This window comes from Euprymna scolopes, chromosome 23 (assembly GCF_053919585.1).
Source record: "Euprymna scolopes isolate OS-2025 chromosome 23, ASM5391958v1, whole genome shotgun sequence".
Lineage (NCBI taxonomy): Eukaryota > Metazoa > Mollusca > Cephalopoda > Sepiida > Sepiolidae > Euprymna > Euprymna scolopes.
In genome coordinates, this window is record NC_136504.1 from 61179250 (window position 1) to 61323428 (window position 144179).

Genomic DNA, 144179 nt, shown 5'->3' on the forward strand with positions numbered 1-144179 from the left:
TAAATTGCATTTGTTTCGTAGCTAAGAGAAAAATATCTCAACTCTACTACACTATATTATAAAATTATGTTCAAATTTATTCTCGACATCATTATATCGAATTTACATCGAGGGAAATACAATAAAATTAACGTACACACAATTCTCATATAAGATGGAAACTGTGCGGAGATAAAAAAATAAGATGTTGAATCATCAACATCTATTTCCCATCTGATGTAAAAGTTGTTAAATTGTCACCTGGTCACATTTTCAAACTGTTACGTCACACACGTTAACCAATCAAATTACGACACGAAGTCAGCCATTTAAAACTCGTAAAAAAGATATGGACAGAAGATTTCAAACGTGATTCAATAAAAAAAAATTGAATCCGTTAAATAATGATTCGTACAAATTTTTATTTTTTTATATACAAAATCAAATATGGCCATTAATAATAAAAAACATTCTCAATTTTATCTTTTTAAATTGATCAACTTCTTTTAAATGTCACCGTGAATGGGCATATGTGGCGTGGTACACACACATATGTAACATGAATTCTGTATGAAAGTTATGTTTTAGCGAAGGAAGCAAATGAAGGATATATATATATATATATATATATATATATATATATATATATATATATATATATATATATACATATATATATATATATATATATATATATATATATATATATATATCTTCGGCAAATATTATATGTTAGTAGAAATAAATATGGTGTCATGAGCATAGTGAAAAAGTACATAGTAGTGATCTTCATGCTATTACGAACTACGTTCTCCTAATATATATATATATATATATATATATATATATATATATATATATATATATATATATATATATATGTATATATATATATGTGTGTGTGTGTGTGTATGTGTGTGTGTGTTTATTGGAAATATGCTTATTCAATTATATTTCACCTTTTATTTATACCAATTCTTTAATTTATGAAGTTCGACGTAACTACAATGCATATACAAATAAATGGCAAAAGGTCTATATTCCCAATTTCAAGACATTGTCCATCTTATAGTTTATTTCTCCAAGCATGTTAAGATGTTCAATTCTTGACAGCACTTGCTTCGTAGTGCAGAACCATTCATGTAATTATTATGCCAATTTTTTTAATCTATTCCTGCATTAACTTATTAGAAGAAATAGAACTCAACAACTTTTAAAGAAAATAAAGGAATATAGCCATGATTAAAAAATCCAAAAAATCGGAAGAGAAGTTGAAATTGTGTTTTCTTTTAGTTACGCCATATTTACGTATTCATAAATTTTAGTCATACAATTATAATTTACACAACAATATCTTATTTAATATTTCATTAATGTATTATTCATAATTAGTCTATATTTATTTTCTTGGATAATATTGATAACGGTCAAATCCAGAATGTATGTACTTTATTTTATACGAAATTAATTATCAAATCTGTTGATTTGTGTATGATATTTAACGTTGATTATCGTACACAAATTGTACACAAATCGTACACAAATTTGATAATTAGTTTTGAATAAAACAAACAAGGTTAAAGCTTTACTTAGTTTTGTGGAGGAACCATACACTGAATGGACTCAACCACTGTCCATATATACCGGAACTCTTAAAGATCCCAGGAAGGGCTCTAGTTTCGGAGTTAACCTCGGTGGAACACAAACATTCTTTTCGTTCTGTAAGCCTTTGTTTGTCTTTTATTAACACGTCTTGACTTATACAGTTGTTCTGTTTTATTGTGACTAATTCAGAGCCATAACACTTAACTATAACCTTCTTTTATTGCATAAATAAATGTTTTTATTATGTATATCTCTACGTTTAAACCGATGCATATTATTTCCAGTTAGTTAGATTTAATTAACTATTTGTTTACATTATTATAAAAGATTTCTTAATTTTTCCCATACATTCCATCATCCAAGGGAGAAAATTTACTTTAAGAAGTATATTGAGTTGTCTCCCATTACATTACCTAATTTTATTCTTGAGATTTTATGAGTTGCCCGGGTGTTTGGTTGGTTGGTTGGTTGTTTTTGTTTTACGGCATATCAACCTTTTTCAGGTTATTTAATGCCGGATCTAGTTACTTTGAGGAACGATTTTTAATGGAATATATATTTTTTTTAAGTCGGATTCTATTTAACCCATAGTTGTGACCCTAACAGGTACTACCACTCCAGGTCAGAGTGGACCTGGGAGCAATGGCAATTAAAGGGTGGCTCCACACTCCCCAAGACCCGCAAGGTGGGGCCTCACCATCGGATATAGTTTTAGGTCATATCCAGGACCCCGGGTGTTTGGGGATGTGTATGTAGGAGAGGGTGATCCTGTTTTAATATTATAAAAAAACACGATGTTAAGAAAAATTGGAAAAACCAATACAAAGCAAAACAGCGAACAAACGTAAAAAAAGGTGTAAAAGAGCAAAAAAAGTTTAGGTAGAAAGACAGGCTCGAACCCGAAACATCGAGGCTAAGGTGGAAAAAAAATACCCGACAGGTTACCCCTACGCCAAAGAGACATACACTTAATAACTGATAAAATTAAACCTTTAAAAACACTTGCAGGTGGTTGAAACTAACGCGAACGTTTTCTAGGTCAAACATGACGTCATTGTCGTAGTAGCAGGAGCAGAGAAAATGAAGGAACGATTTTTTCAGCACACCTCCTTGTACAAAACTGATAATTTTAGCATGAAGGAATTAATGTTTTTGACCAATTTTTCGATATTTGTCGGGCGAAGGTTGGAACTTTAAAATGATACTTATCTGTCGAAAATCCGTGACGCGTGTTGAAAGTTTTTGCCTGACATACAAACACACATACATACATACATACAAACATACATACATACATACATACATACATACATACACACACACATTTTCGTTTTTATATACATAGACTAGCGTTTCCCGGGTGTTTGGAGGTGTGTGTTTTGTTAAATAAAAAAGAAACCGGGAGGGGGGTAAAAGTTGGTAGGATCGTACCCGGCGAAGTTTGAAAATAAAATGTGAAAAAATATGAACCGTTCGGTCAGCCAGAATGAGTTACTGAAAGATGTTTGAATTTATTTGAGTAAGAACCAAATTGACAAGTGCCCGCACGGAAGTCGTAGAGCGTTACGACAACCATGACGACGACGACGACGACGACGACGACGTAAGCAATAGCTATTCAGCAAATGAGGTCAATGACCAGATTTGTTTGTTATAAGCGAAGTAAAAAAAAGAAAACATAAAAATGAACGTTAAAACTTAAGCGGGGGAGGGTAATCAAAACATCGAAAAAAAAAACTGACGTAAGGCAAAGGAACGATGTTAAATGTAAAAATCGAAAAACAAAAAAGAAAGCAGAAAAACGAACGTTAAAACAAACAAAAAAAACACGCGAAAATGGCTTAAATAAGCCTGTTTCGATATTAAAATTTTAAAAACTGGTGGATACGAAGTAAAAAAAAACAAACAAACAGAAAAACGAACGTTACGTGAAAAATGGCTTAAATAACACTGGTTCAATATTTAAATTTAAAAACTCGAAAAAAAAGACATCTTACACCACGATTCGAACCCAAAACGTTTAGATAATGAGCCAACGCACTAACCAACTGAGCTAACCTAACGTACGTGAAATTTAGCCAGTTCTTCAACTATTCAAACTAAATCAGGTCATGACGTCATCTGACGCATGCATAGAACCGGTTGTTGTCACGAGAGGACCGTTTTTGTTGAACTCCCTGTCGAAAATTGTCGATTTCGGGGTTAAAAAATGAACGTTTTTGGCCAATTTTTCGATATTTTTCGGGCGAAGGGCGGAGCTTCAATATGATACTAAGTTTGTGAATTTTCATCGTGTCTGTCGAAAGTTTTTAGCGGACGCACAAACACACATACAAACATACATACATACATACACACATTTTCGCTTTTATATATATATAGATAACTGTACTAATTAAATGTTATTATTTTCTAATTTACTAGTTTTTATCTATTTTATTTATTTAAATTCTTATCATTTATTGAATTATATTATTTATTAACTGTACTCTGCCACGCGTTGCTGTGGTTCAATTTGGCGCAATGAGAAAAATTCCAAAATGAGAAAATGCATGCTTTTTATATGCTTAATTTCCCAATACGTGTGGGTACACAATTTTTTGTTGTTTCATTTTCTAAGCTGATATAGAGATTTTCTGGTTTGCTGACCCCTGAACATGCAACATAAATTGTCCATATGAGAAGCAGTCGGTGTGTAGCTGTAAGCCATAAAATTGTAAAGATTGTCCCTGAGCTTTGTTGATGCTGATTGCAAACGACAATTGAATTGGAAAGTGCAATTTCCTAAAGTGAAATGGCATATCCGGTGGAATCATAAGAATGCGTGGAGTGAACATATCTTCACCTACGAAATATCATGTAAAGATTTTTGCTTCTATAATGTTGTTCATTAATTTTTACTGCAAACGATGTGCCATTGCAAAGCTTCGGTTTGTTTATATTTTGCAACATAATAATTAGTATGCCAATTTTCAATTGCAGTACATACGGTGGCATCCCTGGCAAATTTAGTGAATTCAAAAATTCTGTTGTAACCACTTCATCTGCTTCCACAACTGTCGATGGATTTTTATGTGACTACCTCAATTGGAATTTTGCGTTGAATAATAGCGTTAAGTTCATGGATGCCTTTGTAATGAGCTGCAAGAATAGCTAACTCAATCAAGTGAAATTCTTATAATTAATTTGAACATCTGGAAAACCCTTTTTATCAATTCTTTTTTTGATGTAACTAAATTACAGAAGTTAAGAGTCAATGAAATTCGCCCTTAACTCGAATCAGCCGACACCTTTCCATATTCAATTTCCCACAAGTGATGTAAAAATTTCTCTGCGGATCGAGCGTTCTGCAACTGGATATGCATATCTTCACATGGCACCAAAAAGTAGAGTAGTTGAGGCAAGTATTTATTTCATCTGCTTGTGTTTATTGAGAAATTACAGGTAATGCTTGTCTAAAATATCCTGCAAACAATATTGCTGCATTCCCAAATGGTTTGGCATTGCCACACAAATACTGCAAGGATCGATTAAGTGATTTTTTGTGTGCCATTGTGCATTCATCCCAAACAATAAATTTGCATTTCTGTAATATTTTTCCCATGCTGTATATTTTAGGAGATACTGAACATGGAAGTTTTGTAAAAATTGAATGTTTAATAGTAATTTCAAAGCAGAATCAGTAGTTCTTCTACCTGGCAGTAAGGTCGCAGCTATTCCGCATGCAGCAAGAGCTAAGACTATATCATTTTGTCATCAAATGGCTGCCAAAATCAATTTAATTAGAAAGATTTTACCAGTTCCTCTTAGGGCTGTTCAAAGTAGCAGTAATTTCGAAATAACTTCTATTCTCACAGTAAGTAAATTAGATGACTAAAACAGGATTTAGCCATGTTTTAACAATGCCTTATTCACTGTAATTAATTTAGGTGACTAAAATAGGATTGTCTCATGTTTTCACAATAACTTATTCATTGTAATTAATTTATGAGAAAAAATAGGATGAAGAATTAAAGTTGGATAGATAGAGAGGAAAATATATAGAGAGATAATAGAGAAAGAGAGGGAGATAGAGAGAGATAGAAGGATTGAGAGATAAAGTGAGGGGGAGGGAGAGTTAGAGAGAGAGAGAGAGACAGAGGAAGAGAGAAAAAGAGAGAGGGAGAGAGAGTGAGAGAGAGAGAAAGGAGCTCAAAGAGAGATGGAGAGGGTGATAGAGAGAGAGAGAGGGGAGAGATGGATGGGGAAAGAGATATAGAGAGAGAAAGAGAGAGAGAGAAGGAGAGAAACAGAGGATGAACCACTCTTTACCGTTTTTCTTCGATCAATAGAGAAAAAATCCTTCTTTTGTTACTATCCAGAGTATCCTTTTTTTCGGAGCTGGATTTTCCACACATTAAAAACCAACCGGTACTTGTGCAGAATTTGAACCAGACGTAACTAACTGGCCGCCCAGCTTTGCTCAAAACATAACATCAACCGCTGGCTTTCGCTGAGTGTCGCCGATTATCAAGGCGTAACAACGCTACCCAAGGAAAATACTGACGAAAACATGTAAAAAATAAATATAACAAGATTAAAAAGAAACAACGATTTACCGTAACAATTTCTGTTTTATTCTTGTAACGATTCGTAATTTTTTATGCACGTGTAAAGTCACAATCGTTATTTTTCAGCATTTCAAAATGGTCGACTATTGCCATAAAGAAACGATGTTGAAAAAAAATACTTTTTTTAATATTGCAATATTTTTTAATTTTAAATATACAAAAACACGCTTAGATTAGATAAAAATGCTGTCGCTAAATGTCGAGGAAATCGCTTCAGTGGTTCTTTTTTTTTAGATTACCGATTACGAACATACTTTTTATATTTTTATATATATAGATTTAAAACTTAATATTTTAAACAATTTTCAATATAAATTAATATATGAGTTTTATATATTTCTATTATAACTTAAGTATTATATTTACTTCAATGATCACCTGCAATGTCTATTAGATTTACTTCAAGTAAATATACTTTTTCTAATATAATATGTATATTGAACTCAAATATGCCTCGTATATGTATATGTATTCTTGATAACTTAAAATTATGTCCAATAAATTTATTTATTTAAATTTGTTTCATGAACGTATACAGTTATAACTAAATATTCAATATTGTTCAAGCTACAGTTTTAATATCAGGATTATTTAGTTTTGGTTCTATTGACATATATTTCTACTCCCTCTATCATGTATACATTTATTTATATATTTAATTTAATTTAATTTTTTTTATTTTTTTATTTCCTTTGTTATTCTAAAAAGGTGGTCCTGGATATAACCTTAAACTATATCCGATGGTGATGCCCCAGCTTGCGGGCTTTGGGGAGTGTGGAGCCACCCTTTAATTGTCATTACTCCCAGGTCCACTCTGACCCGGAGTAGTAGTACCTGTTATGGTCCCAACTATGGGTTAAATAGAAACCGACTTGAAAAAAATATTCAGTTAAAAAATAATTTCTTCAAAATAACTGGATTTGGCATTAAATAACCCGAAAAGGGTTGATATGCCGTAAAACTAAAACAACCAACCGACCAACCAATCTAAAAAGGTATCTTAAGTTTAATTCAGTTCATATTTATAACCGTATTTATTTAATACTTTATATACTTAATTAATTATTTATTAAAGTTTTTAACTTAATTATTTAAAATCAAACCCTAAATTTATTATTTTCAACTGCAATAATTATGTATAAATACTTCAATCAAAATTAATAATTAGCTCCAACTAAATGCAAATCGATTAGTGCAGTTTACTCCACTTGAATAAATCACATTCCTACGTGTATTTATTTTTAAAATACATTTATTATTTATTAATTTCTTATTTTAATTAATTTTATGTATATATAATTTAACATTTCAGGATTGAATGCTAATCATATTATTATTATATTAGGATTATTTATAATTTAATATTTCATCTTCCCCATTTTCCCTTTTTAATTTTTGTGTTAATATTATGATTTATAATTTTAAAATTTTATTATTTTCAACTAATAATTAACAGGTCAAAATATTGCAATCAACCCAATAGTTAGCATAAAAAATGTAGAAGTTGACTAATTTGCTGAATCTAAATATACCATAATTCTCCGTATATTTATTTTTAAATAAATTGCTCATTTACCATACATTACTTATTACAATTTATAAAATTGGTTCATTTTATTACAATTAAAGATTTAATGCCAATCTTTCTATTATTATAGTTAGGTTATTTTCAAATTATACTAACTTATTGTTTCAACCTCCCAAACCACCATTCGATATGTTTATTTAAATATAATTTTAAAATAATACAGTTAACACATAATTATCACATTTAATTTAAATTCTAAATAATGTTAAATATATACTGCTTGATTTCATGTTCTAATATATTTAGCATATATATCCTATTAAAACTTTGTCATATATATATATATATATATATATATATATATAAACGGCTATATGCCTGTCGGTCTGTCCGTCTGTCTCCATATTTTCAAACTCTGTTTCCTCTGAAACTAAACGTGGCAGAGCCGCGCAAGGGGCCTTAAATGATGGTATTTTTTATGGGTCTTTAGTCAGTTAAAATTGTTTTTAAGGGGTCAAAAATATATCAAAATTGAAAAAATCGTTAAACATTTTGTAAATTCATCTAAGGTTATTTTTAATTGGTTTATATGCGTGTAACGTTGGTACAGTGGTAACGTCACCAGCTTTGAATGCTACAGTTTCGGTTTCGATTTTAACTGATAGCACGTAAATACTTATTTATTACTTTTGAAATCACGACTCTATAATAATATATACGAAATCTGGACAAATTAAAATATCATATTTAAGCGTATTTTACGCCCAGGCAAAGCCCCTCCACCCAGCTAGTATGTGTATATATATATATATATATATATATATATATATATATATATATATATATATATATTAACTGTTTGCTCTTATATATATATATATATATATATATATATATAGAGAGAGAGAGAGAGAGAGAGAGAGAGAAAGAGAGAGAGAAAGAGAGAGAGAGAGAGATAAATATGTAGTCATTTTATAGTTTGATTACTTTTCAATCAACAGAGGGAGAGAAAAGAAAAAGTTGAAAATGGTTTTGAATCACTCTTGCAATCCTTAATTTTTAGGTGTTTACTAGCTATTTTATTTCTTAAATTAACCCATTTCTTTTAAATATGGTGATTCGGCGTATAAAGTAAATCTTAACATTCAAAACAAAATAAACGCAAAAATATTGCAAACAACTTTGCAACAGTTGGAGTAGGACAAAGACTTTTTTTATCAGCATGCTGTCTACAACTTTACACATAATTATTAGCTCACAAGGAGCTTTCACACAGATCATTATTATTATTATTATTATTATTATTATTATTATTATTATTATTATTATCATTATTATTATTATTATTATGTACTCACTAGGAGTAGTCACAAAAACCATCAACAAAGATTGCTCTTAGAAAACAACTTGTGGCGTTCGTGGGAGTCTGAGTGACAACAAGTCTCCCCAGACTTCCAGTACTCTCCACCTCTTTTGATAACCTTTGCAAAAGAATTTCTGTTATCACAACAGTTGCTTACTATTGATTTCTCATTAGTAGCGACCATTTGATGAAAATAAGCCTTCCGAAAATCCCAGTCCTCTTTGCACTTAGCTAGCGTAGGTCTGGCTAGTGCTTTCTCTCCTCGGTCTTTCAATCCTACTTGACCCTCCTCATTATTTGGCCTGTGCCCGTTTATGGTGACACAAAAACGGGGAAAGATTATCTTACAATTATACAGTTTCAGTTTTATGATTCCATGTGAAGTTCCTTTGTGATTTACATCTGTAGGCGTTTCTGTGTCCAGTTTGTGCGTTTAGTTAATGTGTCACTACACATTAACTTTAGTCTCCACATTCAAGGGTTTTCCTTAATATTTCTACAGTTTTGACTATTGAAATCCGTTGTATCTTTTGATTCATCCCTCTGATTCCAATCTTGCGTATTCTTTTTTCAAAATTTCTGGTATTGTTGCCAGCGCTCTTACTATTAGCGGTGTTATCTTGAATTTCTTCATTTTCCAGGTCCCTTTGAACTCTCTGGCCAGCTCCGTGTATTTGTTTCACTTCTCAGTCGCCTTGATCCTCACTCTGTGGTCTGCTGGAACAGCAAAATCTGCAATCTGGCAGGAATTTTCCGTCTTGTTAACTATTATAACATCAGGTCTTCTTGCTTGGATGGGTTTATCCGTTTGTATATCCATGTACCATAGGATCTTGTGACTTTCATTTTCTAGTACTGCTGCCTGTTTGTGCATGTACCATTTGTCTGTGTGTTCAAGATGCAATTTTTTTGCATAATTGCCAATGTACTGCCCCCCCACTTGGTCGTGTTTATTTTTATATCATTTTTGGGCTAATTTTGTGCATTCACTTATTATGTGGTTTATTGCTTCATCTCTTTGTCCGCATTTCTTGTTTTCTTGTTGATTCTTGCTTTGATGTGGTTGGTTCTAATTGTGTTATCTTGTGCAGCTGTTATTAGTGATTCAGTTTCCCTGTTTAGATTTCCTTTTTGTAACCATTTCCAAGTGTTTTCGTTAATCTTAGCTTTTGTCACCCTTACGGATCGTTTATGTGGCTGTTTGTTTTCTCATGTTTCTTTCCTCGTCTTATTCCTTGTCTCTTTTTCCATTTTGTTTGTTTCTTCTGTGTGTTTTGCTGCAGTAATTATTCTTTTTAGTGTTATGCATTATGTATTTTTTTTCATTCTTTTTTCTGTGTTATTTACACAGTTTTCTATACAGACTAGCCCTCTTCCCCTGTCTTTCCTTTTCGGTCAGTATCAGACTTTGGGTGTAGAGCATTAGGCATCGTCATGAGTTTTCTGATTTCTGATCGATATTCCTTAGTTCTTCGCTGGTCCAGCTCATAAACGGTCCAGAGTATCTTATTAGTGACACTGCCCACGTGTTTATTCCTTTAATTAGGTTTCTATTATATAGTTTAGTTTTGAGAAGTCTTTTTGTTCTAAGGTATTCATTTCCAATTTTCTCTTTCATTTCTGTTGCTTTGAGAGTGTCTACTTCTAGCACCCTCAAGTATTTGTAGCTATCATGTTCACCTAGTACCCTCATGTCTGTTTGATTTAGCAGTACTATGCCTTATGTCACTTCCAGTTTTCCCCTCCCCATGGTCAGCAGTGCACACTTTCCCATACTGAATTGCATTCGAATGTTCTGGCTAAAGATTCTGGTCATGTTTATTAACGTTTCTAGTTCTGTATTTGTTTTTGCGAACAGTTTCAGGTCATCCATGTACATTAGGTAGTTCATTCTTTCTTCTGTTTACCTCTCACATAGGTGAGAGGCATTGTGCATACATAAAGAACATGTATCAGTATTTTCCTTGATTTCAATTTTTCCTAGTCTGGGTGGTAAAAGTACCATTTGGATATTTCTTACTTCTTGTTAATCATTATGACGCCCAGTGTCTTTGTTTGGATGAATTTATCTGTGTGTACCTCCATGTCCCAAATGATTTTGTGGTTTCCCTTTTCCAGTACTGTCTCAAGTTTGTGTTTATACAGTTAATCTACATGTTCAAAATGTACTAATTTGCAGAGTTCTGCTTTCCCCATACAGTCGTGTCTGTTATTGTATTCTTTTTGGACTAATCTGCTGTATACACTTATGTGGTTTACCGTTTTTTCTCTTTGTTCACAGAATCTAAATTTAATGTTTCTTGGGTTTTATCTATTTTAGCTTTAATGTAGCTAGTTCTAATTGCATTGTTCTGTGCAGCTGTCAGTAGCAATTCCGTTTCTCTTTTCAAGTGTCCTTTTCTTAGGTATTTCGAGATGTTTTTGTGATTTTCTTCTCTTGTCATTCTTATGAATCGCCCATATAGTTGTTTCTCTTTCTACTTTTATTTTGTATTCTTTTATTCCTGGTTTCTCCGTTTCTTGTATCATTCATTTTTTTATGGCGTTTCTTGCTGTGGTTATCAGTATTTCTATGTTCTGTGTTCTGAGTTATATATATTTTTCCAAGTTTCTTTTGTATATTCTATGCAGTCTTCTATATGTACCAGTCCTTTTCTCCCTTCGTTCCTTTTCACGTAAAGTAAGTTAGTATCATTTTTCAAGTATAGTGCATTGTGAACGGTCATTAGTTTTCTCGTTTTCTGGTCAATATGCAGAAGTTTTTCTTTGGTGCAGCCTATGATTGATCCAGAGCACCTTATTAGTGATTCTGCCCAGATGTTTATTCCTTCAATTAAATTTCTACTATATAGTTTTTTTTTCTCTTGTTCTTTTCAGGTATTCGTTTTCATTTTTGTAGATTTGATGGTGTCTGTTTCCAGAATTCCCAAATATTTGTAGGTGTCATATTCATCTTGGTTGGACAGTTCCATGCCCTCTGATGTCTTCAGTTTTCCCCTTTCCACCTCTAGTAGTGCACACTTTTTCATTATGATTTCCATTTGAATGTCCCCGATAAATATTCTGGTTTGTGTTTATCAGATTTTTCAATTCCTTTTTGCAAACAGCTCAGATCGTTCATGTACATAAGGTGGTTTATTCCTAATTATGTGTCTGTAGACTTGTATCCGGTATCACATTTTGTAAGCACGTAGTTGAGTGGCATGATAAACAGTAGTGGCGATAGAGAATCTCCTTGAAATGTGCCTGTCTGTACATGGCTCAATTTTTCTAAAAATAGAGTCACGAAAAAAAGATTAGGATGAAGCTCTGCATGCGGGTATGAAGGACATTTTATTAAAAAGTGTAACTTTGCATTTGCAAGGCATATTAATATGTATACTAGCAAAGATACCTGCACGTTGCACAGGACTTTGCTCTATGCTTGGATATCTGCTTTGCAGGAACTCGAGCGTTCAGCAAAGTCCTGACCTTAACCTTTAATCTTGACTTTGAAAAATGGTGTACACCATCTCTAGGTCGAAGACCGTCATCATATCAGGTTTGGTCATGATCGCTTCAATAGCGTGGGCTGTAGGAGAGTATATATACATAGGCTACGACCTTGACCTTTGACCTTTACCTTGGAAAATTGGTGTGCACCGTTCCTAGATGGGAAACTATCATCATGCCAGGTTTGGTCATGATCGGTCTAGTAATGTGGGCTGTAGGAGAGTTGTGCACACACACACACACACACACACACACACACACACACACACATGAATACTATTACTTTATATATTGATAGATTTTATGCGTATTCTTAAGCCTACAGATTTGTTGTCTATGGAGTAAAATAAAAAAATTTAAAAAGCTATCTTACATTGTCTTTATCTTCAAAAAAGACAATTTCGAGAGAAAAGTTATCCACACTGAAATTACTACCAAGGTATATTAAATTACTACCAAGGTGTATTAAATTACTACCAAGGTATATTAAATTTAAAGCATCCTCAGGTAATACTCACACATCAAATTAGAGAATATTTGTATTTCAGTGAATGTTTAGGTTAGTTTTATACTAGAGTCTTTCAAAGAAATATATTCTATCTATCTAGATTTCTAAAACAAATATTTCATTTATTTATCCATATGCATATATTTTTGTCTTAATCATCATCACCATATCATATGAATCAGAAAATTCTATTGTTGGCATTAGTTTCTCCGATGTTTTTCTAGTCAAAATTTTTTTCTAGATAGACATCGGGTACTTATGGGAGGAATCACATCTTTAGTGAAAGTGAAAAGTGATTTTTGTGGATTCGAACTTGGAACACGTAGGTCGTTAGTGTTGTTAACCACTTAATCACCGTCATCTCTGTTCGTTTAAATAAGCCTCATTCATATTGCTAAAGAAGATTATATCACAGGTTGATTGGTTTGAACGTGAAATGAAAGTCATCTTTGACTTTCATTTAATGTCTTTGGAATTTTTTATCATTGAGGTAGTTTTATAAAATAGATGGAAATATATCTATTTATGATTCTATACCGTGTTCATATTTATAGGTAATAGGGGGTGAACGATACAATATTGCTTTAAGTCAGAAGTCTTTGATAATTCCAAATCAACCAAAGTTGATACAGATAAACTTCGCTATATGACTGATTTGTCCACCAAGTCTAAGTCATTAATATTCAACATACTTTTTTATCCTCATTTTATAATATATATTTGGGGTTCATCTCATCAATAGCAGATGTATCTCTCAATGAGCCTCACATTCATCGGGCCATAACCTCTCAGATTTTTATCTGAAGGTCTATCTCACAGATCATCTCTCTTAAAACAATCCCTAAACTATTCATTAACTGTAGAGGACCACTACAGCCCAAAGCAGAACCGTTCTAAGAGAGAACTGTGTCAGAATCTTTGACAATTTTATGCAAATGTGTTTATAATTGAATTGCTAAAGGTTAAAGAGTGTTGGACATTCGTGACTGAAACTTGATGGACAAGTCATGCATCAACTGAGGTGTATTTATAACAAGTATGGTTGGATTGCATAAAAGGATTCTGAATTTTATTAACCGCACCAGATTACCTTGTTAAAGGTTTTGCGATTTTGCTATTATGTCTGAAGGTAGAGGGGAAAATGGCTTTACTTTATTATAGAGCTATGTTATTTTATTACAGAGCTATGTTATTTTATTACAGAGCTATGTTGCTTTATTACAGAGCTATGTTGCTTTATTACAGAGCTATGTTACTTTATTATAGAGCTATGTTACTTTATTACAGAGCTATGTTACTTTATTATAGAGCTATGTTACTTTATTACAGAGCTATGTTACTTTAGTACAGAGCTATGTAAAAAGAACAATGGGATGATCATCTGTGCATATCATTAAACGGGTATAAAATAAAAATTTCTGGACATTCATGAGTGAAACTTGATGAACTTAACTGACTGAAGTGTATTTTTATCAAATATGGTTGAATTGCGGAAAGGATTACGAATTTTATTAAGGATCTCATGAGTGGCATTGTCTGATGGAAGAAAATCATTAAGATTTACTTTCTCTCACTATATCACTGGAAAAAATTACTCTGATACTGACTTACTGAACTTCAAATCCAGCATGTTTGATGCATGGATCTGTATAATGGTTATCCAATAGTCTGTTTGTATACGGCATAATCACGTTGAAACATCGATTCCTGTCAGATCACCAAAGTTAAGCAACGTTGAGCCTGGTTATTACTAAAATGGGTGACCAATTTGGGAATTCCAGGCGTGGTATGTATGAGGACGTTGACACCTCCTTGCAAGTGTTGCAAAAACCTAACGTCGTCATCTCCCCTGACAGAGATATACATGCTAGGGACCGCTTGTGAATTTCATACTCCCATGAAACTTACTCCTTTGGAGGAAGCCAGTTAAACCCGAATAGGGTTAGTGCCGACCAACACAGAGGCACAATAGTTTGAAGTGTTTATGTTCTGAAAACAGGATTTTTCGAGAATCCAATGTTTCCTATAAAACAATAGTCCAAAATAACAGTGAGTCTGTTCACCCTTATCCAAAATACTTGGAATAAAAGACATAATGCAGACGACTGAAAATTCGGATGTTGATTTATACTTACTTAATTTCATGCAATTCCAGGCTTTTTACCAAGAAAATGGCTTGTTTGCCTTCAGTTATGTACGATTTATTTTTATACTAATAGTATTTTGAGAGCAGTTTCCTCTTACTATCACGAGAAAGCCCAAGAAAGTATCCTTATTATTGTCGAATTATATGACAAGTAAGCTTGTTTTACATACTTTGCACTTGTTTTACAAATACTTCCAATGAATGCGCTCTGATAAACTTTCTGCATTTGTACTCTCCAACTCCAATATTACTGACCAACACGACTAACAGCAAAATCGCACCCCTTCTCTGTCAATGTACTTAAATCAGAATATTAAGATGTTCTACATTCATTGCCCCTTTCCTTAAGCCGCTTGCATTTGGAATTATCTCTCTACTCTCTGTTTCTCCGCCATAATAAATATTCAGAAATTTAAATGTAATGTGAATAAAAATGTTGCTGCCTATTTCCCCAACCAGATTTCTTCCCTTTATCAAGTCTGGCCCCTATCATAGTAGCCCCTTACGCTTAAGTGTAAATATGCCTTGTTTTGGTTGAACAAAATTTACAAAAAATTAAAATAGAGGTTTATACACTGAGATAACATTTAGAGATATACGTTAACTATCTCATAAATAAAAGTTTCCTTTTAGGATTTTTTTCACAAAATGGAATCGTTTAAAGGAGTTGATTTCGTGTGACATGGCATTTCTAATACTAGAAAACTCACATTGACAAAGGTCATAAAAAGATATTGCTAAACGGGTTTATTATGTTCAATTACATTAGTAATATTGCAAGAAGAAAAGAAACGGTAGCAGCTGGAGAAGGTTATCATCTGCATTAAACGTTTTACTTGTCAGCAGCAAAATATCAGCCAGAATCTCAAAGACTAACACGAGTTATAGAAATGATATTTGCATAGGTTGCTGATCCTGATTAATTGAAACGTTCCTTGTTCGATTTGAAGCCAGACAGTTTAATTGAACTCACATTTCTACAAAATATTTTAAGCTTATTATCGCGGCATATCAACCCTGTTAAAATCTTTTTATGCAATATATATTGTTTTTCAGAATTTTTGAGATGACAATAATTTAGATTATTTTGGATTATCCTTACTACGTTTCGGCTGATAACGCCCCCCCCACTCGATCTTATTCAGGTGCGTCTTGTCAAATTAAATAAAGAGTCCCGTTGAAAAATCCGCACAGAGTCCCGAATTCGACGTAAAGTATTCCAGATTCGAAAAGATGCATCTGAAGCAAGTCGGAGGCTACACTGGCCAAAACATTGTGAGCATAACATCACTGATGAGAACAGTAGTTCAAGTGATCCAAATAATACAATATATTGGAAATGTATTATTAAGCACAAGATGATGTGCTACTCATATTTTGGGGATGGAAGAGTTCATACCTGTCCTAATACTCGTCTGACGGTAACCACTGTCAATAATTTCCCCTTTTCCCCTCTGCGTACCTTAGACTAAGCGAGCTTCAATGAGTCGAGTTTATTTTCTAAAACTACCGGCATGTGGAACATAATACCGCTGGGCTGTTTTCCAACTGACAACATAGTCGTTTTCAAGTCCAATTTGAACAAATTCATGTTGAGCCGCCTTCTTAATCAAATTTTCACCATCCACCTGATAATCTCATTAACCCTGTGACTCAAGAGGGTTTGGGGCCTTGATAAGTGATGACGCTCTAGTAAAAGAAAAATCAGTTGTACTATTGGATCCTTGAGTTGCTGAATAACTTCCACAAAGACTCATTTTGTTTACCTCACTAGGAAGTTAGACACAAGATAGTTTAGTTGAAACGCAAGTGCATTAGAATTAGTGCTGTTTGGTCAAAAAAAAAAAAAAAACTTCATGGGTAGAGTCGCCGGTATTCTCTGGTAGGAGTGCTTAAGGGGATTAGCGATAATCTAACCCCTTCTCTTTGAGAAGGTAAAACCTGGGTCGTTGAACCTCCTAAAACTGAAAAGGACTGTAGGTACATCAACTCGACACAAAGTTGTAAAAGTCAAAGTTGAAGATTTTTGTAGCATTTCTTATAAAACTAAGAAATCAATTAGAATTGCTGTCAATAACTATGCCAACGAGCTTCTACAAATTTGAAAGGTGTTTGACAAATCCAAAAACTGACAAAATATTGTGCTCGACTATTTATAAATTATCTATAAAAGAAAGGTATTACACTCAAGAAAATACACGAATATAATGTAAAGATACTGGCACAATCCTTTCGTTCTCATTATTGGGATTATCAATAGTGTTAAAACGATTAATCAGAATCGGAAATTAAAAATATCGGAAATTCTTGTGGTATTGGAATCAATATCGGAATTTGAAAAACCTGTGTCTATTTTTCGATGCGAAACTCGATTTAAAAGTACCGGTCTTGGCATTGGAAATATATTGGCGTTTTTGTTATTTTATTGTTTAAAACACACTTCTTCATTGCTGGTACTAATGATAAAATGACAAATAGTTAGTTACTAACTAATGAATAGTTAGTTACTATCAGTAAAACTAAAATCTATAGTTCATCTTCACCCACGAGCGTGTTTTTATGTTTGCAAAAATAGATGTCCATATAACATAGGTTTTTAAGATAATCTACTATAAGAAGAAGCAAATCGATAACTAAATATTTAGAGATTTAAATAGACTCTGAATCAGAATCGGTAACTTATCGGAATATAGAATTTAGAACGGAATCGATAATTGTATGGCACTTGCCATCAAGTGCATTATCTTAGTGTTCCTTGTGTTTCTACAGTATTTCGTTTTGTGGCTCGTGAATACGTTTTGTTTTAGTAGAAAAAGTCTTTCGCCTAATGTTGTCTCCCGCAACAGCCACATGAGTTAAGGAGTAGTTTCTGGTTTTGAAAGGTCGGCTATTTTTCACTTGTGAACGGACATACTATTTTCTTTCTCTACCTTCCCCAAGGGAGTAATGTTTGGTTTGTACTTGCTGCATTGTTCTTTCAGATTATTCGATAATTTTGGAATCGCTTTTAACAATGATTACTCGCTGTCAATCTTCGGTCAGTTTTTGCAGCGTGAAACATAGTTCACTGTCTAGTCTTGATAGAACGCTCCGTATTACGTCCGATTTTTTTAGATTTTTTTCCGAATATTAAGCATTTGAGATCATCAGCTGACAATTCTGACAATCAAAAATTGTCACAATGGACACGAATGTAAGATAATTGTCGTCATTCCGTTTTGACAAGTTGAAACACTTCCATCTTTTGTGAAATGATGTATTTGGACTAAATAACTGAAACAAATTCACTTGTTTTAGTCCGTAAGATATAGTTGATAAACTTATTATATTCTGCTGTTCCCAACTTTCTTAAAAGTAGGTCAACCTTTTTAGCATCCGTCTAATCCTCACAGTCTGTCGTAAAAAGATCTTCATGCAGTGTTATTTTAACTAAGTTCCTTTTTACTTAATGCTTTAAGAAGTAATTCTCGTTGATTTTGAAATTGAAAGAAAAGCTGTTGCCACTCCTTCTGTTGACGTTGTTGTTGTTGTTGTTGTTGTTGTTGTTTTTGTTGAAGAAGCAATTTTTCTTCCAACATTTGTTGATGCTGTGGCATTTGTTTCTCAGTCTCCTGTTGATGATCAAGTTGTATCATCATCATTTGGACAATAACTGCTCAAATCCCTATAATATCTTTAAATAGAGATAAAGCGGAATTTAGGCAGTTTTAAAATGTGGTGGGTAGAGAAAAAATCCTTCTCCTTAATAATTAAAATAGAAAAAGTCTTTTTTTTACAATTTAGAAAATTCTTTTATGTGTGTGATCGAAGAACAAAAATATGTTTTGGTTACAACGACAAAAAAGAACGTTTTACTTAACAGTTTTTTCCTTCTTTTTTTTTTTAATGAATCCGACGTCTGGATCTATGTTTTTCTTTCAATTTCTTTTTACAATGCTCTGTTGAATACTGGGGTGATTTAAATTCGGATTTCAACTCCTTTTTCGCCAGTTGCAGATGACCGACGATTAAGGAAAAATAACACGGATATTCTTGCTCCGAGTTGGTAGCAATATTCATAAGGTGTGAGTAAGTTCATTCGTAGTTAGGTCTCCACAACAATATATATAGGGTTGGACAAAATAATGTCAAAACCTTGAAATTTAAAATAAATGTATTTTCATACGGTGTATGACCCCTTTTGTACTAATAAATGATCGAATACTACACATCAGTGGATTCTAGCCATCTCTCAAAATTTTTACATTAAAATGTGTGTTTCGCATCGGGCAACCAAAAGCACAAAATAATTCAGCAATTATAGTTGTGGCCTGTAATTTATGGTGTAAATCTACTTTCTCAGGTTCGCCTAAACACAGGCCAGTTATAATACTAAAATAAATATAATTAAATTATTTATAAAGCCAGAACGTGTCCTAATTATTATAAATATATAAATAGGAATTTCTTAAATTTCGTATTATTGCCCATGCCTTCCCATTGTAATATGTATTGGTTATAGTTATTTCTGCGTATTTCACATTTTCCATATTGCAACTTCAATTATATTTTATATAATTTTAAAACATAATTTAGTTCCATTATTTTATTCCCAAAGAATACACGTAAGTACATATTATTTTCTCGATTTCTCTTTACTCGTTTACATTTTCATTAACATTGATCACTTTTCTATTTTTTATTTTTGTTAGACATTCAGCCTAAAATAACAGCAAAAAAAATTATATATCTCTTGAACTCAAAATGAAAGAGTTATCTGCCCTTGAAGTGAGGTCTGCGATGATTGTTATGAAAATAAATAAAAGCGCACCGAAAAGCGTGAACATTATCATATCGCATCCGATGGATCTTACATTATCATTTAACCTGTAATAATTTTGATCTGTTATTAAACCGATAACAAGATATCAGCAGACGTAATAACTGGCAAAGAAAATTCGACAATTCATATCTGAAGAAGATGTTATATACGAGGTGCCTTTCAATAAGTTTCCAGACTTTTTTGTACAGGCATTTAAAATTGTCGTAGACTCTTAAAAATTCAGTATGTTATTGTTGTACATATTATGAGATGACTGACCAATTTTCTAATTTCAGATGTAAATAAACAGCTACAGTAAGGATTAGAATACATCCTACAAAAGCCTGATTGTCACAGCTGGTAAATTTTAAAAATGCAATCTGGACGCGAGGAAACTTTAGAAGAACAATATGCAATACATTTCTATTTTAAACTTGAAAAAAAAAATGTTACTGAAACATATGGAATGCTTCAGACTGCTTTTGGATCATCTTAAATGAATCGAGTATGTGTTTTTGAGTGGCATAAGAGATTCAAGGAAGGCAGGGAGTTTGTGAGAGATGATAAGAGATGTGGGAGAAGTAAGGAAGTCAGAAACCAGAGATGATTCGCGAAATAAAGAATTTCATGTATAAGGACCGTTGTGTATCTACAGAGACAATAAGTGCATAGTTTGATGTCAGTGTGGGAACTGTACACACAATTATTCTCGAAAAAAACTGAAGATGCAGAAGATTTGCACGAAGTTTGTCCCAAGGATGGTCAAAGAAAACCAGAAAGAAAAACTTTGTAATGGCCAAGATGTGCGTCAAGACAATTTCTCACTCTCCTTATAATCTATACCTTGTTCCCTATGACTTTTGGTTATACCATAAGCCCAAGGAAAACCTTAGAGACTGTTATTATGAGACAATTGAGGAGATGAAAGAGGCTGTGACGAGAATAAGTGACATGCTCACACAAGAGCACTTCCATGGAGTCTTCCAAAAGTTATTGGAACAGTGCAACAAGCGCATTGCAATCGGAGGAGATTAGTTCGAAGTTTCACGTGTGTACTATCAATAAAAGTGCCCATGCGAAAAGGTCTGGAAACTTATGTAAGGCATCTCGTATCTTAATGTGTACGTTGTAAAAATAGTGTCTAGTAGTTCGAATAATTTGAATAACATGTAGCAATTCTTAGTATTACCTAGTAATTCATAATATACTAAAACTCTCTTAAAATACGCCCAAGAAAATATTTATGTTCACTGACGTCCACTGTATATTTTCAACTTTTTATCAGGTGACTTTACTGTTTTCAAATACGTAACGGGATAAATCTTTCAGAATAGTTGGCTTACCATACTGCAACGGCGGAATATAGAAACTTAAAAAGGTTTCATTTGTTATTTCTCAAAGGTCAGATGGACTTTAATGGACATTATAAGATTGAGTTCTTTTGATCAGCATTCATGTTTGTGGTTACTTTGATGTTCACAATATTAAATAACGAGTCCACTCAAACAGTGATGATGAATATGGGGTTTGAAGTCCGTGGACGTAAATTGAGTCCTGTTATCACTTACTAAGCAGTCGATAACTCCAAACCCGGAAAATAATTCATAGAGGAAATTAATAATTACCCCTGCAGTAGGTCTCTTATATTTGGGTACTTCTGGCCATTTTGTGTAGCTGTCCACCACAATTAGGCAATATCAATCCTCTAGTGGTCCCGCGAAATGTACATGAATTCTAGATCAAGGTTGGTTTGTTTTGAGCCACATCTTAAAAGTAATTGGAGATGCCATTGGCGTCAAAGCACAACCCTTGCATGAGTCGACCATGTTTTTGATGTCTTTATCCATCGTAACTACGCACGAGGCTCTTTATTTTGTTTATTCCTGTATGACCCACATGAAAATCGTTCATTATCCTTTTTTAAAATGATTTTGGTATGGCGGCTCTCTCGCTGTATAGTAGGACGTCATCACATATAGAAAAATGCCTGGTTGATCTTTATTTGTGATTTTCTGCTTTGTAGCACTCAAAAATTCGTCATTTTGTGCTTCGCGTTTAATTTTATGTGGTGTGACCTGAATGTTTCTGATAGCATTGCACATCATGGTTGTAATTTCACAATTAGTACGCAAGGAAGTAATTACCAAGTTCTCAAGAGGTTTACTCTGTCTCGGAATCAACCTTAAAATCCGTCCGCGTGTCCGATCTGCTTGGTGGAGAAGTACTCCAACTTGTAATTTTAATTCATCAGAATAGTGTCACACTCTAGCAGACTCTGGCTATGTAAATGAGTAACTCTTTCTTCGACCCAAAGATATTGTGGTTGGTCTGCAGTATAAAGCACTACCCGTGTAAATATCGGTGGAATTTTGTAACTGTAAAAATAAAGGCAAGCGTTTTTTTTCTCGATTTGTGAATAGTGCTTTTCTGCGGTAGCAGATATCTTGACGCGTGTGTAACCGGTTTTCTACTTCTGCCCGGGATTTTATGCAAGATACAGACCCCTATATTGTATGGCATCAAATCGTTAGTGACTATTATAGCTTGTTTCTCGTCATAGTGCGTGAGGAATAGATCAAACGTCAGATTTTTTTATTTTATTGAATGCCGCCTGTCATTCAGGTGTTCATTTCCACACACTGTATTTTTTTATTAGCTCGTTCAGTTGGCTCCGTACGTCGTGAGAACGAGTGTTTGGTAATTTTTTGCGAACCCCTCAAATTTTGTAATTCTGTGATATTTTAGGAGCCGGAATAACTTTTATAACTGTGGCCCTTTCCGGTCCCGGTCTTCTACTGTTTTTGTTGATGATGTATCCCAAGCATTTTGATTTTTTCATGTAAGAATCATACTTTCCTTCTTTTATTTTATATCCAAAATCATGTATTTGAGAGAATACTTTGTACGCATGTTCTCGTTGTTCTCTGGTCTTAATTATTATGGCAATATCATCCGGATATGCTATCACGAAATCAAGGCTGTTCAATATAGTATCCATAATTTCTTGAAAAATGGCGGGAGCTAATTAACACTATATGTTAAGATTTAGAATTTGAATAAAAAATACAAAGCGAATTCGAGCTATTTTCCTTGACTATGATTTGAAGGTATGCGTAACTCAGATCGCCTTTAGAAAATATCTTTCTTTCGTTTAGTTTAGTGAAAACTTCTTCAAGACTAGGAAGTAGTTAATGATAGTCTTTTAGTACTGAGTTCAAACCCGTGCTGAAGTCAGCACAGACGCGGATTTCTTTTGACTTCTTTTTGACATAGACTGTAGGGTATGTCCATAAACAAAATTCAACATTTGGTAAAATTTGTCTTTCAAGCTCCTCATTAACGTTCCCCAATGACGTGAACGGTACATTTCTTTTTTCTTGAATACTGGTTGAGTAGTATCTTTGAGTTTGAATCTGATTAGCAGTTTTGTGCATTTCTCAGACCAGCTGAGAAAACTACAGGAAAACTTTTTTTTAATTATAACTTGCTATTTTCCTTCTCAATCGTTGAAGTTTCAATATTTTGACAAAACACACTCATAGACAAATTTCACAAATTGATTTATTGCAACCAATCTGTCCCAAAAGGATTTCCTGTATTTCTTAATTCGAACTCTTTTACTTTCGTTGTCATGCCGTTAGCTGTAAACTTAGTGATTAATTCACTTTCCAAATTTATTTTCGACTCAGTTATCGTTCCGACTGTTTTGCAAAACTTTAGCATAGTAGATTTATTTAATCTTCTTCACGTGTGAAAATTAATGAAACTTCACGTTTTTTATTTAATATTTTCACCAGCACATACTTTCGTGTTTTTATCGTCTTTTTCGTTTGTTATAGTGTGCCGTACCTGAATTTTAATTTTGTTCTTTGATCTAAAAAAGGAGTTTTAATATCCAGTTTTGTCACAAGTTAGGCAAGTGTTTGGGCTGTATGGACAGTTATTACCCCCAACGCAGGAATCCCCAGCGATAACATACACTTGGTGGTGACTTACTTTGATTTTCAATAAATTGTCGTTTTTGTGTGCTGGTGAATAATGTTATTTCTTTTTTATTTTCTTCGGCGAATAGTTTTTATATATCTTTCTTACGAACACAGCACCGGATTCTTCAATGCGATTCGAATCCTTTTCAAAGCTAATCACTCGTTAGCAGTATTCTCCCAACTTTTGTAGTGTAAGGTTTCGTTCGCTTTCTAATTTAGTTAAAACTCTACGTCGAATTTCGGGGTATTTTGCCGATAGCAATCCTTGTACGAATTTGAATTCGTCAGGACTCAGTTCAGCTGGTTAATGTTGCAATGTTTATTGGCTATTAATGCAAATGTTAAATAGTCCTCGTCATCTTTCTAAGTTAAATTCAGGCATTTCCATCTTTTATGAAATAATGATCAGTTCTGTGAAGAGTTTTACGGTTTCAGAAAAAATTGTCACACCATTTTCGCGGTAATATATAATCCACGAATTTATTTGCTTTGTGGGTCTCTGTTTCGAAGCAATGAGCGAACCTATCTGGAGTCCGTCCAATCGGCACAACTAATGTTATATTGGTTCTCATACCTTCTAAAATACGAGGCGAAAGTCTTGTTTTCGTCCGGTGCGTAAATGAAATTGTCAATAGCGTTTCAAAAAGCGTTTTGTGAGAACGCTATGTTATTTTTCTGTTACTTGCTTTTTATTTGTTAAAATTTGTAGTAATAAGTCTGTTTTCTCTTGTTGTTCTAGTAACAGTTTTTGAAATCTTTGTAATAGATCGCATATGGGCCCGTGTAAGAAAATATTAGCAGCAGCAGCAGCCGTTAAAGTAGGTATGCAAATTAGCAAGTGGGTGTGAGCTTGCGTCACAAGAAAAGAAGAGAAAAATACACCACGTAGTCGAGGAGAGAATCAACGTGCGAACCGGGGAAGATTGGCGTGTAAATACAAGGACAAGAAAAGAAAGAAAGCGCTGACTAGTGCCAGCGTGAAGTGGCGAACAAAGAGATTTTTAAAAGGTACATGTATGTGCGAAAAGACTTTTGCGTGATGATGAAATGCGTTGTTTGGAAAGATTTGCACTTAAGAAAATGTTGAGTCAGATTTTTGTTTTTTGTTCCCCTGTTTTTTGTTTATTTTTCCTTATGTGTCAGAACGTGTAAGGTCCAGAAGTTTGAACTTTAACGACAAAGTAAAAAAAAAAATAACGGACATGTTACATTTTTGTTTTATTTTCTGTTGGTGTTCCAGAAATATTTCTTCGCTTTTTTGTTGCTTTTGATATTTGACCCATTCGGCCTTTGTTTGTTTTTTCTTTTGCTATTGTTACATTAGCATTTCTTTCTTCTTTTTTTGCTGCAGATTCATTTGATATTTTCAGATTTTTGCCAAAATTCATTGTAAGTCTTTCATTGTTTCTCGTTTTTCTCTTTTAAGAAAGGGAAAGAAATAAAATGAATATGGATTTGAACGTGTGAAAAAATACTTTACGATTTTGCCTCCTTTTCTTTTCTTAACGACTAACACACTACAGATCTTGAGGTAAAAAAAAAATTATTAAACCTCTCCCTCTCTCAATTAATGCTAACTATTTTTCTTTTGGCAAAAAAAGTTCAAATCAAGTTATTTTGGTCGCAACATTTAATCTTCTCTTTGAGAGAAAACACAGAGGAAAAAAACGAAAACCGAGAAAACACTTCTTACTTAATAAAATACGGATTTTCCATTCATAACTTTTTACTCGTTTAGCTATCCCATTATTGTTTTTAATTGATGCAGCAAAACGAGAATTGGTGATTGCATGATTATCGAGTTTTGGTGTTTAAGGTGTTGCGAGTATCCCAGACTTCAGGGTGGGCAACATCTCATGCCTACTTTGATGAGGTCTGATCCATTGGGTTGATATCAGTCATGTTGCAAGCAGTCATATCACTTCCTATGCACTTAAGCCAAGTTTGCCCTCGTCTCCTGTGCACCTTTATGCCTGAAGTATCAAGTGTGTTATTGAGTTGATGCAGTATATATCTCTCTGATCATGGCACTGTCAGTACGCTGAAACTTGCAAGTCAGGAGTGTCTCATCGCAATGCAAGATGGCAGAGTGCTTCAGACTGCTTTTAGACCATCTTAATTGAATGGAACATCAGTTTTCAGTTGCATAAGAGATTCAAGGAAGGCAGGGAGTTTGTGAGGGATGATAAGAGGCGTGGGAGGAGTAAAGAAGTCAGAACGTTAGAGTTGATTGGCGAAATAAAGAATTTCATGGATAAGGACCGTCGTCTTTATCCATGAAACAATAAGAGACAATAAGTGCACCTGAAAGAAACGAGTCTAGATGTAAGCACTAACAACAGCTTCCTGGACCTTCCCACACATACACACCCACGTAGTGCCTTAAATAAATTTCTAGACTTTTTTCGTATCGCCACTTTTATTGATAATACACAAAAGAAACTCTCGTCTCCTTTGAAGTAATCTCCTCTGGCTGCAATGCACTTGTACCTTTCCAACAACTTCTGGAAAGCTCCATGGAAGTCCTCTTAAGTGAGCGTGTCAATGATTCTCGTCACAGCCTCTTTCATCTCTTCAATTGTCTCATAATGAGAGCCTCCAAGGTTTTCCTTGAATAACCAAAGTCATAGAGAGGAAAGTATAGATTATAGGGAGAGTGAAGAACTGTTTTGATGCCTATCTTGGTCAAATTTTCTGTGCTTCTCTGAGCACCCTTGGGACAAACTTCGTGCAAATCTTTCGTATCTTCAGTTCTTCATGAATAATTTTGTATAAAGTTTCCACATCGGCATCAAATTGTGCACTTATTGTCTCTATTATCTCTCTGTCTACACACGACGGTCTTTATCCATTAAATTCTTTATTTCGCCAATCAACTCTAACGTTCTGACTTCTTTACTCCTCCCACACCTCTTATCATCCCTCACAAACTCCCTACCTTCCTTGAATCTCTTATGCCACTGAAAACTAATGTTCGATTCAAGCAAGATGGTCGAAAAGCAGTCTAAAGCATTCCATATGTTTCTGTTGTATTTTTTCCAAATTTAAAAAAGAATTTTATTGCATATCTTCTTCTAAAGTATCCTTACATCCAAATTGCATTGCTGCAATTCACCAGATGTGACAATCGGGCTTTAGTGGGGTGTATTCCAATTCCTGTTGTAGCTGTATATTTGAACCAAAATCATAAAAATTGGTAAGTCATCGCATAAGATGTATAGCAATAACATATTGAATTTCAAGAGTCTAAGCCAATTTTACATCACTGTACAAAAATGTCTAGAAAGTTATTTAACACAACTCATATGTAGTGGAAATGTATTTGAAAATAAACGCTGGCAAAATTGTTACATAACAGTTTAATTAAATGTCTAGACTCGTCTAAAGAGTTCCGTTTTGTCTAATGAAGCAATGGATATCCCATGTAAGGGTGCTTACATAGAAAGTCCATTGAGAAGCAGGCGTTGTGAAATCATCAACCGCACCTCTTATGAATTGGTATTGTTTTATTCCAATAGAAACAAGTCCAACACGACTGAAAATAATTCTGGTATAAGCTGACTGCCCTATTACATACATAGTATTACAAAATAGTGACTTAATTAGTACTGACCAGGTTCAACGTAGCTTAACCACAAGTTGTTCCATAATCATTTAATCATTAGCTTTTTACATATATACACATTAAGTAAGATTTTTAGACATTCAATTTCTTCTTAACACCCCGTAAGCTTAATTTCAGACATTTTTAAGAATAAAAATCGTGTTAAGGATTTGGATCAAAATCAAAATAAGAATTATATACATGAGGTGTTGTATCATGATATCTTGATTTTAATCTGCATAAAGGGATGTAAAAATGGTGCAAATCTGTTCTGCTCGAGGATTTAATTTTACTCGTCTTAAGAGGATTATTTCAACCATTCAGAGACAACATCTAACGGCATGCCAAAGAATAGATGGACTGAAATAATGACAAGCATTGAAAGCGAGCGGAAAAAAGGAATATCTGCCTTACTACAAAAATGCTAGTTCTATTTTGGTGTCTTTGCCCCCCACCTCCATATTTTTGATGATGAGGAGACTTTGTTTAAAGAAAATTTTTCATTAAATTATTGTTCAAGACATTTCAATAAAAAACACCGGTGCCGAAACGATCGTACAATCTATTGATTTTGTTTGTTTTTCTTTTGAAACTGATTTTTAATTCAAAATTATGAATCGTTTTACTCAATATATATATTGATAAAGAAAGAAAAGTACGATTTAAAACTATATATATATATATATATATATATATATATATATATATATATATATATATATATATATATATATTAGCACGGGTGCCCAGCGTTGCCCGGGTATTTGGAGATGTATGTTCAGCAAAAAAAAAAAAAAAGTGGTCAATTTTTTTAAAAATTTGACCCCTATTATGACCCCTTAAAATTTATTGTTTTGGACTCAAATTAAGTTATTAAGTTAGATCCATGTCCAAGGAACCTATATCTAAAATTTCAATTGTTTAAACCGAAAATTGTCGGAGAAGTTTGGTAGAGTTCTCTAAGGTCAGATCGTTAAACTTTGACCCCTTAATCGCCAAATTTCTGGCCGAAAACCGATCACATCGATTTTCCCAAATTTCAGTACCCTATATATCAAATTTTGAGTCTGTAAACTTAAAATTGACAGAGTTATTGCGTAGGGAAATGTACACACACAGACACACAGATACACAGACACACACACAGACTTTCACTTTTATATATATATATATATATATATATATATATATATATATATATATATATATATTCAATAATGGTATACATCAATTAGGGGTCTAGAGTAAGTGAGAACTTTATACCATGATATTTTGAAGCCTAATGCTTCTCATTAGAAGAGGAGAGTAATATAATAGGGATGCGACGTCTAGCGATAGTTACATTAGGAGCGAAATAAAATATTGAGACTGTTTATGGGACCTAAATTGGTCTTTTTGATATAGGAGGAGGATAGCTTTTTTTATATAATGCAAGTAGGTGTATAGCATATCTGTCATGGTGGGTTTAATATATGCGGACAATATGTGTGATTAAACTTTCAGGAAGAATATAAGGTAAAAAGATGCTTAATTAATCATTAATGTATTATTGGGTTATAGTCATATATGTATTTATTTGGGTTTTTTTCCTATCAAGAGAACGCAAAAAAGTATAAACACCCAAATTTGAATAACTTTTCATCATTTTAAGACACCGTAATTTTGTTGGGTTAATTTTTATTTCATAACGTCAGTCATAAAGCTAGTTTAATTATGATAATACTTTTTTTTTTATGGCTGTAAAGTATTTTCAGGCTCGACCTCCTTACAATTATAAAAAGGATCAAAGGCTGTCTCTATATTAGTCCCGGGATGTGTAATATAGTCATTAATAAGTTCTATAGATAAAATTTAATGATGAAAATCGTTGTAGACAAGGCGTAAATCCACTTTTTTTTTTTTACACGGTGGTCACCACTTATCAAGGCCCGGAAGCCACTCAGGGATAAGGGTTATTGTAAGTACAGTACGTTAGTGTGGAGATTTAATGAAGTGTTTACTTAAGAGGGCGGTTCATTAGGAATTTGTTAACGTTGGACTTGAAGACATCCAAGTTGTAGTCAGGTGGGAAGCAGGCAGACGGAACAGAGTTCCACAGGCGTGCAGTTCTAAGAAAGAAGCTTTGTTCATGGAATCTACGTTTTGATTTAGGCACAGATATAGAGTGGGGGAAATGTTTCACAGTGGGTTCAGCTAGATGGGCGTTTTTCGTGAAGGATTGGCGAAGGGGGACCAGAGATCTGAGTTCAGACGAGCACCTGCCATGGAAATAACGATAAAACAAGGATAGGCTCGCAACGTCTCTTCTGTGGGAGAGAGATTGCAGGGTAGAGAAAAGGGCATCCCCCACTAAGCCACAACGTCTATTGTGTACTCTGTCAAGGCAGAATAGGCTGTTTTTAGCAGCTCCTGCCATGATATGGCAGCGGTATTCCATCCTTGGACGTACTTGGCTTTTATAGATAGAGAATTGCATCAGTAGTGAGATATCTTCTGGAGCGGTAGAAGGATCCCACCATCTTTCCAGCGACCTTGGCAACAGACTTGATGTACATGTTTCATTTCAGATCAGGAGTAAAGGACAAACCCAGAAGCTTGTCAAAACATGGGGCTTCTCCTAGACGAGAGCCATCCATTTCAATTGATGCCAGATGGGGATCAGAGCGTTGATGATGTAAAGGTAGGAGTTTGGTTTTAGATGCATTAAAGGTAACCAGCCACGTCTTCCCCCACTGAACCACGCCCTCGAGATCAGAGGAGAGAGAATCAGAGAGAACTTTGTCATTTACAGCATTTGATGTGTTGCCGTAGATGGTCGTGTCATTAGCATAGATGTCAACGAATGATTTAAGTATGTGTTTAGGGAGATCATTAATGTAGATCAAGAAGAGAGTTGGACCCAGGATTGACCCTTGAGGGACTCCAGCATTAATACTGCAGGCCTCTGATTTTTGTCCATCGACCACTACTCTTATGAGCCTATCGGAGAGAAATGATTTAATGATTGAGAAAACATTTCTAGTTTTACAGTAGCTGGAAATCTTGTGAAGTAGGGCTTATGCTATACCTTGTCGAAGGCCTTTGATATGTCAAGAGCAATTGCCCTAGAAAGGAAGCCTTTGTCAAGAGATTCACTAATCCTGTGAGATATAACCGTTAGCACATCCGCGGTAGATCTTGCAGAACGGAAACCATATTGTGTGTCACTAAGAAGGTTATTTCTGCTGAGGTGGTTGACTATTTCTCTATTTAATATGGATTCCAGCAACTTACTCATAACACACAGGAGACTTATTGGTCTGTACTGAGAGGGAGATGACTTATCACCTGAGTTCTTAAATACAGGGCATACTGATGAGGTCTTCCAGGGAGTCGGAAAGCACTTCTCCTTAAGGCAATGCTTAAACAGTTTCGTAAGTATGGAAGCAAGTTCTGGTTGAAGCTTTTTTAACACTATAATTGGGATGCCATCAGGGCCAGTTGCTTTACTGGATGTAAATCACTACCAAGAACGAAAGATGATTATCAAAAAGACAAGATATGCCTAATGATCACAGTATTGAAAAGAAGGAAAATAGTCAGCATGTAGAAAGTTCCACAAGCATCCAGTTCTTAGAAAGAAGCTACTGGAATAAGAATCTGTATTACAATGAGGTATCAAAACAGCGAATTAATGGTGATTACTAAACCCACAAGTCAAACAGGCTTGAACAAAAGAATTAAGGAATAGATTAGAAAATTCTGAAGAACACATGTGATAATAGTAATTATAGAAAATACAAAGATTAACAACATCACATCTGTGCGAGAGAGATAACGGTCGCAGGGTAAAAGAAAGGGTGAAACCAATCAAATTACAGGTACGTTTTTACGCATTATCAAAACTCCTCAAATTGGACAGAGATTCATCAACCAAAATATGACAGCAATACCTCATATATGGCTTGATAGGAGATTTGTAGAGATAGAGAATAACCCCAGGTGTGAGAAACGACTTTACGAGAAGCAGGAAGAGCAACAGATCTAGTATCTGCACTCCAAGAAATATTTAATTAGAAAGAAAGATCAAGAAGTTTCAGTGTTGATTTGTCTTCAAGGGCAGAGCCATCCATGAGAATCTCAGGAAGAAAATGGACACGCATACAAATGAAAGATACGAACTAAGTCTTAAAAGGATTAAATGAAACATTCCAATCCACAACTGAACGTCTTCGAAATAAAATTAAAACAAATTAATTTGAATTCTTAAAACAAATTAATTTGAATTCTTAAAACAAATTAATTTGAATTCTTAAAACAAATTAATTTTTATTCTACTGTCCTCAGTTTGAGTGTTATTTTCATAAAGTTTTGGTCAATGTAATCTCTTATCTTCTCCAAGTGTATCTTGTCGAACTTGGGAATCTCTCTTTCGATCTCGGGAATCTGCACAGAATTTAGAACAGACCCCTTTATTTAACTCATGGAATAGCATGCTCTCATTCCATCAGCGATGACTGGGAAGAATTCCTGAAGAAGGTCAGAACTTACATCGATCGAGATGTTGTAAAAATAACACTCAAGATGAGAACAGTAACCCGGAGAATCTAAATAATAAGAATGATAAATCCACATCTAAAAAATTCAGAAACAAATTTATTTTAGTTCAGATTTGTTCACAAATGAAATCCTTCAACTGAGTTGATGCTTTGATGTGACATGACTTATTTCTACTGCTACAAAACTCTCATTATCAAAGGTCATAACAAGACATTGCTAAGCACGTGTTATGTCATGCTGTCAATAAAATTCACGAATTCGCAGAGAAGAAAGGAAACTGCAGCAGCTGGAGAACGTTATCACCTGCTTTAAGCATTTTACCTATCAGCTTCAAAATGTCAGCCAGAATCTAAAAGAATAAAACAACGTATTGTACATCATTTTATATAGGTCGCTGATCCCAATAAATTGCTCATAGCACGAATTGTCACGGGGATTAACATGAAAAACTAGCGTTGTCCGGGAAAAAATGAAGAACCCAAGAAACTTCTGCTCCCACTTTTGAACCCTATATATTTAATCGATTTTTAGAAGCTATTAACAAGTATTATATAGGATATATTTTAATTATTACATGAATAAATAACAAGTTGGAGTGACCCGTTGTTGCTCATTGATGTACAAAACTTTCTTCGAGAAATGATTTCAGATATTGTATTTATTTAATAACTTTAGACAGTATGTTAGAAGTGTGCTTTTTTAAAAGAATATTTAATGCGATATTTTTGACTTTCTGCAAGACTTATACATTTGATGGTTTAATATACAGTTCATTTATAAAAATAACTTTTTAGGGTCATTTTTTTTTTATCTGTATATCAAAACCTTAGTTTTAAAAGAATCTATTATTCTTGTTTATACTTCTGCTATGCTTATGAAATATTATAAGACTATCATTCCTGTAAATGCAAAAATTTCCCTTGTTAGTTATAGATGAAAGATTATTAATTACAAACGGTAATCACCCGGTGTTGCTATATAGAAATATATACTGCTAGTCGAAAAGTTTCTTAGGAAAAATTATTTCAAATGTAGTCATGTTTACAAGCATGTTTAAATTTAAACATAACTGAGACAAAGCTCTTTTAATCCCTGAATGAAAAGTTAAAAATAACATTGCAATATTAGTGCTATATAGCGGTCTATATATTTATATAATCGTGTGTTCAACCGTGATCAGTATCAGACTGCAGAAGCTGGTGTCGTTATTCGATCCTAACCTATCTGAACATGTCCTCTTGAATGCACGTTTTTTTTTTATCGCTTTTAAATTTAAGATCTGGCTTTTTTTTTAGCAATATTAACAACTTTGAAACGCTGTTATTTTTATTTTGTACAATAAACTGGCGCGCATACTGGCGTAATGAATTCGATCCTAACCTATGCTGACGACGGCTTAACACTAGAAACATGCATACCCATAGGTATACTTTTATGCACGTAATATTATTTCATAATAAAAATAAATGAATAAATAAGTTCCATAAAAAATAATAAATAAATACCTCGCATAAAAAATTAGGGAAATTGATATATATATATATATATATATATATATATATATATATATATATATATATATATATATATATATATATAGTCGTCGAGATACAGTAGGGTTTCGTTGTATCACAACTCTTCAATGCAGCTAGACTAGCTCCTCTCAAAAGCCGAGGATTGAACCTTAACCTTGAACCTAGAACCATTGCGTTGACAGTCGGCAGTGCTACCCGTCGACTCACGGGAGCGGTGCCCGTAAATAACCTCGTCAAATGTCTATTTCAAACAAACATTCGTCCACCACTTACTTATATATATATATATATATATATATATATATATATATATATATATATATTAATCTTTAAAAAAAACGCCAAGGTAGGAGAAAAATAAAAAAATAACAGCATTTCAAAAATGTTTATTTGGAACATGCGCATACAATCTGATATTGTCCTTGAACATTCCAAACCTGAAATAATTTTAAATAAAAAACATTAGAACATGCTCAATCATTGATATAGCCTGCCCTTTCGATTCCAGAATGCAAGAGAAAGATCATTAAAAAATGTATCAAGATCTGTAATGGGAATTTGTTTGATTATGGAAATGTAAGGAAGTCAAGGTGATTTCCATTGAAATTGGAACGCTTGGACCATAGCGAAAAGCCACCATAATTGTCTTAATCAGATTGAATGAGACAATTTTTTCCCAATTTTGCAAAAAGCTTGCCTGTGAAGAATAACGAAAATGTTCAGGTACAGCTTCTTTAAAGTCAAAAGAATTGATCTAATGTAAAAAAAAAAAATAAAAAAAAAATAACTAGAAGCATCCAAACATTGAAACTAGTATAATAATAATAATAACTAGCAGGACCTGTGGAAATTCCACAGCGGCATCTTTCATATGTAGTATATTGCTGTGGGTGTTCAGCATGAATGAAAACATCATATTACTCTAGCCGTTTTATTAAAACTGTATCCCCCCTTCCTAAAATAATAACTTTGATATATTGCCTGGGCTGATTATTACATTACAAAGAAACCAAACCAGTAACTCACATTTTATCATTTTTTATAATTCTTGGATATGTTACTAATTTCTACAATCATTTTCATAATTTTGACCCACATTAGGGCCTCCCTTACAAAAATAAGAACTTTGATATATTGTCTGGGCTGATTATTTTATTACAAACACACCAATGAATTACTTTGCATTTCATCATTTTTCATTATTCTTGTATATGTTACTAATTTCAACAATCATTTTTCATAATTTTAACCCACATTACCGCCCCCTTACTAAAAATATAACTTTGATATATTGTCTGCGCTAATTATTTCATCACAAACACATTAAATAATTAACTAACATTTCATCATTTTTCATAATTCTTGTATATGTGACTAATTTCGAAAATCATTTTTTCTTATTTTCACCCACATTATCGCCCCCGCTTACTAAAATAATAACTTTGATATATTGCCTGGACTTTTTATTTCATTATAAACACACCAATCCATTAACTTACATTTCATCATTTTTCATAATCCTTGGATATGTTACTAATTTCGACAATCATTTTTCATAATATTTACCCACGTTATCGCCCCTCTTACTAAAATAATAACTTTGATATAGTGTCTGGGCTGATTATTTCATTACAAACACACCAATCAATAACTCACATTTCATCATTTTTCATAATTCTTAGATATGTTACTAATTTCGACAATCATTTTTCATAATTTTAACTTACATTATCGCCCCCTTACTAAAATAATAACTTTGATATATTGTCTGGGATAATTATTTCATTACAAACCCATCAATAGATTCCGAGTATTATCATAGTGTATATGTTCCACCTATCTATCCAATCCCGAGTGACGCTGTGTGTTTTGCTAATATATAACTTCCACCTACCTCAGTCGATCCCGAGCAACTGCTACTATATGTTTTCCACCTATCTCATTCAATCCTGGGCGACACTAGGATTTCTGCTAGTATATATTTGCAGTTATCTCATCCAATCCCAGGACGTACTTCATGTCCACCACCCCACTATTAAAAATATACATGAAATAAAGTAATGTTTAATCATAAACTGTTTCAGAGATTTCTGGAACTGACTTTATATTCCTAACCCATTGTTAAAAACATACATAAAATAATGTAATATCTAAATCGTGAACTGTTTCAGCCATTTCCGGGACTGACTTCTCCCACCCCACTGTTAAAATATACAAAAATAAATTAATGTTTAATGCGTAAATGGTTTCAGCAATTTCCAGGTACTGATTTCATATCCTCTACCCCACTGTTACATGAAATAAAGTAATGCTTAATCATAAACGGTTTCAGTCTGGGACTGACTTCATATCCCAACCTCACTGTTAAAAATATACATGAAATAACGTAATGTTTAATACGTAAACGATTTCAGCCATTTCCGGGACTGATTTCATATCCCCCACCCGACTATTAAAACTATACATGAAATAAAATAATGTTTAAAGTATAAACTGTTTCAGCAGTTTTTCGAAATTAATACATAAAAACATTAATATGGTTAGGGATTAGGCAATCATTACTTACATAAATTTCTGAATGTAGTATCAGTCTCCCTCCTCTTTAAGAAGAGTTTTTGCAATTACTGCCATGAGGACATTAATGACGAAAATATGAACTCAGGATTACTTGATATATTTATGTAATTTTTGGAACGTTACAAATAAGCCTTTAGCGTGCACTAATCCATTTAACTGATTTTTGGAATCAGCAGTACATCTATGTGATTTTTGGAATATGATATCTTATGACAACATAGTACATAATAAATATATTATATGCATCTTTTTTAACAGAAGATAATGACGTCATCACCGGAAGTAAACACGTCAAACTATCATTCCCCCCTACTCGGAAAGAAGGAAGAGATTATGCCTGAGATCTCACTAAACACTCATCAAATCAATTAGCTTACATTTAGTATAATCTATATATTAATATGATAGCGTGTGTGTACTTAAATCTCAACCAATGAAATTTTTCGGAAAGAGTGACACACAAAAGAACACACGCTATCATATTAATATATAGATAATAATAATAATAATAATAATAATAATAATAATAATAATAATAATAATAATACGCTATAAGTTGTTCTCAAAGAGAAATTTTGGATGATGACCTGTGTGAGTACTCCTAGTAAGTAAATAATAATAATAATAATAATAATAATAATAATAATAATAATAATAATAATAATAATAATAATAATAGGTATAAATACATGGGCAGTGCCATTAGTGAGATACTCTGGACCGTTTATAGGATGGACAAAAGAAGAACTGAGACAGCTCGACCAGAAAACCAGGAAACTCATGACCATGCATAATGCACTACACCCAAAGGACGATATTGACAGACTCTATGTGAAAAGGAAAGAGGCGGGAGAGGACTTATCTGTATAGAAGATTGTGTGAAAGACACAAAAAAAGAACTAGAAAAATACATAATGCAAAACACTGAAAGGATAATTATGGCAGATACAGAGAAAACCAACAAAACAGAAAACAGAGAGGCAAAAGACAAAACGAGAAAAGAGAAATCGGAAGAGAAACAACTCCATGGAAGATTCATAATAATGACAAAAGATGAGAATAACGAAAACACCTGGACATGGATGCGAAAAGGACATATAAACCGAGAAACTGAATCTCTAATACCTGCAGCACAAGATAACTCGATAAGAACCAACCATATCAAACCAAGGATCGATAAAACACAAGAAAACAGCAAATGCAGACTCTGTGGACAAAGAGACGAAACGATAAACCAGATAGTAAGTGAATGCAACAAACTGGCCCAAAAGGAATACAAAAACAGGCATGACCAAGTGGGGAGGGTGGTACACTGGGAATTGTGCAAATGGCTGCATTTTGAGCATACAGACAAATAGTACAAGCATAAACCCGCAACAGCACTCGAAAACGAGAACCACAAAATCCTATGGGATATGGACATACAGACGGACAAACCCATCCAAGCAAGAAGACCATATGTCGTAATAATTAACAAGAAAGAGAAATCCTGTCAAATTGTAGATGTTGCTGTCCCAGCTGACCACAGGGTGAGTATGAAAGAAAAGGAGAAACAAAGCAAATACACAGAGCTAGCTAGAGAGTTAAAAGGGATTTGGAGGATGAAGAAAATCAAAATAGTACCGATAATAGTAGGAGCACTAGAAACAATTCCGAAAAACCTGGAAAAAAGAATGGCAGAAATTGGAATAAGAGGAATGGCTGCAAAAATACAACGCCTAACGATAAGGAAAACTGTTGAAATATTAAGGAAACCCTTTAAATGTGGAGAATAACACACGACAATATAACGAAGAAGCATTACAGGGAAGGAAGAACACCAAAGCTGCAGATCTACATGTTCTACACCCCTATCATGCATCCCTCCATTGTTTCACCACCGTTCCCCCCAATAGAAAAGTGATTGATACCAAAGAGTCGAGAAGGGTCAAGAAGGATGGAAAGACCGAGGAGGGAGCACTGGCCAGACATCCGCTGGACAAGTGCAAAGAGAACTGGGATCTTGGGGAGGCAGGCTTAGTGTCACTCAAATTCCAATATAAACCAATGGCCACTGCCAGCGAGAAATCAATGGTAAGTGGCTGTTGCGATGATGCAAATTTATTTGCAAATGCTATTGAAGGAGGAGGAGAGAGCTGGACGTCTCGGGAGACTTGTTGTCACTCAGCTTCCAGAGAAAACCACAGGTCTGCAATCAGATCGTTTGCTGATTTGTGTGAAAGCTCCATGTGAGCAATAATAATAATAATAATAATAATAATAATGATGATGATGATGATGATGATGATAATAATGATAATAATAATAATAATAATGATAATAATAATAATGATAATAATAATAATAATGATAATAATAATAATAATAATAATAATAATAATAATGATGATGAGGATAATAATAATAATAATAACAATAATAATAATAATAATAATAATAATAATAATAATGATGATGATGATGATGATGATAATAATGATAATAATAATAATAATAATGATAATAATAATAATGATAATAATAATAATAATGATAATAATAATAATGATAATAATAATAATAATAATGATAACAATAACAATGATAATAATAATAATGATAGTAATAATAATAATAATGATGATGATGATGATGATGATGATGATGATGATAATAATAATGGATTAATTTTATTTATTGCGAACAATTATCCTCATGTGTTTAGTTGTTGTTTCATAACGTTTCGGCCAACTATTCCTCTGACCTTCGTCAGGTGGTAATCGCGACGGGATAGGAACTCTGAATCGCCTAACTGCATCCCCAGCAATCAATAAATAAATTAATAAATAATACTCATCTTAATAATGAAATCCAATTAAATAATATATATAGGGACCCGACCATGGAAAATCAGATAATAAATAAACGTGGATTTATAAGGCTAAAAAATCTAATCTTCATCACCCTTCGTGGCGCAATGGATTGAGACGTTGAATCTCTACGGTTCCAGTATTCTGAGCATTGTCTGAAGATAGTGGTTTTAATCCTACCCAAAGCCAGCCAGAGGCTTATTGGCCAAAAAGTGGTGAGACAACATGGAAGGCAGATGATTGCTGAGGATGCAGTTAGGAGATTCGGAGTTTTCTATCCGTCGCAGTTACCACCGGACGAAGATCAGAGGAATAGTTGGTCAAAACGTCCTGAAACAACAACTAAAAAAAAAGATGAGGATAATAGTCCGCAATAAATAAATTAATAAATAATACTCATCTCAATAATGAATTCCAATTAAATAATATATAAATAATAATGGAAGCTGAAAAAAGTCAAGATAACACCATTTTTAGAAGAGCTAGGAACAATACTAAAAAATTCTGAAAAGAGAATGGGAGAGATTGGAATCAGAGGGTGGCTGATAAGATAGAACGCATAACAATAACGAAAACGGCTGAAATATTAAGGAAGTCCTTTAAATATGGAGATTAAGACATACGAGCTACAGACACAAACTAAACACACAGAAACCGCTAGAGATGTAAAACACAAAGGAACATCACATGGGATCATGAAAACTGAAATGGTATAATTGTAAGTTTACCCTCCTGCCTTCCCACTTGTGTGTGTGTGTCACCAAAAACTGACACCAGACCAAATAGGCGATGCTGCGTCTTCTATGAATTTTCTTTTTTCTTTTTCTAGCATTATATTTTGATGTATTTTTTTTTCTAATAAAAAATTCTGTTATTTTGACGAGTATATGCACGGGAAGATTTGATATGGACATAATAATTCGATTATTTCTGCATCCTGGGCCCAACTCTCTTCCTGATCTACATCAATGATCTCCCAAATCACATCCTTAGATCATTCGTATATATTTATGTTGACAACACTATCATCTATGGCAACACTTCAAAGGCTGTAAACGACCAAGTTCTCTCTGATTCCCTCTCCTTTCATCTTGATCGCGTGGTGCAATGGGGAAAGAAGTGGTAGGTTAATTTTAATGCATCTAAAACCAAGGTTTTATCTTTCCATCATCAACACTCTGAACCCCGTCTGACATCAATTGAAATGAATGGCTCTCGTCTTGGGGAGGCTACATGTTTTGACAAGCTTTGAGGTCCAAACTTTACTCCTGATCTGAGATGGAACACGTACATCAAACCCGTTGCCAAGGCTGCTGAAAAAAATGGCGGGATCGTTCTACTGCTCTAGTAGATATCTCACTGCTGATGTAATTCTCTACCTGTATAAGAGCAAAGTACATCCAAGGACGGAGTACTGTTGCCACATCTGGGCAGGAGTTCATAGAAGCAGCTTATCCTGCTTTGACAGAGTTCAAAATAGACTTCGTAGTCTAATGGAGGATATTCATTTCTCTTCCCTGCTACCTTTTTCTCACAGAAGAGAAGTTGCGAGCTTATCTCTGTTTTATCGTTATTTTCACGGCAAGTATTCGTCTGAGCTTCAATCTTTGGCCTCCCCTGTCCTTACTTTCATGAAAAACACTTGTCTAACTGAAACCACTATCAATAATTCTCCCCCTCTTTATCTGTGCCTAAACCAATACTGTCATAGCCTCTTAACAATATACCAAGGAAATGCCAAATACAAGTTTACTAATACAGATAGAAGTATGAACCATCTTATTCATACGGACGACCTGAAACTTTTCGCAAGAAACAAAAAGGAACTAGAGACACTAATAGACCCAAGAATCTTCAACCAGGTTATCCAAATGAAATTAGGAATAGAACGTACGCACTAATAGTTATAAGAAACGAAAAACTGGAGGAAATGAAAAAGAACAAGAAAACTCTTAGAAACGACATTATATCGTATATATAATGTCGTTGTAGATAAAGGAATAAATACGTTAACAGTACCACTTACAATATACTTTGGACCATTTAAACGGCTGCATTTTAAACACCCAGACAAATGATAGACTCAAACCTGAGACAGTACTGGAAAACAAAAATCACAAAATCCTCTGAGACAGATAAACTCATTCAAATAAGGAGACCAGACGTCATAATAGTTAATAATAGGAAAAAAAAACTGCCAAATTGTAGATTTCGCCGTCCCAGCAAGCCGCAGTATAAAGTAGACAGAAAAACTAATCAAATACACGACTTTCCAGAGAATTAACAAGAATATGGATCATAAAGTAAACCACTATAAGACAAATAACCGTAATAGTATTAGGAACATGAAAAAGATTAGGATAAATCGTTATCAAAGTGAATACTGAGATTATTACGGCAATAAAAACCCAGCTGAAATCTTAAGGAAAATCTTTGCATGCGGAAACCAATCCACATATAATACGACGCAAAAGACATAAATTATCAGTGATGATCTAATGATGACCTGTGTGAGAACTCTTAGTACATAATAATATATTATTTAAGCATTATTTATTAATGATAAATGCAATAATTATTGTAAATATTTACTATTATTAGTTAGATTTATTGCTGCTTGCAAAGATGAAGTCCATTTAATTTATATTTGAAAATTATTTTGAAAGTTGAATGAAATAATATAAAAACAAATTAAAATCTTGAACTGTATAAAAAATAAAATGATTTATTAGATTGAGAAGAAAGTTCTAACAGAATTTTTAATTTTGATTTCAAATGATGCATTTTCAAATAAGTTTTCGTTATAATACTTTTACTTTGTATATCATTTTAAAATGCGTTTTTTGCTCTATCTAATCGTTTAAATTACAATCGTTTTAAAACAGTTATGTCTTATTTTCAGAACGTTGAATGCAAGATGGAAAAAAGCAATTCGCACAATTTTCTTATTTCAATTCCAGCTAGGCTGAAAAGCTACTGAAACCGCTCACGACATGAACGAAGCGTTTGACCCAGGAACCACTACCGAATGCACCGTGTAATGGTGGTTTAAGAAATTTTGTGGCGGCGGCGAAAGTCTTTAAGATGATGAGTGTACTGGACAGCAATCGGATGTTGACAATGATCAATGAAGAGCCTTAATCGAAGCCAATCCACGCACAACTGTTTAAGAACTTGCTTCTGAATTAGACGTAACGTATGCGATGATTTCCAACCACTTGAGAGAGATAGGAAAAACCCAAATCCTTGGTAAATGGGTGCTTCGCGAATTAAACGACAATCAAAAGAAACGCCGTTATGAAGTGTCATCTTTCCTTCTTTTACGTCACAAGATCGACCCGTTTCTCGACCGCGTTGTGACTTGCAATGAAACAAGGGTTCTTTACGACAACTGGTAACGCTCAGTTCAGTGATTAGACGCTGACAAAGCTCCACAACACTTCTCCAAGCAAAGTTGCACCAAAAGAAGGTCGTGCTGACTGTTTGGTGATCTGCGACCGGTCTAATCCATTACAGTTTTTTGAATGCAGACGAAACCATTACGGCAGATAAGTACTGTCAACAAATAAATGGAATGCATAAGAAACTTTGACAATAATACTCAGTATTAGTCAACGGAAAAGACCCAGATTTTTTTCTACGAACTTTACTAAACCGATTCTGTAGAAGTTGAACGAATTGAACTACGAAACTCTACCTCATCCGCCATACTCTCCAGACTTTTCACCTACCGACTACCACTTTTTTCAAGCATCTCAACGTCTTTTCTAAGACAAATGCTTAAAAAACCTAAGTGGTATCAAAAACACCTTCAGCGACTTCGTCGCCACCAGAACACAAGATTTGTTTTTATATTTCTGGCATAAATACACTTGTTTTATGTTGGTAAAAGTATGTTGATTCTGATGATAATTATTTCGATCAATGAGTGTTTTATTTGTTTGAGCCGAAATATGTTCATCTAAGGAACATTTCAAAAGTAATGCCTATTTTATTATGTTCATCTGAATTTAAAAGTTAAAAATCGCAAGAACTTTCTTATTAATATGATGTTTCAATAATATTTTGAGTTTTTTTACAGTTACAAGATGTATCAAAGTCGAGTGATGGATTTTTCAATGTTGTTAATTTTTACGTTTTACACGTGTTTCAATATAGAAATAGACTTGTTTCGATAAGAAAATTTTCAATGTGTAGGATGGTTTACATTTAACAAGTGATATATACGTACTTAGAATGTATGAAATCCACGATTCTTGACATCCCCTCATTTTAACAAGAAAATATTAATATGCCGAATTTCTCATATTTCATATGTGTTCTAAGGTTCGAAAATTCTTTTTTTCAATAACAATGTATTAAATATCGTGAATTTAAACCATGCTTATTAGGAAAAATACAATATTCTGAATTTCGTACATTTTACAATGTTTTAAGATTATTTTAATTCCGTGCTTTTGAATTTCTTACATTTCACAAATATTATTTTAGATCGAAACGATCTCAATAATAATATTTTATTTTAGTAACGGAACCTTAAATATCATAAATTTCGATATAATTCTCAAGTATTTCAAGATTAAAAGATGATTATTTGATTACGGGTATTTTCACCACTGTGTATTTCTTACATTTCACAAGTGTTTCAGGACCCAAATAATAAAGAATATTCAATATCGTGAATTTATTCAATAATTTAATATTAATGTCTCTAATTTTATATATTCCACACAAATTTTTTTCTCGTGAATCTCGTTCACTTTATAAATGTTTCCAAATCTAAATATACTTATTTCTATAAGAGAATATTCAATATCGCCAAATTCGTAAATTTCATAAATGTTTGAAGTTTGAAAATACTTATTGGAAAAAGGAATCTCAATCTCTTGAATTTCGTACATTTCCCAAGTGTTTTAAGATCGGAAGATGCGTATTTTCACGAGTAAGAAGATTATTTAATATAATGAACTTAGTACATTTCACATGTATCAGACGATTGAAGTTGCTTGTTTCCAGAAGGGATTGTCTAATATCGTTTATCTCATACATTTTCTAAGTGGTTCAAGATGGAAATATTTGCATTGAAATATTTATTTAAATTAACTAGAAATATGGATTTTACGCGCCCAAATTGCATTATATATTAAATCTTAAATTGTTTTTTAACGCCAAAAATGTAGTTAAAGCACAATAAATTGTTTAGTACTATTAAAACGATTTCTAACATTATTTACCCATTCATTGATTTATATTTTTATATCATTTATCATTGTTTTAAAGCATGACGTTAATTCTAAATCTATGACGTCACATTAAAGCTATAATTATTTTGTTAAGGTAATGTTTTAAGCTTTATTTATAAGAAAGTATTAATAATTTAGTGATTAAAACAGTAGACTGAAGATTTTAAGTTTTTAGTTTCGATTTCCGGCCATGACATACGCTTTATTTGTTGGAAATTTATCATCTCTACTATTATATGAAAGAAATTTTGTCTCTGTGTGTCTGTGAGTTCGTTCCCTATGGACTTCTAAACAGCTGGGCCGATTAAAAAAGATCACAAAAATGCAGTTTATATGCATGACAATGCTTTTAGATGGTTTTGTATTGGAATGTCTTCGATAAGTATCGATAATCTATAATCGATAATCGAAAAAATTCGATAAAAGAAAGAACAAGCGATTTTGGTTCAAGTTAGTGCCTTATACAGCCTACCATCACAAGTGCATTTCAGAAGTTTTATTATGGCACAAGCAGAAAGGCCCGGCATATATAATCAACAGTATGTTCTTGGATATGAGAGGGGTGCGTTCGAAATCAATGTTTCTGTTTAGAGCACAATTTAACCATGATACTTGACTTTGCATTTTAAACATTAAGCCATTATCACCGCACAAATATAAAGGCCCGGCTAGTAAAATGAACAGTAGGTTTTTTGATATGACATGGCGCGTTCAGAATGAATGTTTCTATTTAAAGCAAAAATTAATCATGATACTTGATATTTGCATTTTAAACTTTAATTCAAGTCATTATGTAAAATAATCTTATAAAATCAACAGCAGGTTCTATACAGTGTAATGTATACTACACTGTATTGCGGACTAAGTAATGCGGGGAGGATTAAAAATGGGCATTTTACAATTACAAAGATCTTTCGATAACAATAAAATACGGGAGGGTGAAAAAATCGTTGATCCTCATTAATTCCCGGGCAACGTTAGGTCTCCCTACTAGTTTACTATAAATGCATCATTTTCTAATTCGTAAAGTAAGTAAGATCTCTGATATTTCGAAATGAGACACATTTCATAATGTGTTTATTATTAAATTGTGAATAACGGACAAACAAAATCTCTATTAATTAAAATGACATTAAGCATTAATCGTATTTGTGAATATATTAAGGGAGTTTTTTTTTTTAATTTCGTATCAGTATTTGAGCTGTTGCTTTTGTAGAGTTTTCTTTCATAATAAATATATTTTTAAAAATACCTACTTGTATATAATATAAACATCGAAATAAAATAAATAAATCGAAATAACAGTCTTAAAATATATTTTGAAAATTATGAATTAAAACCATATTTAAGATAAAACATATGAAAGATATTTTTTTTTATAAATTTTTAATCAATATTTGAGATAATGTGTTTAAGGTTGTTTTTTTATGGGCAATACATTTGAAATAAAATCACGTAATGCGCCTAATAATAGTCATTTTTAATTTTGATTAGTATCATAGCTATGTACGATAACTGGAATAAGATCATGAGACAAGTTTTGTTTCTTCATCTTGTATTCACCTCTAAAAATGATGGAAGCAGACATTTTTTTCATTCATATATACAGTCATATTACAACAAATTACAATGGTTGTCCCTAACACACATCAATGGTCATTACATTTATGAATTTTTTAGATGAAGATTGATTATTCGTATTATTTGGATTCATCGGACTACTATTCTCATCTTAAGTGCTATTTTCCCAGCGTTTCGGTTGATGTAACTTCCAACCTTCTTAAGGTATATCTTATCAAACTTAAGAATGCTTCTGTCGAACATTTATCAATAATTTAATATTAATGTCGCGAATTTTATATATTTCACACAATATTTGTTCGTGAATCTCGCGTAAGGCCCCGTGACAGTGGTTTGAGTACTAGAAAAAATCAATTGTAAAAGTGATATTCTCCAGAAGGTTTGAGGTTTATTTCTCAGTGTGAGCGACCGAAAAATATAATTGCGAATTACTTAGAATCCAGTTAAGGTGACTGAAAAAGAACATGCTACCCCCGTGAAGTAAATATAGAATTCTGTTCGAAATTCCATCCAAATTCCTGAGTTCGACAGAAACATTCCCGAGTTCGGCAACATTCACCTAAAGATGATCGGAGGTTACATCGACCGAAACGTTGTGAAAATGACACTCAAGATGAGAACAGTATTCCGATGAACCCAAATAATATCAATGGTCATATTGGTACCAATCTAGTGTATATAGTTATTTATTAAGCCTTTTTTTAATATATAGCATATAATAATAGATACATGGAAATAAAAATTAATAACTCGGTCTTCAAATAATTTTATAAATTAATGAATTAAAATCATGTTTAAAAAAGCGTATTTTGAAATAATTGAAATTTTGGTTTTTAATTTATTTTTAAGTAATATCTGAGATATTTTGAGGGGTATTATACTATGGGAATTTGGGAAAAACGCGTATATTTAATAGATTAGCTAGTAAAATAAATAAATCGAAATAAGTGTTTTAAAAAAGTTTATATATTAATGAATAAAAATTCATTAACACAAAATGTTTTCGAAATATATTAAGATATTCTTCATTTAGTTTTAATTACTATTTGAGCTATTATTTTTGGAAAATAGATAAAAAACTTACTATAGATGAAAATAAAAATAAGCAAATCGATTTAAGAGAACATTAAAAGAATGATAAATTCTAATCAAAATACACGTTTTAAAAATTACGATTTGAAGTCCTGACACATTCATATATCCCCAAACCAGTTTGCCAGAATAAAAAGTCATGGGTCACAACCTTTAATTTGATTGGATAGATCATTATAACAACTCATTATTCAGTCAAAAAAGAACGTGACGGTCAAGTCATTGGAAGCACCTGCTGCAAAAGCTGATGTAATAACGCATGTCCAACCTTCAAAAGTAACACCAACTGGTTTTGTAGACGTGGCATTTTGGGAATTTTGAATCCTATATAAACCAACGAAGAGTCGATTCTTCACAAACACCTCTAATCGTTCACGATGAAAGTGTTTGTATTAGCAGCCCTTGGCTTCATCAGCGTGCTGGTTTCAGCAGATAATATAGGTGAGTAGCTAAAAATTGTTTTGTTTCCGTATAAGATATACTTCATGACAACTTCATAAACATATATACTCTATGAAAATGTTTAATTTCATTTTTAATAGAACCTTTTTATGTACAAAGCTAGAATAATACTCTTCTAGGACGGTAAAAGGAATTCCTCGAATGGAAGAGATTTGCGCAAGTTTTATATCCTCTTATAAAGATTAAATCTAAGACATAATGAGAATAATCATATGTCTATAATGCTTATTCCAATTTTGATAAAATTCCTTACATGATATTGATTATAGAAAATAGCTAAAATTTCGAGTTTATATTTTAAGGGGCCTTAGGAAGAATTTAAAAATCAGGGAATTTCGCACATTTGGTATATAATGACTAACAAACTCGATACAAATCCGATACATTTGCAATTTTCGATTGAAGTTTCTGAGCCTCTAAAATCCTTTTAAATACTCCGTAGAAACTGAAATTGGTCTAACATTTAATGGTCAAATTTAACAAAAACCTGAGATATCTTGATTTTTGCAAATTGCTTTCCCTCTGATTGCATCCTTAGAATAAAACTACATCAAACTAAATATAAGAGTAACTCTCGTTACCTAGCAGTTATGTTCTGAAATTCATGATGATCTATTAACTTATTCATGAGTGAATTCGTTCTAAACAAATACTTAACTTTATGTAGTAAGCAGTAAACAAATGTTCGCATCTATTATTGTTTTCTTTTATTTGAACTCTATGAGTTTCTTGTCTATTGTTGGAATATGTAAATGGCAAAATAATGAAAGCGTCTTTTTTAGCATTCAGTTTGTTTTATTTATAACTATCATGGCTACCCGCTGTTGTCCGAGGCCATTAAAAAAGGAAATAAGAAGTTAAACAACGCGTGTAACATATTTATATTATAACTTCTATGTTCTCCTTTCTCTTTGGCATTCTCTTCATCTTTCTCTCTTTCTTATTTCATATTCATATACTCCCGGACAACACCGATTGAAAAAACACTATAACGTTATTAATTCCGCGTGATTCCGTTACCCTACTCGCTTTCATAATAATATGAAGAAAAATTATGTAGATAATGAAAATAGTCCAAAGAGATAAAACGTTCATGGCAATTTACATTTTTTGATCCAAAAACTCCAAGTAGTACAAACGATTCTGCTATCCCCACTCACTTACCAAATATAATTTTAGTAGAAAAACTTTTACAACGCCAAGTAGACTAAAAGTTCTTTACCGACTTCCTCCTTGCCTTATTTACCAAATATAATAAGATAGTTTTAGTAAGGCGAGTTTACAGCGCTACCAAAAGTACGATTCAAATCAACTTATGAAGAGAAATGCTGCCGATAATGACAATTTATTTGCGACCAAACAACATCGAGTAGAACAAGTTTCTTTACTACACCCCCATTATTTAATAAATATAATAAACTAATGTTAGTTATGAAGCATTCACGGCGCTATTAAAAGTATGGTTTAAATCAACGTATAAAAATAAACGACGTTGTCGCGAACAACACCGAGTAGAACAGAGGATTTGGTTACCCCCTTAATAACAAATATAATAATGCAATGTTAGTATGGAGGCCGTCACAGAATTGCTAAATATTCTGTTAAAATATAACTATAAAGAGAATTTATCTTGATAATGACTTTTATAATGTTTCAGGATAGCGCGGACATAACAAAAAATACTGTTACCCCTTTCCCCACTTATCAAATATAACTACTTTAATTTAAGTAAGGAGTCCGTCACAACACTGACAAAAGTTATGGTATAACAAACCGTTACTTACAACCGTTACTAAATTAAAATAATTAATTTATTATATTCTACAAGTTGTGATGTTTCATTTTGCAATTTTAATTTTATCAGTGCTAACTCTACATGATTCAAAAGCTACATCAATTGATTTATTTCTCTTTTTCATTTCTCTTGCTACTAGACAATTTCTTCTTATAACATAGATTCTCAACATTACCCAATCTGAGATAAGACTCAGATATGTTGTAAACATGTGCAATGCTGTTTGTTCAGTGAGAGTGAAATGCATGCAGACGACAAACTAATGATGGGTCTAGTTCGGATTTGACCACTTGAAATTTGATTTCTACATTTGAAAAAGTGATTTTTTCTTTAAGTAGTGGTTCCGTGCTCTGACTGCGAACCACTTGGAATCGTACAAAAGTTTATTCCAGATAATGGGCCCTCATAATCAGTCAATTTATATGTCCATAGATTAACATCTATAATATAAATCTCGTCTGTCTGTTTAAATGTATGTATGTATGCCCGGTAAAAACTTTCGACAGAGGCGACGGATCCTGATAAGATCGGTATCATTTTGGAGCTCGACGTCTCGGACAACAAATATCGAAAAATTGACCAAAAACATAAATTCCTTCACCTTAAACTCGGCGGTTTTGTACAAAGAGGAGTAGATTTTTTTCACCGACATTTTAGCAAGTCATCGTCATCGTTGAATTGACTTCAGTTAATTTGAACGCTTTTGACTTCTGGTCGCGTCATGGAGTCAACGGCTAAGACGTCAGATTTTCTTTCACCTTCCTTTCCGTCTTCGCGTCACGGGTTCGAGCCTGCCTACTACTACTTTTTTAAACACTTCTCGTCGTCCTGGCTGCCCACTGTTGTTTTGATTCCCTCCCCATGCCACTACCATCTTTTTAACACCTCTCTCCACATTCACGGGTTCGAGCCTCCTGCTTACTAACACTTTTTTTTTGCTCAACATACACCTACAAACACTCGGGAAACTAACATTCCCAGGTTAGTCTGATATAAATCCCGAATGACCTCGCATTATGGTTCAATTCATATTTATATATATTCCAGCAAAACGGGCACAGAGGTCAGTTGGGTTTCTATTGATTTGAGGCACAGAAGTGTGTCTAAGCGCCCTAAGTTGAAATACTGTTTGTATTAGGTTGAACTAGAGTTGTTTGTTTCAAACTACGGAGACAGTCAGGAATATAACGAAATGATCTGTTGTTTTTTGTGCGGTTAAAAGTGACTGAGAAACCAAGCATGATTGGAACTTCACAAAGTAAAACATTGTTACTATTTTAACACTTAGAGATGGATCCGTTTTAGACCAGTTTTATGTCCTTTTGTGAAGACTAAAATCAACACATCAACATACAGTGCTTCTTAACTTTATGTCCAGAATCCTTATTCCAATGCTCATCATACTACATTCTATTATTTTTATTCAATAATTTATCTGAAATATGAGGTTCGAGTTTAAGAGGTCTTAATAGAACTTGAGATTAAGGGAATTTCGCTTCGTTGGTATCTAATGAATACGAATACAATTCGTTGCAAGATTGGTATGTTTGTATGTTTGGATTTACAATTGATTAATACTAATTCGAACGCATTATTAATATTTTAACGCTAAGTATATATTAGTTAGATTTGTTTAGATAGTTGCATGATTTTCATCGTAATCAACATTTATCTAATAAATTTTACTTTATTTACAGGTCCTCACTGCAACAGAGCCACTTGTAAAAACGGTGTTTGCACACATGGCAGGGGCTATATCTATAAATACTGTCGATGTAACCCAGGATATGAAGGAAGATTTTGTAATATAGGTATGCAAAAAAATGTTTATTTTTGTTGTTATATTTCCCATTTTCAAATCACTTGAATTTTCCACTGTCGTCGATAGTAAAGATTTACAAATTTAGAAAAGTACGAATTGTTATGATGCTTAGAGACTTCACTGATCCTGAAATACGTTAGAATTCGCCTATATTACAAACAGTCAGGAAATGGAAAGATGAAGAAGAAGCTAATAATGTCACTACAGCCTTGAAGCATCGAAAGGAATTTGGATAAGACCCGTTAAAACACATTATTTAATTTCAAATTATTTTACAAATAAACATTCTATGAAGATATTTGATCCAGTATAGTGCATTTCAGTTTTTTATAAGATAATTTATGTATTTCAATGAATTAGGTCTTAACATAAAAATTCTATCTATATTAAAAGGTCATTTATAAAAATGTTTATTGATTCAATAAAACCAACTGGAATGCATTTCATTTTATGTAGAAAGCATAAATGATATAGAAAAATAATTTTCTCAGTAACTAAAATATATCATATATATATATACATATGGTACATATACACATAATATATACATTTCGGCATGTTTTGTTGGTTTTAAAATAATAAACCTATCATTATGCTCAATTACTTTGTAATACTAAAATCATATTTAGAAAAACTTATTCGTAAATGAAATGCGAAAAATTTGTCAACTTATACGAAATATTCTAACGTCAAAAATAGATTAATTTCACTTAATGGTGTAGCATAATATTTCGAAATACTGTAATTAACTTTTTGCAATTAGTCAGCAGTTTTCCTTTTGAAACGTTTTATATTGAAAACATGTTTTTCAAAATAAGCAAAGATTATCACCACAGTCTGCTTATATATTTTGACCACATTCTATTTTCTTATATAATCAATGCTAAAACCAGTAAGTAAATTTTGTAAATTCAAACATGATTAAATAATAAGAAGAATACCGTATAAATTGATGAAATGTGTAAGAAATACTTACAGAATTATACAATTTGAGTAATAAATATTGATTTTTTTTTACATTTTATTCTATTTACAGCTAATTGTGATTACAGACCATGTGAAAACGGTGGTACTTGCGTCTACACATCAAGGCACAATGAATGCAGATGCAAAAGAGGATTTAGTGGAGGTTTTTGTGAAAACGGTATGTTCATAAATATTTTACATAAGAAGGGGCGGTATTTTCAAGAGGCCAACCTGGTTCTGATGTTGGCAAATAAGTACGAACCTGCCGATCACGATATTTTGTTATTTGTATGTAGGTCAGTAGACATATCTTATAGTTTCTTTCTTTGCGGGCTTTTAATGTTTACTTTCATTTGTCATGTTTTGATGTATGTGTCAACACACGGCTCAAATTTAATTTACTTGTAATTCTGACACGAGCAGCATTTTTATCTCTCACTCTCGTGAAATGAGTAGTACTATAACAAAAATACAAAGGAAGACATATCGTTCAAACAACAAGAAACAGTAAATAAACACTGAAAGTAAACAGAAAAAAGATAGTTATTTAAAATTACGTATGGACTAAATATTTTAGCTCGTTAAAAACGTGTGAAAAATTGGAATGGACAGAAAAACAGACAGAAAAACAGATAAATATGTTTTACTTAGCTCGTTAAAATGATGAAAAAGTTGTAGCTCGTTAAAATGATGGAAAAAGTTGTAGCTCGTTAAAATGATGAAAAAGTTGTAGCTCGTTAAAATGATGAAAAAGTTGTAGCTCGTTAAAATGATGAAAAGTTGTAGCTCGTTAAAATGATGAAAAAGTTGTAGCTCGTTAAAATGACGAAAAAGTTGTAGCTCGTTAAAATGATGAAAAAGTTGTAGCTCGTTAAAATGATGAAAAAGTTGTAGCTCGTTAAAATGATGAAAAAGTTGTAGCTCGTTAAAATGTGGAAAAAGTTGTAGCTCGTTAAAATGACGAAAAAGTTGTAGCTCGTTAAAATGATGAAAAAGTTGTAGCTCGTTAAAATGTGGAAAAAGTTGTAGCTCGTTAAAATGATGAAAAAGTTGTAGCTCGTTAAAATGACGAAAAAGTTGTAGCTCGTTAAAATGTGGAAAAAGTTGTAGCTCGTTAAAATGATGGAAAAAGTTGTAGCTCGTTAAAATGATGGAAAAAGTTGTAGCTCGTTAAAATGACGAAAAAGTTGTAGCTCGTTAAAATGATGAAAAAGTTGTAGCTCGTTAAAATGATGAAAAAGTTGTAGCTCGTTAAAATGATGAAAAAGTTGTAGCTCGTTAAAATGATGAAAAAGTTGTAGCTCGTTAAAATGATGAAAACGTTGTAGCTCGTTAAAATGATGAAAAAGTTGTAGCTCGTTAAAATGATGAAAAAGTTGTAGCTCGTTAAAATGATGAAAAAGTTGTAGCTCGTTAAAATGACGAAAAAGTTGTAGCTCGTTAAAATGATGAAAAAGTTGTAGCTCGTTAAAATGATGAAAAAGTTGTAGCTCGTTAAAATGTGGAAAAAGTTGTAGCTCGTTAACTTAGAATGAGTGGTTTATGCCAAATTGATGGTTGACTATTTTTACATTCGTGCTGATTTGCTCATTTTGGCATTAAATACTAATCCCTAACAATCCTAACTCTGCATTCAATGGATACTATAATACTTATTTCGCTGCACCTTATCAGAACAAAGGTCGATACGAAATTTCAGTCAGATAGGCTAACCAATTTCCAAGAAAAGGTATAACGGACAGAGAAACAGACAGACTAAAAGAATAACTGTATGTTCCTTATTGGATTGATGGCGACTGAGATTGCCTTATATTCTACCAAATTGTCTGTGCCTATTTGTGTGTGTTTCTTTAATACTTATTATTCAATAATAAATCAAAAATATTGGCCCAAACTAACCAAATATTTTTACGATATAATTCTATATTCTATACATGTTAAACACTTACAACAAAACATAAACTGAGATATTATACATAGCAATAAACTTGTTAGTTTCTATTGCAAATTTAAATAATGATTTTCCACAAAAAGTTTCATATTTATGAATTTTATCAAATTTTACCTTGTGTAATCAATTCAATAATCATATCCCTTTCTTTTCATTATATTATAAGTGTATTTCACGTTAAACGAATTGGACAGAAAACTAGTCTCGTAATTGTCTTGTAGTATAAGACAGTAAATAGTTTATATTCTAATTATGTTATAAAAAATAAGTTAAGATTGTTATCGTGTTTTTGTATATTTTATGTAAAACTTCTTTTTATATAAACACAATGAATGCACAAAACTATAAAGAAGTAAATTCTTGAAAGTTGAAATTAAGTGATTCATCATTCTATTCGGTTTAACGTATCGACTTTGTGTTGGACAACTTTTAGAAAATTAATTTCCAAACTTATCTCTGATTAGATCTTTTGGGGACCATTTCTTTTATCGAAACAACGGTTTTTATAGGCTACATGCTCTTTCTGATGCAAACCCACTGTGATGATGGGGGGGGGCTGATTTTTTAACCGAGTCAAAATTTTTAGTCGCTTGACCACCAAGCTTTACGAGCGCTTCTCTAGCAAAAGACACCGACACAGATTTTTTTTTTAAATATGTACTTTAACCTAAATCTGAGTAGTAGTAGTAGTAGTAATAATAATAATAATAATAATAATAATAATAATAACAATAATAATAATAATAATAATAATAATTTTGATTAGTTTCATTATGTATGCAGGCTATTTCTCCTAACTCTTGTTTGCACAATATGCAAACACTTACAGTGTGTAAAACTATGTATATGTATACCAGAGTATACTGGAAAAGAATTGTAAAATAATTACGTTCATGAATATTTTAAACCAACTCACATTAATGCTCAATGTTTGTTACCTAAGTGTGAATACACAAAGTAAAAATATTCAGCAAATTCCAAGCAATATACGTATTGTATAATTCTATATTATCTATTATATAAAGGATATTTGTCTGTTAGTGTGTGTTAGTGTATATATGTGTGTTTGCATGTTCACTTAAAACTTTAGTTTTCAACGGCGTGAACCCGGATGTATAATATCTAAAATTTAGAAAAAGCCATTATGTTTTTTGTGGGGGGTGGGGTGAATGCTTAATTATTGGGGGGGGGGTCATATTTTTTCTAGCTTTCTCTTCTAACGAAATTCTTTGTGCATGTGTAAAACTTGTCACCGATATATTAAGCAAAATCAAAACAATATACTATGATATATTTTTATATGAATGTAAAGCAACTTCCACCCGCTTTAACTTAGCATTGGATATTGTATGATAGTCTGATAAATAGCTGTCTGTAAATACAAGTAGGAATATTTATTTTAACTTTCAATAAACTATCGATATTATTTAAATAAAAACTGTAATGCACTAAACAGGGTTAATTAATGGTATTTATTTAGTTCACTTTTCATGGCAAAGATATTTAAATATGTTAATTGTGATTTCAATTTTATTTATGTATCTTAATATCATTTTTATTCATGTACTTTCTATATAAAATTGCTAAAGTTTTAATTTGAATAAATAAATATTATTCATAATAATTTAGACTTTTAAAATTCGTTCGTATACAAAATGTAAGAAGCTATTTTGTAATATTTGCGTGTTTGTTTGTTGCAATAGATAATGGGATTTATCAAAACTGTATATATCTGAATAATATGGAAGGCTGCATGTGTCATATATATCATGCTTTGGAATACTCAAAGAATCCATGTTGTTTTAATAAATGTCTTAGTTTGCTGAAATATATTCTTTCCAAACAATAAACTAAAATATAATAATAAAATAATAAAACAACATATATAATATTTAAGAAAATTAAAATATAATAATAAAATAATAAAACAACAAATTCATTATTGCTATATTATTCCATACCTTTTTTTACTCTTTCTTTTATTATCTTTTGCGGGGGGGGTACTAAACTAAAAAATCTTAAACATTAAAAATGCAACGACCTATTTATCAAGTTTTTTGGTTTTTGTCTTTGCAAAATGTTTTAAGTGGCTGGAAATCATCATATACGTTACGTCTAATTCAGAAGCAAATTCTCGAAAAGTTGTGCGTGGATTGGCTTCCACTAAGGCTCTTAATTGATCGTTGTCAACATCCGGTGGCCAACCACTATGCTCATCATCTTCAAGACTCTCGTCGCCGCCATGAAATTTCTTAAACTACCATTGTGATGTGCGTTCAGTAGCGGTTCCTTAGCCAAACTCTTCGTTTATATCGCAAGTTCTTTCAGCAGCCTTTCGGTCTAGCTTGAACTAAAATAAGAATATTGTGCGAATTTACTTTATTTCCATCTTGTATTCATCGTTCTGGACAGACGATATAATTGTTTAAAAACGATTGTTATTTAAACGATTTAAACGATTAAATAGAGCGAAAGGCGCTCTTTAAAATAGTATATGAAGTAAAAGTACTGTAACGAATATTTATTTAAAACGATTAGATTGACAAGAAAGTTCTTGCGAAATTTTAATTTTGATTTCAAATGATGTATTTTTTTACTTCTCATATACGCTACTGAACGCACATCACAATGGTAGTTTAATTGGACACTAAGTAAATTAGAAAATCTTAAATCGAAATTTATATAATAAATTTACACACATTAGCAAGTCTTTTTACGATAGAATTTACATTAGTTTTCATAGATATTCCCTTCTTTGAAAGTGATTATAAGATTGTCTAACATTTAACCAATTAGAAAAGAAAGCGATGAACGTTATTGTTTTGACTGTAAGATTTTTACTCTGTAGTCTGATAGTTTAAAACACTATATGCAAATTATCTATAAATATAATTATAATTAGTTATTGGTTGTTTTTTTTAATTAATAATGACTGTATAAATTTTTTGAAAAAACTAAAATTGCAAAAGTTTGAATAAATAAATAAAATTTTAAATTTATATGAATTCGAGTGCTTAATTAACTATTTTATTGTATATTAATAAACTATCATTAAGAAATGCTTACATTGTTACATTATGTTCCTAATACTATTACCGATCTTATTACTTTGATTATAGTTACAGTTAATCCTTGTGCGTCTAACCGCTGTAAGAATGGTGCCACCTGCATACCCAGAGGAAGAGGATACACGTGTAGATGTACACAATTGTATCGTGGACGGTTTTGTCAATTGGGTACGTTTATTTATATTTCAAACAGTCACGCGTGTATTTTCTTTAATGTTTATTATCTAAGCATATAACTCTAAAACCTTTCTATAAATACCTAAAAAAAATAATGCAATGAATTATCATATAGTTTACTTCATTCTCCATTTATTGGTTGTTGTTTTTCTATTTTAAGTCATGCATATTTGTGCCAAAATTATTATTAAAAATACTAAAAGATAAGGCGTGTAGTAATAAAGTAATTTATTAAAACAATTGGATATTAAATATTTGATTGCATAAAAATTATTATAACTACAAAATGTATTCATTATCGTTTTCCTATATTATTATTTATAGCTTGATTGGTTTTGTTCGAATCGACGGTTAATATACTTTGTATCTGCAAGAATACATAGACTGTTTCTCGTTGAACGTATGCATTTGTATCTTAGTGGTACACGATAATTTATATAGTTTAAACAAATCATTAAATATAAAATCGATACACATCAATGAACTTGATTAATACAAATTTGGGTACTTTATTAAATATCTTGGTACACATTTATTACATTTTATTAAGAAATGTTTACAGTTACAGGATATTCACAATTATGATCATTTATCGAATTAATCTTATTATATTTACAGTTAATTGTACTCCTCGGGGTGCCAGACGTTGTCGCAACGGAGGTACATGTATAAGAGGACCTAGAGGAAGGTGTAGCTGTAGATCAGGATATAGTGGAGATTATTGTGGACAAGGTTTGTTTATGAATATTTTAAAACACATGCATCCTAATATTTTCGTACTAATTATTATCTCATAATCAATGTACTAAATTAAAATACCAGACAAATAGATTTTTAATTTTTTTTCTTAAAGCATGAATAATGCTTTCTTGAATAATGTTTGATCAACAGCATATCCTAAATAAATATATATAGTTCCACAATAATTTTCTAATGTGTATTCAACATTTTATCTTGAAAGTAATCAGTTATTATATTTAGACAAGCCAGTCCCCAGAAAAGAATGATCCTGGTATCATGTTTCTGAAATTCTGAGATAAATATTTATTATTCAAATTATTTGTACCTTTCAGACTCCTGTTGTCATTCGAAGTTTTATTTTCACAACGTCGATATTAAAAATATATATAGGGGAAGTCGGGGTAAGTTGAGCCAATTTTCCATTTTGGCTCTTCAGAACCCAAACGACGAATTATTTTGCAAAAATGAGTGTATTATTATAAAATTCTTTTATTTGGGAACATTTTGAAACAAGTTGCAGTTTTCTGCTAGTACACCTAAACCGACCATGTGCTTTACAAAAATGCATATCAAATGGCTCAACTTGCCCCGACCATGGGGCAAGTTGATCCAACCTCTGGGGTAAGTTGTGCCACACAGGGGTAAGTTGTGCCACGCAAAAATGTTTTGCAAATAAAGAAAGAGAAGCCCAAAATTGTTGTTGTGGTTATAAAACAGATTATAATAATGAAGTAGAAATGTTAATTACAGCGAATGAACCAGCACAAAATTTGAAACATATATCTGAAAGTAAGTTAATGAAGTTGCCACTGTGACAAGTCACAGCTGAAAACGAGCTGGCTAGAACAACGGACAGAATTGCCAACACTATTTGGCTGTGGCAGCTTGTAAACAACATCTTCTGCATTGAAACCCGCTTCGTCCTTTGGGTTTGGAACAAACACAGGCTTGTCCGTTCCTACCTTCCCAGCAACTTTTTGAAGGAAAACACCTTCAAACTCAAAGTCCTCCCTGTTGAGAGTGTCAACCCGGGCAATATAGTTCACAGTTCGTGATTTGCCAGCACATTTGACAACCACAAAGTCACCTTCGATTATTGGGCTATCCAGATAAATATCACCATCATTATCTGATGACACATCATCAAATTCAAAATCTTAATCATCAGTGTCACTTGAACATGGGGTTTTAGATCTCGGGGGACATGACTTTTCCCCACCAGCATTGAACAAACACTACTTTGTTTTTGTTAATAGGCTCCTCTTTCTATTTTCAGAAAGGGCTATCAGCTTCTGTCGTTCAGGGCTGTCAGTCAAAATCTTTGAGCTGCCCTTTTTGTGACCACCTCTTCTTGCCTTTCTTGGTGCTGCTTTCGGAAATGGCTGAATTACAGATGGTGAAATGTATGGACGATGCATGACATCATGTGAGCTAGATGAAACACAAGACCCAGATGCGGATGGTTGCATAAGATCATCTTCTTGCTGTTTTTGTGGTCGGACATCATCACTGTGCACGGGCAAGACTGCTCCAGGAACCTCACCTGATGGTCCTGCATCTTCCACAGTAGAATTTGCCTCAAGGCTTTCTGCAGCCACATTGTGCTCACGGTCAGTTGGAAGAGAAGGGGAAAAGTCAATTTCACTAAAGATGTCCCGGTTAAATGGATGAATGCCCGAGGCTTGGAATCCAGCAGCAATGTTCAATGGTGTCATGGCAATCATCTGGGCTTGGTTCACTAGAGCTGGGATTTCATATATTGTTACTGTTTTCCCTGGACTGGATCGTAGCCACCCATCCATGGCTCTGTTGTACGCTGTTTTGAAGGGTCCATACACTAACCGGTCGAGCGGCTGGAGACGATGGGAAGTGTGGTGGAATGGTCAGTAAGACAACGCCATGAGATCTTGCTGTGTTCACAACATTCAAAGAAATGTGTGTGTCATGGTTGTTGAGGATTAAGAGGATTTTCTTTCCTGGTGAGCATCTGGTGTGCTTGCTGATGTGATTTAAATATTCCAAAAACACCTCTTCATTCATCCAGCCACTTCGTGTTGCCCTCCCTATGCACTGTGTTGGTCCAACTCTGATGAAGTGATTTCTGTAGTGGACTCTGGGAAAGATGAACAGAGGAGGCACGACTGATCCAATTGCACTCACAGTGTACACCACCGTTACCAATTCCCCGCGTTCAGCGGAGGTGATTGAACCAACTTGTTTCTTTCCTTTTTCTGTGACAACGGCTCCAGGGTTTTGAACGGTGGTGCACCCAGTCTCATCAGTGTTGTAAATGTCACTTGGTGAGAACTTGTACTTGTCCATTATCTGACTCAAGTTGTTGAAAAATTTATCAATAACTGGGCGGTTGAAGGCTGTGGCACGCCTAAAAGATGTTGCTTCTGTCACTCTAATTGCCAGGTTCCGGCGCTTCTTGAAGCCTAACCACCAATCATGTCCTGCTTTTTTCTCACAATCCCAACTTGGTGGCAGATTGAGATAGTATTTTTAGCAAACTCATATGCCAGTGTGCGACATCTTCTCAATGACAAACCATGAAACATGTCTGACAATTGTTTCACGTGGTCAGCCAAATCCCTTTCCATTTCAGGACTAAAAACCAATTGCCGTAAGGAAACAGGTGTGTAAGCAGTCCCTGCTGGTTGACTGTCTTGTTTGTCCATGTACCGCTTCAGTGTCATTCGATCAATGTTAAAGTCCTTTGCAGCACTCCTCACACTCTGACCTCCAGTAACAGCGGCAGCAGCCCGTTCCATAACGTATGTAGGAGTTTGTCCACGATTTGTCTTTCGCACGTAGTGGCGCATGTCTGGTGGGCTTTTTTCTGTGAAACACACAAAAAAGAAAAATGAAGTTAACACAATAAATCCGATAATGATGTAGAATATTACTAGAGTGAACTAGTTGATTCAGAGGAGTTCCTGGCATAAGTCTGGAACATTGAACAATGAATGCCAGAACAGCTGGCATTTGCAGAGAGGCACCTGCCTCTCCTGGCATGTTTAGCCAATCAGGCGCCTCCAAATGGAATAACCCACCATGCCTGACTAATTGTAGGCTAGTCCATAATGGTGGAGAGGGGAGTTAAGTGCATTCTTGATTCTACAATGATAATAATAATAATTTTAAAAATAATAATGATAATAGTAATAATAAAAATAATAATAATTATTAGAATAACAAAGCGCATGTACAGCATGCAAATTCCTATCCAAGCACGGCTTACACATCTTAAACATTTACCAGGTAAGCCATAGATCTAATTCTTATACAAGTAGAGCATGTAACTTATACAACATGCATTTTGAATTCACTCTATAACAGGCCTACTGATGTGGTTGCACATTCATCTGTTTCTTGAAAACGTGTAAAAAGACATATGGGGCAAGTTGAGCCAGTGGCACAACTTACCCCATTAGCATTGGCTCAACTTACCCCAGTCTGACCTCATTGAATTGTCTGTTCAAATGCATGCATCTCATGTGTGGTGAATGTAAAAATCTTTTACAGGTATGAAGGCAAGTAATTGAACAAACAACTACCACATATTATATCTAATCAAACTATTACTACACACAAAAAACATGCACTCACCTCTGTAACGCTTTATTTTACTTTTTTGGCACGAAATCTGATTTTCTTTTACAGCATCAACCTTCGATATTGGTTCAGCAAAACAAAATGGTGGAGGTAAAAGTCACGTGATCAGTTGTTTATAGATTGCATACAAACTTGGATTGGCTTAGTCAATTGTGGTTAAAAGGGGGTGGCTCAACTTACCCCTATGCTCAATTTACCCCGACTTCCCCTATATATATATATATATATATATATATATATATATATATATATATATAATTATCTATACGAGATAGTGAACCAAATGTTTATTAATATCGTAAGTAGCAAATTTCTTGTAGCTGGTTACATTAGCTGTTATTCATTAATTCTCTGCACAGAATTAATTATCTCCATTGCAGTAGAAAGATTTTTGTAGCTCAAAAATGACTGTATAATTTTTTTGGAAAAACTAAAATTGCAAAAGTTTGGATAAATAAATAAAATTTTAAATTCATATGAATTCGAGTGCTTAATTAACTATTTTATTGTATATTAATAAACTATCATTAAGAAATGCTTACATTGTTACATTATGTTCCTAATACTATTACCGATCTTATTACTTTGATTATAGTTACAGTTAATCCTTGTGCGTCTAACCGCTGTAAGAATGGTGCCACCTGCATACCCAGAGGAAGAGGATACACGTGTAGATGTACACAATTGTATCGTGGACGGTTTTGTCAATTGGGTACGTTTATTTATATTTCAAACAGTCACGCGTGTATTTTCTTTAATGTTTATTATCTAAGCATATAACTCTAAAACCTTTCTATAAATACCTAAAAAAAATAATGCAATGAATTATCATATAGTTTACTTCATTCTCCATTTATTGGTTGTTGTTTTTCTATTTTAAGTCATGCATATTTGTGCCAAAATTATTATTAAAAATACTAAAAGATAAGGCGTGTAGTAATAAAGTAATTTATTAAAACAATTGGATATTAAATATTTGATTGCATAAAAATTATTATAACTACAAAATGTATTCATTATCGTTTTCCTATATTATTATTTATAGCTTGATTGGTTTTGTTCGAATCGACGGTTAATATACTTTGTATCTGCAAGAATACATAGACTGTTTCTCGTTGAACGTATGCATTTGTATCTTAGTGGTACACGATAATTTATATAGTTTAAACAAATCATTAAATATAAAATCGATACACATCAATGAACTTGATTAATACAAATTTGGGTACTTTATTAAATATCTTGGTACACATTTATTACATTTTATTAAGAAATGTTTACAGTTACAGGATATTCACAATTATGATCATTTATCGAATTAATCTTATTATATTTACAGTTAATTGTACTCCTCGGGGTGCCAGACGTTGTCGCAACGGAGGTACATGTATAAGAGGACCTAGAGGAAGGTGTAGCTGTAGATCAGGATATAGTGGAGATTATTGTGGACAAGGTTTGTTTATGAATATTTTAAAACACATGCATCCTAATATTTTCGTACTAATTATTATCTCATAATCAATGTACTAAATTAAAATACCAGACAAATAGATTTTTAATTTTTTTTCTTAAAGCATGAATAATGCTTTCTTGAATAATGTTTGATCAACAGCATATCCTAAATAAATATATATAGTTCCACAATAATTTTCTAATGTGTATTCAACATTTTATCTTGAAAGTAATCAGTTATTATATTTAGACAAGCCAGTCCCCAGAAAAGAATGATCCTGGTATCATGTTTCTGAAATTCTGAGATAAATATTTATTATTCAAATTATTTGTACCTTTCAGACTCCTGTTGTCATTCGAAGTTTTATTTTCACAACGTCGATATTAAAAATATATATAGGGGAAGTCGGGGTAAGTTGAGCCAATTTTCCATTTTGGCTCTTCAGAACCCAAACGACGAATTATTTTGCAAAAATGAGTGTATTATTATAAAATTCTTTTATTTGGGAACATTTTGAAACAAGTTGCAGTTTTCTGCTAGTACACCTAAACCGACCATGTGCTTTACAAAAATGCATATCAAATGGCTCAACTTGCCCCGACCATGGGGCAAGTTGATCCAACCTCTGGGGTAAGTTGTGCCACACAGGGGTAAGTTGTGCCACGCAAAAATGTTTTGCAAATAAAGAAAGAGAAGCCCAAAATTGTTGTTGTGGTTATAAAACAGATTATAATAATGAAGTAGAAATGTTAATTACAGCGAATGAACCAGCACAAAATTTGAAACATATATCTGAAAGTAAGTTAATGAAGTTGCCACTGTGACAAGTCACAGCTGAAAACGAGCTGGCTAGAACAACGGACAGAACTGCCAACACTATTTGGCTGTGGCAGCTTGTAAACAACATCTTCTGCATTGAAACCCGCTTCGTCCTTTGGGTTTGGAACAAACACAGGCTTGTCCGTTCCTACCTTCCCAGCAACTTTTTGAAGGAAAACACCTTCAAACTCAAAGTCCTCCCTGTTGAGAGTGTCAACCCGGGCAATATAGTTCACAGTTCGTGATTTGCCAGCACATTTGACAACCACAAAGTCACCTTCGATTATTGGGCTATCCAGATAAATATCACCATCATTATCTGATGACACATCATCAAATTCAAAATCTTAATCATCAGTGTCACTTGAACATGGGGTTTTAGATCTCGGGGGACATGACTTTTCCCCACCAGCATTGAACAAACACTACTTTGTTTTTGTTAATAGGCTCCTCTTTCTATTTTCAGAAAGGGCTATCAGCTTCTGTCGTTCAGGGCTGTCAGTCAAAATCTTTGAGCTGCCCTTTTTGTGACCACCTCTTCTTGCCTTTCTTGGTGCTGCTTTCGGAAATGGCTGAATTACAGATGGTGAAATGTATGGACGATGCATGACATCATGTGAGCTAGATGAAACACAAGACCCAGATGCGGATGGTTGCATAAGATCATCTTCTTGCTGTTTTTGTGGTCGGACATCATCACTGTGCACGGGCAAGACTGCTCCAGGAACCTCACCTGATGGTCCTGCATCTTCCACAGTAGAATTTGCCTCAAGGCTTTCTGCAGCCACATTGTGCTCACGGTCAGTTGGAAGAGAAGGGGAAAAGTCAATTTCACTAAAGATGTCCCGGTTAAATGGATGAATGCCCGAGGCTTGGAATCCAGCAGCAATGTTCAATGGTGTCATGGCAATCATCTGGGCTTGGTTCACTAGAGCTGGGATTTCATATATTGTTACTGTTTTCCCTGGACTGGATCGTAGCCACCCATCCATGGCTCTGTTGTACGCTGTTTTGAAGGGTCCATACACTAACCGGTCGAGCGGCTGGAGACGATGGGAAGTGTGGTGGAATGGTCAGTAAGACAACGCCATGAGATCTTGCTGTGTTCACAACATTCAAAGAAATGTGTGTGTCATGGTTGTTGAGGATTAAGAGGATTTTCTTTCCTGGTGAGCATCTGGTGTGCTTGCTGATGTGATTTAAATATTCCAAAAACACCTCTTCATTCATCCAGCCACTTCGTGTTGCCCTCCCTATGCACTGTGTTGGTCCAACTCTGATGAAGTGATTTCTGTAGTGGACTCTGGGAAAGATGAACAGAGGAGGCACGACTGATCCAATTGCACTCACAGTGTACACCACCGTTACCAATTCCCCGCGTTCAGCGGAGGTGATTGAACCAACTGGTTTCTTTCCTTTTTCTGTGACAACGGCTCCAGGGTTTTGAACGGTGGTGCACCCAGTCTCATCAGTGTTGTAAATGTCACTTGGTGAGAACTTGTACTTGTCCATTATCTGACTCAAGTTGTTGAAAAATTTATCAATAACTGGGCGGTTGAAGGCTGTGGCACGCCTAAAAGATGTTGCTTCTGTCACTCTAATTGCCAGGTTCCGGCGCTTCTTGAAGCCTAACCACCAATCATGTCCTGCTTTTTTCTCACAATCCCAACTTGGTGGCAGATTGAGATAGTTTTTTTAGCAAACTCATATGCCAGTGTGCGACATCTTCTCAATGACAAACCATGAAACATGTCTGACAATTGTTTCACGTGGTCAGCCAAATCCCTTTCCATTTCAGGACTAAAAACCAATTGCCGTAAGGAAACAGGTGTGTAAGCAGTCCCTGCTGGTTGACTGTCTTGTTTGTCCATGTACCGCTTCAGTGTCATTCGATCAATGTTAAAGTCCTTTGCAGCACTCCTCACACTCTGACCTCCAGTAACAGCGGCAGCAGCCCGTTCCATAACGTATGTAGGAGTTTGTCCACGATTTGTCTTTCGCACGTAGTGGCGCATGTCTGGTGGGCTTTTTTCTGTGAAACACACAAAAAAGAAAAATGAAATTAACACAATAAATCCGATAATGATGTAGAATATTACTAGAGTGAACTAGTTGATTCAGAGGAGTTCCTGGCATAAGTCTGGAACATTGAACAATGAATGCCAGAACAGCTGGCATTTGCAGAGAGGCACCTGCCTCTCCTGGCATGTTTAGCCAATCAGGCGCCTCCAAATGGAATAACCCACCATGCCTGACTAATTGTAGGCTAGTCCATAATGGTGGAGAGGGGAGTTAAGTGCATTCTTGATTCTACAATGATAATAATAATAATTTTAAAAATAATAATGATAATAGTAATAATAAAAATAATAATAATTATTAGAATAACAAAGCGCATGTACAGCATGCAAATTCCTATCCAAGCACGGCTTACACATCTTAAACATTTACCAGGTAAGCCATAGATCTAATTCTTATACAAGTAGAGCATGTAACTTATACAACATGCATTTTGAATTCACTCTATAACAGGCCTACTGATGTGGTTGCACATTCATCTGTTTCTTGAAAACGTGTAAAAAGACATATGGGGCAAGTTGAGCCAGTGGCACAACTTACCCCATTAGCATTGGCTCAACTTACCCCAGTCTGACCTCATTGAATTGTCTGTTCAAATGCATGCATCTCATGTGTGGTGAATGTAAAAATCTTTTACAGGTATGAAGGCAAGTAATTGAACAAACAACTACCACATATTATATCTAATCAAACTATTACTACACACAAAAAACATGCACTCACCTCTGTAACGCTTTATTTTACTTTTTTGGCACGAAATCTGATTTTCTTTTACAGCATCAACCTTCGATATTGGTTCAGCAAAACAAAATGGTGGAGGTAAAAGTCACGTGATCAGTTGTTTATAGATTGCATACAAACTTGGATTGGCTTAGTCAATTGTGGTTAAAAGGGGGTGGCTCAACTTACCCCTATGCTCAATTTACCCCGACTTCCCCTATATATATATATATATATATATATATATATATATATATATATATATATATATATATATATATATATATATATATATATAATTATCTATACGAGATAGTGAACCAAATGTTTATTAATATCGTAAGTAGCAAATTTCTTGTAGCTGGTTACATTAGCTGTTATTCATTAATTCTCTGCACAGAATTAATTATCTCCATTGCAGTAGAAAGATTTTTGTAGCTCAAAAATGACTGTATAATTTTTTTGGAAAAACTAAAATTGCAAAAGTTTGGATAAATAAATAAAATTTTAAATTCATATGAATTCGAGTGCTTAATTAACTATTTTATTGTATATTAATAAACTATCATTAAGAAATGCTTACATTGTTACATTATGTTCCTAATACTATTACCGATCTTATTACTTTGATTATAGTTACAGTTAATCCTTGTGCGTCTAACCGCTGTAAGAATGGTGCCACCTGCATACCCAGAGGAAGAGGATACACGTGTAGATGTACACAATTGTATCGTGGACGGTTTTGTCAATTGGGTACGTTTATTTATATTTCAAACAGTCACGCGTGTATTTTCTTTAATGTTTATTATCTAAGCATATAACTCTAAAACCTTTCTATAAATACCTAAAAAAAAATAATGCAATGAATTATCATATAGTTTACTTCATTCTCCATTTATTGGTTGTTGTTTTTCTATTTTAAGTCATGCATATTTGTGCCAAAATTATTATTAAAAATACTAAAAGATAAGGCGTGTAGTAATAAAGTAATTTATTAAAACAATTGGATATTAAATATTTGATTGCATAAAAATTATTATAACTACAAAATGTATTCATTATCGTTTTCCTATATTATTATTTATAGCTTGATTGGTTTTGTTCGAATCGACGGTTAATATACTTTGTATCTGCAAGAATACATAGACTGTTTCTCGTTGAACGTATGCATTTGTATCTTAGTGGTACACGATAATTTATATAGTTTAAACAAATCATTAAATATAAAATCGATACACATCAATGAACTTGATTAATACAAATTTGGGTACTTTATTAAATATCTTGGTACACATTTATTACATTTTATTAAGAAATGTTTACAGTTACAGGATATTCACAATTATGATCATTTATCGAATTAATCTTATTATATTTACAGTTAATTGTACTCCTCGGGGTGCCAGACGTTGTCGCAACGGAGGTACATGTATAAGAGGACCTAGAGGAAGGTGTAGCTGTAGATCAGGATATAGTGGAGATTATTGTGGACAAGGTTTGTTTATGAATATTTTAAAACACATGCATCCTAATATTTTCGTACTAATTATTATCTCATAATCAATGTACTAAATTAAAATACCAGACAAATAGATTTTTAATTTTTTTTCTTAAAGCATGAATAATGCTTTCTTGAATAATGTTTGATCAACAGCATATCCTAAATAAATATATATAGTTCCACAATAATTTTCTAATGTGTATTCAACATTTTATCTTGAAAGTAATCAGTTATTATATTTAGACAAGCCAGTCCCCAGAAAAGAATGATCCTGGTATCATGTTTCTGAAATTCTGAGATAAATATTTATTATTCAAATTATTTGTACCTTTCAGACTCCTGTTGTCATTCGAAGTTTTATTTTCACAACGTCGATGTAATATATATATATATATATATATATATATATATATATATATATATATATATATACACATATATATATATAATTATCTATACGAGATAGTAAACCAAATGTTTATTAAGATCGTAAGTAGCAAATTTCTTGTAGCTGGTTACATTAGCTGTTATTCATTAATTCTCTGCACAGAATTAATTATCTCCATTGCAGTAGAAAGATTTTTGTAGCTCAAAATTGAACATCTGATACAAAGACAAGAAAATATCTTGTATAAAATATCTTTTTTGATTTTCGAAAATAATAATCGTCAATACTGAGCAAAAAATTATATTTTGTAAATTTTTAACAAACAATCAAGTATATATTTGACAATCTGTGACTAACAGCCACTTTTGTTTTAACAATAACTATATTTAAGGTCTTCAGATAGCTAACGTTATTACATCTACTTTATGCCAATATATTCCTGTTGACCTTTTTTGGGGGAGTTTATCTCAATAGACGTTTTTAATTCGAAAGGAGAAAATAAGATTTTACCCATAGATATTTCCATTTAAAAGCAAGAACAAAGATTTATCTTCAAAAAGTTTTTAACTTGAATGGAAAAATGAGGATTTACTTCCATGAAATTTTTCACCATAAAACAAAATTCATTCGAATAAAGATATATTTTTTAAAAAATATGGTGCACATTTTCGTGAAACTTTTGTTATTAAACTTTTGTTGTGCAATATATCCCTTGCAACTTGAATGTGTAATGCAAAACTGCTCACATCCAAATTTTTACGAAACCCGACCAAGTTCTGAATAGCTAATAAAATAAAAACGCTATTATGATTAAATTGTTAATTTATAGCAATTATATAATAGCATTTGATAGAGTTATACAACATATTTTAATTAGCATTATTTCGAAACTTTTTTATCTTGCTCTTTTATGACAGTTTCAAATTCTTGTGTTCCAAATGATTGTAAAAATGGTGGTATATGCTTTCCTGACGTGAATTCATACATTTGTGAATGCCCTTCTGGTTATATTGGAAGACATTGTAGCGTTAAAGGTTTATATTTTTATGTAGTTATATGTTATATTGAACCTCACTTTCATACTTTTATTTGAGCTTTCCATGCATAAAAATTAAATACATGTTCAGCTCTATGTAAATACGGGATTTTTATAAATTCTCTAATCTAATTCTATTCAACTAACATATTTACATTTCCATGTTGTATGTTTTGTTCGGCAGTAAACTACATAATTTGAAGGGAACAATGGATGTCAATTCCGAGTAAAAATCATATTTATTTGAAAATTCTGCCGCAAACAGTTTCATTATTATTTTTTTTTATTAAACGTGCTGAAAAAATATTTTACACAAAGAATTTCTTAGTAAAAACATTTTTCTATGATTTCATTACATTACTATTTACATATTTTAAATTGAGATTGCTTTTCGGAAATATAAATTTCCGACAAATACATGATAGCAAATAAATGATTATTTTGTTCAAATAAATAAAAATATTTACATGTTATATATATATATATATATATATATATATATATATATATATATATATATATATATAATAAAACAATGATAGGAAATAAATAATTATTTTGTTCAAATAAATAAAAATATTTAGAGGTTATATATATATATATATATATATATATATATATATATATATATATATATATATATATAATAAAACAATGATAGGAAATAAATGATTATTTTGTTCAAATAAATAAAAATATTTACATGTTATATATGCATATATAATAAAACAATGATAGGAAATAAATATTTATTTTGTTCAAATAAATAAAAATATTTAGATGTTATATATATATCTATCTCTCTCTCTCTCTCTCTCTCTCTCTCTCTCTCTCTATATATATATATATATATATATATATATATATATATATATATTTTAATAAAACAATGATAGGAAATAAATGATTATTTTGTTCAAATAAATAAAAATATTTAAATGCTATATATACATATATAATAAAACAATGATAGGGAATAAATATTTATTTTGTTCAAATAAATATATATATTTAGATGTTATATATATAATAAAATAATGATAGGAGATAATTGATTATTTTGTTCAACTAAAGAAAAATATTTTGACGTTATATATCATAAAACAATGATAGCAAATAAATATTTTATTTATATTTTCTTTTGTATTAGTGTTTCGGCATCTCCCTGCGTTTTCCGTAAACTGTCCGGACGATCCCGACAATATCATTGGCCCTATAAATACACTTATGTTTAATCTATCAATTTTCTTTCTGTTTTATATCAAGTTGTCGGTCCTTGTAGTCCAAATCCTTGTAGCAATGGTGGTACATGCTATGCTGATTATGATGGTTATTATTGTGAATGCCGACCAGGATTTTTCGGTGGAAATTGTGACATTTCAGGTATATTTTTTTGAATTGAATTCCTGTTGTATAAACTTTCACTGTGCTTCTAATAATACTTTTCTTATTTCGATGCATAAAATAAATTACATGTTTATCTGTGCAAAGATTATATTACTTTCTTTGCAAATTCTATCATCTAATTCTATTCAACTAACAATTTTACATTTCAACATTGTATGATGCATTCGAAAATTTACTTCAACGCTTGTTATTTTTAAGTGAAAATCTTATTTATTTTAAAATCAATGAAAATGCAATTTAATAACAGTTTTTATACTTAATCAAAGAAAGGTTAATTATACAGGAAACATTTCTGATTAAAAAGAAAATATTTTACATATAATTTAATCAAATCTGCCTATATTTAATTTATTTTTTCAATTTGAATGTATTTTTTGGAAACTTAAATTTTTTACCTAAATTTGTCTGAAGTTAACTTTATAAAATAATAGATCTAATTCAAAATATTTAGCCGGACAATATAGATTTATAATAATCATTTAATAAGTTTAGTGATGAATTATTTAATATATATATATATATATATATATATATATATATATATATATATATATATATATGTATGTATGTATGTATATATATATATATATATATATATATATATATACATACTTATAAACATACCTAAATTTATTAAAGTAGAGATGTTGTAAAATTGGCTGTAAGTCTATTCATTTTTTATGTTTTTATCCACTGTCAATAAAAATACGTACAAATCATAATTCATCAGCACAAGAGAATATTTATAAATAATTTAAAAGTAGTAATACTCATGCTGTTTCGTTTCTATTCGTTATGTATATGTCAAAATGTCATTTTTGTGAACATGTACATCATTGTAAAATAGATAAAAATTACCATCTTCTGGTTATGTTCACATATGTTATTATTTTAGCAGATTGAGTAAAATAAATTATATTATGCCTTATTTTGCAGTATTTTACAAACGATAATTATGTGTTTTCATTAATTCTTTTTAAACGCTTAATATGTTATTATCGATTTGTTTTCAATTATTTGTCAACGACCATTGATTGTTAAGCCTTTTGACTTATAGAAAATGTATTTGAAGGAAGCAGATAGGTCGGAGTAAATGTAGTAATATTAGTATATAGAATAAATGAAGTATTATGTTGGTGGAACTTGCATTAGACAGTGTTGTAAATACTTAACCGAAACGTATAGCATGCGAAGTCTTTGATGTTAAGTTTATAATTGACAAAACAAAGGCGGAAAAACGACTTTATTTTTTAGAATGACACCTTCACATCTTTAATTGATTTTTTAACGCTTAAATTGCGATTGTCGATATTTTCCAATATGTGTTAAAAATATTGATTTTTAAGCCGCCTGATTTAACATTCTCGTCGGGGTTAAGTGTGCTGCGTACTAAACACTTCACTCCTTTTTCCTTACATTATAAGAATGTTACATTAAAGACCACATTTAAAACATTACGGTATACCACAGAGTGTGTGTTTTCTGCAAGTAATATGAAAAATACTCTATATCAAAAATCCATGAAATTGGTTACAAAAAATCCCACAATTTCAAAATTTAAATTTAAACGGTATAATAACACAAATAACGCTAATTAATCAATGGTGTATTCTCTCTTTTTGTTTACAACTTCTTTTCCACATTCAACAAAGTTTTCAATTTCCTGTTGGTAAAAATTAAAAGGAAAAACATAAAAGCAAAAAGAATGCATTGAAAATGTTTATTTTTTCTTAATTTGATATTATATTTAAATGATATAAAAATAAACAGGAATTTATAATTTGAAAACAAACAAAATTATTCCAAGATAGAATTCTCGAAACGAATATTTATCAAAATTTGAAAATACATGGTAGAACATTAAATTTGTCGCCCTAAAGGAGACAACAAATATTTTAAAACCTTTATTGAAAAATCAATCGAGGTAACTGTATTATATACTAAAGCTGATATCTATTCAGCCTCAATTACAACCTCGATACGGAAATTGGAAGCATGCTTTTTCCACAAATTCCGGTAGTTCGGCAAATACTCGGTGGATGGTGGCGATCAGGCTAGCTTTGTCTTGAGAGGTTATGTTGGTGATGTTCTCGACGTATGACAAAACGAAGTAGTCCAACGTGTTCATGTCGGGGGAGAAGGGGGGCAGTGATTGAAGGGTACAAAGTCGTAGCACTCCTTGTGAAGACAAGTCTGGATGTTTTTAAAGTTGTGGCGGGCGCCGAGTCCTACTGCCACACCGAGAGTCTGATTGCACTAGGGGATCAACACACTCTTCAGCATATCCAGGTACACTTTGATGTTGACTTTCAATCGACTTCGAAAATATGAAGTGGCATGATGTGGCCCTCACTTGCAACCACACCAAAAACCATAGCCTGGTCTGGAAAGGGTCGTCCGACGCGTTGAGCTGTGCCCTCATGCATTGAACAGTCCGGATTTGCATTTTGAGGGTGCTGTCAATGGTCTTGTTGTCATAACTTGGGTCGGTAGAGAGCATAAGCAGTGCCGTATCTCTGATCTCGCTCGTTGAACATTGTGTCACTTTCAGACAAGATAGAAGGCTCCTATCGATCTTGGTATTTATACACAACTTATCAATTAGTAAATGGTCTGCAACAACAACAACAACAACAACAACAACAACAACAACAACAACAACAACAACAACAAAAGAAAACCGGTTTTCATCAAACGGAAATAGAATCATGTCGTCTTTTCTAGTGCGACAATTATATCGTTCTACCCTAGATGCTAGAAATGATTAAAAATAAATGTTGATAACCCAATAGAATTATATCAATTAAAGATATAGCGTTTCTTACTTTTTGTGTGCCATATAGTTCTCTATTTTACTATATACTGTTAAAACAGTTGTTTGTATGAATTAAATAATATTAATTATTGTTAGATAACTTTTATTTAAATTAGAAGATGATTGTACTTTGAAACTTTGCTAAAATAGAAACATGCCATTTCACAATAAATGCGAGTTAATTTATCAAAGTATATAAAAAAAACGTTAATTTAAAATACATATGACATAGTCAACGTCTAATGAAATTATATGATAGATTGTTTTTTTTTTATTTAGAATGAATTTTTGGAGGTTTATCTTTTAATTCTCTTGCTCGTTTATATGCATTTATTTATATATAAATGAAGCTTCTATTATGATTTGCAGAGTTCTGTGCATCAGAACCTTGTAATAACGGTGGTACTTGCGTTGCAAGTATTAATGGATTCAAATGTAAATGCCGTGGAGGATATGCAGGAAGGTTTTGTGAAGTGGTTAAACCAGGTATATATTTTCAAATGTTTTTATATCTTACATACTTTAACTTTTGCTTTGAATAATCTTTACTTCTCATATATGGTATGCAAGTTAATACAAGTAAGACGTGTTATTTGTGGGTATTTTATTACATTTTTCTCATGATATTTTAATATAATTTATTCATACGCAAAACTTGTTATTTAAAATAATGTTATATCATGATTGGATACTATGAAAGTTTTAGCCCCGATTCATCAAATAATGATCAGTTAATAGGTTTAGGAGTGCATTTTGGACATATCACTCTGAAAGACGTTAAGAAGCATTTAAAAAAAATAAATGTTTAAATTCAACAGAATTTCTCGCGGTTAACGGTACTTGAATGGATTAGGTCCTTGCTGATGAAGCCAGGGATGGCTTCTGTCGCTAGGTTCGAACATATCGACTGATGTTAATCCTGACGCCATGCACTGATAATTCCCGAAAGGATGAACGTACATACCTTTGTAAATATTTGCTAATATTTTCTCTCCTTTTATGAGATGGTAGACATCGAAACCCTATAGGTTAAGGAGATTAATTTTCTAAACTATTCTTTGTCTTGCTTAGAATAATAAAAATCTTTGATATGAAACTCAAACACTTCATTTCAATAATCACAATTTAATATATATATATATATATATATATATATATATATATATATATATATATATATATATATATAAATTACAATAAGTTTACCAAGGTAATCAAAATGGTAAACTTAAAATATATTATAAATATTAAAGAGTTAATATTTACAAGTAAAGTAATCTCAACCAGATGTAAAAGCTCAATAAAACCGAAAAGGAAATAGAGCTTATAATATGAACAAATGATTAATAAAACATGTTAAAAGACATCTTGAAAAAGAGTTAAAAACATATTTAATTTTAAAAGAGAAGGAGAGTATTTCTTCGAAACTCCGCGGATTAAGGACTATCCACTCATCTTGTGCTTCCCTTTTAAAAATTAAATTTGTTTTGAACTCTTTTTCAAGATGTCTTTTAACATGTTTTATTAATCATTTGTTCATATATATATATATATATATATATATATATATATATATATATATATATATATATATATATATATATATATATATATATATGAACATAATAAACTTTTTAATGATGATGTTGTCGGGGATTGATTGTATGTCTATTAGCTTTTCACATTTCTCTTTTCATTCAATGTCAACTTAAATTCCGTGTGTACAATGATCATCAATTTTGAATGAGAATTCTATTCATTTTAAATCACAACGAAAATTATTTCATTTAATTACATTATACTGAGGAAAACAAGGACGATTTTTAACACTAAAAAAACTAATATTCAATGACTTAATCATTCTAGTTACTTATAATTTTAAAATTGACATTGATTTTCGAAAATCAAAAATTGATTCTTGGATGTCACATTTCGAATACAAAAACATTTGAAATATAACTTTAAGGAGAGTGAAAAGAAACAGATAATTACGTTCCTAATTTTTTAGGAAGGATAATTATTCAATTGGATTCTTTGGACTATTGTTGAAATCTTGAATGTTGTTGTGACAACGTTTCGCCCGATGTAACCTCCGACCTCTCGATACATTTTCGATCGCGTAATCATTCTAGTTATTATTTATTAATTTTACATTTTAACATTTGAAATATAATTTTTAGGAAGGCAAAAAGAAGTAGCTCATTACGTTTCTGATTTTTTTTAGATGAGGATTAATTATTCGTACAATTTGAACTCTTCAGACTACCGTTCTTATCTTGAATGTTATTTTCACAAAGTTTCGGTCAATGTAACCTCCGGCCTTGTTCAGGTGTATCTTGTCGAATTCGGAAATCCTCCTATCGAAATCCTGAATTTGCACAGAATTTCGAACGGAACACTTTATTTAATCAACGTAGGTAACATGCACTAGTTCCGTCAGCCATGATGGGTAGAAATCCTAAGTCATTCGCAATTATATTTTGAGTGTCGTCCGCTCTGAGAATTACACCTTAACCCCTCCCTGCCTCCAGAAGAGTGTAACTTTATAACTGAAATTTACTACTACGCCGCCCGTTGCTTAAGATGAAATAAGTAGTTTACAGAATCCAAATTATACGATTAAACAGATGAATGTTTGGATTTCCGATAATATTTTTTTCGAATTTCATAATTACAATGCGCAACAATTTTTTTACTTTGTGAATGTTGTCTAAATTTCTACAACTAAATTACGGGATTTTTGCACTACTGAATCAGGAAATACAGTCTGTTTCTCTCCATCGAGTCAGGATTTTGTGCTTAGTTTTTTTTTAAATTGCATTTTCACCCCCAAACAAGGCAAAGTGCCACTTTGATGTAGGGGGCTACTATCTGGGACATATTTTGTAGGGGTACTATGTTGGGAGCTGAGCAGCAAGATGTCTGTTTACATTACACTTGAACTTCTGCATGTCAGTACAGTCGGGGAAACAGAAACTGGAAAGGAATTCCAAAATATAGCAATCCTAGGGAAGAACCTATTAGAGTAGAAGGCTTTCTTGCATCTATGGATTTCTACTGTGTAATGTGGGATTTTGCTGCTTGTTGGATTTGTTGGGGGTATTTACGTAGAAGTAGTACTAGGGCTTGTAGTTCGTCGGAACATCTACCATTTAAGTACTTGTAAAACAGGCAAAGGGATGCAACATCTCGTCGTCGATGTGACAGCAGTTGAAGCCTAGCTGATAGTGCGGGACCTATTAGGTTGACGACATTCTTTTGAACCCTGTCTAATGGGTAGAGACTAGTAGCAGATGCACCAACCCAAATGTAACAGCAATACTCCATACATAGACGAATGGTGGCCTTGTAAAGGTACAGGATACTCCCAGTTTCTAACATGGTAAGGAGAGCCACCCTTCTTTGCAGCAGCTTTGATAATGCACTCAATGTATCTGTTCCAACTCATGTTCTCCGTGAACATTAAGCAGAGGAGTTTGAACGAGCTACTTTCAGGTAATGTATCATTAGTCATGGCTACTAGTGGCAACAACTTCAAGATTGTTAAAAATTAGGGGAATTATTGATTGCCCATTATTGACTACACTGTTATAGATTTTCCAGAAGTCACGAGATCATAATTCCTGCACTTCAATGCGTTTTCTGGTGGTTTCGTTATATTTTCTTTTGGCTGTTGCTATTTATTCTTACAATTACTTTTATATACTTTTGTCTATTTGTATTGGATTTATGTCGGATAAATCTGCGGTATGCATGCTGTTTTTGAGCAATGGCAGCTGCACAAGTAGAAATAAACCAATGGAAAAAGTTGGGTTGGCAATAGAACATACATGTGGGAACATGTGCATAAATAGCCGCTCGAAACCATTCATTTGCGCACTGTTCAGTAGGGAGAGAAAAGATAGTCTCCCATGGGGCATCTCTGATGTGCTTCCTGGAAAAAATCAGATCTAGTGACAAAATCGATTACATTTTTGTGGTATTATCAGCTGACTTCTGTCAACACATACCATCCTAAATATAATTGTAAGAGAAAAAATGTTTTGCCAACAACATATATAGATTACCTGATATAAACATCTATTACTAAAAACTGAATAGTGGGCATTGATAAATGGTAAGTACACGTAAATTGCATGTTGCTTCACATTTTGTAAAACTTCAGGGCTTCAACTTCCGTTTCTTCGAACTCCTGGAATGTTCAGTACCAGGGAGATCTCTTTGCAGATACCAACAGTAGTAGTAAGCCATCCTAACTGCGTCCTAGCGACCCTGGTATCTGGTCCCCATCTCTTTCAGGCTCTGACAAAACCTATTCCCCTACTTGTCACTCATTGTGAACCCAGGTTCTCAGGAAGCCAGTCCATATGTGAAAATAGGTTGTGCATCTTAATGCTCATATTGCAGACCAGGTGTCTGAAAGCAATCAGCATGTTGTTGACTAGTTCTGTGTAGTTGCTGGCCTTATTTCTGTTAAGAAAGTTCTTCACAAATGTCTTGCTAGTACAACTTTGTTCATTCAGCTTTCGAATTCTGGATGTCTGATGAGCTGCCGGATCTGAGGATCGTCAAATATGCCAACTTTCAACTTCTCCATGGTCTATCCTGGAAAAGCCTGGCACGAGTAAGTGAAGCAGTCACCATCCTTGTCCAGTGACTTGGTGAACTGCTTGAATAAGCCGAGTTTGATGTGCAGCAGTGGGAAGATATTTCTGTTTTTCTCCACCAGAGGGTTGTTGATGACGTTTCGTTCTTTGCAAGGCACCAATTTATCCCGTATAGGCCAGTTCTTCTTCGTATATGCCGAGTATCAATTTTCAAAAGATTTCGAGGTTTTATGACTTAAAACTGATCCCTTTTCGACTATTGGGCATGAATACTTCTTGTCATTAAAATAATCATTTCCAATCAAAACAATTATTTGACGTGGCATTTTACCCCCTACCAACTACTTCTAAAATGCTCAACATATGCGTACATATGAACAGAAACGTAAAATCTTGACCTGATTAAGCAACACCAATATAATGTTTGGATACAGCGTATCAAATTCGTCCTAAATCAACTGAAAAAACGCAGACAACAAATTGCAAGAAATTATTTCATATTATTCAATGATTTTACACATTCTTTTAATAACATTTTAATGTTATTACAGGTACATGCAGACCAAACCCATATAAAAACGGAGGTAGATGTTTGATCAGAAATGGCGTATAAATATGCAAATGTCCACCAGGTTTTAGCAAGCCACGTTGTTTTACATATATATGTTAATGTATATTTAATAAGTTATACACTTGTATAAAGTGTGTTATGTACTAAACTGATTTTAGCTAGGTTAATCCTAAACAAGCGACTATTTAATCTATTTACTTCTGACATGTCTCTATATATAGACATTTGAACTGATCTTTTTTTAGTTTTCGGAAATACGCGATCTCAGTTTAAATTTCCGGTCCTGGGCAACATCGAGTAGCCCTGCTAGTTCATAATACGTGATTGTTAGGAAGAAATTAGAAACGAATACGAATAACAGATCGTCACCCTCAAAATTCAGAGATGTATAACTCATTCTTTTAAACAGCGCAATCTTTATGTAATTGTACGAAGACGCTTATATTACTATTAACAAGGAGTTTGCCCCACCAATGCCCTCCATATAAGTAATCAATACAAAGACTACTGATTGGATTAAATCTGAAATTCAATGAGTTGTTCATGTTGTATATCTAATTGTCTTTGAATAAATATGAAATAATTTCAACATACCATTGAGGAGTCCAACTGGCTGGAAAGCTATATTAACCCCTTTTTATTTGTAATCTTTATATAATTCAGACGCAAATAATATATATGATAAGCGCTATGGTATAAGTAATCAAATTAAAACAATTCATCAGATTAAATATCAAATTCAATTAAATCAATTGGAAATGAAGTTTTGTTTTACACAAACGAATATTAACCTTATATGTCTGAGGAAACACATATTTATGTAACTTATATTAAAGCAACTATTGATCAGAAAAGCATGGAAGAAAATTGACTTCATTTACTGTATAAGATAAAGAGTCGACTATTCTTATAGTTTAGTTTCGTTTTGCAAAATCAATGTTAACATTATCTATTATGATACAAGTACACGATGATTTTGTTTGAGAACTTCCCATTGTACATATGACATTAGTAATCAAACAAAATTATAATTTTCACGATTATACGGAAATAGAATTTTATAACGTTCGTATTAAGATATGCAATCTATGAGCATAATGTAATTAAAGCTGTGTAAACTATGTTAAATTAAAATCTTTTTTTTTATACAGCTTATAGAAATTGCGAGTGCAGCCTTTTCGGTAATTCTCATTACAAAACATTCGATGGACAATGGATACATTTCAGTGGTAATTGCAAGTATACCATGGCAAGAAGTATCAATGGAAAACCGTTTAATGTTGAAGTTTGGAGCAAATTCTTATTTGACCACATTTGCTATATTAGAATGGTTACTATAGAGTTCGGAAAACATAAAATTGAAGTATACAAAGGTCCTAAACTATATGTAAGTATCTGCATGAATGTTTTTTTTTTATATTTTTTATCTCGGAATTTACAATATCTACGCATAAGTTTAATTTGATATGTCATATAATATTTGAATACCATATAATATTTAAATGCCACATAATAATTAAAAATAAACAGTATTATTTCTTACAAAATTTGACTTGATAAAAAAAATTATTTCATATTTTGAGATACATATTAAACGTAATTTCGTATTTTAATATAAAGTATAACACTATTCCTTATATATATATATATATATATATATATATATATATATATATATATATATATATATATATACATACATACATACATATATATATATAGAGAGAGAGGGGGGAGAAGGGATTATGTTTATTTAATCTCTCAAGATTAGTGATTTTACGTTCTGAACGATTGTAAGACGACCGAGGAAACATGAACTTATACTTGTTTTGTTTACGGTTTTACATAACCATTTCGTAGATATTTACTGCTGACCAGAAGTTTTACTTTATATTGATAATGTGAATCAAAGCAGAAAGGGCCTTTAAAAGTAGGAGAAAATTCATTTGTAAGCATGGGATATAAAGTAAACGCATCCGCCTGAATTCTATTGATTTCTAATTTCCATGCAACACGACGTGAAAGATTCTGGTTAATAAAATACAAATTATGTGTTTATTAGTTCTATCTTAAATTTCGAGTGTACATATTAAATAATTACACCCATCCACTTATATTTTTTTTTTATTTTGCTTCAGTCGAAGTTCTCAGAAATCAAGGATCCCACTACCTAGGCTAATAATTGAACTCTATATGAGATACATAGATATTAAAGTTCTTTATTTCTCAAACACTGAGTTAGTAAAGATATCGAGAACATAATTCCTCTCCCTAATTAACCATTTTCATATGTCGTAGTATATCTTTAGTTTGGGTCTCTTAGTCTTACTGGATTCCAGGACAAGAATTTATCTAGTCTGGTGGAGTATCCAGCTTCCTGCAGTTACTTAAGGTAACATAACTTGGAGAAGGTGCACCATTCCTCGCAAAAACTAATCTGGGTTAGCCATAGTGAGGAGATCTTATTTGGGCTGCGAATACTATGTTATTTTGAATATTTGGTCAGGGTTTACTTCTAGGGAAAAAGTATCCTCATGTCAGGTTGTTCTGGCAAAACCCTGTACAGAGAGACCTTAGATACTCGAAGATAGTGTCTAGTAGCTATTCAAATTCTCTCCAGTAGGCATTCAAGTTCTCTCCAGTAGGCATTCAAGTTCTCTTATTTATATATATATATATATATATATATGTGTGTGTGTGTGTGTGTGTGTGTGTGTGTATGAAAATTATTATGTATAATATTATGCACAACTATTCAAAACGTATTACATTAAACTTGCATAAAACAAAAAGTGAATAATATTGCTGTCCCATTAAATTTTATATAAAGCAGTGTGTGTAACCAAACTGTTCGATTTACCTCTATTTCATTGTTATATGTATTTAACGTCTATTTCATTGTTATATGTATTTAACGTCTATTTCATTGTAATATGTATTAAATTTAATAATTTAACTAATAAGAAAATAGATACCGAAGAGTTATTTCTTTTTTATTTATTTCCTTTGATTTATCCCCGAAATCATTTCAAATGTATATGATAAAAACAATTAGAAATGGACGATTTTAAACTGAGTTAAAACTCAATATGTTATGTAGCAATCTGGATGTGTCTGTTAATCATCATTTTTTAGTAAATATTTCTATCCTTTGCTACAGATCGATGGATATAGGTATAATTTCCCGTACTGTCATAAACATTTCAAAGTTTCTTACTCCGGATACTGGGTAACAATAAGGAGTCTAACAAACGGCGTTATGGTCAAAACTGACGCAAAAACCACAGTTACTGTCATTGCACCAAGAAGTTATAGAAATAAAATGACCGGAATCTGCAGTGATTGTAACGGAAATCCTGATGATTACCGCACTAAAAGCGGAATAGATGTATCAAGATATTACAATCGAGATTCAATAATTGCCAAAAGTTACGTTGTACATAAGTTCGCAATATGGTAAGTATGAAACAATCTTTATTTTACGAAATATGATTTTACTCACTGGTAATAGATCTTAGTTAAATATCAATATATCCCGATTTTAGTACTGATTAAGGAGCAGAAAATATATCATATGCTTGTAACAGTGGTGACATTGCTGCTGGACATAGACGGTACGATCGCTACTACTAGTCTAGTAATCATAGTAGTAGATGATGATAATGACGACGACGACGACAACGACAACGACGACGAAACAGGAAGTTGCTGCTAGTCATTGTGAATTTTCAATGTGAACGTGAGTTGCGGGATTACAGTTAAACGACTGATATTCAAATTAACGGCAGATTTTGAATCAGCAATTTCGCACCAATGTCATTGGTGTCAAACGATCCCTTTCCAAGACAATATGTGCTTCCGGGTTGCACTTGCTTACACCACTGCATTTATATTTGCCCTCTATCGGCTCCATAACAGCGGAGTTACTATATTTAAGAATATATCTGAGAAAATAGATCACATCCTGTCTGCACATCCCTCGGCTAACATTCACATCTGTGGTGTCTGCAATGTCCATAACGTGGAATGGCTGACCCACTCAAATAAGACAGATGATGAGGGGATGTTCTGTCATGATTTTGCCATTGCCTATGGTCTCACTCAGATTGTTTACAAGCCTACCCGTGTGCCCGACACCACCGGTCAGTATGCAAGACCTTTTTCTCTCAACTTCCCTTGAGCTATGTTCATGTTCTGTTCTTTCTCCTCTAGGATCCTCCGACCACTCAGTTTTATCAGTTAAGATAAAAATGAAATGTAATAAATCCCCAGACGTACCCCTCCACCGTATTGTATACCTATACTCCATGGTTGACTGGGATAGCTTCCGTACATTCATATCTGATCTACCTCTGTATTCCATGGTTAAAAAGGATGTTTCCTCTATAGTATCCGACCTGACCGAATGGTTAATTGTAGGCATAGACCGATTCATACTATCTAAAAAATTTCAACAAAAACCTAACAGCCAGCCATGGTTCTCCCCAGAATGTGCTGCTGCCATCGCACACAGAAATCACTTTTTCCATAGCTACCAACGTAATAGATGCACTGAGACTAAAGCTGCTTTTAGGAATTTCAGCAATCACTGTAAAAGAGTAATAAAAAATGCAAGAGAGCTATATGCTCAGTCCGTTAAATCCAAAGTAGTTGATCAGCGGCTTGGTTCCCACCAGTTTTGGCAAATAACAAATAGGATCTTGAACAGAAGTGTGCGTTCTATCCCAACCATTATCAATGGACCAGAGGTTATCTCGTCAGCATTAGACAAGGCCAAACTATTTGCCAAAAACTTTGTAGCTAATTCTACCCTATGTGACCAAGGCCATCAACTCCCTGTATTTCCTCCTATAACACACAACACGCTAGGTAACATACAAATATCTGTGCGTGAGGTCGCCAAGCTAATCAAGAACCTTGATTCCAGTAAAGATACTGGCCTTGACGGTATCCCAATTATAGTGTTAAAAAAGCTTCAACCAGAACTTGCTCCCATGCTTACGAAACTGTTTAAGCATTGCCTTAAGAAGTACTTTCCAACACCCTGGAAAACCTCATCAGTATGCCCTGTATTTAAGAACTCAGGTGATAAGTAATCTCCCTCTCAGTACAGACCAATAAGTCCCCTGCGTGTCATGAGTAAGTTGCTGGAATCCATAGTAAATAGAGACGTATTCAACCACCTCAGCAGAAATAACCTTCTTAGTGACACGCAATATGGTTTCCGTTCTGCAAGATCTACCGCAGATGTGCTAACGATTATATCTCATAGGATTAGCGAATCTCTTGACAAAGGCTTTCTTTCTAGGGCAATTGCTCTTGACATATCAAAGGCCTTCAACAAGGTATGGCATAAAGGCCTACTTCACAAGATTTCTAGCTACGGTAAAACTGGAAATGTTTTCTCAATCATTAAATCATTTCTCTCTGATAGGCTCGTAAGAGTAGTGGTTGATGGACAAAAATCAGAGGCCCGCAGTATTAATGCTGGAGTCCCTCAGTGGTCCATCCTGGGCCCAACTCTCTTCCTGATCTACATCAATCTTCTCCCAAAACATATACTTAAATCATTCGTTAATATCTATGCTAATGACACGACCATCTACGGCAGCACATCAAAGGCTGTAAATGACAAAGTTCTCTCTGATTCTCTCTCCTCTGATCTTGAGCGCGTGGTTCAGTGGGGGAAGACGTGGCTGGTTACTTCTATTGCATCTAAAACCAAGCTCCTATCTTTACATCATCAACGCTCTGATACCCATCTGGCATCAATTGAAATGAACGGCTCGTCTAGCGGAGGCCCCATGTTTTGATAAGCTTCTGGGTTTAACCTTTACTCCTGATCTGAAATGGAACACATACATCAAGTCAGTTGCCAAGGTCGCTGAAAAGATGGTGGGATCTTTCTACCGCTCCAGAAGATATCTCACTACTAATGCAATTCTCTATCTATATAACAGCCAAGTACGTCCAAGGATGGAATACTGCTGTCATATCTGGTCAGGAGCTGCAAAAACAACCTATCCTGCCTTGACAGAGTACAAAATATACTTCTTGGCTTAGTGGGGAAGCCCTTTTCTCTTCCCTGCAACCTCTCTCCCACAGAAGAGACGTTGCGAGCCTATATTTTTTAATCTTTATTTCCATGGGAACTGCTCGTCTGAGATCCAATCTCTGGTCCCCCCCCTCGCCAATCTTTCACGATAAACACCCGGCTAACTGAAACCACTGTCAAAACATTTCCCCCACTCTTTATCTGTGCCTAAACCAAAACGTAGATTCTATGAACAAAGCTTCTTTCTTAGAACTGCACGCTTGTGGAACTCTGTTCTGTCTGCCTATTTCCCACCTGACTACAACCTGGATATCTTCAAGTCCAACGTAAACAAATTCCTGATAAACCGCCCCCTTAAGTAGACACTTTATTAAATCTCAACACTAACGTACTGTACATGCAATAACCCTTATCCCTGAGTGGCTGCCGGACCTTGATAAGTGGTGACCACCCTGTAAAAAAACAAAAAAAAACATCAATTAGTTTTCATGCTGAATCATCGCGTGTACTTTAAAGAGAAAACTTTTTATCCTTTTTCTTATTAAAAATGGGGGGAAAAGTGGTTTGTAAATGTTCACTAATTTGACTTTAATATATATTTTTTTAACTGTATATATCTAATTAAGCTACTTAATTCCCAGATAAAACATTAGGTAATTATATGAGTGGCCTTTAATTTATAAGCATAGATACTGTTACTTTCATATCTTTTGTAATTATCACTTGACTATAAATAAACGCTTTTAACATTATCATTGAAATAGTTATATTGAATAAAAACAACAAATTACGTGATATACATTTTTGTGCTGAGTTTTATGAGGACTTTTATGTTATTACAGGTGCATAGTTAATCAGATCAGAACCCGCTGCACGGAAAAACAAGTACAGAAATGTAAATTTATGTATTCTGGCATTTTTAAAGCTTGTGCAAAAGACTTGGGAAAGGCCGTAATGGACGGACTATTTAAAGCTTGTAAAATGGATGTTTGTAAATATTCATCTAGTTTTATGTCGAAAATGGTTTACTGCGCTGCGATCAAAAGATTGGCAAACTCCTGTGAACATATTGGACATGTCATTAATTGGAGACAAAAAGCTGGTTGCGGTAAGTGTTCACTGAAAGAATTTTCATAAATCAATGTGAAAAAGGTGTGTTCAAATGTTTCAGGTGGATATAAAAACAGAGAAATAATAGAATCAACCTAAAGTACTTTTTTTAGTTAAATTCTCGTTTTATAAAGTATAATGAATTAGCTAACCGAAACGAATTTATGTTTGTAAATAATCCACTAAGAAAATTTAGTCTAAATGGGATGTGTATTGTCAAAATAAAATTTACATGAAAATATTTAATAATATATTGATAAAGAAAAGGAATATAATATATTCACTAGTGCCTTGCCCGGAACATTAAAAAAATCCCAAAATGAACTTTTGATCCAACCCTGAATCTTATTTTATAGGTATTAATTATTTTGTTAATTGTAAGTATTATTGAACATGTCAAGTTCGTTTTATTCCATAATTAAGACATAGCAACTTCGCAGTATTTCGAATTTTAAATAATTGTGCTTATACGCAAACACTGGAAGAGTATGCACTATTTTATAATAATGCTTTAATCAATATATAAAATATAAAATAAAAAATAGCAACGTGCAATTAGAACAGCAAGCGAATATTCTGTTCAAAACAGCCAGCGGATTTGATTAATAAGTATTAGATAAATTAGATCTACATAATTATAAAATTTGATGTTTGTTGCTTTATTGGCTTCTGAAGTGCTAAACGGCGTAGTAATTGGACCCCATGTAGCGCATGGTGTATGACGAAAAAGCGACTCCAATTAGATGTATATTGTATTTATATTACACGCATGATTGTCGAAATTTTGGAAATATTTTCAGATTTTTTTTTAAATATTTGAGAGTTAATCTGTGTTTTCAATTTTGGATTTTGCAGTTGAAAAATGTAAAGGAAATAAAATTTACAGATACGCCGCTTCACAATGTCAACCAAGTTGTGCTGTAAATCATCCGATATGCTTTGGACATGAAGAAGGCTGTGTATGCAAACATGGATTCATTCTTAGTAATATTAGATGTGTTCGACCAGTTTTTTGTGGATGCTTCGAAGATGGTATATATTTGCTAGTAAGTTGCAAATAGATTTGTTTTTACTAATAAGTAGCCACTTATAAAAGCCAATAATTGTTGTGGCCCGGAAAGGTCATTAAGAAATAATCTGAGACTGATATGATATTTGTGTTTACAACAAGACGGAATACACACAGAACGAGAGTTGTAGTACTAACTGCCAATATGACGTACTATGAGTAACTATCTAGAGTGGTACATCTAGGTATGTTTATACCTTTAGAAGAGTTCATATAGTGTGTATAATGATAATCAACTCCAGGATAAGGGTTAATGATATAAAAAGTGGATAGTGAAAGATAAAATTTTTGCCCCCCTCAAAAAAAAAACAACCCTACAGCTTTATTTTAAAACTTTTATGGAAAAATCAATTCCGGTAACTTGATTATGTAGTAGAGTTGACATCTATTCAATGTAGCCGCCTTCAACCTCAATCACCGCTTCGATACGGGTCTAGAACTACCTTTTCCACAAGCACCGGCGGGAGATCGGCGAATACTTGGAGAATGCCAGCCATCAGGCTGGCTTTGGTGCTGTGGGAGGTGTCGTTGGTGATGTTATCGACATATGACAAAACGAAGTAGTCCAGCAGTTCGGAGTAGGAAGGGGATCAATTATTGCAGGGTATAAAGACATAGAACTTCTGAGACCAAGCATGAGTTTCTTTTATTTGTGGGAGGGCTCCGAGTCCTGCTGCCGCATTCAGGGATTTGCCAGTGGCCACCTGATTGCCCCAGAGGATCACCGCACTTCAGTACATCCAGGTACAATTTGGTGTTGACTTTCAAGCTGACTTCGAAGATGTAAAGTGATATGATGTGATCCTCACTTAAAATCACCCTAGGCATGTCTGTGTAAATTCATGGCAATCCAGCGATGAATTTTGAGGGTGCTGGCAACGGTCCTGTTGTCATAACTTGGATTGGTAGAGAGCGTAAGTTGTACAACGGCGTATTTCCGATCTTGCTCGTTGAACATTGTGTCACTTTCAAACTATCGCTCTTAGGATTTATACAAAACTGGCCAACTAGTAGATGCTCTGCAACAAAAAAGAAAACCGGGTTTCATCAAACGGAAATTAATGCATGTCGTCTTTTTTATGGCGACAATTTTATCGTTTCACCCTGTACTGTCAGTTAGACGATAAAGTTTATAATGAGAGAGCTAAAAATGATAAATAAAAGCTAATAATAATTTATGACAAATAATTGTTACCATTGGATTTGAAGACGACCATGTTATAGTCGATAGTGAAGAAGACCCATGGTAAATTATTAAACAGATGGAAGGACATAGCTGCTTTCATAGAATTTCATATTAACTAAAACCATTTTTATTGTCTTACCAGTACTTACAATATTGGGACTTGTTATATCGTGGGATGCGTTAGATCAATATAACATAAAATATCTTACTGCAGGCAGTCCAGCCTTCACGTTGGTAAGTAGCAGCTCATGAGGAAAGAACATACACTTATGAAAAAATAAGGAAACGTTTCACTGTTACATAACTATATACGTTTATTAAGAAACACGCACACACACGTAACTACAATTCAAAACATAATAGACGAAGATTAGAAGTCCAAATATGATAAATGGATGAACGGGAATGATGTTCATCTCGCCATTTGCAAAGTCAATCTGTTTTCCCTACACTGTCTCCACTTCCGGTCGTTGATCTCTCGAGAAATCGCGAAAAATTGAAGTTTAGGATTACGGACAAAGGGAGGCGACTTTGCCCAAAGAAGTATAGAATTACTCCCCTTTTCATTATACTTTTATTTGATCCCAACAAGATCTCGAAATATATATATTTTATATTCTCATTTCTTTTTCATATTTCTTGAGTATGTTTTATTTATTTAAATATTTGCAATAAAAAAAAATGGTCAATCCTTGTTTAAGACGACCCGACAGCTTTCAAAGTGCTCTCCTTTAGATCAAGATGTAGAGGACAGCGTCATGCCTTCATCCGCATACTTGTAATAAACTCTACGATTAAAAGGTCAATAATTTCTCTGCTTTTAACACAGCTAAAATGTGTTTTTATGTTTCGGAACTTTTGAAATAGGGAGAGATCATTTGTAGCATTTGGGTTCTCGAACTACTGTTCTCATCTTAGATGTTATTCTCAAAAAGTGTCGATCTATGTAATCTCCGACCTTCTCCAGGTGCGCCTTGTAGAACAAGAGTAATTTTATCGAACGCGACATGCTACAGAATTTCGAACAGAACTTCTCGTTCCGTCGGTTATTAAATAATTGATGATAGCATTCGTTGTATTGTCCATACTGACGACTGTACCTCAGACTTATAGAAGATTGTGATTTAGAACTCATTATAAATTAATGTATTACATTAAATCTTACATTTACAGTTTTACCAAAAGTTTTATACACTTTTTAATATTATTTACAGGTAAAACAAACTTATACAACTCCTGACTGCAAAACAAAATACATTTGCGTATCTAGAAATAATATGCGGAAGATATCGCTGAAGCCTTGTAATGGGAAAAACTATGAATGTAGACGTTTACAGTTTCAGTATAAGTGTGTCTGCAAACGTGGATTTGTTGAAATTAAAAACAAATGTGTCAAATCAGGTAATTTAATATCAGTTTCGTTTTTATTTTCTACAAAAGTGTTTGAAAATAAATATAACATTTTACAAATATGTTACGGCGTTTATGTGGATGCCTTAGCCATTATTTGGTTTGCGCGAAAAAGAAGTGTACTGCAAAAATATATCTCAAAATGAAAATGATAATTTTTTTAATTGAAAACTTTTCAAGCTTTTTCTATAAATTCAGACTTTTGCTATCTTGGATATATGTACTTAGTATACAAGAAAACTTATATCATATGTACTCATTATACAAGGAAACAAATATATTATGAACTTAATATACAAATAAACTTATATCCTATGCACTTATTATACAAGGAAACATATATATAAAGAGTGGTCCACTTAAAAGTAGCCCAGAAAATGTAGTAGAGAGGAGGAACATTCTTTTATTGTTTAAATAACCTGTTATAAAAGATGCGGGAAGTGCTCCTCGTTGACATCTATGCATTTCTGGGCACATTAAACAAGGTTTGCAGATACTGCCCGTAGATCTTCTCTGGTCGTTCTCCTGATAGTGTTGGTAATGTTCTCCTTTAGTTGGTCTAGATTATGAAGATTATTTGCATAAACTTTTTGTTTTAAAGTCCCCCAAAGATAACAATCACATGATGACAAATCCGAAGAACGTGGTGACCATAATCCTTTGCTTATTGGTTTCTCTTCTGTAAACATGTCATGATCTCGTGGCAGTGATCTGTGAGACGTGTGGCATGTAGCGCCATCTTGTTTGAAAAAGAATTGCACTTTGTCTTGTGGTGTCAGTTGGCCATTAATAGAAAGATTACAGGGCTTGGGCTACTGTTAAGTGGGTCACTCTGTATTATGTACTTGTTTACAAAGAAATTTATATCTACGAGGCAGTAATCAGAAATGTTAGAAATCTCCCAAAGAAGAAATGTATATCATCTGCAGTTATCACTGTAGTAGAGATTCGCCTCAAAATTCAATCCAACAAATCCTGTCCTGCTGTGGGGGCTCTAGGTTTTCTTCTATCCAGTTAAGCCATAATCCGACCCAGTTCTAAAAGATACACACTGCCAAGTATTGCGGTCTCATTCGTAAAAAGGTTTGGCTTATTACCGATCACCTGAAATACTCACAATGACGAGTTTGTTCATAGGATGTTTTTGCAGAGGCAAATTGCACAATAGAGAGCGTTGGTTTTTCCCTCCATCTGGCGATCATGTTCCACATCTTCCCCAAAGTAATCAAATATGGAAAACTAACCGCATTGTTTTTTTTTTGTTGCTTTTTTTTTTAATTTTCGTTGGATAGAAACATATATTAATATATTGTTTTTCCTTTCATTTTTTCCACTTAGAGATTGATAATTTTCGCAGGACTTTCGTCCTTAGTTAAGAAATCTATCTATCTATCTATCTATCTATCTATCTCTCTATCTATCTATCTCTCTCTCTCTATATATATATGTATATATATATATATATATATATATATATATATATATATATATATATATATATATATAAACAGTAGGAATTTATTCGTAAGTTTGAAAAGGATAGATTTGTTAGAAAGAAGTTGAATTTGTTAAAAACAAGTAAATAGCACAAAATATTGTTTTCATCTGTAGTCCGTCCAAGTTAGCTTGAACAAATATTTTATAGTAAAATATCCGCGTGTTCTCTTCGTATTTGACAAATATGTGAGATATCAAATGTTGAGAAAGCAAATAAATAGCGAACGCTCACGGCTTTGTTTATTAATCATCGTCGCGCATTTGGAACTGCATATTAATATACTGTTCTTTTTTCTTTTCCGCTTCACACACACACACACACACACACATATATATATACTATTTATATATATATATATATATATATATATATATATATATATATATATAAAAGTAATTAATAGAGAAAGTTACTAGTCAAATGCAGTTGTAAGCTTTAGGCCTATATAAGAGGGGATATTTCACCACCCCTCTTTACTGGAGGTATTCTGTCAAAAATAATTTTTGCATGTAAATCTGCAGCTTACAGTTTTTAATTATGATTATATTATGTATGTATGTTTTTATGTATGTATGTATGTATGTATGTATGTATGTATGTATGTATGTATGTATGGGGTGGAGAGGGCTCCCGTAAGCCGTGGTGAAGGCAACCTTTCTAGGAGAAGCAAATCTCTGATTTAAAAAACCATAAAGCGGGAGACCAGTACCCGCATTAAGCTGGTCTGCAGTTTAATTTGTTGCTGGCTATCTTGCTCTTGCTTGTTGCTGGATCTCAACATTTTGAACCGAGAGAGAGACTTAGCTGTCGTACAAAGCTAAAACTCTGTAACATCATCTTTGTATAGATACTCCCTCAGGCATTTAGATTAGATTTTTAATGTCGGAGGGAGTGTCACTCGTCTGACAAGACGTTGCAATCATCATCATGCATGTATGGATGGGTGGATGTATATATATAATAATAATAATAATAATTATTATTATTTATTATTATATATATATTATAATATATATATATATATGTGTGTGTGTGTGTGTGTGTGTGTGTTCGTGCGTGTGTGAATGAAGAAGAGATACATAAATCCATATACGGAATCTGGTAGTGGATTAGTAAGAAAGTAAGGTGTGAGTGAAAATGATTACCACCTTCTCATATAAGGGTTGTTTTTTGGAAGTCACGTGACACAGAAAAATTCCTGACTGCAAAGTAAAATACATATATTCAATGGTCATTCTAGAAATAAACTGGCTTTTGTAGAAATAATATTTCTAAGTTTTGAATGAAGAAGAAAGTAATAAAAACTTTCTGGAAACACGTATTAGGAAGTGTTATAAATAGTTAGTTGAAAAGATTAGCATATGAAGTAGTCGGTTATTTTCCTATAATGTCTGAATCTAGGAAGAAAATTATGTTTCAAACTTTTTTACGAACTCAGTATTTGAAAGGTACAGTAAAACTTTAATGGAATATTCGAATATGCATCTTAAATAGAAATAAAGTGTCAGCACCAGAAATTGAGGCTCCTTTATTTCTGAGAACTTCGACTGAAGTAAAATGAAGCACGTCCCAATACCAGAGAGAACTTGAATGCCTACTGGACACTATCCTCGAGTCTCTAAGGTCCCTCTGTACAGAGGTTTGTCAGGACAACCTGGCAAGAGGGTACTTTTTCCTTAGAAGTAAACCCTGACTAAATATTAAAAATCACAGTGTTCGCAGCCCAAATAAGATCTCCCCAGTATGCCTTACACACAGTGGCTTATACGAGAAATGGTGCACCTTCTCCAAGTGATGTTTTCTATAGTAACAGAACTAAGTTGGATACTCCACCTGGCCATGTGAATTCTTATCTTGAAATCCAGTAAGGTCAGGAGACTATGAGAAAGATTTACTATAATATATTTAATAGATTAATTTGGGAGATGAGAATTAATATTATTAACTTCTTTACTGTTTCAGTGTTTTGGTGGTAAAGGAGATTTAATGGAATATTCGAATATCTGTGTATCTCATATAGAGATCAAGTGTTAGTCTCTAGGAAAGGAGCCCTACACACACAGACACACACACACACATATATATAAAGTATACAATATATATGTACACTCATATGTATATATGTACTCACACAAACACACAGACACACACACACACTCATATATATATATATATATATATATATATATATAAAGTATACAGTATTATGTTGTCTATTATTATGTTTGCTTCTTATGCTTGTTATAAGTTAATTTCTGGTTGTGATTTCATGGTGTGAAAAGAACCATTTGTGGATGTCATCATTTGTATGTTTACAGTAGATACTTAATTGTTACTTGCTATTGTATCTGACGTGTATCCTGATTATCTCGTCTTGTCGCACTCATTTCTAATATGTAATTGTTTTGTTTTTCAGGTGATATAGTAGGCGAAATTATTATAGCAATCGACTTATCAGCGGGCATTATAAGATACAATTATCACCTATTGATAAATACAGTCGTGAGAATCATCCGTTTATTTAAGATTAGTGACCGCAAAACACGCATCGGTGTAATTGGCTTTGCGAAAAATGTATCTTTCATTATACATCTGGGGTCTTACACCAGCACATGGTATTTGGTTTTCACCATTAATCTTATGCGTTTCATTAAGATAAAACAAAGACCCAATGAGAAAACCAGGTATGATCTAGCATTGGCTCACATGTTCACTTCATTTTCTCAAAGTGGAGCTGATCCTGAAAGCTGTGTGCCTAAGTACGCTATTGTTCTCGGTTATAGCCGATCAGTAAATAACGCTGCAACTATACTTCAAGCAAATCGTCTAAAAAAAATTGGTTGTCAAGTGTGTGCAATCAATATTTACAATAACATAAGTAAACAAAAAATTTTGAGTTCTATTGCTAGTAACCCAAAACGAAGATACTACATACGCACAACATTTATCGTCATTCGTTACATGGTTGCGCAGTTGGAAGATGGCATAAGGCAAGGTATGTATAAAATGTATTATTTGTAAAATATTTGCATGTTAAAAAGTCTAACTCTGTTTTGTTAAATCATGTTAAATTAAAATTTAAGTTAATCATAAAAATCACTCGTTTATTTATTATGAGTAACGGCAAAATACGTATCAATGTGATTGGCTTTTCGAAAGGCGTATGTTCTATTATTAATTTGGAAACATACAACAACAAATGGTATCCGATTTTCACCATCAATCTTATGCGTTTCATTAATATAAAACGAACGCCGATTAGAAAAAGCAGATATAATCTAGCATTAGCTCACATGGTAAATTCATTAGTTCATGCTATACCTGATCGTAGAAACTGTGTGCCCAAGTACGCCATTGTTTTCGGTTATAGCCAACCAGAACATGTCGCTAAAACAATATATCAAGCCAATCGTCTAAAACGCTTAGGTTGTCGAGTGTTTGCAGTCAACATTAAAAATAATATCTATCACAAAGAAATGCATGCTATTGCTAGTCAACATAAATACTACATACGTACATCATTTATGACGATTTATAACATTGTTGAGCAGTTGGAATACATCATAAGGCAAGATATGTATAAAATGTATTATTTGAAAAGTATTTGATGAAATATCCATGTAAAAGACTAAATGATTTTAAGGATTTAAGCAAAATCCAATACATTTATATCATCTATTAAACGTAAAATCATATCAAACTAAAATTTAATCACTTTTGTTAAATCTGTTTGCCAATGCTTTTACAATAGTTAAGTCAATATTAAATGTGACATATGTTTAATACCTCTTGTGATTGTCCAATGGATCCATTCGAATTCGACGCGTTAAGTTGGTCTGGCCTATTAACATGGATTACAATCTTCATAGTGACAGGGTATAATTGATGGGTTGATGATCAAAAATGATCTTAGAATGCTTATAAAAATGAAGCCAGTTCTTTTTTCTCTTACTGGCTAGCAGTACCAAATCTAAATAAAATCACAAGTAAGAATGTTTAATTTCGTTTTCAAACTCATAGATTTATCGACTGACGACAAATTTGTTACGCGATTCTTTTTGGCAAATCCAAAACAACAGCGTTCCATGGAAATGATGATTGAGTCCGATAAAACCTAGGAACATAACTTCTGCGATGCAAGAAGGACTGAAAGAAACAACAGAAATTACTCTCCACTAGATTGCAAAGTCGAGTTTGTACTATACCAAAAAAGGTAAACGTAATTTGAGTAGTAACTCCACAGGCACAACAATAGTACACCAGCAAAGAGAGTGTAAAAGTAAACGAAGTGCATCTGGGACGAAGATACATCCTATGAGCTTAAAAACAGAAAACTGTATTAATCATTTTGATATTTTTCAAGAAAAAAAAGTAAATCCATTATCATATATTTTATATTTATTGCAATTATCTTTTATGAATTCTCCCAGATATTTACAGATTAAGAGATTGTTTCAATTGCAAGCTTCGATGTCGCTGCCCAGCAGGTTAGTATTATCTGTATATTTATATATGAATATTTTATTTTCAAAATTAATTATATTTTCAAAATAAAATAATATATATGCTGTCCCCCATTTAGGGGGTACCAAATTGGTCAAAGGGAAAATTATTCCAAACTCGCATTTAGGTGAAAATGCAAGTATTTGGCATTTTTTTTTCTCCGTTGACTGTAAAATGCTCAGAAAAACAATTGAATGTCCTCTGTTCTTTTGGGTCACCATATATATATATATATATTCCCGATTCCGAATTACCCTTTTCCGTACTAAATTCCTGATTCCAATTATGATTCGTTATAAATCACTAAATATTTAACTATAAAGTTATTATTTTTTCCCTGATTACCGTAAAAACACATAATAAATGCACATATATTTTCCAAACGTAAAAATACACTTGTGGGATGCGGGTGATCGGATTAGTATATAACACAGAATTATAACACAGTTTCGGTCGTTCAAGGTTGTATTGACACACCTGATGCTACTAAGCAGTTTTTGCCACCGGGCAGAGTCTTAAAAAAAACCCCAAAAAACAAAAACAAAACAGATAACAAGAAATTCGAACGTTTGTTCATGCTGAAGTTTTTTCGCTTTTGATTAAATCCAGCTATATGCGTATAAAGTTGTGCTCTTAAGACGATCACAGGCAACTTGCAGATTGCGGCTCATGATTCCTATTTTTATAAGAAATGAGATGACCGAGTGTCCTAGAAATCCAAGACAACCAACTTCAATATGAATGAATCATATAGCATCTCTAACTCTTTTCCACGCCGTGTCTCATATCGGTTTTTCTTCCGTTCGTGTGCCTCCAGGTTTTCCTCACACACACACACACACACACACACACACACACACACACACACACACACACACACACACACACACACACACACACATCACATATGTATGTATGTATGTATGTATATATATATATATATATATATATATATATGTATATATATATATATATATATATATACACACATATATATATGTTTCTTTAACAAACTACATTTTATTTAGAAATATCTGAAGTTTCTCTGTAGCAAAATAAACTTTTCTAAAAAATATATTAATTTACTGTAATTATTTTGACGTTTTTTTTATGCCCAGCATCCATATGCTATTAATAGGGATATTTATAGTATTACATGTACTTTACTGTTTGAGTTGCTGTGTCATTTATGTACTATAATTACTGTTTTATCTAAATTATTTTCATCAACGAAATCTGTCAGTTGATGCTAATATAAACACACGGAAACAAATATAAAAGATATGTTCTCATGAATTCATGTGTAGCATATATGAAGAAACGATGTGCATGCTAAATTTGAACAAATAACATTTATTAGAACTGATATACAAATAGAAATAGATACATCAGATGCATACAAATAAATCTATGGAACCATTACATCAACATAAATGTGCAAATAACTTTTAAATAATGTTTGAAAAGATTGTAGGCATCTAAATAAGTTGATTACAAAATCGCTTAGTGTGTAACAGTAAATTGTTAAATTATTTGTAAAATTATGTAAGACAAGCATGCCGCCCGGCGTTGCCTAGCCATAAAAGACGCATAAATATTATATTTTGGTGCTAGTGCACTTACTGATCCGCGCTATTTTTTAAATCGTATTTCCAAGTTTAATTAAAGTGTTATGATATGTTTTTTTATTCAATTGTAAGGTTAAAGTATAGAATAGTTACAAAACACCCTCCCCTCCCCATATTAAGAACGGATTTTTAAATAATAACGTTATTATTTCAGCGCGGACCAATAAGTGAACCAGTACCTATATTTTAAATCATACAGATTAATTATTTATTATTATAGAGCCAATTCACTATTGCTTATTATTTTAAAAAATATGAATTGGGTGCCAGCCACTAGAATCTAAACAAGAACGTCCAGCACTCCAGCCTTAATTGTTAATTATCTCTCCAGCGTTGTTACCATTTGAACTACTAACGGATTGATACGAAAGGCTAAAAGTTAAGCGATTTTTAACTATGAATGTTTAATTTTATGCATGCGCAAAAGAAACAACAGTCGTAATGTTTTATTCGACTAACTCTGGCAAGGTCAACTATTTTGTTTTCAATTTTAACCCCGTAGCAATAGTTTGGTCGGCTAAAAACCAAATTTAAAGTGTCCTACTGGTCCAAATGCCCTATATATCAAATTTCAACTCTGAAGATCAAATATTCAGAGAGGAGTTTGGTCGAGACTTTTCGCATGCACATCGAAAAGGTCACTTATTTCATATATATATATATATATATATATATATATATATATATATATATATATATATATATATATATATATATATATATAGTCTAAAGAAGCTTTGAATAAAAAAAATGTAAAAAAAAAAGAAAGTGAAGAATGCAGTTTAAATTTCCGCAAAAAAAAAGAAACTAACTTTAACCTATTGCAGACTTAGCACCTACATAATCCAACTTCTAAAATGTTTATAATTACAAAAGAGAAATCATTTATATAAGGACAGGAGAAAAAAAGCCTTAATTAAAATTGTTAAATAAAATAGACTTAGCACTTGCATAAGCCGATTTCTCGATTTAAATTATAAAACAAAATTTGACTATATAATAATAAAAAGAGAAAACCTTAACTAAAATTTTGTAAATAGAAAACAGGAATCCTCAGCTGCTTATCACGTAGCTGTATATATATATATATATATATATATATATATATATATATATATATATATATATATATATATATATATATATAAGAACGAGAGAGAGAAAGAAAGAGAGAATATTTTCATGGTTTAGAACATTTTCATCTTAAATTTTACTAAATTATGCAAAATGTGGAAACTATTTTCATCTTAAATTTTACTAAATTATGCAAAATGTGGAAACTATGCATGAATATAATTCAGCGTAATAGTCACATGAAACCAATCCTCCGATAAGAAACCATGAAAATGAATAAGTAATTAATTAACGCTTGTTTTTCAAAGAAATATGCAAATTATTCATGTACTCCCATGCATAACCATAACTGAGGATATTAAAGAGTTCGTTTTAATAAATTTTGAATAGAAAAAGTAGTGTTTTAATATCAATATTAGAGCGAGAAGAGAACCTCAACTTTATAAGTGTATAGATAGATAGATAGATAGATAAAAACGTTTTTGGTTAGAACCACATTTTAAGATTAACTAATCTTTCTCCGTTTTTAATAGCTGTTTTTATCACTCCCCACTTCGCTCTTTCTCTCTTTATATATATATATATATATATATATATATATATATATATATATATATATATATATGTAAATATATATACTGTATAAGCAAAATTAAGACTTAAAAAAAGGTGTTGATAGTAACAAGAGATGTATTTCATTTTACGTTACAATTGTTTCCATGCCAGATCGACAATTTCAAACATTATGGCGTTTGAAAATTTTCACAAAAACCAGCATTTCTTCAGACATTATGAATAAAAACACTCTGGACAATAGAACATTGTTTAAAGGAAAAGAAAAAAGAAAAAGAAAAATTCCCTTAACGAAAAAATAAGCATGTGAAAAACATACACTCTGGAGGTAACCTCCGTGAAAAGCCTATTTAAATGTTAATGTATCACCTAATTTTCGTATTCTTATTTAAAAACAAAGTCATAGGAACTTTCCACAAAAACCCTTAGTCATTACAAAACAAATTTCTTATTATATCCCATTCGTTGAATTCCTAAATTAGATTTCTCTATTTCTATATTTCACATAATTAATTTTTAAAAGAATGTTTTATTTTTTATTTCTACCTTTATAATATGGCCATAACAACCTTGCATTAAGGGATTATTGGATGACACGAACTCAGTATATTACATACAATTCTATATATATATATATATATATATATATATATATATATATATATATATATATATATATATATATGTATATGTATATATATATATATATATATGTCCTGTCACAATTAATAGTGTTATTTCTCTTATAGCACAGTATATATATATATATATGTATATATATATATATATATATATATATATATATATATATATATATATATTCCAATATTTTTTCCCGATTTCGATACAATTATCGATTCCTTATGAAATTCCCGATTCTAGTACAATCAACAATTCTGATTTCGATTATTTATAAATCTCTTAATATTTAACTACAAAGTAGTTATTTTTTCCGATTAGCGTAAAAATACCTTAAATGTGCAGATATTTTCTCAAACGTAAAAACACACTTTAGATAGTTTTAGTGATAGTTTAAAATCAATAAATATTTAAATAAAATACGTATAAGATACATTTGAAAGCCAAATCACAACGTAATATTACGAAAATGGACAAATATTTATTTGCTTTAAATACAGTATAACTCCTATAATTTGAACATCCGCTTCGTTCAAATTAAAGGATGCTGTTCAAGTTTCGTGATAAAAAATGTGCTGCAGTTAAGTTTAATTTTCTAAGAATTAAGAATTAGTAAATGAAATTCATTGCTATATGATACTTCAAATATATATTAAGTTGAGTTTACGATATATTGCAAGTAAGAATTGTTAAACATTATTACCAGGAACAAAAACATTGAAAATATATTAAATCTACTCTTACTTGTTAGGTATTTATTACCTAAGTTATCATCTACAGAAATCATACATTTATGTAAAATAAAGTTTTTTTTTATTTATTCATTGAATGAGTCTCATTGCATTTTCTATTTTCATCGATTGAGCTCTCGGGCGCTGCCATTGTATTCCGTAATCGATCACGAAAATCTACAATTACTTGGTTCCGTAGCTTCTTTATGATTATATCTCTTCGGAGTGACATTGCTTGCAAAACACAGTTATCACTAAAGAATGGACATTTTTCTAGAAATTTTATAACCGTCTCCATAGACTTTCCTGCATCATCCCATGATATTGCTTCATCAGAGTGTTCTTGGTTATTTACATTAGGGTCAAGAGAATGGGAGCTGTCGCTATTTTCATCACCATTACTGCCTTCAGGATATTGATCAGTAGCTTCCTCTTCTTGTTGCACCCACATTTCAACATCATTTGCATTAAGTGATTTAGGAACAGAGTGGTTGGTCGGTAACCGTTTGGTTTCAAGAATTTTTTCTAGACCAGATGTATTCTCTGATTCTTTCAGTTCAGAGGCCTTTGGCGCTGGGCATAATTTACCTCATGCTTTTGTTAATGTGCTTGCTCCAACTTGATTCCATGTACTTGCGAGAGAAAATATGGCATCTTTGATTGTAAAATGGCGCTGAAAATCGCTTATACTCACGGCACTATTTATCATATTCATCATGAAATCATTTCTGTAGAAACATTTTAAGTTCCAAATAATCTCTTGATCCATAGGTTGGATGAGAGAAGCCACATTAGGTGGTAAGTAGCACACAAAAATATTTCCGCAAGATGACACTAGTTCTGACTCGGGAGGATGTGCTCTACAATTGTCCAACAGAAGCAAGCACTTTGAATCAGGTTTACCTAATTCAAGAAAACACCTCTGAACAACTGGCACAAATTCTTGCAAAAAACATTTTTTAAACAACTCTTGATTCATCCATCCATTTTGTGAAGAATAATAGGATACTGGCAAAGGCGAAACTTCTTTTCAATGCTCGGGGACACTGACTTGCCGATAACAAAAAGCTTAAGTTTATGAGTTCCAGAAGCATTAGCGCATACCATCACTGTTAGTCTTTCTTTATTTAATTTGAATCCTTTTATTTTCTGCTCGTCGGATCTGGCTAATGTTTTTGTAGGTAAGCACTTCCAATTTACACCACTTTCATCAGCGTTGTAAACATCCTCTGATGTTAAACCATAATCGGCAATTATCGTCTTGAATTTGTCACAATAATTTGATGCTGCATGTGTATCAGCAGACCGTTGTTCGTCTTACATTGTTAATTGTCTTATACCATGTCTACTCTTAAAGCTCCTAAGTCAGCCTTCACTGAATTTCATATCTTCTGCGATATTCAACTCTTCCTTAAGATATTTTGCTTTAGCAATTAAAATGAGCTCAGGTATTGCTACACCTTCATTCCGTTTTGCTACAAACCACTCATGCAATATTCGTTCGAATTCAACTTGCTTTGGTCTGCGAAGAGTCCTTCTTTTGACGTGTCTTTTATTTGAAGAGAAAGGAGCAGCCTTCAATATTTCCTCCTTTTTCTTTTTGATGCAAAACAGTGTACTTCTTCCAATCTTATAATCTCTCAATATAACGCTATTTTCAACCCCAGCATCTAATTTTTCTATAATTTGACGTTTTTCGAGTAAAGTCAATGTCACTTGTTTTCTTTTAGAGTTGCAAGCCATTGTGATGGGCAGTTTACACTATTTTAAGTATATCAATCTGAAAAAAATACAGTTAGTGTAAATTAATTATTAATAGCTAATCTACATTAATTACATAGTACCAATATTAACATCTCTGCGCAATATCTGACTAAACCATGTAAACAGTTTTACTGCAACTCCGCATCAAATATGCTAATGCAACTTCAATGGCGAGACAGTTCAAGTTGAGAGAAATTCCAGGTTTAGAAGAAGTCCAAAAGAGAGGAAGTCCAAATGAGAGGAAGTCCAACTTTAGACGAAGTTCAAATTAAAGGAATTTTACTGTATATAATTTATATATTTCTGAGTCAAACTCCATCCTCAGAATTTGGTGCATTTTTCCTCTTTTTTTCTTTCTTTTTTCTTCTTTTTTTGCCATGTTGTTAAATTGGAGAAAATAAAAATCATTTATTAAAAGTCCATTAGTTGTCACCCAGCGGTGGTATTTTGAAATGTCGGTACGATGTGTTGGCTACACGATATAAACATCAGGGATGTGAGTTCCGTGATATAAGCGTTGATTTAATTTCAATAAAATAAAATGCGCATAAGATACATTTGAAAGTCAAACCGCAACGCAATATTACGAAAATATAAAAACATTTTTTTGTTTGAAATCTATAATTTATATATTTCGAAGTCAAACTCCATCCTCAGAATTTTGTGCAGTTTTTTTTTTTTACGTTAATCTTTAATCTCGGTCTGTTATATATATATATATATATATATATATATATATATATATATATATATATATATATATATATGTATATATATATATACATATATATATATATGTATATATATATATATATATATATATATATATATTGATTTATATTTCTTACAATATGCAACAAGAAACAAATAAAATTAAATAAATTTATTTTTTCCAGTTTGTAAATCCTGTATCTATTTCGCACCTTGTAAAACTAATAAAGATTGCAAAGGAAGTAAGTATAATTCAATTGTATTTTTAACATATTTTATTATTCTTTTTATCATTACAATATTAAATGTTGCTGAGTTAAATCGTACGTTCTGTCGTAAACGAAATAGATAACTAATCATTTACTTTCAATTATCATTCTTACTTACGTTAGCATTTTGCTAGCATGTAATGTTTCACTTTTTGTGAGTACGAAAAAAAGCAACACTACTTATATTGTCTATACTCTTTTTCTAGAATATGAGATTTGCTGGAAAGGATGCTGTTTAAAAATATATAGTAAGGTGTGTATAAATCTAATTTTATTCATCTAAATAAAAATTAATTAAAGTCTAACTCTGATTAAAATATTGTTTAATGAAAATTCTATTAAAACCCACTGATATACGATAATAGCTCTCAAAGATCTAATTGAAACACTTTCACACTAGTTTTCCAACGAGAACGTTTCAGCCACTCTTAAATGCCTGCTCAGTAGGTAATTATTGTCAAACAAAGATTTAACCAGAATGTTTTCGCATCTCTAACCTATCTCTAATTTTGCTTAAAGATATTTTTACTTATTCATTATTTCCATGTGGATATTTGGGATGTAACTTCATTCGTGAATTTAACCATTTTTGCGCATCAATTTGAAATGTTTCAGTGTAATTATATTAATAACAAAGGGCAGATAATCTGAATGTAAATGAAATGAGAGTTTTTTTATTACTACAAATCAGAGGATGATGTGAATTATATATTCAATAGTTATTTATTAATTACTTATATTATAAAAAATAATACTGGATTAATGTTAGACTAGCGGGACTTGTGGAAATTCCACAGTGCATTCATTCATATGTAATATATTGATGTTGGCATCAATGACAAGACAGTTCAAGTTTAGAAAAAGTCCAGGCATTCATGTGTAATATATTGATGTTCAATGTAAATAGAGACGCTTTGATATTATTGTCAAAATTGCAAAAGTATTTATCTAAGCTAACACGACATCCGACAAAGCCCGGTCGTAAAGTACGCTCAAATATGATATTATAATTCTTGCAGATGTCGTATATATTATCATGGAGTTAATGTTTTATCGATTTTCATATATTATAAAGTTGCGATTTAAAAAAAAAGAAAAGATATCCATATGACTTGGATGCATTAGCTTGAATCGAAGCCGAAATAAAATTTCTCTCTCTCTCTCTTTCTCTCACTCTCTCTCTCACTCTCTCTCTTTCTCTCTCTCTCTCTCTCTGTATATATATATATATATATATATAACTTGAGTTCCTTCAGCCATAATCGAAACCGAAACCAAAACTTATGAAGAATTCTTGATAAAATAATTTATAAAAAAAAAATTAATTAATTAAGTGCCATCAGCTATACTCCCAACCGGAACCACTACTTATGAAGAATTCTTGGTAAAATTATTTATGACAAATAATGGAAGTACATAACAATTAAACAGCCCGGATGTAAACGTGATACAGAAAATAACACACGCGATATCTTATTAATATATAGATTTACATAATTTGGAATAAATAAATATAAATCTTAACATTAACTCAGCATAAACCTCTCCAGTGATTGGTATTCTTCTAGTAGATATTTATTCTAACCCGATTTTATTTTGTCATATTAAATGATGTACTTTTTGTCTTTTTCAGTGATTCTTCAAAACTAACTGGTTCGTTTTTGGAGCTGTAACGTATATAAAACTTACAAGAATTCAAACTTTATAACAATGAGTATTGTGTCCGTAATTATGAATGTTGGGCGAAATGTTTCTTGGTGAATTTTCTTCTTTTTAATCAGCACCGTTGGTGGATTCATGAAAAATATTATTATTTAAAGTGAAAATATTTTAAATGATCAAAGTGAAACCTGTATCTTGTTGTTGCTCAAATTAAATGTAAGGTTACTGATGCTATATACATAGATATATATGCGACATTTAATATATATGCATTGCATGTTTGTAATATATATATACGTGTGTGTGCGTGTGTGCGTGTGTCCGTGTGTGCGTGTGCATGTGTGTGCGCGTGTGTGCGTGCATGTGTATGCGTGCTAATAAATTAAAGTAATGACTATCAACAATGGAAACATTAATTTGCCAATGAAAATATTATCGCTAATTCTTATTTTATTCTATTTTATAGAACCAACTCCATTTTGTGAGCGTTGTAATAAGAGGCGGTGCCAAAATAAATGTAAGTCTTAAATAATGAATAACATTACTTCGAATTAAGTTGCACAAAAACGAATTTGTATTCATTTAGCAAATAGAAGTGGGAAGTCAACTGAAAACCAAAATGATGACCGGCTCCAGAGTCAGTTTAAATTCCACGATCCATTAAAATAAAAATGTTACTCAACTCAAACTGCCCATCGTATCAAATCGATAAATATTTATGGTGCACTTTAAATATTTAGTGAGTTTATATGATGAGAAATTTTGGGTTGAAACATTATTCGTTTATTAAAATGAGTTTCGCTGTATTTACCCTTAAACGGCAATATAGCATTTATGATTAAAACATGGAGGACAAGTCTGGCAAAAAGTGAAATCTATTATTAACAACAGTAAAACACTGAAAGCGTGTAAACTTATTTCAGATTTTTATCAGTTACTTCCCTTGTATATTTAATACAAAGGTTGTCATTTTGTTAAAACTATTCAGAATATTGAACAATTTCATTACCTGATCTATTCCCAAATTTAATAATAATAATAATAAACTTTCTTATTGAACGAAACATCATTTAAGCAGTTACTAAACCCAAGGAACAAAACTCATGTATTCGACAACTTAGAACTAACAGGGCTATCCGCCATTGCCGGGGGAGAGGGGTTAGTAAGTGATTTTATTTTTAATAATAGCAAATGATTTCCTACTATTGTCACACAGAGATAGATCTTACTATAAAACCAGAAACTGTAGACGTAAAAACCATCTCCAAAATATATACAAGATAAACTTTGCATAAACATGCGATTAAAGTTTTACAAAAGAAAATATGCGAGATAAGCTTTACTTTAAAATAAATTAATCTGCTCCCCCGCTTTCTATATCTATCTCTTATTATCAGTTATTATTAAGATGTAGATTAACCTTCCTTTCATTTGCTCATAAAAATAAACTTGCATCTATGATTATTAAAGTGAGGTGGACACACATACACCAATGTTTATTAGATGGATAAACCTTATTGTTCTCTATTATCAATTAAATAATATAAAAGCCTTACTAATTAGCTATATAACTAATATTATTTTAAACAATTTTTTTTCAGATTACTTTACGAGTAAGGTAAGATAAATAATTTTGTAAATTTGGATTATATATCTTACCGTATACAATTTCTGCATGGTTTAATCTTAGAAGGAAAATTGAATGATGTGGGGGAAAAGAACATTTTCTCGGCACCATTATTATCTCTGTATATTTTTTTTATATGTTTATTTCTGTTTTTTATTATCTGTTTTTTATCATTATTGATAGCTACGTTTACAAATTTTATAAAAATCATAACATATAAAATTAAGTTTTATATTTTGTTTTGAAAACTGAAACAAATATGGTAAACATTCTTTTCAAAATTTTATTAAAAAAATAATGTTTTCTAATACTTGCCGAATCTCAAATCCAAACGATTGTCTTAGTTATATTAATTTCCAAAATGTCCAAACAAATGATAAAAAATGGTGTTGTCTCTATTTTCAACTTCTATCACAGAATTGATAACAATATTTAATTTTCATATAACTATGGTCATTTATTTGTTCAACTCTATGACTTCAAGTTTGTGATAACATTAATGTTGTTTCAAGTAAGATTTGAATCATTGCTACTATTTTACATTTGCTTGGTTTTAATACATGTTGTGTCTTGAATTTTCTCATTGAATTTAAGGTGAAACAAAATTCTTTTGTCGATTGTTAATAATATTCCATTTTGCTAATTACGATTATCTTTTGTTTTTCTTTTTACAGAATCCCTTCTGCCTATTAATCTGAAAAGTTCAAGCCAAATGGTTCAGGATAAGCGGGTTGAGGAATCGATAAATATAGAAATGTTGTTGGCATAGTTGAAAACAGAGTTAAAAAACGAAACGAAAGGTTGTTGTAGACCTTGAGTAGATATAAAAGGAAACTAAATGGATCGGTCTACAAAAAAACATTAATGAAACTCTTTTTTGCTTGATTTAAGAAAACAACAATAGGGTGATATTTAAACCAAGCACTTTAAGTTATTGAACATTTTTGGATTGAAAAATATTAAATGAATCTATATTTAAATTGGAAAATATTGTTAATTAAACATTTTTAAATAAAAAAATAAATAAATGAATATTTAAATTGAAAAATATTTCAATTTAACAATATTTAGATTGAACAGTATTTAATTTTGATAATATTAAATTGAACAATATTAAAATTTAACAATATGTAAATTAAAGAATATTTGAATTATATATATTTAAGCTGAACAATATTAAAATTAAATAACATTAAAATTAAACATATTTAAATTAAACAGTATTTAAATTGAACAATATTTAAATTAAACAATATTTAAATTGTACAATATTTAAATTGATAATATTTAAATTGACAATATTTAAATTGAACAATATGTAAGATAAATCCTATAAAAATAAAAATATTTAAATTAAACAAGTTTAAATTGTACAATATTAAAATTAAACAATATTTAGATTGAAAAATATTAAAGTAAATAATATTTGACTTAAACAATATGATTCAAACCAAATTTAAATTTAAAATATTGAAATTAAAAATATTAAATTGAAAAATATTTGAATTAGAAAATGTTAATTAAACAATATTCAAATTGAACAGTATTTTAATCAAACCATATTCACAGTGAACTTTTTATTAAACAATTATTGAGCAATATAGTTTATAAAATGAATAATATTTATATTAAACAATATTTAAATTAAAAAATATTTTTATTGAAAAATATTTAACTTGAAGAAAAGTTAATAATTTTTTAATGCACACTGTTCAAATTGAACAGTATTTTAATTAAGCTATGTTTAATAAAGAAATGTAAAAATGGACACTATTTACATTTAATAATGTTTAAAGTGAATAATTTTAATGGAATAATTTTTAACTTGAACAATTTTGTTTCAGAAAATTGGTGTTGTAAAGCATGTGGTTATTACCCTAGGTATTATAAACACGTGAGTTTCTTTTCATGCCATATAAGTATTTTCTCAAATATTTCTAAATATCTTCATGTGTTTCATTCGGCATCATCATTCCTTAATGTAAATGTGTCTTATTGCTGCTATACCTCTACCATTTTATTGCAATTATTTTTTTTATTAATATTTATTATAAACATGTTAAGTTGGTTTACAATCAAAGATGAAAACGCATTAAAACATAAAGTGTTAAATCTATTCATAATAGGCTGAAAAGGTAGTGATACATGGAATAAAATAAAACATTTAATGAATTGATAAATTCAATCATTAAACACAATTATTTTCTCTTGTGTAAACTATTTAAAAGTAGACGCTTGAAATAAGTTTTAGATTTATTACATTTTTAAACATTCTGTTTACCAGAAAGTTGAACGTGTCTATCTTCGATGCGTAATCACACTGACACACCAGTTCTCGCCATATCACCGATCAACAATGAGCCTGGCCTGTACCAGATGGGTGACCATTTGGAAATACTAGGCACTGTATAGAGTGTCGGGACAGCACTACTGTCAAGGGAAAACTAAGGCGCCTCTTTCCCTCCGTTAGTCTGTAGATCCTTGGCCAAGGTCGAGAACCCACTTCAGTCCCTCGATCAGAGGAATGTGAGGTACTGGAAAGCAGTTGACTGATATATTACGAAAGCAATAAAAATAATTTTGTCTCTGGTTTCGTATCTCGTTGTGGTGAGCAGAAGATTTCCTTTGGGCATAATGGTCAGGACAGTCGCCCGTTACGGACACTGCTCGGACAGAAAGAAACTGCAACCTACCGTTTGTATAACTGCAAAGAAAGCTACGGCAATATATCAAACACTTTGAGAAACAGCGTGAATGGAGTTTTGAATGATGAGCAACAATAAATTCATGAATGCCTTTTCTACCCTTGTAATCATCAACAACAGGAAATTAAATCTACTTTTTGAGTAGTTTTTTGTCTCATCGTCTAATCATGCTTTCTAGGTGCACTTGCAGAAGGTGCACCATCGTCTCATTCGTCTGAAGAGGTTCTCTGTGTTTCTGCCTCGTGAAACAGCCTGCCAGAGGTAGTCGTGAGGATACCTATCATATCCAGATTCAAAGTGTATGTAGATGTAATATCAAATAAACAGTCTCTTACATATTTTATTGCACTTTGATATTTTTGTCAATACAATCTCAATAATATTGTATTATTGACTTATTCTCGTTTTTCTTCTTTCAGTATAAATATGGAAAAATGTACACGTATGGACACAAAACGCATCATGGTATAAAATATAGAAAGAAAATTTACCATTACGGACTACACAAGCATTATGGTAAAAGATATGGAAAGAGATATTACCATTACGGACTACACAAGCATCATGTTCAAGGATATAGAAATAAATTATACCCTTACGGACTCCACAAGCATTATCGTAAAAGATATGGAAAGAGATTTTACCCTTACGGACTACACAAGCATTATCGTAAAAGATATGGAAAGAGATATTACCATTACGGACCCCACAAGCATTATCGTAAAAGATATGGAAGGAAATTATACCCTCACGGACTACACAAGCATCATGTTCAAGGATATAGAAATAAATTATACCCTTACGGACTCCACAAGCATTATCGTAAAAGATATGGAAAGAGATTTTACCCTTACGGACTACACAAGCATTATCGTAAAAGATATGGAAAGAGATATTACCATTACGGACCCCACAAGCATTATCGTAAAAGATATGGAAGGAAATTATACCCTCACGGACTACACAAGCATTATCGTAAAAGATATGGAAAGAGATTTTACCCTTACGGACCCCACAAGCATTATCGTAAAAGATATGGAAAGAGATTTTACCGTTACAAATCCGGTAAATACGGATATCCTTATGCTAAATATGGATACGGAAATCACTGGCCTAAGCACTATTTTGGTAAGTACAATGGACACCATCATAAATACAAATATGGTTCTCATAGATACTACAAAACAAGAACATACGGCCATAGACACTGAAAGGAACATGGTAAAGATGGCGGGTATTATTATAACAGAGTTTAGTAAAGAAGCACAATGATTCAAGAGGATGAATCTACTCAAGAAATTGATATAAAACGTGTTTGTTATAAACATTTGAATTTTATTCTCTATTTTCAAATTTTGTTTGAAGCGTAACAGATTTGCACAATGTTATTATATTACTTTTCATTGGTTTCACCATCGATTTTTCAAATCTTGTGTGAATCTTTAATAAAAATCAGCATGATTTAATATGTGTTGTTGTTTTTTTATTTCCGATCTTAATGTGCTTATTTTTTTCTTTGCTTCATATGTCTTGACATGACTGTCATGTTTTGTAATAGGTACCTTTTTTCATCAAAGACAAATTCACCGTTTCCTTTGTTTATTTTACTTCTCACTTCGCACCAACATTATTTTTCTTTCCTTTTAATTGTTCTTCATTTTTACTATTCCATTTTTCTTTGTTTATTAAAGATTCATTATGTTACCTTGATATTTCCTTTTCTGAGTTACTACAATGCATTTATTATTAGGGTTGGGACAATTAATCGGAATCGGAATCGCGAATCGGAAAAATTGGAACTTTTGGGGTATCGGTATCGGAATCGTAAAAATTATAATCTAATTTTCGATTCAAAACCGATTCTTTCCATTTTTTTTACAATAAAAAATGAAATAAGCACAAATTGTTGCTGTCTTTTTTATTAAAGTTATTTAAATACAACATAAGACTGAGAAGGGCCACAGAATGGGTGATAAATCTCATTTACAGATTTAACATTGATTTCGCAGCCTTTAATTTCTTTTATTTATTGGTCATTAATCGAGAAATAACTTTTGCAAACATTTAGCAGCTATTCACTGAATGACTACATGCCTTCACCTGAAGGAGTTCACTTGATTATTAAAAGGTTTTAAGGCCTCTGGGAGGTTTTTTTTCGTTGGCGCCAGCTGTACATTGGTTGTGTCTCCTATCGACTCCTTCTTTTGAAATAATCAAAGTGTACGGCACTTCTCTTTGGAAGCAAGTGAAAATATAGATGAAAATCTCCATTGAGTTCATCAAAATCTTGGATAAGATATATAAAGAGAAAAAATTCTGAAGATTTTCTTAATTAAAAAGGAAATTATGTCTACATTTAAACTTATACACTACCTCAAAAAGAAGAATTGGTTTGGGACATTTATTACTGTAATTAACAGAAAAAGAAAAGAAATTATAAACAAATACTCAACAAATAAATGCTACCAAAGGCAAGATTCTGCTACATACCTGAATAAATTTATTTGTGTTTAAAATCCTTTTAAAGTCAGTTTTTAGTGGTGCCCGGAAAACTCGTCCATTATTGAATAAATATCGATTTAAAACACATTTTATGACCGTTCTTGCAGGAGATATTGTTTTAAAACATACTACACCATACACTATTTTTTTTAAAAATTTCTACTTGTTTACTGTTGTTTTAAAAAAGATAAAATCGATTTTCTAAGTGTTCGTTTTCAACCTAGTTAGTGGTTTCACTTATTTTAAAGCGTTTATTAGGTTAAAAAAACGAGACTACAGACCGTATAACATTTAAAAAAAATATTTATACTTATTTACTGTTTTATTTAATTAATTAGAATTCATTATTGAGATGAGTAATTTATATTATTTATTCATTTATTTATTGCAGACTATTATCCTCATCTTATTTAGCTGTTTTTTCACGACATTTCACAAAGATAGCAGTTTCAATACTACCCAAAAGCCGGCCAGATGCTTAATTGGCCAAAACGTGGTGAGACGAAACAACTATGGAAGGCAGTAATTGCTGAGGATGAAATTAGGAGATTAGGAGTTCCTATTTCGTCACGGTTACCATATTATGTACTGTTGTTTTTTAAAAGGGAAAAATCGATTTTTTTTACCTAGATGGCTTAGTTGTTAAAAAATTTAATTTATTTTAAAGCGTTTATTCAGTAAAAGAAAAAAAAGTAGCGTCGAATGTTATGTGAAAACGAGAAATAATGTCCGACATTAGGTGTTTACATCTTAGGGATCTCAAAAATAGAAAATTAAAGAAAATATTGAGGGAGATTTAGTTTTAAATAGATCCCCCAACCTCCAAAACATTTTTTTTTAAATATTTAAAAAAAAAATTATAATGTTTTATTTAATAATTATTTTATTATAAATATTTATGCATAATAATCTGAAAAAAGTTTAAATAAAAATTTACCGCTGCCATATTTACCTAAATTCAAGTTATTTTTAAAAAAAATCTTTTTAATCGTTAGTGACCACTGCTTTTATTTTATTTTATTTTTTTATTTTTTTTTTTTTGCACTAAAACGATTTTTATTTGTTAAAAAACATATACAGAAAATTGGAAAAATTGAATTAATAATTTAATAGGGTACTGTTCTGGTTTGCCAATATTTATAAAATTATCATTGCATTTGTTTTATGTTTGTTTGTTTATGTTTTTTCCCCAATTTGCACATATAACTTTTTTATTGTGAAAGAAAATTAGCTGTTACTAGCAGAAAGACCCGACGTTGCCCGGGATTAAATGATGATCATCGAATATTTCACACTCACATTTTTTCATTGTCATTGAAATCGGTGAAATCGTCTATTTTTCAATCAAATCGGTTGATTGCCTGCTCTAGTTGGAGATCCATCGCGGTGCACCGGACAGAAACTTCACGTGCTTCTTCGCAATGACTTAGTCCACAATACATTGTAGTATACATTACAAAATAGAGAACCTAATGCTGAGTTTATAACATTATTTTTATATAATGGATTTGAATTAAAGTTTAAAACGCAAAACAAAAGTCAAGTATCATCGTTCAACTGTGCTCTAATCAGAACATATATTTCACACGCGCCCCTATCTTATCAAAGAACCCACTGTTGATTTTATTTGCCTGATTTTCGCTGGTGCTTTGATAATGGCTTACCCAAGACTGTACTCATCCTCCGTTCTGTCTCCACTGAGATCTTCCAACCATTCGGTTGTCTCAGTTAAGATAAAAATAAAATGTATTAAGTCCTCGGATATCCATCTCCATCGTACAGTATATTGATACTCTAAGGCTAGCAGGGATAGTTTCCGGAAATTTTTACCTGAAATACTCTTGCATTCCATGATTAAGAAGAACATGTTCTCTGTAGTGTCAGACATGACTGCCGGTATAAATCGCTTCAATTTTTCCAAGAAATTTTCACAAAAACCAAACAGCTAACTGTGGTTCACCCTAAAATGTGCCGTTGCCATTGTGCACAGAAACTTCTATTTCCACTGCTTTAAAGAAAATAGATGTTCTGAAGCTAAATCCGCCTTTAGGACTGCCAGCAACCACTGCAAGAGAATAATAAAGAACGCTAGAGAGTCATATACGCTGTCTGTCAATGGATCTGAAGTAATTTCGTCAGCATCCGGCAAAGATAAGCTCTTTGCTAAGAACTGTGCAGCAAATTCGATTAAGGTCACCTGTCTCCCATATGACTCAAAATACGCTATGCGACATTCATATATATGTACGTGATGTTGGCAAGCTTATCAAAACCCTTGATTCCAGTAAAGCAACTGGACCTGATGACATTCCAATCATAGTGCTCAAAAAGCTTCAACCGGAATTAGCTCCTATACTCACATTGCTGTTTAAACGTTGATTTAAAGAGAAATGCTTCCCAACACCTTAGAAAACTTCATAAGTTTGTCCTGTATTTGAAAATTCTGAAGATCAGTCACCTGCCTATGTGCGCAGGCCAATCAGTCTCCTGTGCATCATGAGTGAGTCACTAGAATCTGATAAATAGAGAAGTGGTCAACCACCTCAATAAAAATAACCTACTCAGTATCATGCAATACGATTTCCCTTTGGCTCGATCTACTGCCGATATGCTAATTGTAATATCACACATGATTAATGAATCTCTTGACGGGGTTTTTGTTTTTAGAGCAATTCCTCTTGACATATCAAAGGCTTTTGATGTGGTACGACAGAAAAGTCTACTTCACAAGATTTCCAGCTGGAAATATCCTCTCAATTATTAAAACCTTTCTGATAGATTTATAAGAGTAGTCATCGATGGGCAAAAATCAGAAGCTCACTCTATCAATGCTGCCATCTTTTAGGATTCCATTCTAGACTCAACTCTCTTCCTGCTTTTCATAAATGGTCTCCCAAATCACGTTCTTAGATTATTCTTAGACATCTATGTAAGCGGCACTATCATCTATGGCAACACTTCAAAGGTAAATAATGGCCAAGTTCTTTCTGACACTCTCTCCCCCCCCCTCTCTCTCTCTCTTTCTGTCTCTTTCTCTCTATCTCTCTCTCTCTCTCTCTCTCTCTCTTCTGACCTTAAGCACGTGGTGCAATGAGGAAAAGGTGGCTGACTAATGCATCTAAAACCAAAATTACCTCTTTCCATCACCAACCTTAACATTTATGGAAACACTGAATTAGCATTCGAATAGTTCTAGAAGATCCCGCAGAAGGAATAGTTGACACAATTATCGGACTTCTACTCTTGATAACGATAAAGGAAACACTAGATAATACATTGAAATTAACGAATTAGAACACGATATAATACGATAATGTTGATATATGTGACTCGATCCGACTTTTTTTACTTGACACGCTCAAGGATAAATTTACCGAGCATTTTTACAGACTCTCCCAATGATACTGGATTAAACAGAGAAAAGAAAGAAAATAACTAAATACCAAAGTCTTATTATAACATGAAAAGAAACTGGAAGAAGATTTTACTGCACTCTAGTAATTATAGGACCAACTGGATCCGTGAAAAAGAATTTAAAAAATTAACTGGCAGATTTGCGCGATTTGCATCACAAGAAAAGGAGAAAAAATACATCACGTGGTAGAAAAGAGGAGCAAAGATGAACGTGTAAGTCGAGGGCGAAAAAAGGAAGGGAAAACTTAAAAAAAACCACACACGTGAGTGCAAAAATACTTTTGATAATATAATGAAATGCATTGTTTTGGAAGAACCACGAATAAATGCATTTTATTTGCATCTTTTCAAAAATGTCGTGTATGATTTGTATTTCTTTTCTTTTCTTTATATTTATTTGTCCCTTAGCGACGGTGCCAGACAGTGTGTTGACTCGAGAGGTTTTAACTTTAACGACATACTTAAAAGGTAACGGCCACGTTACACTATACCCCTTACTTAACTGTAATTGTAGGATCTTAGATCAGCCTAGAAAGGGCAGGTTAAAACTATTTAAATATTTACAATTATGATTAACACAGACATTAGTAAAATAGATTTTTTAGACGCTAGTCTAAATTTATAACATTTTATAACATAATATACAAGGTATTCCATAAGCCGAATAAAGGATGATATCTACTCCATAGTCTTCAATAATATGATTTGTGGGGTAGGTTATCTCAGTATTCCATAAGAATTTTTCACTTAGAAACCAAAAATTTCACTTTTCACTAAAATTGGCAGAAACGACGTTCAGAACATACATTTTAAGAAAAGAACCTTAGCTATCAGAAAATTCAAGATGGTTGCCACAATTATGCCTTGAAAATTTCAATATGACCACTATTTTTCAAAATGGCGGCTCATAGATTACTATATGTAGTGATTTTTTAAACCTTGGCTGTTTCTATGCGCTGTGCCGAGTCGGTGGTGAAAAAGTTCACTGTAAATTATTTGTTACACTAATGTAGTTTAATATTAAAGCTTTTGGATTGTGATATCTTAAGAGTGATGTCAAAGCACAACCAGGGTACACTGTGACATCACTGCCGTGAAACTCAGCATGAGGTTCAGCGTAGGCTTGTAGTGCACTAGCTTTAGTTGTAGTTACTAACTGTTGTGGTGGTAAACTAACTTTAGACAGTAGTATCTATAAGTGTCGCAAATGCTATCTAATTATCTTATGCATCTCAACTAGAATTGTGGTTAGTTGTAGTGTAGTTGTTAGATAGCCGCGCCTGAATTGAAAGGGTGTGCCAGTGCGGGAGAGGCGAGTCAAGGATAATGGAGCTTTAGTTACCCGGAAGGTGTACAGATCGCACGGGATCTAAACGGCGTTGGATGAACGATCGGATTAGGTGTATGGAAACAGATGCCTGAGTCTAATTGTATCCCATACTTCAATATGCTTTGATGTTTTGTACAGTTAGGCGGTAAAAGGATAGCCCCTCAATCTTCAGGTGTATACGCAAAATGTCTGTGAACAACCCATTGAGTAGCATGGCAAAAACTGATTGGGGGAAGTGTTGCCTCTGTCAGACAGACACGAGAAAGGAGTTAAAGTCTCCTCCTACATGATATGAGTGTAGTTCTGATGGCTATTCCATGTTCGTCACAAACATACCACAATTTCAGGCAATCAACTTGCTAATAAAAGTAGGTTCATCTCGGCTAGATGATGGGGGTGACATTGAGGACACATTGAGACGAAACAGTGCAAAGTACCATCAAACATGTGGTCTAATGTTCAATAACAGCAAGCTTGAACTTGTAACTAAAAGAGCAGCTGAAATTCAGAACAGTCCTGATGAAACTCGCAAAAATAATCCAGATTAAATTCAAGCAAGTTACTTCAGTGTGTTGTAGTATACTGTACTTCTGTCACAACAATTTGAGATACCACATCGATAACTTCACTGAGACAGTGCTACTTCATATAATTGTCATCAGATCACTATAACGCTTAACAATATTGAAATTTTGATTGCGAAATTCGATTCCTCGTGTCAAAAAAACATATATTTTGATGTACAGATAATCAAAATGTCATTACTTTGACAATATTTAGGGCAAATACTGTTTCGTACTGGTACGAATAGCGGTTATCTTGAAAAATAGCGGCCATTTTGTTTTCTAAATTGGCTAACGTGCTTCTCTGGAAGAGGGAGTTTGAAGCACCTGTGTGCCAATTTTGGTGTTTGTATCGCCAAGTGAAAGATTGTTTCCGCAATCTGCGCCACTAGATAGCCAATGTTAGGAAAAGATTTTCTAATTAATCATCGTATTCTGAAAGCTGCCGGATTATAACAAACGAACAGAAAAAAAAAAACAAACAAAAAAGAAAAAAAATCAAACAAAACACTACTGTAATAATTTAAGAAATTTTACAGTTTTCTTTTATTTTTGGATGGCAACTGTTTTTTTCTTGGTCGTAATAAAAGTTTTGTTTCTTTGACTTAGTGAACAAATATATATATATATATATATATATATATATATATATATATATATATGTGTGTGTGTGTGTGTGTGTGTGTGTGGAATGTTATTTTAGTATTTTTTATGACCTGCTCTACCATAGTATAAACACCCCCAACCTCTCCATATTAAGAACGGCTTTCGGAATCAACGCCCCCAAAGTACCCATGTTAAGAAATGTTTTCGAGGTTGCTGGGTGTTTATTCCGAACGCCGTTCTTAACGTGGGGTGGTTGGAGGGTGTTTATCCTGAAAGCTGTTCTTAATATTGGGAAATTGGGGGTGTTTATATTACGCTGGGGCAGTTAGTAAAAAAAATACTGTTATTTTCCTTCCTTGTCACAAGACTTGTTGCTTGAAAAAGCGTAATGATACTCTGCCCTTTTTTCTTTTACTTGTAAACTCTTTCCTTTCCTTTCTTTTTTTGTCCAATTTTTAACGTCGGCTAGTTCGCATCTCTTTTTGCTCATTCGGTATAATCCGGCGCTTTTCGGCGTTCTCCGGGAGACTCATGGAAAAATGAACACTAAAGTGTTCATTTTCCTTTAAACGTCCTGTAAATTCGTTTCCGTGTTCATTTTTCTTTTTAAATGTCTCTCGTGTTTGAGAAATAAATTCTCGAAAAAGAACACATTTCCAGTTCATTTGAGCAGACAACAATCGAATGAATCTTGTGCAATAATCCTCCTTTCACGAAGAATAAAAATCCATGTGATTAGCAGAATATCTTGAATTTTTCAGGTTTCTCAGAAAAACTTTCACGAGATGAATTTTCTTCATATAATTCATAATTATCCCTTTTTCGAAAAGTATATTTACGCCTCTCTGCCTTATTCTTCTCGCAATAATTTTTTCAAATAAATCCTAAATATTTCATTTGTGTCCCAAAAAATTAACATTGCAGATTTTATATGGAATCTATACTACTGAATTCGCCCAAATGTAGAAATTAAACGCTGTAAAAGTCCATGGTGTAAGTCACGTGTAAAGAATGTGCTGCTGCTATCGCGCACAGAAATCACTTTTTCCATTACTACCAACGTAATAGATGCACTGAGACTAAAGCTGCTTTCAGGACTGCCAGCAACCACTGTAAAAGAGTAATAAAAAATGCAAGAGAGCTATATGCCCAGTCTGTTAAATCCAAGGTAGCTGATCAGCGGCTTGGTTCCCACCAGTTTTGGCAAATAACAAATAGGATCCTGAACAGAAGTGTGCGTTCTATCCCAACCATTATCAATGGACCAGAGGTTATCTCGTCAGCGTCAGACAAGGCCAAACTATTTGCAAAGAACTTTGCAGCTAATTCTACCCTATGCGACGAAGGCCATCAACTCCCCATATTTCCTCCTATAACACAGAACAAGCTAGGTAATATACAAATATCCGTGCATGAGGTCGCCAAGCTAATAAAAAACCTAGATTCCAGTAAAGCAACTGGTCCTGATGGCATCCCAATTATAGTGTTAAAAAAGCTTCAACCAGAATTTGCTCCCATACTTACGAAACTATTTAAGCGCTGCCTTAAGGAGAAGTGCTTTCCGACCCCCTGGAAGACCTCATCAGTTTGCCCTGTATTTAAGAATTCAGGTGATAAGTCATCTCCCTCTCAATACAGACCAATAAGTCTTCTCTGTGTTATGAGTAAGTTACTGGAATCAATATTAAATAGAGAAATAGTCAACCACCTCAGCAGAAACAACCTTCTTAGTGACACACAATATGGTTTCCGCTCTGCAAGATCTACTGCAGATGTGCTGACGGTTATATCCCACAGGATTAGTGAATCTCTTGACAAAGGCTTCCTTTCTAGGGCAATTGCTCTTGACATATCAAAGGCCTTTGACAAAGTATGGCATAAGGGTCTACTTCACAAGATTTCCAGCTACGGTATAACTGGAAATGTTTTCTCAATCATTAAATCATTTCTCTCCGATAGGCTCATAAGAGTAGTGGTAGATGGACAAAAATCGGAGGCCTGCAATATAAATGCTGGAGTCCCTCAGGGGTCAATCCTTGGCCCAACTCTCTTCCTGATCTACATCAATGACCTCCCTAAACACATACTTAAATCATTCGTTGACATCTATGCTGATGACACGACCATCTACGGCAACACATCAAAGGCTGTAAATGACGAAGTTCTCTCGGATTCTCTCTCCTCTGATCTCGAGCGCGTGGTTCAGTGGGGGAAGATGTGGCTAGTTACCTTTAATGCATCTAAAACCAAACTCCTATCCTTACATCATCAACGCTCTGATCCCCAGCTGGCATCAATTGTGATGGATGGCTCTCGTCTGGGTGAGGCCCCGTGTTTTGACAAGCTTCTGGGTTTGACCTTTACTCCTGATCTGAAATGGAACACGTACATCAAGTCTGTTGCCAAGGTCGCTGGAAAGATGGTGGGATCCTTCTACCGCTCCAGAAGATATCTCACTACTGATGCAATTCTCTATCTATATAAAAGCCAAGTACGGCCAAGGATGGAATACTGTTGCCATATCTGGGCAGGAGCTGCCAAAAACAGCCTATCATGCCTTGACAGAGTACAAAATAGACTTCGTGGTTTAGTGGGGGATGCCCTTTTCTCTACCCTGCAACCCCTCTCCCACAGAAGAGACGTTGCGAGCCTGTCCTTGTTTTATCGTTATTTTCATGGCAGGTGCTCGTCTGAACTCCAATCCCTGGTCCCCCCTCGCCAAACTTTCACGAAAATCACCCGTCTAGCTGAATCCACTGTGAAAAATTTCCCCCACTCTATATCTGTGCCTAAATCAAAACGCGGATTTCATGAGCAAAGCTTCTTTCTTAGAACTGCACGCCTGTGGAACTCTGTTCCGTCTGCCTGCTTCCCTCCGGACTACAACTTGGATGTCTTCAAGTCTAATGTTAACAAATTCCTAATGAACCGCCCCCCTAATTAAACACTTCATAAAATCTCCTCACTAACGTGATGTACTTGCAATAACCCTTATCCCTGAGTGGCTTCCGGGCCTTGATAAGTGGTGATCACTGTGTAAAAAAAAAAAAAAAAAAAAAGATGATATCGACCAATCAATGCTAAAACTCTTGACAAATGATTAACATTGTTTCCAGAAATATGATTGAAGCTGGTTCGATCCTGAAAGGAAGGTACTTGTATCTTAATAGTTCCTTCTGTGTGTTCATTGTCAAAAGATCTTTTGACTCCTCATCAACCTCAAACTACAGGAAAACACCCGAAAAATCAATTTTTGCAACAACAAAAAACACCCAATATTTGATTTTGCAGTAACGGATACTGTTGTCCATCTAAGGAACTGGTTTTTATTGGGTTAAAAATTCGAGACTCTATCAGAAAATATTGCTAAATTTAGCCTCGACTATTTCTATGAATTGTTTTCCAGTATCAGAAATAGAGATGTTTATAGTGTTAATAATGCGCTTGAAAGGAATATCAAATCTATTCAATTTCTCTGTCCAGTTAAAACACACCAAATTTAAAAAATAATTTTCAAAGAGATTGCATGTTAAAAAAAACTTTTTCTCCCTAAAGGAGACGTTGCAATTTAACTCACCCGTGAGTTAAATAAGTGTCGCTGATGCGCTTCGATTCATAGTATGCGTTTCTAGGAACACCGGCTTTCTAGAATGTTCCCATGTTAAAGTTTATTAATAAACCTTAAGAAACGCCCATACACTGTTTTATGCTTTTCTTCAAATAAATATTTGTGGTTTGTTTTTAGTTTTAAATTCTCGTCCAGCTGGAAAAATGTTTTGTCTATCTCAGTCATAAGTTGTTATAACCAGGTCGATTATTAAAGTGATGTCGAATATATGCTTATGGATTTGAATGAAAAAATTCTAAGTATAGATCAACAATATTTATTAGGACTACTGGGACTTCTGGAAATTTCATAGCAGCCTCTTTCATATGTAATATATTACTGCTGGGCATTCTGCAGATATTCAGCGTGAAGACCTCGCAATATTACTGTAGCCTTTTTGTTAAAACTGTAAAAGTATTCAGCTAACTAATATAGTTAATGTAGAGTCAAAATATATCTGGTTATTACATTTTATCTCCAATATCCTTATAAGAATGTGTGACATATTTCTATTGTATGGGCTCCCGGCGAGAACGGAAAGCCACAATATCATTGTGGCATATTTAAACAGAACAAATATTACCTTTGGATCCTAGTCAGAAGACCAAGAATGCATAATTTAGTTTCACGTATGGCCCAAAAGCGAATTCATTTATTTTTATTTTTATTATTATTCTTTTTACAATTCGTCTTCGGTGATCGGGAGATCCTATTTATTAAAAAGGAGGATAGAAGATGAAATACTACAAACATAAAATTAGCGTATATATATACTAATTTAATGTTGGTTGCATGTTATCACCTTCTACCCTCCTTTTTAATAAGTAGGATCTCCTGATTGGATAATTTATAATTTGGAAACCGTGACACACGTACGTACGTACATTGAAGGTACTTCGGTATATATATATATATATATATATATATATATATATATATATAAAAGTGAACGTGTCTGTGTACATTTCCCTGCGAAATAACTCTGTCAATTTTTAGTCTACAGACTCGAAATTTGATATACAGAGTACTGAGATTTGGGAAAATCTATGTGATCCGTTTTTGGCCAGAAATTTGGCGATTAAGGGGTCAAAGTTTAACGATTTGACCTTTGAGAACTCTACCAAACTCCTCCGACAATTTTGGGTCTACGCACTTGAAATTTTAGATATAGGTTCCATGGACATGGATCTAACTTAATAACTTGATTTGAGCCCAAAACAATAAATTTTAAGAGGTCATAATAGGGGTCAAAGTTTTTAAAAAGATTGACCTCTGCAGTCTCTTCCAGATTACTCAGACAATTCTGGTCTAAATATTTGAAATTTTACATAAAGGGTATTCAGAGATAGGGCAAGCTTTTTCATCAGTTTGGGTCGAAAATTTTTAGTTACCAATATATGTATGTATGTCTGTTTGTATGTCTGCTTTAAACTTTCAATAGAGGCGACGGATTTTATCAAGATCAGTATCGTTTTATAGTTCGACCTTTCATACGACAAATATCGAAAAATTGGCTAAAAACATTAATATCTTCAGCTTTAACTAGGCACTTTTCTACAGGGAGGTCACTTTTTTCGCCGATATTTTTTAAAGTTATCCTCTCCTTTAGATTGTCTAGACTTAATTTAAAAAAATGTCGCTTCCGGTTTGGCCGTAGTCGTAACAGCATAAACGTTAGGGTTTACCCCGTTCTTTTCCTCCATTGCTGTACGGGTTCGAGCCTGCCTTCCTACTACCACTTTTTTTTTTGTTTTTTTTTTTGCTCAGCATACACATCCAAGCACCCGGGCAACGCCGGGCTGAAATGCTAGTACGCATATATTTTTGTTTAATCTATTAGTCTATCTATCTATATATCTAAAAAAGTGAATGCGCCTGTGTGTCTGTCTTTGTACATTTCCCTACGAAATAACTCTGTCAATTTTTATTCTACAAACTGAAAATTTGATATACAGGGTACTGAGATTTGGGAAAATCTTTGTGATCGGTTATCGGCCAGAAATTTTTCTGTTAAGGGGTCAAAGTTCAAAGATTTGACCTTTGGGAACTCTACCAAACTCCTCCGACAATTTTGGGTCTAAACACTTGAAATTTTAGATATAGGTACCTAGAACATGGATCTAACTTAATAACTGTATTTGAGCCTTAAACAATAAATGTTAAGGGGTCATAATAGGGGTCAAAGTTTTTTAAAAATTGACCTTTTTTGTTTTTGTTTTTTGCTCAGCATACACCTCCAAACACCTGGGCAACGCCGGGCACCCATACTAGTATATACATATTTACAACTAAGGAGGAATTCACTTTCATAATGAGAACATTAATTGAATAACGCTATGACACATCTGAATTGAAATCAGATCTCTAGAAATGAAAGCAAGAGAATTTGCATTTCTTGAGGTATGTTTGACACAAGCGAGACAAAGGCAAGCCTTACTTTCCTTTGAAATATAAAACTTTTCTCGTATTTATTTTCTTCTAGATGAATCATTTTCATCCAACACCAATAACCATAACCTTTTAGAGAGAACCCATAATGACATACAAGTATACTTCTTTCTATTTACTTTTCCTTCCTATTTTGTTCTTTTCTTTCTTTCAATGTATTTTTTCGTTGTTCATTTTAGATTCCCGTTTTGTGACAATTTAAAATATTTTATTTACTTCTTTTAATTTATTTTTAATTGATTTTACTTATTTAACAATTTTATTTTATTCATCATTTTTGATTTATTGGCCCACCGACTTAGTCGGATTTGCACCTTAGAATTCACCCTTGCTGTTCGTCCGTTCCTTCCCAAAATTCTCAATGACTACTCATTACATTTTTCTGAAATTTTGCATGAAGTTATAACTAAGCAAGGGAGGAAATGAAACATTCTCGAATTTTTGATAAAAATGTTGTTTGCATTCCCAGGGAGTCAAAAGAGGTCAAAATGGCCAAAATAGCACTTTTCAGGACATAAAATATTTTCCGACTATTAGATTTTGCTGAAAATTACCCAAAGGCAAGACCATGTGGATATACATCTGGAAACGTAATATTTGACCCTGGGAAAATTCTGGTTGCAGCCCCAGGGAATCAAAAGGGGTCAAAATGGCCAAAAATAACACTTTTCAGGACAGAATCTTTTCTGACCGTTAGATTTTGCTGAAAATTACTCAAAAGCATGATCACATAATAAACGTAATATTTAACCTTGGGAAAACTCTGGTTACTTCTTCAGGGGGTCAAAAGTGGTAAAAATGGTGAGTTTTAGCCCAAAATAGACAAAAATAGCACATTTTGGGACATAGAGTCTTTTCTGACCATTAGATTTTGCTGAAAATTACCCAAAAGTAAGACCACATGATATACTCGTACATCTGGAAACGTAAAATTTGACGATGGGAATATTTTGATTGCGTCCCCAGGGGGCATAAGCGGTCAAAAATGTATTTTAGTCCCAAATCACAAAAAATAACTTTTCGGGACATAGAATCTTTTCCAATTATTAGATTTTGCTGAAAATTATCCAAAAGCAAGACTATATTTGTATACATCTGTAAACGTAATATTTGACCCTGGAAAAATTCTGGTTGGGTCCCCAAAAAATCAAAAGCAGTCAAAATCGCCAAAAAATAGCACTTTTTGGTACACGGAATATTTTTCGACAATTAAATTTTTTCTGAAAATTAGCCAAAAGCAAGACCACATGATATTCGTCTGGAAATGTAATATTTGACACTGGAAAAATTCTGGTTTCGTTTCCAGGGAGTAAAAAGGGGTACAAAAATGTGGATCATTTGAAATCAAAATGAAAAATTCTGATTTATTTATTTCTCTGTCTCAGATAAAAATTTTAGGTTATTTCCCTTTGAGTGTTAAGTTTTTATTTTTATTTTTTTTAATATTGTTCCTATTTACTTGCCTCCCCACGAGGGCAGAGTTAGACACAGGGTCACTTATTGATGTGGGGAAAATCTAATTCCCCCAAAAATGGGCACTTTGGGTGGAACAAAAATTAACATTGCCTCAGTCTAGATGGATAATGAATTGTTTCCTAAATTTAATAAGACATAATTTCTTCTTGGTAAAATAACTCACAAAATAAATAAACAAAATAAATAACACCAAAATACTTGAAAACCAAAAGTTATTGTATAAAAATGTATCAAAATATAATAGTAACAACATCTACTGAAAGAATACATTTTTTTAATTGAAGCAACATTACTTGGCATTTTGGGTAGGAACAAAGTGCAGTATCTGTTCTGATACTACGCATCCTCTTTTCTGTTCTCAGTCAGTGGAGGAAAAATCCTTCCAGACTGAGACAATTTTTATTTTTGTTCCTTTCCCCACATTAAAAACCGACTTTGTGTTTAACTCTGCCTTTGCGGGGAGCAAGTAAATAGAAACATTGGATTTTTTTCAAACAATTTAACGGAAACTCATCTTAAGAGAAAATAGAATTTTAATAAAAATTAAAAGAACATTGGATTTTTTTTTCAAACAATTTAACGGAAACTCATCTTAAGAGAAAATAAAATTTTAATAAAAATTAAAAGAACATTGGATTTTTTTTTCAAACAATTTAACGGAAACTCATCTTAAGAGAAAATAGAATTTTAATAAAAATTAAAAGAACATTGGATTTTTTTTCGAACAATTTTAAAACTTTTTTTTATTTAAGCATCATTGTTGGAAGTTTTTGTACCAATAATTAGGCATCCCCTTGTTTATTATATTTTTTATTCTGGTTCTTATACAGGGTGACCCCAAAAACTAAAGCTAAATGGAGGCCATCTAGAACATATGCTGTAGAACGGAGAAAAGAGGCCAAAGATCCTAGCGTTTTGATGTGATGTTTTGAATATAATAAACTAATTATAACCAAAGTTTCATTTCATTCGGACAAAACACTAAGAAACGGCGCCTAATTAGAGTTGAGGCCCGTTTTTGGGGGGGTCACCCTGCATTTGATTTTCTGTATTTCGTATCATTTATGATTCTTAGTTTCGTATATTTTGGGTTAGTACGAAACTCCCTTTAATTTGAAGAAAAGAGCAATGCTAGCTCCTTGATGACATCACAAGCCCAACGCGAAATTCGGCCTCTTTTTGATTCCAGCGACATGGATATTGGACGTGGTTTCATTGCCCGGCGCAGATATGGAATTTTTATGAGTCCTCCTACAAAGAAGAATGACCAACAACAGAACACTAGGACACATTGAAAGCGAACTTCTGAAGACTTTTACGTGGCTACAGTTTGCACGTATTTAGAAGGAGTGTAAAATTTTAAAGGACTTTAAATTGAGAAAAAAAGAAAAAGGCACGTGCCTGACCGCTATCAATTTGTGAGTATGTTCCTAAAATTTATTGCATATGAGAGTGTGATTAGGAACTACTATTTGAATTATATTGTATTCGTTCATTGATACGACATTTTCAAGATAAGAACCAGCGAGTTTTTTTTTTCATAATATGTTGTTACCTTGGCGTTCTTTGTTTTTGAATTTAATGCCCGCAAAGGGAAAAATTTGCAGCTAACTTCATTGTAAATAAAATCTCTTCTTCGTTTTGAAACAAGACCTTTATATTATTTCTTTACCCCCCCCTTTAATTTCATGATTTTATTTTTTAATTTTTTTTTTGCAGGCTAGTTACTTTTGCGTCGAATTTATCTGAAAGAGGATAACATTCCGACACATTGCAAATTTTACGTTCCCTCATTCGGAACACTTTGAAAATTAAGCATATCCTTTTCTCATCGAGATACGTTTTAATTCTCTTTCTTTCAAGTTAGGGTTAAATTTAACCTCTTGAAATCTTTCTGTTACCTTCGCTGCCTGACTCCATCAACTTTTCTCTTAGATTCGTTCGACAACTGTGAATTTTCTGCCTTTATTTAAAAGCATTTTGCAAATTTTTTTCCGTTAATTAAAGGCGTTTTCCAAATTTTTGTCCCTTTGTTTAAAAGTAGTTTGTAAGTTTTCTGCTTTTATTTAGAAGCATTTTACAAATTTAATGTTCCCTTATTTCGGAATGGAAATGTAAATTAATTAAAAATAACTCGACTACACAAATTGATAAAAGTTCATTATTGGGTTTTAATTATAAGGTGCAGCTCGAAGATTCAAACTCGAGATAGATAACGCCAAAAACATCCCCATATTAATTTTTTTTGGGGGGGAGACTATCTTCAAACAGCGTCCTAAATTGGTAATTGAGCACCGGACTTATACTAAGTAGATATTAATAAGCCCCTCGTACCTATTCTATTTTTTTAATGGAGAGTAGATAATGCAGTGGATGTGTTATCGGCAGCTCCAGTAACTCTCGCTTCTCCTTTTTTGTCTCTCAGTCCTCATTCAAATGAGTGATTTTTCTGACAAAGGATGAAGAAAAAGCTGCTTTCCAGGTCGGTAGTACTTGGTGAACTGTAGTCTGAGATGTCGGAAATTTTCCTGTTTCTATGTCTATCCTTGTGGCCATGTCACTAGTAAGGGTGCTGGAGGTAAACGTTTCGTCTGGGCTGACGTTATCTGTCTGATAGTCAGGGACCCGAACCTTGGATTAACCACTAAGGAGGCTGTCCTATCAGCAGGTGCAAAGTACTGGGGCTGCTGTATTGCAATTTGGTGAATGGATTCTGAACCATGCAGTAGTCTCTGGTGGGGCCTCTCGATGCCATACTAGTGGGTAATTGTTACGGCTTTACCTTATCATGTGCTACAAAACAAATTTCCTGTCCTTTTCTCTCTTACTTTCCCCTTCTATCCTGCTCTAACCAAGTATGCCGACCTGTTCCACAAATCCCAAAACCTCAACATTAAATATCTCCAGAAAAAAAAGCACAAATAAACCTAGAACCCCATCCTCCAACGTAGACCCCTACTACAATGTCTCTTTCTCCAACATCCGGAGTCTACATTCCAACCTTCCAGAGGTTGAAACCCAATTACAGGAGATGAAACCGGACATATTCTTTCTAAGCTAAGCTGGAATAGGGCCGACCACTTCCCTAGATGAGTTCATAATTAACGGATACTCTAACTTAACATCTAAATCTGACCCCCAAGATCGCCATGGGCATCGAATATGTTCCTACATTAACTATGGCTTCCCGTGTGGCAGGGATATCTCCAGAGAAGACCCTAATTTACCTTATATGTTCTTCCGGGTTGCACTTGCTTACACCACTGCATTTATATTTGCCCTCTATCGCCCTCACAACAGCGGAGTTACTATCTTTAAGAGTGTTGTGGTTGCAAGGTTGAACAATAATTAGTAAGGAAATACAATGAAGACGCAAACAACAAGATAACGCAATAATAAGTGTATTAAAGAAAAGGTATATTTACAATATGTACAAATGACGGTGTCGAGTCAGAGAGTCTTGGTGGGAGGACATGTACGCTCTTCGGCGTCACTTCCGGTGGCATTTGAGTAAGACACCCAAGGCCAACCTAGGCTTACCATTTATAGTGTTATGTTATTCGCATATGCAAATAAGTGGTTACCACCACAACACCCCCCTCCCAAGATTTGAAGTCACACAGATTTCAATATCTTTTTCTTTTTGGGTTTACCATTAATGGTTCATTCACTTTTCTTTTCCTACCTGATCTTCGGGGTTCAGGTGCATTTTGAGGCGGTTCCAAATTAAAAGATTCGTATATGATATCTATGGTGTCCTCCTCTTCGACTGTTGTCGTATCATCATCATCTTGGATATGACGTTTTTTTTATCTGATTTAGGTGCCTTTTATGTATATTCTGTGGACCTTTAATCATGTATGTACAATCACCAATGCGTTTATCCACTACTCCACATTCCCAGTAAGATGTGTTATTTCTGTAGCACTTAAAATATACTCGATCTCCCGAGTTATATTTCTTTCTTCTCGTGTGTGTAGTGTTTCGGATAATTGCCTGCCTTGGCAATAGTTTGTCAAACGCTGATTTTACCTTTCTGTCAAACATTAGATCAGCTGGTGATATGTTTGATGGTGTACTAGGATGTGGTGTAATCCTATATACTTGCAAGAATTGTTGCAAAGCTTTTTCTGTTGGTGTTCCAATGGATTTCTTTAACGCTCGTTTTAGCGTGTCCACGAACCTTTCCGCGAGGCCGTTCGACCTTGGATGATACGGCGGAGTCGTGATGTGCTTCACTCGGAACGTGTCGCAAAATTCCTTAAACTCTGCGGATGTGAACTGCGTTCCGTTGTCAGTGACCAGTGTGTCTGGTACACCGAATCTTGCAAACAACTCGTGTAGGAACCCTATTGAGTTGTTCGTTGTTGGATTCCTGCAACGCATTACCTCCGGCCATTTTGTGAAACTATCCACTACAATTAAATAATAGTTTTCACCTACTGGACCAGCGAAGTCCATGTGGATTCTCGACCATGGTTGGTCGGTTTTCGGCCAAGGTTTGTGTACTATGGGTGGAGATTTTGCCGCTAACTGGCATCCTTTACATTTATCAATTGTTGTCGCTATGTCAGTGTCCACGTTACGCCAGTACACGTAGCTTCTCATTAATGACTTCATTCGATTTATCCCCGGATGTCCTGTGTGGAAATCTCTTAACATCCTATTCTGCAATGTTTTGGGTATTATCACTCTCTCGCTGTACAGTAACACATCGTCACATATGGAGAAAACTTTCTGCACCTTTGTGTCCGTTATAATTTTCTCTTTTATGTCCTGTATATATTCGTCTTTCTCGGCTTCCCTTTTAATGTCCGACAAAGTTACGGGTAGTTCCTTAATGATGTTTGCTACCATATTTTTTACTTCAACATTTGTCCGAATTGCTGCAATGACTGATTCTTCCAGATTGTGTTTCTGTGGTATCAGTCTTGACAGTCCATCCGCATGGCAAATCTTTTTTGATGCTAGATGTTGTAGCTGGAAATCGTAATTAAGTAGTATTGTACCCCAGCGCAGCAATCTATTTGCGGTGTATACCGGCAATCCTTTTTTTGATCCATAGATCGTGACTAACGGCTTATGGTCGGTTTCAAGTATGAATTGTCTACCATATAAATATCGGTGAAATTTAGTCACGGCAAAGATTATGCTCAACGCTTCTTTTTCGATTTGTGAATATGCCCTTTCGGCTGGTATCAGCGTTCTCGAAGCGTGCGCTATTGGTTTCCTAGACCCATCCGGCATAATATGTTGAATGCATGCTCCTAAGCTGTAGGAGCTAGCGTCACTAGCGACGACTATTTTTAAGTTTGTGTCAAAGTGCGTTAAGAATAATTCGGATGTTAGTGCGCTCTTTATTTTGTCAAAAGCGGTTTGACATTCTTGCGTCCAGTTCCACGGTGTATCCTTTTTAAGCAGATTATTTAAGGGCGCTCGCAAGTTATGCATTCCTTCAATAAAAGATTGGTAATAATTTGCGAGTCCTAAGAAACTCTGCAAGGTTGTTACATTATCGGGTGCTGGCATATTTTTTATTGCCGCAGATCTGTCTGGATCTGGACTTCGTCCATGTTTGTTTATTATGTGTCCAAGATACTTAATCTCGCTCATACAAAAGTCACATTTACTTTTTTTTACTTTAAAGCCGAATTCTTGTATTCGAGTAAATACTTGTTTCAAATGTTCCTTATGTTCTTCTAGGGATTTGCTCCTGACAACAATGTCGTCCAGGTATGCACATGCGCACTCAATACCACTTAGCATGGTGTTCATCGCTTGCTGAAAGATGGCAGGCGCTACTTTGATGCCAAAAGGCAATCGGTTGTATTTGTATAATCCCTTATGCGTATTGATGCATAGTATTTTTGAGCAATTCTCCTCGACCGGTATTTGCAAATACGCGTCGCTCAAGTCTATCTTGGAGAAGATATTACCCCCATTCAACTTCGTGAATATTTCCTCTGGGCTTGGTAGGGGGTAATGGTGATCTTTTAATAGGGAGTTGACCCCGGTCGAAAAGTCGTTATTCTTTTTCTTTACGTATACGGTGGGGGCTGCCCAGTCGCTGTGTTCTATTTTTGATAGAATTCCCGTCTGTTCCAATCTATTTAATTCTTTATCAATATTTTCCAATCCAGCGAACGAAACATTTCGCTTTTTTCTAAAAATTGGGCTGGCCTTTTCTTTAAGTTCAAACGAGGCCTTGAATTTATTGCAGCGACCTAAGTTAGTCGTGAATGCCTCAGGAAATAATTCTTTTAAATCGTCTTTTATATTTACTGTTGTTGGAGAAGAACATTCTAATTTTTTACAGAATGTATTGATTGGCTTATCCCATAGTCCGAATTTCTCAATTAAATCTATTCCAAACAGATGTTCACTATTTTTTAGTACGAATATTTTTAATTTCTTCGAAATCCCTCTCAATTTTTTCGGGAGGACAACTTCTCCTTCAAATTTTATACCACCACCAGTTACCGTCCGGGCTGCTTTACTAGTTTTCATCATGGCCGGTTTTCCCAACTTTTTCCACGTATTCAGGTTTATTATAGAAACATCGGAGCCGGAGTCGAGTTGTAACTTTATTGATGTTTTAAATATTTCCACTTTTACGTATTTTCGCCGATCTTTGTCTAATTTTGTATTTGATTTTGTTTGCTGTACTCTCTTTCTGGTGTAATCTTTATATCTGCAGTAATCGCTTTTGTGTTCCACCTTCTTACAAATGTAGCATTTTTTCTTCTTATAAGGACAATCTGATTCCCAATGCTTTTCTGCACATCTCTTACAGTTATATCTAGGAAGAGGCTTGGTATATTCTGTACTATATTTATGGTTATTATCTTTGGAATATCCCGTTCCATTGCTTTTCTTTGTAAAGTTCTTGGTTGGTGCGTATGGTTTTCTAACTTTTCTTACATATGCCACTCCGGATTCTTCTATATTTTTTGAATCCTTTTTTAGTGTAATGGCCCTTTCACAGTCCTCTGCTAGTTTCTGGAGGGTTACATCTTGCTCAGATTCCAGCTTAGACAACACTCGTCTGCGTATTTCTGCATTTTTCGTGGAAACTAACCCTTGAGCGAAGATTAGACATTTAAAATCTTCTATCGTTAGTTCTGCAAGCTTAAAATTATCGCAGTTTTTATTGACAACTGATGCGTATGTCAAATAATCTTGGTTGCCCATCTTTCTTAGATTCATGCACAGCCATCTTTTATGAAAAAGAGATATATTTGGATTAAATAATTCTTTTAGTAATTTTACAGCTTCCATGAACTCTAATTCCGCAGTTTTTTTTTTAGGTAATATGTAATCTACGAATTTGCTGTGTTCTGATGTACCCAATTTTCTGAGTAAGAGGCTCACTTTCTGACTATTTGGCCAATTTTTACAGTCCAGTTGAAAAAACATCCTCGTATCTTGTGTAGTATGCTTCAAAATTCTTCTCTTCCTCAGACACATAATGAAATGTGTCCATGCTATTAAAGATAGTTGTATGGGAGAAATTAACACTATCGACATTTTCTCGATTACTCTTTAGTAGTTCCAGTGTTTTAGCAAAACGTTCATCTTGTCTTTCTTCATATTTTTTTTTACATAGGCGTCACCACATTATCAAGGCCCAGAGGCCACTCAAGGATAAGGGTTAAAGAGTGTACAGTAGAAATTGGTCAATATAGTAATCATTAGTAATGAAAATTTGGTAAATTTGATAACTTATATGGAACGGCTCATCAAGAACTTATTTACTTTAGACTTGAACACAACCATATTGTAGTCAGCCGGAAAGCAGGAAAACGGAAGACAATTCCACAGGCGTGCAGTTCTAAGAAAGAAGCTTTGTTCATGGAATCTACGTTTAGGTTTAGGCACAGATAAAGAGTGGGGGAAATTATTGATAGTGTTTACAGCTAGACGAGTGTTTCTTGTGAAAGTTTGGCGAGGGGGGACCATAGATTGAAGCTCAGTTGAACACTTTCCATGAAAATAACGATACATCAGAGACAAACTCGCAACATCTCTTCTGTGAGATAGAGGTTGCAAGGAGGAGAAAAGGACATCTCCTACGAGGCTACGAAGTCTATTTTGAACTCTATCAAGGCAGGACAAGTCCTTTCTAGCAGCTCCTGCCCAGATGTGGCAACAGTATTCCATCCTTGGACGTACCTGGCTCTTATATAGATAGAGAATAGCATCAGCAGTGAGATATCTACCGGATCGATAGAAAGATCCCACCATTTTTCCAGCGGCCTTGGCAACAGATTTGATATACGTGTTCCATTTAAGATCAGGAGTAATGGTCAAGCCCAATTGTAGTTTCTTATGCCTTTCTTCCTGTTCCAATTGCAGGTTTTTCTGCATTAATTGTGCAATTTTCTGCTTTTCTTCTTGTTCCTGCTGCCATTTCAATAATCTGTCCTCTCTCTTTTTCTCGCGGTCAGCCTGTGCCTGTATTTGTGTTTGCAAAAGCTCGTTTGTGTAGCTTGTCTGCGTTCACCCCGCTCAGCCTGTGCTTGTAAAAATTGCATGAACATTTTTGATAAGTCTTCCATGTTTTTTTTAATTTTTGTTTTTGTTTTTTAGTATGTAGTTAAAAAAAAATATTGTACCATGTACAATATACACCGGTTTGGGTTACAACAAAAAAGCAAATTGCTGTAAGCTCCTGTTTTCAATAATAATATCGCTGCTTGCAATAATATATTCTTTTTGCGAGTCACGCTGCAAAAAAAAAAATAAAACAGGTTTATCTGGAATCACGAAATGGAATTGACTTTCCGTTTTTAGGCACTTACTAATAAGTAACTCTTTCCACAAAATAAAAGTTTGGGTTTTTTTTGTTTTTTTTTAATCGAGTCACAATTGAATAAATGTATGCAGTACATTTAGTTCTTTGAGTTTTTTTTCTCTAGTATTTTAGTAATTTAAATACCTCTTAAATTGAGATTACCTTTTTTTCCTTGACGTTTTACTGTATTATCCGTTATTCAGTGACAACTTCAAGAAAAAAAATCCTTTCCTTGAATTTTAGTTTTAGCTGTGGTATTTCCTTTTAGTGCCGACGTCAACCAAAACATTAATTAAAAAGTCCTTTAGTTGTTGTTTTGTTTACGGAGAACAGTAATTAGAATCCACTGGTGAACTTTTTTCGTAGGTTACTTCCTTGCTTTTCGTAATACGGGTCTGACCTGTCGTTTTTGCGACAGAACAAAGTTCGCTTTTCGTTTGCAAGTTGGTCCTTTAGTAAGATTTGTCGTGTAGCGACAAAACAAAAATTCACTTTTACATTCGTTTGCAAGTCGGATTCCCAGAAAACGGCGTAAATTGTCGCTTTTGCCACGTTAGAGTTTTTTTTTCACTTGAGTTGAAACTTCTCTTTAGCGTAAAATCCGTTTGCTCGTCAACACTTTGCATTCCTTAAAAAAAATGGTCAACCTTTGCGTTGTACTTTTTTTTTTTTTTAAATAGTTCTTTTTTTAAATAGTTCAAACTGTTATATTTGACGCTTCATATCTCGTCGCCAACTGTTGTGGTTGCAAGGTTGAACAATAATTAGTAAGGAAATACAATGAAGACGCAAACAACAAGATAACGCAATAATAAGTGTATTAAAGAAAAGGTATATTTACAATATGTACAAATGACGGTGTCGAGTCAGAGAGTCTTGGTGGGAGGACATGTACGCTCTTCGGCGTCACTTCCGGTGGCATTTGAGTAAGACACCCAAGGCCAACCTAGGCTTGCCATTTATAGTGTTATGTTATTCGCATATGCAAATAAGTGGTTACCACCACAACAAAGAGTATATCTGAGAAAGTAGACCACATCCTGTCTTCACATCTCTTGGTTAACATTCACATTTGCGGTGACTTCAATGTCCATGACGTGGAATGGCTGGCCCATTCAAATAAGACAGATGATGAGGGGGAGGTTCTGTCATGATTTTTCCATTGCCTATGACCTCACTCAGATTGTTCGCGAGCCCACCCATGTGCCCGATACTACCGGTCAGTATTCAAGCTTTCTAGACCTTTTTCTCTCAACTTCCCCTGAGCTATGTTCATGTTCCGTTTTATCTTCTCTAGGATCCTCCTACCCCCCCCGTTGTATCAGTTAAGATAAAAATGAAAAGTAATGTCGCCAAACGTACCTTTCCACCATATTGTATACCGGTATACTATGGCTGACTGGAATATCTTCCGTGCATTCATATCTGATCTACCACTGCATTCCATGTTTTAAAAGGATGTGTCCTCTATAGTATCAGACCTGACCGAATGGTTCATTGTAGGCATAGACCGATTCATTCCATCTAAAAGAATTCCAACAAAAACCTAACAGCCAGCCATGGTTCTCCTCAGAATGTCCTGCTGCCATCGCGCACAGAAATCACTTTTTCCATAGCTACCAACGTAATAGATGCACTGAGACTAAAGCTGCTTTTAGGAATTTCAGCAATCACTGTAAAAGAGTAATAAAAAATGCAAGAGAGCTATATGCTCAGTCCGTTAAATCCAAAGTAGCTGATCAGCGGCTCAGTTTTGTCAAATAACGAATAGGATTCTGAACAGAAGCGTGCGTTCTATACCAACTATTATCAATGGACCAGAGCATCAGACAAGGCCAAACTATTTGCCAAGAACTTTGCAGTTAATTCTACCCTATGCGACCAAGGCCATCAATTCCCTGTATTTCCTCCTATAGCACACAACATCTGTGCATGAGGTCGCCAAACTAATCAAGAACCTTGATTCCAGTAAAGCAACTGTCCCTGACGCCATCCCAATTATAGTGTTAAAAAAGCTTCAACCAGAACTTGCCCCCATACTTACAAAACTGTTTAAGCGTTGCCTTAAGGAGAAGTGCTTTCCAACACCTTGGAAAACCTCATCAGTACGCTTTGTATTTAAGAATTCAGGTGATTAGTCATCTCCCTCTCAGTACAGACCAATAAGTCCCCTGTGTGTCATGAGTAAGTTGCTGGAATCCATATTAAATAGAGAAGTAGTCAACCACCTCAGGAGAAATAACCTTCTTAGTTACACGCAATATGATTTCCGTTCTGCTAGATCTACAGCAGATGTGCTAACGATTATATCTCATAGGATTAGCGAATCTCTCGACAAAGGCTTCCTTTCTAGGGCAATTGCTCTTGACATATCAAAGACCTTTGATAAGGTATGGCACAAGGGCCTCCTTCACAAGATTTCCAGCTACGGTAAAACTGGAAATGTTTTCTCAATCATTAAATCATTTCTCTCTGATAGACTCATAAGAGTTGTGGTTGATGGACAAAAATCAGAGGCCCGCAGCATTAATGCTTGAGTCTCTCAGGCCCGACCCTCTTCCTGATCTACATCAATGATCTCCCAAAACACATACTTAAATCATTCGTTGACATCTATGCTGATGACACGATCATCTATGGCAGACATCAAAGGCCGTAAATGACAAAGTGCTCTCTGATTCTCTCTCATCTGATCTCGAGCATGTGGTACAGTGGGGGAAGAGGTGGCTAGTTACTTTCAATGCATCTAAAACCAAGCTCCTATCTTTACATCATCAATGCTCTGATCCCCATCTGGCATCAATTGACATGGATGGCTCTCGTCTAGGGGAGGCCTCATGTTTCGCTGGAAAAATGTTGAGATCCTTCTACCGTGCCAGAAGATATCTCACTACTGATGCAATTTCCTATCTATATAAAAGCCAAGTACGTCCAAAGATGGAATACTGCTGCCACATCTGGGCAGGAGCTGCTAAAAACAGCCTATCCTGCCTTGAAAGAGTACAAAATAGACTTTGTGGTTTAGTGGGGGATGCCTTTTTCTTTTTCCTGCAACCTCTCTCCCACAGAAGAGACGTTGTGAGCCTACCTTTGTTTTATTGTTATTTCAATGGCAGGTGCTCCTGTTATGTAATGGATGTCTGGGACCATCCGATACATAACGGTTAAAATAAACCATTTTAAGAAACTCGAAAGGAGGGCATCGAATATCGATTGTCCACCAGACAAAGTGACAAAAGTAATTACGGCGTAAACAGAAAAATCAGACGACGATTTTTTGTTTACAAAGTAAAGTGATTGTGGGGGAGATCGCATATTTTTCTGGAATGGGACATTCCTTTGTGAGAACAAAGAAAGATTGGAATGTCCTGGAAAAAACAATTATGGTCAAAGGTGGAACGTGTTGTAAAGACACGTGCAATAAACAAAAGCAATAGTCGCCCGACTAAGAAAAAATGGGTTACTGGAGATCTGGGTCAAATGCAAGCAATGCATTGGTAAACAGAGCTAAAACTGGCCTGGAAATTGAAGAATCAATTAACGACAATAAATGAATTAACCAATCAAATGCAAGCCAGCGGAGACCGTAATAGTGGAAAAATACGGGAACAAGAAAAATCCTGTGAATATAACGATGTGATTTTTGGAGTCAGAGAGCAGAAGTAGGTCTGAGGACCACCGAAGGACATGCGATTGTCGAAGTGAAATCGCGTTCTCCCCCCTCCTCCGATCGCTCAATGAAAAGAAAGCCAAGCCGCAGAAAGAACTATTTGATAAAATGCATGTTACGCCTGATCGTTGTGTGCATGTCAAAACTTTGTTTCAGATACCGTCATTGTTATGACAAAGCTGGACAATTGATAAGTCATCTCGAATGAAAAATGCCCGGTCAAGGGGGAAATAACCATACTGTCTTAGCAGTTGCCATGACAACCGCTTAGCTTGGATCGTAAACAAGTTACACTAGCGGACGATCAAGGAAATTGACGGCTACTACGTTTTTGTTACCAACCTACTAACTACGACCGTTCCCAACCTGAGGTCCTGCGCAACGTAACAAAAGCTAATTGGTGCCGTATTACCAGTTCACTCCTCAAGAGTGATAAGTAAGAACTTAAAAACAAAAAGAAAAGAACTCTTACACAAAAGAACTTGGGTACCACACAAACAAAACAACGTGAACTATTCGACGAAGAGGAAACGCGCACGCAGACAGAAAGGAAGGAAGGACATGGGACCTGAAGAAAAGGCAAGGTCAGTTGATTTTCCAATATTTTTCTAAACCTCAGCTCTAAAAAGTTGTGTTGAAAAAAAAAACATTTTTTGGGGGTAACGAGTAGATATAATTTTAGAAGATGGAACAGCAGTTCTTCACAGATTTCGCTCAGATCCTAGAGCCTGAACTACACAACGTAGGGAAGGCCATTTTGAACTCCCTGAGGGGGGAGGCGTTATTAGCAAAGATAAGAACATTAGACTCTCGACAATCGCACGAATATAGAAGATGGCTTAGCGAGTTAGATAAATATACGAAAATAGTTAGACAAACAGATGAGGAAAAATGCCAAATAGCATTAATAACGGCGGCTGGCCCAATAGGACAGTTTGTTTCAAGACTACTAGCCAACAATGCGAGTTTGGCATGGGTAGACTTGAAACGAGCTTTAGATAGTTATTTTGGAGTCCAGGCAGATCCTACCAAGTTTGTTAGGGAGTTGGCAAATATTGAACAGGGTAGGAGAGAAACTCTGCAGGACTACATGCAGAGGTTAGTGTACTTGGCTGAAGGTGCGTATGGTAGCTTAGATACAAACAATGTAGTAATAAAAAGCCAAGTGATAGGTTTCTTCATCGAAGGGCTATATGACAGAGAAGTCAAAATCGCTGTCATAAGGGAGGAACCATCGGACCTCAAAATAGCCTATGAAAAGGCCCTAATCGAGGAACGGTGGCAAACCCGTATAAGAGTCAATGATCGAGAAGAAGAACCTATGGAGATTAATTATAGTAGGCGTCAGAGAAACATAGAAGCAATAAGGAAAAAGAGATTCCCAGAGCCAGATAGGGGACATGGGAATTATAGAGGATTTATAGAGGAATTATAGAAGATAATAGGACATATGGGCGCCGCTAATAGCATCCCTATTAAAATAGAGAAAAACAAGTTTAGAGCATTAGTAGATACTGGCGCAGAAATTTCGGTAATAAAAAGTACCGTGTTAGAAGGTCTCAGACAGAAGCCTGAGATAAAGAAAATAGAGATTAATTTAAGGACTGCAAACGGGTCACCTCTCTTAGTGCAAGGAGTGGCGCGTTTGCGGATTAAAGTAGGAAGCCAGTACATTCGACATGATTTTGTAGTGACGGAAAACCTTAATAGGAACGTCATATTGGGCCGAGACTGGCTCAAGCAAAATGGTGTTAGAATGTACTTTGATTTAGGAGCAATCCAATTAGGTAGCGAGTACATAGCGCTGTAAGAAGAGGCTCATATTTCTAGTATGGTTAGATTAAGACACGATGTCACTCTGAAACTGCAGCATTTACATGCGTGCACAGCTCGTGCCGGAATGAGAAACGGTCAGGGTTTAGACTACAAAGTAGTACAAATAGATAAGGGCTTCCTAAGTGATTTAAGTGGTGTATCAGTAGCGAACACAGTAGTTAAAATAAAAGGTAGGAAAAGCTTCCCCTTGCTAATCATGAATAGCACAAACCAGACAGTAAAATTAAGGAAAGGTTACAAGATAGGTAGATGTAGAAGAACAGAGGTAGTAATGGCGATATCAAAACCAAATAAACAAAGGAAGTCGAGAAACAAGAGTAACCTCAACGGCATAAAGGTGCCAGAGGAATTGAGGAAAGATTTAGATAAAGTCCTGCGACGAAATACGGATTTATTCGTCACAGAGGATAAATACTTAGGTCGGACTGACACAGTAGAGATGAGGATCGATACAGGAAAAAACGATCCCATAAAGAAAACCCCTTACAGAACACCTCTCAAGCAGCGGGAAGAAGTTAATGTAGCACTAGAGGAAATGCTACAGGCAGGGGTTATAGAGAGGTCAAACAGTCCGTGGAGTTTCCCGATAGTATTAGTAAAAAAGAAGGACGGAACGAAGAGGTTCTGCGTAGATTTTAGGGTCCTGAACAAGATAACAAAGAAGTATGCCCGAGCGCTACCAGTAATTGATGATATACTAGCCTTGCTTGGGTCAGCAAAATACTTCACAAAGTTGGACTTTGAAATCAGGGTATTGGCAGGTAAAGTTGAACGAAAAGGATAAAGAGAAAACCGCGTTCACCTGTCATAGAGGACTGTTCCAATTTAATGTAATGCCATTCAGACTTGCTAACACTCCAGGAGTGTTCCAGGAGCTAATGTCCGAAGTATTACAGGGACAGGAAGAATTCGCCGTGCCTTATTTGGATGATATTTTAATATTCTCCAAAACAAAGGAGGAACATGTTAGGCATATAGAAAAAGTGCTAGGTAGTTTACGTAAACATAAGTTTGTGTAATAAATTGCGAACAGACGGGCTTACCTGACAAACGCTCGAGGTGTGCACTCTGCAAAGCGGGCACGTCCAAAGAAAAATGACAAGATGGCGGCGGCCGGTTAATATTGCCAAGTAATCACGCAAAATCTCGTGTTCTCTCGCACACACGAGAGTTCAGCTTAGCATAAAAACGGGTCACTGTGAGCAAGAAGGGAGAAGGAAAAATGTAGTCAAGACAAAGACGACGCTTCTGACGACTGAGAAGAAAAAAGAAGAAGAAGAGCAAGAAGTAGAAGAGGTAGAAGAGAACGATACATGAGAAGACGAGGTGTGTGCGGTTTTGAGTAAATCGAAACAGACAGAAAAAAACTCTGATTACAAGCTATTTCGGCTTTGGTATGGAGAAATTTGACATCAGATTAATTCCGGAATTCGATGGCTCCCCCACTGGTCCCTCGGTGGTCGAATGGCTGGAAAAGGCTGAGCGCGTTTGCCGGTTGTGCAAGATTAAAGACCCAGCTATGGTTATCCCATTGAGACTCACTAAAGGGGCTTATGCCGTGTACCAGCAGCTAGGGGAGGATCCGACCATGGAGCAGATTACACAAGCGCTATACGGGGCATTTGGTACAGACCCTTTTGTCGCCTGGAGGCAGTTTTCCGAACGCCGACTTGGGCCGGGGGAGACAGTGGATGTCTACATGGCCGACTTGAAAAAGCTTACCACTCCCTTCGGCGGTGCAAGTGATCGCATATTGGCATGCGCCTTTTTGTCGGGACTTCCGGATGAGGCAAGTCGACTGCTGCGAGCATCGTCAAGACTCACTGAGATTGGATTGGAGGAGTTATTGGCGAGAGCACGAAACATCTTGAAAGACGATCGAGAACTAGTCTCCGCAGCTGTTGACACTCTGGACTCGCCAACGAAGGGTCTACGATGCTATACCTGTGGTGGCCCCAACCACTTTTCCAGAGACTGCAAAAGCGGTACAAGGCGCACCCCTAATTATGGAGCACGACAAGTAATACGGTGTCACCAATGCAATAAGCCAGGTCACATAGCGCGGAATTGTCCGGGAAACGGGCAAGGGGAGGACGCTGCAGCGCTAGCACCCTCCCCAACGCGGCATTGAAAAAAGCGCTGCCTGCAGTAACAGTTCAAGTTGATGGATGTGAACGTTCAGCGCTGGTTGACACCGGCTGTACCCAAACCCTTCTTCGAAAGGAATATTGCGCCACATGGAAGAAACGAAGGATCCCTGTACTTACTGTCGGCCAAGGCTCATTGGTGTGTTGTGGGGTCAGCGTTGTTCATATCAGCATTGGCAATGGCTCTCCGGTTGCTGTGACGGTGTTAGTGGTCGATGGGGAGCTGCTCGGATATGACCTTCTCCTTGGAATGGACGCTATCACACAGCTAGGCGGAATTACTGAACGGCGCCGGTGATGTGAGCTTCTCTCGACCAAACAAACAAATGTGTGCAGCAATCACTCTCGATGAGCCCGACTTCCATGCAGAATACGATAAGGGAACAAACACTTGGACAGCGTCCTGGAAATGGGCAGGCGACCAGCCACCAGTGTCATTGCGGAATCGACTTACAGAGTATCCCCCTCCTGCGTGGCTTAGGGGGCAGTACGAGGCAGAACTTCAAGTGTGGCTGGATATTGGCTGGTTAGTTCCATACCCAGAGGATGAGCTCGGGCCCCCGCGGGGGCTAATTCCCCTGATGGCTGTCAGACAAGAGAACAAGCAGAAAGTTCGACCTGTTCTTGATTACCGGGAACTTAATGAATACGTTGACCCACACACTGCGGGGGCTGATGTCTGTGCTCATAAATTACGGGAGTGGCGGCGGCAGGGTGCGGAAGCAGCCATACTGGACTTGCGAAGAGCGTACTTGCAAATACGTGTTGAGAAATCGCTGTGGCCGTTCCAGACGGTGGTGATGAAAGGAACTCGCTATTGCTTGACCAGGCTAGGATTCGGCCTGAATGTAGCCCCTAACATCATGACAGCAATCATGCAGGCGATCCGGCGTCAAGATGAAGCGGTGCAACATGCGACATCGTCGTATATAGACGACATTTTTGTCAATGAGAGCCTCCTGTCTGCCCAGGCGGTCAAAGAACACTTCGAGCACTTCGGATTGTCGTGCAAGGAGCCGGAGCGGCTACAGGACGGGGCGAAAGTGCTCGGACTGCAGGTGAGCGGAAGTGCAGATGGTCTTCAATGGGGAAAGAGTGGTGAAATCCCGGAAATCCCATCTACCATCACACGTCGGAGCACGTTTTCCATTTGCGGAAAATTTGTGGGTCACTTCCCTGTGTGTGGGTGGCCCCGAGTGGCTGTAGCGGCCATAAAGCGACAGGCAACTTCTATGTCAACTGGATGGGACGATGAGGTGCATGATCCTGCCCTGCGAAGCATGCTGGTGGAAGTTGTAGCCAGAGTGACCAATGATGACCCTGTACGGGGGAGCTGGTGCGTCGATGGGAGTGAATTTACAGTTTGGGTAGACGCCAGCTCACTTGCCCTTGGCGTTGCTCTGGCGGTCGACGGAAGTATAATAGAAGATGCCTGCTGGCTTCGGCCGGAGAATGACGCCAAGCACATAAACCTAGCTGAACTCGATGCTACACTGAAAGGAGTCAATCTAGCGCTTCAGTGGCAGGCTAGAATCCTTCACATCATCACGGATTCCACGTGTGTGCATCGGTGGATGACCAATGCCTTGAACGGAAAAGCACGTCTGACAACGAAGGCGTCGGCCGAAATGTTGATCCGGAGGCGGCTTGCTACCCTAATCGAAACCACTAAGGAATACGACTTGGTCATAGATGTGACACTGGTGCAGTCCTGTTTGAATCAGGCGGTCTGACCAGAGTGCCACGCCGTTGGCTAGACCTGCCAAAAGAAGTGAACGAGTCAGCACCTGTAAATTGCGCTGCAGTGGGACATAGACTCAGCCCGGAGCATATTAATGATGTCCATTGCCAAAGCGGGCACCCCGGTGTAAACCGAACGCTTTACTTCGCCAGATTGGTTGACCCCTCTGTGTCTCGGAGGGCTGTGAAATCTGTTGTGGGAAGCTGCAACACCTGCCGATCGATCGACCCAGCACCTGTCCGGTGGAAGAAGGGAATACTCAGTGTGAAGCGTAATTGGGATAGGATTGCGATGGACATAACGCACTACAACGGGAGGCATTTTTTGACGCTTATCGACTGTGGACCATCTAGGTTTTCATTGTGGCGGCCCCTTCGCCGGCAGGACGCGGCTGCCATTATCCATGAGTTGGAAGGTGTGTTCCTCGAGCGTGGCCCTCCTTCTGAGATACTCACCGACAATGGCCCCGCTTTTGTTAGTGAGCCGTTTAAACAGTTTGCAGATGGCTAGGGTGTCCATCTGCGTTTTCGGTGTGCCCATGTTCCCAGTGGAAACGGGATTATTGAGCGCAATCACAGAACTGTTAAGACAATCGCAGCGCGGAAGGGGTGTACGGTACCTGAAGCAGTCTATTGGTACAACGTCACCCCTAAGGACGATGTTTCACCCTCCACCGCGCCAGCCAACGCGCTACATACATACCGTGTCAGGGTGAGAGGTTTGGAGAGCAGCTCACTACCCGAACCGGAGCCACCACAAAAGAACATAAAAGAGGGAGATGTCGTCTGGGTTAAAAA

At 33.8% G+C, this 144179-nt stretch overlaps 2 protein-coding genes across 2 annotated transcripts; both read left to right on the plus strand.

The window, feature by feature from the left end:
• Nucleotides 1-47346: 47346 nt before the first annotated feature.
• On the plus strand, nt 47347-106558 carry LOC145245949 (uncharacterized). The gene is made up of 22 exons (XM_080107708.1): nt 47347-47479; nt 50993-51106; nt 52154-52261; nt 57154-57270; nt 57898-58011; nt 62234-62350; nt 62978-63091; nt 67346-67462; nt 68091-68204; nt 70901-71017; nt 74226-74342; nt 80186-80421; nt 82195-82490; nt 85932-86197; nt 87055-87245; nt 89669-89855; nt 93779-94357; nt 95793-95849; nt 103171-103227; nt 103461-103502; nt 105383-105433; nt 106518-106558. Exons 1-22 carry the CDS (start codon nt 47416-47418, stop codon nt 106541-106543), a joined length of 3201 nt encoding a protein of 1066 aa, XP_079963834.1. The 5' UTR covers nt 47347-47415; the 3' UTR covers nt 106544-106558.
• A 1724-nt stretch (nt 106559-108282) lies between these two features.
• LOC145245950 (uncharacterized) lies at nt 108283-110714 on the plus strand. The gene is made up of 2 exons (XM_080107709.1): nt 108283-108437; nt 109668-110714. The coding sequence occupies exon 2, from the start codon at nt 109762-109764 to the stop codon at nt 110518-110520; it is 759 nt and encodes a 252-aa protein (XP_079963835.1). The 5' UTR covers nt 108283-108437; nt 109668-109761; the 3' UTR covers nt 110521-110714.
• Nucleotides 110715-144179: the final 33465 nt, after the last annotated feature.

Coding starts and splice junctions, on each gene's coding strand:
- LOC145245949 (XM_080107708.1), top strand. CDS start 47,416: ATGAAAGTGTTTGTATTAGCAGCCCTTGGCTTCATCAGCGTGCTGGTT. Junction 58,012..62,233: donor TGGAGATTATTGTGGACAAG/GTTTGTTTATGA, acceptor CTTTGATTATAG/TTACAGTTAATCCTTGTGCG. Junction 62,351..62,977: donor TGGACGGTTTTGTCAATTGG/GTACGTTTATTT, acceptor TTATATTTACAG/TTAATTGTACTCCTCGGGGT.
- LOC145245950 (XM_080107709.1), top strand. CDS start 109,762: ATGGTAAAAGATATGGAAAGAGATATTACCATTACGGACTACACAAGC.